Consider the following 144,179-nt stretch of genomic DNA (forward strand, 5'->3'; position numbering starts at 1 on the left):
ACAAGAGGACTGATCCTTCATACTGTCTATGATTTCAACCATTCCTGTGACACTAGTTATAGATTCCGATGCTTCACTTCAGGTTTACTGTATCCCTCTGACCTTCTTATTGATGTTGAAACACAGAAATTGCATCGGAATTAAATACAAATGGCACAATGCAGACTTAAGTACAAGAAGACTGACTCTTCTTACTGTCTATGCTTTGAACCATTCCTGTGACACTAGTTATAGATTCCGATGCTTCACTTCAGGTTTACATTATCCCTCTTACCTTCGTATTGACGATGAAACACAGAAATTGCATCGGAATTAAATGGAACAGGCACAATGCCGACTTAAGTACAAGAAGACTAACTCTTCTTACTGTCTATGTTTTGAACCATTCCTGTGACACTGGTTATAGATTCCGATGCTTCACTCCAGGTTTACTGTATCCCTTGGACCTTCTTATTGACGATGAAAGACAGAAATATCATCGGAATTAAATACAAAAGGCACAATGCCGACTTAAGTACAAGAGGACTGACTCTTCCTACAGTCAATGTTTTGAACCATTCCTGTGACACTAGTTATAGATTCGGATGCTTCACTTCTGGTTCACTGTATCCCTCTGACCTTCTTATTGACGATGAAACACAGAAATTGCATCGGAATTAAATAGAAAAGGCACAATGCCGACTTATGTACAAGACGACTGACTTTTCTTACTGTCTATGATTTGAACTATTCCTGTGATACTAGTTATAGATTCCGATGCTTCACTTCAGGTTTACTGTATCCCTCTGACCTTCCTATAGACGATGAAACACAGAAATTGCATCCGACTTAAATACAAAAGGCACAATATCGACTTAAGTACAAGAAGACTGACTGTTCCTACTGTCTATGTTTTGAACCATTCCTGTGACACTAGTTATAGATTTCGATGCTACACTCCAGGTTTACTGTATCCCTCTGACCTTCTTATTGACGATGAAACAGAGAAATTGCATCGTAATTAAATACAAAAGGCACTATGCCGACTTATGTACAAGAAGACTGACTCTTCTTACTGACTATGTTTTGAACCATTCTCGTGACACTAGTTATAGATTCCGATGCTTCACTTCAGGTTTACTGTATCCCTTAAACCTTCTTATTGACGATGATACACAGAAATTGCGTCGGAATTAAATACAAAAGGCACAATGCCGACTTAAGAACAAGAAGACTGACTCTTCTTACTGACTATGTTTGAACCATTCCTGTGTCACTAGTTATAGATTCCGATGCTTCACTTCAGGTTTACTGTATACCTTGGACCTTATAATTGACGATGAAAGACAGAGATTGCATCGGAATTAAATAGAAAAGGCACAATGCCGACTTAAGTACAAGAAGGCTGCCTCTTTTTACTGTCTATGTTTTGAACCATTTCTGTGACAATAGTTATAGACTGCGATGCATCACTTCAGGTTTACTGTCTCCCTAGGACCTTCTTATTGACGATGAAACACAGAAATTGCATCGGAATTAAATACAAAAGGCACAATACCGACTTAAGTACAAGAAGACTGACTCTTCTGACTGTCTATGATTTGAACCATTCCTGTGGCACTAGTTATAGATTCCGATGCTTCACATCAGGTTTACTGTATCCCTATGACCTTCTTATTGACGATGAAACACAGAAATTGCATCGGGATTAAATACAAAAGGCACAATGCTGACTTAAGTACAAGAAGACTGACTCTTTTTACTGACTATGTTTGAACCATTCCTGTGACACTAGTTATAGATTCGGATGCTTCACTTCTGGTTCACTGTATCCCTCTGACCTTCTTATTGACGATGAAACACAGAAATTGCATCGGAATTAAATAGAAAAGGCACAAAGCCGACTTATGTTAAAGACGACTGACTTTTCTTACTGTCTATGATTTGAACTATTCCTGTGATACTAGTTATAGATTCCGATGCTTTACTTCAGGTTTACTGTATCCCTCTGATCTTCTTATTGACGATTAAACACAGAAATTGCATCGGAATTAAATACAAAAGCCACAATGCCGACTTAAGTACAAGAGGACTGATCCTTCATACTGTCTAAGTTTTCAACCATTCCTGTGACACTAGTTATAGATTCCGATGCTTCACTTCAGGTTTACTGTATCCCTCTGACCTTCTTATTGATGTTGAAACACGGAAATTGCATCGGATTTAAATACAAATGGCACAATGCAGACTTAAGTACAAGAAGACTGACTCTTCTTACTGTCTATGCTTTGAACCATTCCTGTGACACTAGTTATAGATTCCGATGCTTCACTTCAGGTTTACATTATCCCTCTTACCTTCTTATTGACGATGAAACACAGAAATTGCATCGGAATTAATTGGAACAGGCACAATGCCGACTTAAGTACAAGAAGACTAACTCTTCTTACTGTCTATGTTTTGAACCATTCCTGTGACACTAGTTATAGATTCCGATGCTTCACTCCAGATTTACTGTATCCCTTGGACCTTCTTATTGACGATGAAACACAGAAATATCATCGGAATTAAATACAAAAGGCACAATGCCGACTTAAGTACAAGAGGACTGACTCTTCCTACAGTCAATGCTTTGAACCATTCCTGTCACACTAGTTATAGATTCCGGTGCCTCACTCCAGGATTACTGTTTCCCTTGGACCTTCTAATTGTCGATGAAACACAGAAATTGCATCAGAATTAAATAGAAAAGGCACAACGCCGACTTAAGTACAAGAAGACTGACGCTTCTTACTGACTATGTTTTTGAACCATTCCTGTGATGCTAGTTATAGATTACGATGCATCACTTCAGGTTTACTGGCTCCCTTGGACCTTCTTATTCACGATGAAACACAGAAATTGCATCGGAATTAAATACAAAAGGCACAATACCGACTTAAGTACAAGAAGACTGACTCTTCTGACTGTCTATGTTTGAACCATTCCTGTGGCACTAGTTATAGATTCCGATGCTTCACATCAGGTTTACTGTATCCCTATGACCTTCTTATTGACGATGAAACACAGAAATTGCATCGGGATTAAATACAAAAGGCACAATGCTGACTTAAGTACATGAAGACTGACTCTTTTTACTGACTATGTTTGAACCATTCCTGTGACACTAGTTATAGATTCGGATGCTTCACTTCTGGTTCACTGTATCCCTCTGACCTTCTTATTGACGATGAAACACAGAAATTGCATCGGAATTAAATAGAAAAGGCACAATGCCGACTTATGTACAAGACGACTGACTTTTCTTACTGTCTATGATTTGAACTATTCCTGTGATACTAGTTATAGATTCCGATGCTTTACTTCAGGTTTAATGCATCCCTCTGATCTTCTTATTGACGATTAAACACAGAAATTGCATCGGAATTAAATACAAAAGCCACAATGCCGACTTAAGTACAAGAGGACTGATCCTTCATACTGTCTATGATTTCAACCATTCCTGTGACACTAGTTATAGATTCCGATGCTTCACTTCAGGTTTACTGTATCCCTCTGACCTTCTTATTGATGTTGAAACACAGAAATTGCATCGGAATTAAATACAAATGGCACAATGCAGACTTAAGTACAAGAAGACTGACTCTTCTTACTGACTATGTTTTGAACCATTCTCGTGACACTAGTTACAGATTCCGATGCTTCACTTCAGGTTTACTGTATCCCTTAAACCTTCTTATTGACGATGAAACACAGAAATTGCATCGGAATTAAATGGAACAGGCACAATGCCGACTTAAGTACAAGAGGACTGACTCTTCCTACAGTCAATGTTTTGAACCATTCCTGTGACACTAGTTATAGATTCGGATGCTTCACTTCTGGTTCACTGTATCCCTCTGACCTTCTTATTGACGATGAAACACAGAAATTGCATCGGAATTAAATAGAAAAGGCACAATGCCGACTTATGTACAAGACGACTGACTTTTCTTACTGTCTATGATTTGAACTATTCCTGTGATACTAGTTATAGATTCCGATGCTTCACTTCAGGTTTACTGTATCCCTCTGACCTTCCTATAGACGATGAAACACAGAAATTGCATCCGACTTAAATACAAATGGCACAATATCGACTTAAGTACAAGAAGACTGACTCTTCCTACTGTCTATGTTTTGAACCATTCCTGTGACACTAGTTATAGATTTCGATGCTACACTCCAGGTTTACTGTATCCCTCTGACCTTCTTATTGACGATGAAACACAGAAATTGCATCGTAATTAAATACAAAAGGCACTATGCCGACTTATGTACAAGAAGACTGACTCTTCTTACTGACTATGTTTTGAACCATTCTCGTGACACTAGTTACAGATTCCGATGCTTCACTTCAGGTTTACTGTATCCCTTAAACCTTCTTATTGACGATGATACACAGAAATTGCGTCGGAATTAAATACAAAAGGCACAATGCCGACTTAAGAACAAGAAGACTGACTCTTCTTACTGACTATGTTTGAACCATTCCTGTGTCACTAGTTATAGATTCCGATGCTTCACTTCAGGTTTACTGTATACCTTGGACCTTATAATTGACGATGAAAGACAGAGATTGCATCGGAATTAAATAGAAAAGGCACAATGCCGACTTAAGTACAAGAAGGCTGCCTCTTTTTACTGTCTATGTTTTGAACCATTTCTGTGACAATAGTTATAGACTGCGATGCATCACTTCAGGTTTACTGTCTCCCTAGGACCTTCTTATTGACGATGAAACACAGAAATTGCATCGGAATTAAATACAAAAGGCACAATACCGACTTAAGTACAAGAAGACTGACTCTTCTGACTGTCTATGATTTGAACCATTCCTGTGGCACTAGTTATAGATTCCGATGCTTCACATCAGGTTTACTGTATCCCTATGACCTTCTTATTGACGATGAAACACAGAAATTGCATCGGGATTAAATACAAAAGGCACAATGCTGACTTAAGTACAAGAAGACTGACTCTTTTTACTGACTATGTTTGAACCATTCCTGTGACACTAGTTATAGATTCGGATGCTTCACTTCTGGTTCACTGTATCCCTCTGACCTTCTTATTGACGATGAAACACAGAAATTGCATCGGAATTAAATAGAAAAGGCACAAAGCCGACTTATGTTACAGACGACTGACTTTTCTTACTGTCTATGATTTGAACTATTCCTGTGATACTAGTTATAGATTCCGATGCTTTACTTCAGGTTTACTGTATCCCTCTGATCTTCTTATTGACGATTAAACACAGAAATTGCATCGGAATTAAATACAAAAGCCACAATGCCGACTTAAGTACAAGAGGACTGATCCTTCATACTGTCTAAGTTTTCAACCATTCCTGTGACACTAGTTATAGATTCCGATGCTTCACTTCAGGTTTACTGTATCCCTCTGACCTTCTTATTGATGTTGAAACACAGAAATTGCATCGGATTTAAATACAAATGGCACAATGCAGACTTAAGTACAAGAAGACTGACTCTTCTTACTGTCTATGCTTTGAACCATTCCTGTGACACTAGTTATAGATTCCGATGCTTCACTTCAGGTTTACATTATCCCTCTTACCTTCTTATTGACGATGAAACACAGAAATTGCATCGGAATTAATTGGAACAGGCACAATGCCGACTTAAGTACAAGAAGACTAACTCCTCTTACTGTCTATGTTTTGAACCATTCCTGTGACACTAGTTATAGATTCCGATGCTTCACTCCAGATTTACTGTATCCCTTGGACCTTCTTATTGACGATGAAACACAGAAATATCATCGGAATTAAATACAAAAGGCACAATGCCGACTTAAGTACAAGAGGACTGACTCTTCCTACAGTCAATGCTTTGAACCATTCCTGTCACACTAGTTATAGATTCCGGTGCCTCACTCCAGGATTACTGTTTCCCTTGGACCTTCTAATTGTCGATGAAACACAGAAATTGCATCAGAATTAAATAGAAAAGGCACAACGCCGACTTAAGTACAAGAAGACTGACGCTTCTTACTGACTATGTTTTTGAACCATTCCTGTGATGCTAGTTATAGATTCCGATGCTTCACTTCAGATTTACTGTATCCCTTGGACCTTCTTATTGACGATGAAACACAGATATTGCATCGGAATGAAATAGAAAAGGCACAATGCCGACTTAAGTACAAGAAGACTGACTCTTCTTACTGTTTATGTTTGAACCATTCCTGTGACACTAGTTATAGATTCCGATGCTTCACTTCAGGTTTACTGTATCCCTCTGACCTTCCTATAGACGATGAAACACAGAAATTGCATCCGAATTAAATACAAAAGGCACAATATCGACTTAAGTACAAGAAGACTGACTCTTCCTACTGTCTATGTTTTGAACCATTCCTGTGACACTAGTTATAGATTTCGATGCTACACTTCAGGTTTACTGTATCCCTTGGACCTTCTTATAGACGAAGAAACACAGAAATTGCATCGGAATTAAATACAAAAGGCAAAATGTCGACTTAAGTACAAGAAGACTGACGCTTCTTACTGACTTTGGTTTTGAACCATTCCTGTGACACTAGTTATAGATTCCGGTGCTTCACTTCAGGTTTACTGTGTCCCTCTGACCTTCTTATTGACGATGAAACACAGAAATTGTATCGGAATTAAATACAAAAGGCACAATGCCGACTTAAGTACAAGAAGACTGACTCTTCTTACTGACTATGTTTGAACCATTCTGTGTCACTTGTTATAGATTCCGATGCTTCTCTTCAGGTTTACTGTATACCTTAGACCTAATAATTGACGATGAAACACAGAGATTGCATCGGAATTAAATTGAAAAGGCACAATGCCGACTTAAGTAAAAGAAGGCTGCCTCTTTTTACTGTCTATGTTTTGAACCATTTCTGTGACACTAGTTATAGAATGCGATGCATCACTTCAGGTTTACTGTCTCCCTTGGACCTTCTTATCGACGATGAAACACAGAAATTGCATCGGAACTAAATACAAAAGGCACAATACCGACTTAAGTACAAGAAGACTGACTCTTCTGACTGTCTATGTTTTGAACCATTCCTGTGGCACTAGTTATAGATTCCGATGCTTCACATCAGGTTTACTGTATCCCTATGATCTTCTTATTGACGATGAAACACAGAAATTGCATCGCGATTAAATACAAAAGGCACAATGCTGACTTAAGTACAAGAAGACTGTCTCTTTTTACTGACTATGTTTGAACCATTCCTGTTACACTAGTTATGGATTCGGATGCTTCACTTCTGGTTCACTGTATCCCTCTGACCTTCTTATTGACGATGAAACACAGAAATTGCATCGGAATTAAATAGAAAAGGCACAATGCCGACTTATGTACAAGACGACTGACTTTTCTTACTCTCTATGATTTGAACTATTCCTGTGATACTAGTTATAGATTCCGATGCTTTACTTCAGGTTTACTGTATCCCTCTGATCTTCTTATTGACGATTAAACACAGAAATTGCATCGGAATTAAATACAAAAGGCACAATGCCGACTTAATACAAGAGGACTGATCCTTCATACTGTCTATGTTTTCAACCATTCCTGTGACACTAGTTATAGATTCCGATGCTTCACTTCAGGTTTACTGTAACCCTCTGACCTTCTTATTGACGATGAAACACAGAAATTGCATCGGATTTGAATACAAAAGGAACAATGCCGACTTAAGTACAAGAGGACTGATCCTTCTTACAGACTATGTTTTGAACCATTCCTGTGACACTGGTTATAGATTGCGATGCTTCACTTCAGGTTTGCTGTATGCAGCTGACCTTCTTATTGACGATGAAACACAGAATTTGCATCGGAATTAAATACAAAAGACAGAATGCCGACTTAAGTACAAGAAGACTGACTCTTCCTACTGTCTATGTTTTGAACCATTCCTGTGACACTAGTTATAGATTCCGATGCTTCACTTCAGGTTTACTGTATCCCTTGGACCTTCTTATTGACGATGAAACACAGAAATTGCATCGGAATTAAATACAAAAGGCACAATGCCGACTTAAGGACAAGAAGACTAACTCTTCTTACTGACAATAATTTGAACCATTCGTGTGGCACTAGCTATTGATTCCGATGCTTCACTTCAGGTTTACTGTGTCCCGCTGACCTTCTTATTGACGATGAAACACAGAAATTGCATCGGAATTAAATACAAAAGGCACAATGCGGTCTTCAGTACAAGAAGACTGACTCTTCTTACTGTCTATGTTTTGAACCATTCCATTGACACTAGTTATAGATTCCGATGCTTCACTCCAGGTTTACTGTATCCCTTGGACCTTCTGATTGACGATGAAACACAGAAATTGCATCGGAATTAAATAGAAAAGGCACATTGCCGACTTAATTACAAGAGTACTGACTCTTCTTACTGACTATGTTTTGAACCATTCCGGTGACACTAGTCATAGATTCCGATGCTTCACCACAGGTTTACTGTATCCCTTGGACCTTCTTATTGACGATGAAAAACAGAAATTGCATCGGAATGAAATACAAAAGGCACAATGCCGACTTAAGGACAAGAGGACTGACTCTTCTGACTGTCTATGTTTTGAACCATTCCTGTGACACTAGTTATAGATTCCGATGCTTCGCTCCAGGTTTACTGTATCCCTTGGACCTCCTTATTGACGATGAAACACAGAAATTGCATCGGAATTAAATAGAAAAGGCACAATGCCGACTTAAGTACAAGAGGACTGACTCTTCCTACTGTCAATGTTTTGAACCATTCCTGTGACACTAGTTATAGATTCCGGTGCTTCACTCCAGGTTTACTGTTTCCCTTGGACCTTCATATTGACGATGAAACACAGAAATTGCATCAGAATTAAATAGAAAAGGCACAATCCCGACTTAAGTACAAGAAGACTGACGCTTCTTACTGACTATGTTTTTCAACCATTCCTGTGACACTAGTTATAGATTCCGGTGCTTCACTCCAGGTTTACTGTATCCCTTGGACCTTCTTATTGACGATGAAACACAGAAATTGCATCGGAATTAAATACAAAAGGCACAATGCCGACTTAAGTAGAAGAAGACCGACTCTTCTTACTGACTATGTTTGAACCATTCCTGTGTCACTAGTTATAGATTCCGATGCTTCACTTCAGGTTTGCTGTATCCCTCTGACCTTCTTATTGACGATGAAACACAGAAATTGCATCGGAATTAAATACAAAATTCACAATGCCGACTTAAGTACAAGAAGACTGACTCTTCTTACTGACTATGATTTGAACCATTCCTGTGTCACTAGTTATAGATTCCGATGCTTCACTTCTGGTTTACTGTATACCTTGGACTTTCTAATTGACGATGAAACAAAGAAATTGCATCGGAATTAAATAGAAAAGGCACAATGCCGACTTAAGTACAAGAAGACTGACCCTCCTTGCTGTCTATGTTTTGAACCATTTCTGTGACACTAGTTATAGATTCCGATGCTTCACTTCAGGTTTACTGTATCCCTCTGATCTTCTTATTGACGATGAAACACAGAAATTGCATCGGAATTAAACACAAGAGGCACAATGCCGACTTAAGTACAAAATGACTGACTCTTCTTACTGACTATGATTTGAACCATTCCTGTGACACTAGTTATAGATTCCGATGCTTCACTTCAGGTTTACTGTATCCCTCTGACCTTCTTATTGACGATTAAACACAGAAATTGCATTGGAATAAAATAGTAAAGGCACAATGCCGACTTAAGTACGAGACGACTGACTTTTCTTACTGTCTATCTTTTGAACCATTCCTGTGACACTAGTTACAGATTCCGATGCTTCACTTCAGGTTTACTGTGTCCCTCTGATCTTCCTATTGACGATGAAACACAGAAATTGCATCGGAATTAAATACAAAAGGCACAATGCCGACTTAAGTACAAGTGGACTGATCCTTCTTACTGTCTCTCCTTTGAACCATTCCTGAGACACTAGTTATAGATTCCGATGCTTCACTTCAGGTTTACTGTATCCTTCTGACCTTCTTATTGATGATGAAACACAGAAATTGCATCGGAATTAAATACAAAAGGCACAATGCAGACTTAAGTACAAGATAACTGACTCTTCTTACTGACTATGTTTTGAACCATTCCTGTGACACTAGTTATAGATTGCGATGCTTCACTTCAGGTTTGCTGTATCCCTCTGCCCTTCTTATTGACGATGAAACACAGAATTTGCATCGGAATTAAATACAAAAGGCACAATGCCGATTTAAGTACATGAAGACCGACTCTTTCTACTGACTATGTTTTGAACCATTCCTGTTACACTAGCTATAGTTTCCGATGCTACACTCCACGTTTACTGTATCCCTCTGATCTTCTTATTGACGATGAAACACAGAAATTGCATCGGAATTAAACACAAGAGGCACAATGCCGACTTAAGTACAAAAAGACTGACTCTTCTTACTGACTATGTTTTGAACCATTCCTGTTACACTAGTTATAGATTCCGATGCTTCACTTCAGGCTTACTGTATCCCTTGGACCTTCTTATTGACGATGAAACACAGAAAGTGCATCGGAATTAAACACAAAAGGCACAATGCCGACTTAAGTACAAATAGACTTACTCTTCTTACTGACTATGTTTTGAACCATTCCTGTGACACTGGTTATAGATTCTGATGCTTCACTTCAGGTTTACTGTACCCCTCTGACCTTGTTATTGACGATGAAACACAGAAATTGCATCGGAATTAAATACAAAAGGCACAATGCCGACTTAAGGACAAGAAGACTGACTCTTTTTACTGACTATGATTTGAACCATTCCTGTGACACTAGTTATGGATTCGGATGCTTTACTTCTGGTTTACTGTATCCCTCTGACCTTCTTATTGACGATGAAACACAGAAATTGCATCGCAATTAAATAGTAAAGACACAATGCCGACTTAAGTACAAGATGACTGACTTTTCTTACTGTCTATGTATTGAAGCATTCCTGTGACACTAGTTATAGATTCCGATGCTTCACTTCAAGTTTACTGTATCCCTCTGATCTTCTTATTGACGATGAAACACAGAAATTGCATCGGAATTAAATACAAAAGGCACAAAGCCGACTTAAGTACAAGAGGACTGATCCTTCTTACCGTCTATGTTTTGAACCATTCCTGAGACACTAGTTATAGATTCCGATGCTTCACTTCAGGTTTACTGTAACCCACTGACCTTCTTATTGATGATGAAACACAGAAATTGCATCGGAGTTAAATATAAAAGGCACAATGCAGACTTAAGTACAAGAAGAATGACTCTTCTTACAGTCTATGTTTTGAAATATTCCTGTGACAGTAGTTATAGATTGCGATGCTTCACTTCAGGTTTGCTGTATCCCTTGGATCTTCTTATTGGCGATGAAACACAGAAATAGCATCGGAATTAAATACAAAAGGCACAATACCGACGTAAGTACAAGAAGACTGACTCTTCTTACTGTCTATGTTTGGAACCATTCCTGTGACACTAGTTATATATTCCGACTCTTCACTTCAGGTTTACTGTATCCCTCTGATCTTCTTATTGACGATGAATCACAGAAATTGCATCGGAATTAAATACAAAAGGCACAATGCCGACTTAAGTACAAGAAGACTGACTCTTCTTACTGTCTATGCTTTGAACCATTCCTGTTACACTAGTTATAGATTCCGATGCTTCACTTCAGGCTTACTGTATCCCTTGGACCTTCTAATTGACGATGAAACACAGAAATTGCATCGGAATTAAACACAAAAGGCACAATGCCGACTTAAGTACAAATAGACTGACTCTTCTTACTGACTATGCTTTGAAAAATTCCTGTGACACTGGTTATAGATTCTGATGCTTCACTTCAGATTTACTGTACCCCTCTGACCTTCTTATTGACGATGAAACACAGAAATTGCATCGGAATTAAACACAAAAGGCACAATGCCGACTTAAGGATAAGAAGACTGACTCTTTTTACTGACTATGTTTTGAACCATTCCTGTGACACTAGTTATGGATTCGGATGCTTTACTTCTGGTTTACTGTATCCCTCTGACCTTCTTATTGACGATGAAACACAGAAATTGCATCGGAATTAAATACAAAAGGCACAATGCTGACTTAAGTACAAGAAGACAGACTCTTCCTACTGTCTATGTTTTGAACCATTCCTGTTACACTAGTTATAGATTCCGATGCTTCACTTCAGGTTTACTGTATCCCTTGGACATTCTTATTGACGATGAAACACAGAAATTGCATCGGTATTAAATACAAAAGGCACAATGCCGATTTAAGTACATGAAGACGGACTCTTTCTACTGACTATGTTTTGAACCATTCCTGTGACACTAGTTATAGATTCCGATGCTTCACTTCAGGTTTACTGTATCCCTTGGACCTTCTTCGTGACGATGAAACACAGAAATTGCATCGGAATTAAATACAAAAGGCTCAATGCCGACTTAAGTACAAGAAGACTGACTCCTCTTACAGTCTATGCTTTGAACCATTCCTGTGACACTAGTTACACATTCCGATTCTTCACTCCAGGTTTACTGTATCCCTTGGACCTTCTTATTGACGATGAAAAACAGAAATTGCATCGGAATGAAATACAAAAGGCACAATGCCGACTTAAGGACAAGAAGACTGACTCTTCTGACTGTCTATATTTTGAATCATTCCTGTGACACTAGTTATAGATTCCGATGCTTCGCTCCAGGTTTACTGTATCCCTTGGACCTTCTTATTGACGATGAAACACAGAAATTGCATCGGAATTAAATAGAAAAGGCACAATGCCGACTTAAGTACAAGAGGACTAACTCTTCCTTCTGTCAATCTTTTGAACCATTCCTGTGACACTAGTTATAGATACCGGTGCTTCACTCCAGGTTTACTGTTTCCCTTGGACCTTCTTATTGACGATGAAACACAGAAATTGCATCAGAATTAAATAGAAAAGGCACAATCCCGACTTAAGTACAAGAAGACTGACGCTTCTTACTGACTATGTTTTTCAACCATTCCTGTGACACTAGTTTTAGATTGCGGTGCTTCACTCCAGGTTTACTGTATCCCTTGGACCTTCTTATTGACGATGAAACACAGAAATTGCATCGGAATTAAATACAAAAGGCACAATGCCGACTTAAGTACAAGAAGACTGACTCTTCTTACTGACTATGTTTGAACCATTCCTGTGTCACTAATTATAGATTCCGATGCTTCACTTCAGGTTTGCTGTATCCCTCTGACCTTCTTATTGACGATGAAACACAGAAATTGCATCGGAATTAAATACAAAATTCACAATGCCGACTTAAGTACAAGAAGACTGACTCTTCTTACTGACTATGTTTTGAAACATTCCTGTGTCACTAGTTATAGATTCCGATGCTTCACTTCTGATTTACTGTATACCTTGGACTTTCTAATTGACGATGAAACAAAGAAATTGCATCGGAATTAAATAGAAAAGGCACAATGCCGACTTAAGTACAAGAAGACTGACCCTTCTTGCTGTCTATGTTTTGAACAATTTCTGTGACACTAGTTATAGATTCCGATGCTTCACTTCAGGTTTACTGTATCCCTCTGATCTTCTTATTGATGATGAAACACAGAAATTGCATCGGAATTAAACACAAGAGGCACAATGCCGACTTAAGTACAAAAAGACTGACTCTTCTTACTGACTATGATTTGAACGATTCCTGTGACACTAGGTATAGATTCCGATGCTTCACTTCAGGTTTACTGTATCCCTCTGACCTTCTTATTGACGATTAAACACAGAAATTGCATTGGAATAAAATAGTAAAGGCACAATGCCGACTTAAGTACGAGACGACTGACTTTTCTTACTGTCTATCTTTGAACCATTCCTGTGACAGTAGTTACAGATTCCGATGCTTCACTTCAGGTTTACTGTATCCCTCTGATCTTCCTATTGACGATGAAACACAGAAATTGCATCGGAATTAAATACAAAAGGCACAATGCCGACTTAAGTACAAGTGGACTGATCCCTCTTACTGTCTCTTCTTTGAACCATTCCTGAGACACTAGTTATAGATTCCGATGCTTCACTTCAGGTTTACTGTATCCCTCTGACCTTCTTATTGATGATGAAACACAGAAATTGCTTCGGAATTAAATACAAAAGGCACAATGCAGACTTAAGTACAAGATAACTGACTCTTCTTACTGACTATGTTTTGAACCATTCCTGTGACACTAGTTATAGATTGCGATGCTTCACTTCAGGATAGCTGTATCCCTCTGCCCTTCTTATTGACGATGAAACACAGAATTTGCATCGGAATTAAATACAAAAGGCACAATGCCAATTTAAGTATAAGAAGACTTACTCTTCCTACTGTCTATGTTTTGAACCATTCCTGTGACACTAGTTATAGATTCCGATGCTTCACTTCAGGTTTACTGTATCCGTTGGACCTCCTCATTGACGATGAAACACAGAAATTGCATCGGAATTAAATACAAAAGGCACAATGCCGATTTAAGTACATGAAGACCGACTCTTTCTACTGACTATGTTTTGAACCATTCCTGTGACACTAGTTATAGATTCCGATGCTTCACTTCAGGTTTACTGTATCCCTTGGATCTGCTTATTGACGATGAAACACAGAAACGCATCGGAATTAAATACAAAAGGCACAATGCCGACTTAAGTACAAGAAGACTGACTCTTCTTACTGTCTATGCTTTGAACCATTCCTGTGACAGTAGTTACACATTCCGATTCTTCACTCCAGGTTTACTGTATCCCTTGGTCCTTCTTATTGACGATGAAACACAGAAATTGCATCGGAATTAAATACAAAAATCACAATGCCGACTTAAGTACAAGAAGACTGACTCTTCTTACTGACTATGTTTTGAACCATTCCGGTGACACTAGTCATAGATTCCGATGCTTCACTTCAGGGTTACTGTATCCCTTGGACCTTCTTATTGACGATGAAATACGGAAATTGCATCGGAATTAAATACTAAGGGCAAAATGCCGACTTAAGTACACGAAGACTGACTCTTCTTACTGCCAATGTTTTGAACAATTCCTGTGACACTAGCTATAGTTTCCGATGCTACACTCCACGTTTACTGTATCCTTTGGACCTTCTTAGTGACGATGAAAAACATAAATTGCATCGGAATGAAATACAAAAGGCACAATGCCGACTTAAGTACAAGAAGACTGACTCTTCTTACTGACTATGTTTTGAACCATTCCTGTGTCACTAGTTATAGATTCCGATGCTTCAGTTCAGGTTTACTGTATACCTTGGACTTTCTAATTGACGATGATACACAGAAATTGCATCGGAATTAAATCCAAAAGGCACAATGCCGGCTTAAGTACAAGAAGACTGACTCTTCTTACTGTCTATGCTTTGAACCATTCCTGTTACACAAGCTATAGATTCCGATGCTTCACTTCAGGCTTACTGTATCCCTTGGACCTTCTTATTGACGATGAAACACAGAAATTGCATCGGAATTAAACACAAAAGGCACAATGCCGACTTAAGTACAAATAGACTGACTCTTCTTACTGACTATGTTTTGAACCATTCCTGTGACACTGGTTATGCTGCTTCACTTCAGGTTTACTGTACCCCTCTGACCTTCTTATTGACGATGAAACACAGAAATTGCATCGGAATTAAATACAAAAGGCACAATGCCGACTCAAGCACAAGAAGACTGATTCTTTTTACTGACTATGTTTTGAACCATTCCTGTGACACTAGTTATGGATTCGGATGCTTTACTTTTGGTTTACTGTATCCCTCTGACCTTCTTATTGACGATGAAACACAGAAATTGCATCGGAATTAAATAGTAAAGACACAATGCCGACTTAAGTACAAGACGACTGACTTTTCTTACTGTCTATGTATTGAAGCATTCCTGTGACACTAGTTATAGATTCCGATGCTTCACTTCAGGTTTACTGTACCCCTCTGATCTTCTTATTGACGATGAAACACAGAAATTGCATCGGAATTAAATACAAAAGGCACAAAGCCGACTTAAGTACAAGAGGACTGATCCTTCTTACCGTCTATGTTGTGAACCATTCCTGAGACACTAGTTATAGATTCCGATGCTTCACTTCAGGTTTACTGTAACCCACTGACCTTCTTATTGATGATGAAACACAGAAATTGCATCGGAGTTAAATATAAAAGGCACAATGCAGACTTAAGTACAAGAAGACTGACTCTTCTTACAGACTATGTTTGAACCATTCCTGTGTCACTAGTTATAGATTCCGATGCTTCACTTCAGGTTTGCTGTATCCCTCTGACCTTCTTATTGACGATGAAACACAGAAATTGCATCGGAATTAAATACAAAATTCACAATGCCGACTTAAGTACAAGAAGACTGACTCTTCTTACTGACTATGTTTTGAAACATTCCTGTGTCACTAGTTATAGATTCCGATGCTTCACTTCTGGTTTACTGTATACCTTGGACTTTCTAATTGACGATGAAACAAAGAAATTGCATCGGAATTAAATAGAAAAGGCACAATGCCGACTTAAGTACAAGAAGACTGACCCTTCTTGCTGTCTATGTTTTGAACCATTTCTGTGACACTAGTTATAGATTCCGATGCTTCACTTCAGGTTTACTGTATCCCTCTGATCTTCTTATTGATGATGAAACACAGAAATTGCATCGGAATTAAACACAAGAGGCACAATGCCGACTTAAGTACAAAAAGACTGACTCTTCTTACTGACTATGATTTGAACGATTCCTGTGACACTAGTTATAGATTCCGATGCTTCACTTCAGGTTTACTGTATCCCTCTGACCTTCTTATTGACGATTAAACACAGAAATTGCATTGGAATAAAATAGTAAAGGCACAATGCCGACTTAAGTACGAGACGACTGACTTTTCTTACTGTCTATCTTTGAACCATTCCTGTGACAGTAGTTACAGATTCCGATGCTTCACTTCAGGTTTACTGTATCCCTCTGATCTTCCTATTGACGATGAAACACAGAAATTGCATCGGAATTAAATACAAAAGGCACAATGCCGACTTAAGTACAAGTGGACTGATCCCTCTTACTGTCTCTTCTTTGAACCATTCCTGAGACACTAGTTATAGATTCCGATGCTTCACTTCAGGTTTACTGTATCCCTCTGACCTTCTTATTGATGATGAAACACAGAAATTGCTTCGGAATTAAATACAAAAGGCACAATGCAGACTTAAGTACAAGATAACTGACTATTCTTACTGACTATGTTTTGAACCATTCCTGTGACACTAGTTATAGATTGCGATGCTTCACTTCAGGTTTGCTGTATCCCTCTGCCCTTCTTATTGACGATGAAACACAGAATTTGCATCGGAATTAAATACAAAAGGCACAATGCCAATTTATGTATAAGAAGACTTACTCTTCCTACTGTCTATGTTTTGAACCATTCCTGTGACACTAGTTATAGATTCCGATGCTTCACTTCAGGTTTACTGTATCCTTTGGACCTCCTCATTGACGATGAAACACAGAAATTGCATCGGAATTAAATACAAAAGGCACAATGCCGATTTAAGTACATGAAGACCGACTCTTTCTACTGACTATGTTTTGAACCATTCCTGTGACACTAGTTATAGATTCCGATGCTTCACTTCAGGTTTACTGTATCCCTTGGATCTGCTTATTGACGATGAAACACAGAAATGCATCGGAATTAAATACAAAAGGCACAATGCCGACTTAAGTACAAGAAGACTGACTCTTCTTACTGTCTATGCTTTGAACCATTCCTGTGACAGTAGTTACACATTCCGATTCTTCACTCCAGGTTTACTGTATCCCTTGGTCCTTCTTATTGACGATGAAACACAGAAATTGCATCGGAATTAAATACAAAAGGCACAATGCCGACTTAAGTACAAGAAGACTGACTCTTCTTACTGACTATGTTTTGAACCATTCCGGTGACACTAGTCATAGATTCCGATGCCTCACTTCAGGGTTACTGTATCCCTTGGACCTTCTTATTGACGATGAAACACGGAAATTGCATCGGAATTAAATACTAAGGGCAAAATGCCGACTTAAGTACACGAAGACTGACTCTTCTCACTGCCTATGATTTGAACAATTCCTGTGACACTAGCTATAGTTTCCGATGCTACACTCCACGTTTACTGTATCCTTTGGACCTTCTTAGTGACGATGAAAAACATAAATTGCATCGGAATGAAATACAAAAGGCACAATGCCGACTTAAGTACAAGAAGACTGACTCTTCTTACTGACTATGTTTTGAACCATTCCTGTGTCACTAGTTATAGATTCCGATGCTTCAGTTCAGGTTTACTGTATACCTTGGACTTTCTAATTGACGATGATACACAGAAATTGCATCGGAATTAAATACAAAAGGCACAATGCCGGCTTAAGTACAAGAAGACTGACTCTTCTTACTGTCTATGCTTTGAACCATTCCTGTTACACTAGCTATAGATTCCGATGCTTCACTTCAGGCTTACTGTATCCCTTGGACCTTCTTATTGACGATGAAACACAGAAATTGCATCGGAATTAAACACAAAAGGCACAATGCCGACTTAAGTACAAATAGACCGACTCTTCTTACTGACTATGTTTTGAACCATTCCTGTGACACTGGTTATGCTGCTTCACTTCAGGTTTACTGTACCCCTCTGACCTTCTTATTGACGATGAAACACAGAAATTGCATCGGAATTAAATACAAAAGGCACAATGCCGACTCAAGGACAAGAAGACTGATTCTTTTTACTGACTATGTTTTGAACCATTCCTGTGACACTAGTTATGGATTCGGATGCTTTACTTTTGGTTTACTGTATCCCTCTGACCTTCTTATTGACGATGAAACACAGAAATTGCATCGGAATTAAATAGTAAAGACACAATGCCGACTTAAGTACAAGACGACTGACTTTTCTTACTGTCTATGTATTGAAGCATTCCTGTGACACTAGTTATAGATTCCGATGCTTCACTTCAGGTTTACTGTATCCCTCTGATCTTCTTATTGACGATGAAACACAGAAATTGCATCGGAATTAAATACAAAAGGCACAAAGCCGACTTAAGTACAAGAGGACTGATCCTTCTTACCGTCTATGTTTTGAACCATTCCTGAGACACTAGTTATAGATTCCGATGCTTCACTTCAGGTTTACTGTAACCCACTGACCTTCTTATTGATGATGAAACACAGAAATTGCATCGGAGTTAAATATAAAAGGCACAACGCAGACTTAAGTACAAGAAGACTGACTCTTATTACAGACTATGTTTTGAAATATTCCTGTGACAGTAGTTATAGATTGCGATGCTTCATTTCAGGTTTGCTGTATCCCTCTGACCTTCTTATTGACGATGAAACACAGCATTTGCATCGGAATTAAATACAAAAGGCACAATGCCGACTTAAGTACAAGAAGACAGACTCTTCCTACTGTCTATGCTTTGAACCATTCCTGTTACACTAGTTATAGATACCGACTCTTCACTTCAGGTTTACTGTATCCCTTTGATCTTCTTATTACGATGAATCACAGAAATTGCATCGGAATTAAATACAAAAGGCACAATGCCGACTTAAGTACAAGAAGACTGACTCTTCTTACTGTCTATGCTTTGAACCATTCCTGTTACACTAGTTATAGATTCCGATGCTTCACTTCAGGCTTACTGTATCCCTTGGACCTTCTTATTGACGATGAAACACAGAAATTGCATCGGAATTAAATACAAAAGGCACAATGCCGACTTAAGTACAAGAAGTCTGACTCTTCTTACTGACTATGTTTGAACCATTCCTGTGTCACTAGTTATAGATTCCGATGCTTCACTTCAGGTTTGCTGTATCCCTCTGACCTTCTTATTGACGATGAAACAAAGAAATTGCATCGGAATTAAATAGAAAAGGCACAATGCCGACTTAAGTACAAGAAGACTGACCCTTCTTGCTGTCTATGTCTTGAACCATTTCTGTGACACTAGTTATAGATTCCGATGCTTCACTTCAGGTTTACTGTATCCCTCTGATCTTCTTATTGATGATGAAACACAGAAATTGCATCGGAATTAAACACAAGAGGCACAATGCCGACTTAAGTACAAAAAGACTGACTCTTCTTACTGACTATGATTTGAACCATTCCTGTGACACTAGTTATAGATTCCGATGCTTCACTTCAGGTTTACTGTATCCCTCTGATCTTCCTATTGACGATGAAACACAGAAATTGCATCGGAATTAAATACAAAAGGCACAATGCCGACTTAAGTACAAGAAGACTGACTCTTCTTACTGACTATGTTTGAACCATTCCTGTGTCACTAGTTATAGATTCCGATGCTTCACTTCAGGTTTGCTGTATCCCTCTGACCTTCTTATTGACGATGAAACACAGAAATTGCATCGGAATTAAATACAAAACTCACAATGCCGACTTAAGTACAAGAAGACTGACTCTTCTTACTGACTATGTTTTGAACCATTCCTGTGTCACTAGTTATAGATTCCGATGCTTCACTTCTGGTTTACTGTATACCTTGGACTTTCTAATTGACGATGAAACAAAGAAATTGCATCGGAATGAAATAGAAAAGGCACAATGCCGACTTAAGTACAAGAAGACTGACCCTTCTTGCTGTCTATGTTTTGAACCATTTCTGTGACACTAGTTATAGATTCCGATGCTTCACTTCAGGTTTACTGTATCCCTCTGATCTTCTTATTGATGATGAAACACAGAAATTGCATCGGAATTAAACACAAAAGGCACAATGCCGTCTTAAGTACAAATAGACTGACTCTTCTTACTGACTATGTTTTGAACCATTCCTGTGACACTGGTTATGCTGCTTCACTTCAGGTTTACTGAACCCCTCTGACCTTCTTATTGACGATGAAACACAGAAATTGCATCGGAATTAAATACAAAAGGCACAATGCCGACTCAAGGACAAGAAGACTGATTCTTTTTACTGACTATGTTTTGAACCATTCCTGTGACACTAGTTATGGATTCGGATGCTTTACTTCTGGTTTACTGTATCGCTCTGACCTTCTTATTGACGATGAAACACAGAAATTGCATCGGAATTAAATAGTAAAGACACAATGCCGACTTAAGTACAAGACGACTGACTTTTCTTACTGTCTATGTATTGAAGCATTCCTGTGACACTAATTATAGATTCCGATGCTTCACTTCAGGTTTACTGTATCCCTCTGATCTTCTTATTGACGATGAAACACAGAAATTGCATCGGAATTAAATACAAAAGGCACAAAGCCGACTTAAGTACAAGAGGACTGATCCTACTTACCGTCTATGTTTTGAACCATTCCTGAGACACTAGTTATAGATTCCGATGCTTCACTTCAGGTTTACTGTAACCCACTGACCTTCTTATTGATGATGAAACACAGAAATTGCATCGGAGTTAAATATAAAAGGCAAAATGCAGACTTAAGTACAAGAAGACTGACTCTTCTCACAGACTATGTTTTGAAATATTCCTGTGACAGTAGTTATAGATTGCGATGCTTCACTTCAGGTTTGCTGTATCCCTCTGACCTTCTTATTGACGATGAAACACAGCATTTGCATCGGAATTATATACAAAAGGCACAATGCCGACTTAAGTACAAGAAGACAGACTCTTCCTACTGTCTATGATTTGAACCATTCCTGTTACACTAGTTATAGATTCCGATGCTTCACTTCAGGTTTACTGTATCCCTTGGACCTTCTTATTGACGATGAAACACAGAAATTGCATCGGAATTAAATACAAAAGGCACAATTCCGACCTAAGTACAAGAAGACTGACTCTTCTTACTGTCTATGTTTTGAACCATTCCTGTGACACTAGTTATAGATTCCGACTCTTCACTTCAGGTTTACTGTATCCCTCTGATCTTCGTATTACGATGAATCACAGAAATTGCATCGGAATTAAATACAAAAGGCACAATGCCGACTTAAGTACAAGAAGACTGACTCTTCTTACTGTCTATGCTTTGAACCATTCCTGTGACAGTAGTTACACATTCCGATTCTTCACTCCAGATTTACTGTATCCTTTGGTCCTTCTTATTGACGATGAAACACAGAAATTGCATCGGAATTAAATACAAAAGGCACAATGCCGACTTAAGTACAAGAAGACTGACTCTTCTTACTGACTATGTTTTGAACCATTCCGGTGACACTAGTCACAGATTCCGATGCTTCACTTCAGGGTTACTGTATCCCTTGGACCTTCTTATTGACGATGAAACACAGAAATTGCATCGGAATTAAATACTAAGGGCAAAATGCTGACTTAAGTACACGAAGACTGACTCTTCTTACTGCCTATGTTTTGAACAATTCCTGTGACACTAGCTATAGTTTCCGATGCTACACTCCACGTTTACTGTATCCCTTGGACCTTCTTATTGACGATGAAAAACAGAAATTGCATCGGAATGAAATACAAAAGGCACAATGCCGACTTAAGGACAAGAAGACTGACTCTTCTTACTGACTATGTTTTGAACCATTCCTGTGTCACTAGTTATAGATTCCGATGCTTCAGTTCAGGTTTACTGTATACCTTGGACTTTCTAATTGACGATGATACACAGAAATTGCATCGGAATTAAATACAAAAAGCACAATGCCGGCTTAAGTACAAGAAGACTGACTCTTCTTACTGTCTATGCTTTGAACCATTCCTGTTACACTAGTTATAGATTCCGATGCTTCACTTCAGGCTTACTGTATCCCTTGGACCTTCTTATTGACGATGAAACACAGAAATTGCATCGGAATTAACACAAAAGGCACAATGCCGACTTAAGTACAAATAGACTGACTCTTCTTACTGACTATGATTTGAACCATTCCTGTGACACTGGTTATAGATTCTGATGCTTCACTTCAGGTTTACTGTACCCCTCTGACCTTCTTATTGACGATGAAACACAGAAATTGCATCGGAATTAAATACAAAAGGCACAATGCCGACTTAAGAACAAGAAGACTGACTCTTTTTACTGACTATGTTTTGAACCATTCCTGTGACACTAGTTATGGATTCGGATGCTTTACTTCTGGTTTACTGTATCCCTCTGACCTTCTTATTGACGATGAAACACAGAAATTGCATCGGAATTAAATAGTAAAGACACAATGCCGACTTAAGTACAAGACGACTGACTTTTCTTACTGTCTATGTATTGAAGCATTCCTGTGACACTAGTTATAGATTCCGATGCTTCACTTCAGGTTTACTGCATCCCTCTGATCTTCTTATTGACGATGAAACACAGAAATTGCATTGGAATTAAATACAAAAGGCACAAAGCCGACTTAAGTACAAGAGGACTGATCCTTCTTACAGACTATGTTTTGAAATATTCCTGTGACAGTAGTTATAGATTGCGATGCTTCACTTCAGGTTTGCTGTATCCCTCTGACCTTCTTATTGACGATGAAACACAGCATTTGCATCGGAATTAAATACAAAAGGCACAATGCCGACTTAAGTACAAGAAGACAGACTCTTCCTACTGTCTATGATTTGAACCATTCCTGTTACTCTAGTTATAGATTCCGATGCTTCACTTCAGGTTTACTGTATCCCTTGGACCTTCTTATTGACGATGAAACACAGAAATTGCATCGGAATTAAATACAAAAGGCACAATACCAACCTAAGTACAAGAAGACTGACTCTTCTTACTGCCTAAGTTTTGAACCATTCCTGTGACACTAGTTATAGATTCCGACTCTTCACTTCAGGTTTACTGTATCCCTCTGATCTTCTTATTGACGATGAATCACAGAAATTGCATCGGAATTAAATACAAAATGCACAATGCCGACTTAAGTACAAGAAGACTGACTCTTCTTACTGTCTATGCTTTGAACCATTCCTGTTACACTAGTTATAGATTCCGATGCTTCACTTCAGGCTTACTGTATCCCTTGGACCTTCTTATTGACGATGAAACACAGAAATTGCATCGGAATTAAACACAAAAGGCACAATGCCGACTTAAGTACAAATAGACTGACTCTTCTTACTGACTATGTTTTGAACCATTCCTGTGACACTGGTTATAGATTCTGATGCTTCACTTCAGGTTTACTGTACCCCTCTGACCTTCTTATTGACGATGAAACACAGAAATTGCATCGGAATTAAATACAAAAGGCACAATGCCGACTTAAGGATAAGAAGACTGACTCTTTTTACTGACTATGTTTTGAACCATTCCTGTGACACTAGTTATGGATTCGGATGCTTTACTTCTGGTTTACTGTATCCCTCTGACCTTCTTATTGACGATGAAACACAGAAATTGCATCGGAATTAAATAGTAAAGACACAATGCCGACTTAAGTACAAGACGACTGACTTTTCTTACTGTCTATGTATTGAACCATTCCTGTGACACTAGTTATAGATTCCGATGCTTCACTTCAGGTTTACTGTATCCCTCTGACCTTCTTATTGACGATGAAACACAGCATTTGCATCGGAATTAAATACAAAAGGCACAATGCCGACTTAAGTACAAGAAGACAGACTCTTCCTACTGTCTATGTTTTGAACCATTCCTGTTACACTAGTTATAGATTCCGATGCTTCACTTCAGGTTTACTGTATCCCTTGGACCTTCTTATTGACGATGAAACACAGAAATTGCATCGGAATTAAATACAAAAGGCACAATGCCGATTTAAGTACATGAAGACCGACTCTTTCTACTGACTATGTTTTGAACCATTCCTGTGACACTAGTTATAGATTCCGATGCTTCACTTCAGGTTTACTGTATCCCTTGGACCTTATTCGTGACGATGAAACACAGAAATTGCATCGGAATTAAATACAAAAGGCACAATGCCGACTTAAGTACAAGAAAACTGACTCCTCTTACAGTCTATGCTTTGAACCATTCCTGTGACACTAGTTACACATTCCCATTCTTCACTCCAGGTTTACTGTTTCCCTTGGACCTTCTTATTGACGATGAAACACAGCAATTGCAGCAGAATTAAATAGAAAAGGCACAATGCCGACTTAAGTACAAGAAGACTGACGCTTCTTACTGACTATGTTTTTGAACCATTCCTGTGACACTAGTTATAGATTCCGATGCTTCACTTCAGGTTTACTGTATCCCTTGGACCTTCTTATTGACGATGAAACACAGATATTGCATCGGAATGAAATAGAAAAGGCACAATGCCGACATAAGTACAAGAAGACTGACTCTTCTTACTGTTTATGTTTGAACCATTCCTGTGACACTAGTTATAGATTCCGATGCTTCACGTCAGGTTTACTGTATCCCTCTGACCTTCCTATAGACGATGAAACACAGAAATTGCATCCGAATTAAATACAAAAGGCACAATATCGACTTAAGTACAAGAAGACTGACTCTTCCTACTGTCTATGTTTTGAACCATTCCTGTGACACTAGTTATAGATTTCGATGCTACACTTCAGGTTTACTGTATCCCTCTTACCTTCTTATTGACGATGAAACACAGAAATTGCATCGGAATTAAATACAAAAGGCACAATGCCGACTTAAGTACAGGAAGACTGACTCTTCTAAATGACTATGATTTGAACCATTCTCGTGACCCTAGTTATAGATTCCGATGCTTCACTTCAGGTTTACTGTATCCCTTAAACATTCTTATTGACGATGAAACACAGAAATTGCATCGGAATTAAATACAAAAGGCACAATGCCGACTTAAGTACAATAAGACTGACTCTTCTTACTGAGTATGTTTGAACCATTCCTGTGTCGCTTGTTATAGATTCCGATGCTTCACTTCAGGTTTACTGTATACTTTGGACCTTATAATTAACGATGAAACACAGAGATTGCTCGGAATTGAATACAAAAGGCACAATGCTGACTTAAGTACAAGAAGACTGACTCTTCTTACAGTCTATGTTTTGAACCATTCCTGTGACACTAGTTATAGATTCCGATGCCTCACTCCAGGTTTACTGTTTCCCTTGGACCTTCTTATTGACGATGAAACACAGATATTGCATCGGAATGAAATATAAAGGGCACAATGCCGACTTAAGTACAAGAAGACTGACTCTTCTTACTGTTTATGTTTGAACCATTCCTGTGACACTAGTTATAGTTTCCGATGCTTCACTTCAGGTTTACTGTATCCCTCTGACCTTCCTATAGACGATGAAACACAGAAATTCCATCCGAATTAAATACAAACGGCACAATATCGACTTAAGTACAAGAAGACTGAGTCTTCCTACTGTCTATGTTTTGAACCATTCCTGTGACACTAGTTATAGATTTCGATGCTACACTTCAGGTTTACTGTATCCCTCTGACCTTCTTATTGACGATGAAACACAGAAATTGCATCGGAATTAAATACAAAAGGCACAATGCCGACTTAAGTACAGGAAGAGTGAATCTTCTTACTGACTATGTTTTGAACCATTCTCGTGACACTAGTTATAGATTCCGATGCTTCACTTCAGGTTTACTGTATCCCTTAAACCTTCATATTGACGATGAAACACAGAAATTGCATCGGAATTAAATACAAAAGGCACAATGCCGACTTAAGTACAAGAAGACTGACTCTTCTTACTGAGTATGTTTGAACCATTCCTGTGTCACTAGTTATAGATTCCGATGCTTCACTTCATGTTTACTGTATACCTTGGACCTTATAATTGACGATGAAACACAGAGATTGCATCGGAATTAAATAGAAAAGGCACAATGCCGACTTAAGTTCAAGAAGGCTGCCTCTTTTTACTATTTATGTTTTGAACCATTCCTGTGACACTAGTTATAGATTCCGATGCTTCACTTCAGGTTTACTGTATCCCTTGGACCTGCTTATTGACGATGAAACACAGAAATTGCATCGGAATTAAATACAAAAGGCACAATGCCGAGTTAAGTACAAGAAGACTGACTCTTCTTACTGTCTATGCTTTGAACCATTCCTGGGACAGTAGTTACACATTCCGATTCTTCACTCCAGGTTTACTGTATCCCTTGGTCCTTCTTATTGACAATGAAACACAGAAATTGCATCGGAATTAAATACAAAAGGCACAATGCCGACTTAAGTACAAGAAGACTGACGCTTCTTACTGACTATGTTTTTGAACCATTCCTGTGACACTAGTTATAGATTCCGATGCTTCACTTCAGGTTTACTGTATCCCTTGGACCTTCTTATTGACGATGAAACACAGATATTGCATCGGAATGAAATAGAAAAGGCACAATGCCGACTTAAGTACAAGAAGACTGACTCTTCTTACTGTTTATGTTTGAACCATTCCTGTGACACTAGTTATAGATTCCGATGCTTCACTTCAGGTTTACTGTATCCCTCCGACCTTCCTATAGACGATGAAACACAGAAATTGCATCCGAATTAAATACAAAAGGCACATTATCGACTTAAGTACAAGAAGACTGACTCTTCCTACTGTCTATGTTTTGAACCATTCCTGTGACACTAGTTATAGATTTCGATGCTACACTTCAGGTTTACTGTATCCCTCTTACCTTCTTATTGACGATGAAACACAGAAATTGCATCGGAATTAAATACAAAAGGCACAATGCCGACTTAAGTACAGGAAGACTGACTCTTCTTAATGACTATGATTTGAACCATTCTCGTGACCCTAGTTATAGATTCCGATGCTTCACTTCAGGTTTACTGTATCCCTTAAACCTTCTTATTGACGATGAAACACAGAAATTGCATCGGAATTAAATACAAAAGGCACAATGCCGACTTAAGTACAAGAAGACTGACACTTCTTACTGAGTATGTTTGAACCATTCCTGTGTCGCTTGTTATAGATTCCGATGCTTCACTTCAGGTTTACTGTATACTTTGGACCTTATAATTAACGATGAAACACAGAGATTGCTCGGAATTAAATACAAAAGGCACAATGCTGACTTAAGTACAAGAAGACTGACTCTTCTTACAGTCTATGTTTTGAACCATTCCTGTGACACTAGTTATAGATTCCGATGCTTCACTCCAGGTTTACTGTTTCCCTTGAACCTTCTTATTGACGATGAAACACAGATATTGCATCGGAATGAAATAGAAAGGGCACAATGATGACTTAAGTACAAGAAGACTGACTCTTCTTACTGTTTATGTTTGAACCATTCCTGTGACACTAGTTATAGTTTCCGATGCTTCACTTCAGGTTTACTGTATCCCTCTGACCTTCCTATAGACGATGAAACACAGAAATTGCATCCGAATTAAATACAAACGGCACAATATCGACTTAAGTACAAGAAGACTGAGTCTTCCTACTGTCTATGTTTTGACCCCTTCCTGTGACACTAGTTATAGATTTCGATGCTACACTTCAGGTTTACTGTATCCCTCTGACCTTCTTATAGACGATGAAACACAGAAATTGCATCGGAATTAAATACAAAAGGCACAATGCCGACTTAAGTACAGGAAGAGTGAATCTTCTTACTGACTATGTTTTGAACCATTCTCGTGACACTAGTTATAGATTCCGATGCTTCACTTCAGGTTTACTGTATCCCTTAAACCTTCATATTGACGATGAAACACAGAAATTGCATCGGAATTAAATACAAAAGGCACAATGCCGACTTAAGTACAAGAAGACTGACTCTTCTTACTGACTATGTTTTGAACCATTCCGGTGACACTAGTCATAGATTCTGATGCTTCACTTCAGGGTTACTGTATCCCTTGGACCTTCTTATTGACGATGAAACACAGATATTGCATCGGAATTAAATACAAAGGGCAAAATGCCGACTTAAGTACACGAAGACTGACGTTTCTTACTGCCTATGTTTTGAACAATTCCTGTGACACTAGTTATAGATTCCGATGCTACACTCCACGTTTTCTGTATCCCTTGGACCTTCTTATTGACGATGAAACACAGAAATTGCATCGGAATTAAATACAAAAGGCACAATGCCGACTTAAGTACAAGAAGACTGACTCTTCTTACTGTCTATGCTTTGAACCATTCCTGTGACAGTAGTTACACATTCCGATTCTTCACTCCAGGTTTACTGTATCCCTTGGTCCTTCTTATTGACGATGAAACACAGAAATTGCATCGGAATTAAATACAAAAGGCACAATGCCGACTTAAGTACAAGAAGACTGACTCTTCTTACTGACTATGTTTTGAACCATTCCGGTGACACTAGTCATAGATTCCGATGCTTCACTTCAGGTTTACTGTATCCCTTGGACCTGCTTATTGACGAAGAAACACAGAAATTGCATCGGAATTAAATACAAAAGGCACAATGCCGACTTAAGTACAAGAAGACTGACTCTTCTTACTGTCTATGCTTTGAACCATTCCTGTGACAGTAGTTACACATTCCGAATCTTCACTCCAGGTTTACTGTATCCCTTGGTCCTTCTTATTGACGATGAAACACAGAAATTGCATCGGAATTAAATACAAAAGGCACAATGCCGACTTAAGTACAAGAAGACTGACTTTTCTTACTGACTATGTTTTGAACCATTCCGGTGACACTAGTCATAGATTCCGATGCTTCACTTCAAGGTTACTGTGTCCCTTGGACCTTCTTATTGACGATGAAACACAGAAATTGCATCGGAATTAAATACAAAGGGCAAAATGCCGACTTAAGTACACGAAGACTGACGTTTCTTACTGACTATGTTTTGAACCATTCCTGTGTCACTAGTTATAGATTCCGATGCTTCACTTCAGGTTTACTGTATACCTTGGACTTTCTAATTGACGATGAAATACAGAAATTGCATCGGAATTAAATACAAAAGGCACAATGACGACTTAAGTACAAGAAGACTGACTCTTCTTACTCTCTATGTTTTGAACCATTTCTGTGACACTAGTTATAGATTCCGCTGCTCCACTTCAGGTTTACTGTCTCCCTTGGACCTTCTTATTGACGATGAAACACAGAAATTGCATCGGAATTAAATACAAAAGGCTCAATACCGACTTAAGTACAAGAAGACTGACTCTTCTTACTGTCTATGTTTTGAACCATTCCTGTGACACTAGTTATAGATTCCGATGCTTCACTTCAGTTTTACTGTATCTCTCTGATCTTCTTATTGACGATGAATCACAGAAATTGCATCGGAATTAAATACAAAAGGCACAATGCCGACTTAAGTACAAGAAGACTGAGTCTTCTTACTGTCTATGTTTTGAACCATTCCTGTGACACTAGTTATAGATTCCGATGCTTCACTTCAGGCTTACTGTATCCCTTGGACCTTCTTATTGTCGATGAAACACAGAAATTGCATCGGAATTAAACACAAAAGGCACAATGCCGACTTAAGTACAAATAGACTGACTCTTCTTACTGACTATGTTTTGAACCATTCCTGTGACACTGGTTATAGATTCTGATGCTTCACTTCAGGTTTACTGTACCCCTCTGACCTTCTTATTGACGATGAAACACAGAATTGCATCGGAATTAAATACAAAAGGCACAATGCCGACTTAAGGACAAGAAGACTGACTCTTTTTACTGACTATGTTTTGAACCATTCCTGTGACACTAGTTATGGATTCGGATGCTTTACTTCTGGTTTACTGTATCCCTCTGACCTTCTTATTGACGATGAAACTCAGAAATTGCATCGGAATTAAATAGTAAAGACACAATGCCGACTTAAGTACAAGACGACTGACTTTTCTTACTGCCTTTATATTGAACCATTCCTGTGACACTAGTTATAGATTCCGATGCTTCACTTCAGGTTTACTGTATCCCTCTGATTTTCTTATTGACGATGATACACAGAAATTGCATCGGAATTAAATACAAAAGGCACAAAGCCGACTTAAGTACAAGAGGACAGATCCTTCTTAACGTCTATGTTTTGAACCATTCCTGAGACACTAGTTATAGATTCCGATGCTTCACTTCAGGTTTACTGTAACCCTCTGACCTTCTTATTGATGATGAAACACAGAAATTGCATCGGAGTTAAATATAAAACGCACAATGCAGACTTAAGTACAAGAAGACTGACTCTTCTTACAGACTATGTTTTGAAACATTCCTGTGACAGTAGTTATAGATTGCGATGCTTCACTTCAGGTTTGCTGTATCCCTCTGACCTTCTTATTGACGATGAAACACAGCATTTGCATCGGAATTAAATACAAAAGGCACAATGCCGACTTAAGTACAAGAAGACTGACGCTTCCTACTGTCTATGTTTTGAACCATTCCTGTTACACTAGTTATAGATTCCGATGCTTCACTTCAGGTTTACTGTATCCCTTGGACCTTCTTATTGTCGATGAAACACAGATATTGCATCGGAATGAAATAGAAAAGGGACAATGCCGACTTAAGTACAAGAAGACTGACTCTTCTTACTGTTTATGATTGAATCATTCCTGTGACACTAGTTATAGATTCCGATGCTTCACTTCAGGTTTACTGTATCCCTCTGACCTTCCTATAGACGATGAAACACAGAAATTGCATCCGAATTAAATACGAAAGGCACAATATCGACTTAAGTACAAGAAGACTGACTCTTCCTACTGTCTATGTTTTGAACCATTCCTGTGACACTAGTTATAGATTTCGATGCTACACTTCAGGTTTACTGTATCCCTCTGACCTTCTTATTGACGATGAAACACAGAAATTGCATCGGAATTAAATACAAAAGGCACAATGCCGACTTAAGTACAGGAAGACTGACTCTTCTTACTGACTATGTTTTGAACCATTCTCGTGACACTAGTTATAGATTCCGATGCTTCACTTCAGGTTTACTGTATCCCTTGGACCTTTTTATTGACGATGAAACACAGAAATTGCATCGGAATTAAATACAAAAAGCACAATGCCGACTTAAGGACAAGAAGGCTAACTCTTCATACTGACAATGTTTTGAACCATTCCTGTGACACTAGCTATAGATTCCGATGCTTCACTTCAGGTTTACTGTATCCCTCTGACCTTCGTATTGACGATGAAACACAGAAATTGTTTCGGAATTAAATACAAAAGGCACAATGCCGACTTAAGTACAAGAAGACTGACGCTTCTTACTGACTATGATTTTGAACCATTCCTGTGACACTAGTTATAGATTCCGATGCTTCACTTCAGGTTTACTGTATCCCTTGGACCTTCTTATTGACGATGAAACACAGATACTGCATCGGAATGAAATAGAAAAGGGACAATGCCGACTTAAGTACAAGAAGACTGACTCTTCTTACTGTTTATGATTGAATCATTCCTGTGACACTAGTTATAGATTCCGATGCTTCACTTCAGGTTTACTGTATCCCTCTGACCTTCCTATAGACGATGAAACACAGAAATTGCATCCGAATTAAATACGAAAGGCACAATATCGACTTAAGTACAAGAAGACTGACTCTTCCTACTGTCTATGTTTTGAACCATTCCTGTGACACTAGTTATAGATTTCGATGCTACACTTCAGGTTTACTGTATCCCTCTGACCTTCTTATTGACGATGAAACACAGAAATTGCATCGGAATTAAATACAAAAGGCACAATGCCGACTTAAGTACAGGAAGACTGACTCTTCTTACTGACTATGTTTTGAACCATTCTCGTGACACTAGTTATAGATTCCGATGCTTCACTTCAGGTTTACTGTATCCCTTAAACCTTCTTATTGTCGATGAAACACAGAAATTGCATCGGAATTAAATATAAAATGCACAATGCCGACTTAAGGACAAGAAGACTGACTCTTCTTACTGAGTATGTTTGAACCATTCCTGTGTCACTAGTTATAGACTCCGATGCTTCACTTCAGGTTTACTGTATACCTTGGACCTTATAATTGACGATGAAACACAGAGATTGCATCGGAATTAAATAGAAAAGGCACAATGCCGACTTAAGTACAAGAAGGCTGCCTGTTCTTACTGTCTATGTTTTGAACCATTTCTGTGACACTAGTTACAGATTGCGATGCTTCACATCAGGTTTACTGTGTCCCTTGGACCTTCTTATTGACGATGAAACACAGAAATTGCATCGGATTTAAATACAAAATGCACAATACCGACTTAAGTACAAGAAGATTGACGCTTCTTACTGACTATGTTTTTGAACCATTCCTGTGACATAGGTTATAGATTCCGATGCTTCACTTCAGGTTTACTGTATCCCTTGGACCTTCTTATTGACGATGAAACACAGATATTGCATCGGAATGAAATAGAAAAGGCACAATGCCGACTTAAGTACAAGAAGGCTGCCGCTTTTTCTGTCTATGTTTTGAACCATTTCTGTGACACTAGTTACAGATTGCGATACTTCACTTCAGGTTTACTGTCTCCCTTGGACCTTCTTATTGACGATGAAACACAGAAATTGCATCGTAATTAAATACAAAAGGCACAATACCGACTTAAGTACAAGATGACTGACTCTTCTTACTGTCTATGTTTTGAACCATTCCTGTGACACTAGTTATAGATTCCGATGCTTCACATCAGGTTTACTGTATCCCTATGATCTTCTTAATGACAATGAAACACAGAAATTGCATCGGAATTAAATACAAAAGGCACAATGCTGACTTAAGTACAAGAAGACTGACTCTTCTTACAGTCTATGTTTTGAACCATTCCTGTGACACTAGTTATGGATTCCGATGCTTCACTTCAGGCTTACTGTATCCCTTGGACCTTCTTATTGACGATGAAACACAGAAATTGCATCAGAATTAAATAGAAAAGGAACAATGCCGACTTAAGTACAAGAAGACTGACGCTTCTTACTGACTATGTTTTTCAACCATTCCTTGTGACACTAGTTATAGATTCCGATGCTTCACTTCAGGGTTACTGTATCCCTTGGACCTTCTTATTGACGATGAAACACAGAAATTGCATCGGAATTAAATACAAAGGACAAAATGCCGACTTAAGTACACGAAGACTGACGTTTCTTACTGCCTATATTTTGAACAATTCCTGTGACACTAGTTATAGATTCCGATGCTACACTCCACGTTTACTGTATCCCTTGGACCTTCTTATTGACGATGAAACACAGAAATTGCATCGGAATTAAATACAAAAGGCACAATGCCGACTTAAGTACAAGAAGACTGACTCTTCTTACTGACTATGTTTTGAACCATTCCGGTGACACTAGTCATAGATTCCGATGCTTCACTTCAGGTTTACTGTATCCCTTGGACCTGCTTATTGACGATGAAACACAGAAATTGCATCGGAATTAAATACAAAAGGCACAATGCCGACTTAAGTACAAGAAGACTGACTCTTCTTACTGTCTATGCTTTGAACCATTCCTGTGACAGTAGTTACACATTCCGATTCTTCACTCCAGGTTTACTGTATCCCTTGGTCCTTCTTATTGACGATGAAACACAGAAATTGCATCGGAATTAAATGCAAAAGGCACAATGCCGACTTAAGTACAGGAAGACTGACTCTTCTTACTGACTATGTTTTGAACCATTCTCGTGACACTCGTTATAGATTCCGATGCTTCACTTCAGGTTTACTGTATCCCTTAAACCTTCTTATTGTCGATGAAACACAGAAATTGCATCGGAATTAAATACAAAATGAACAATGCCGACTTAAGTACAAGAAGACTGACTCTTCTTACTGAGTGTGTTTGAACCATTCCTGTGTCACTAGTTATAGATTCCGATGCTTCACTTCAGGGTTACTGTATACCTTGGACCATATAATTGACGATGAAACACAGAGATTGCATCGGAATGAAATAGAAAAGGCACAATGCCGACTTAAGTACAAGAAGGCTGCCTGTTCTTACTGTCTATGTTTTGAACCATTTCTGTGACACTAGTTACAGATTGCGATGCTTCACTTCAGGTTTACTGTGTCCCTTGGACCTTCTTATTGACGATGAAACACAGAAATTGCATCGGATTTAAATACAAAAGGCACAATACCGACTTAAGTACAAGAAGACTGACGCTTCTTACTGACTATGTTTTTGAACCATTCCTGTGACACTAGTTATAGATTCCGATGCTTCACTTCAGGTTTACTGTATCCCTTGGACCTTCTTATTGACGATGAAACACAGATATTGCATCGGAATGAAATAGAAAAGGCACAATGCCGACTTAAGTACAAGAAGGCTGCCTCTTTTTACTGTCTATGTTTTGAACCATTTCTGTGACACTAGTTACAGATTGCGATACTTCACTTCAGGTTTACTGTCTCCCTTGGACCTTCTTATTGACGATGAAACACAGAAATTGCATCGTAATTAAATACAAAAGGCACAATACCGACTTAAGTACAAGAATACTGACTCTTCTTACTGTCTATGTTTTGAACCATTCCTGTGACACTAGTTATAGATTCCGATGCTTCACATCAGGTTTACTGTATCCCTATGATCTTCTTAATGACAATGAAACACAGAAATTGTATCGGAATTAAATACAAAAGGCACAATGCTGACTTAAGTACAAGAAGACTGACTCTTCTTACAGTCTATGTTTTGAACCATTCCTGTGACACTAGTTATAGATTCCGATGCTTCACTTCAGGCTTACTGTATCCCTTGGACCTTCTTATTGACGATGAAACACAGAAATTGCATCAGAATTAAATAGAAAAGGAACAATGCCGACTTAAGTACAAGAAGACTGCCGCTTCTTACTGACTATGATTTTGAACCATTCCTGTGACACTAGTTATAGATTCCGATGCTTCACTTCAGGGTTACTGTATCCCTTGGACCTTCTTATTGACGATGAAACACAGAAATTGCATCGGAATTAAATACAAAGGGCAAAATGCCGACATAAGTACACGAAGACTGACGTTTCTTACTGCCTATGTTTTGAACAATTCCTGTGACACTAGTTATAGATTCCGATGCTACACTCCACGTTTACTGTATCCCTTGGACCTTCCTATTGACGATGAAACACAGAAATTGCATCGGAATTAAATACAAAAGGCACAATGCCGACTTATGTACAAGAATACTGACTCTTCTTACTGTCTATGTTTTGAACCATTCCTGTGACACTAGTTATAGATTCCGATGCTTCACTTCAGGCTTACTGTATCCCTTGGACCTTCTTATTGACGATGAAACACAGAAATTGCATCGGAATTAAATACAAAAGGCACAATGCCGACTTAAGTACAAGAAGACTGACTCTTCTTACTGACTATGTTTTGAACCATTCCGGTGACACTAGTCATAGATTCCGATGCTTCACTTCAGGTTTACTGTATCCCTTGGACCTGCTTATTGACGATGAAACACAGAAATTGCATCGGAATTAAACACAAAAGGCACAATGCCGACTTAAGTACAAGAAGACTGACTCTTCTTACTGTCTATGCTTTGAACCATTCCTGTGACAGTAGTTACACATTCCGATTCTTCACTCCAGGTTTACTGTATCCCTTGGTCCTTCTTATTGACGATGAAACACAGAAATTGCATCGGAATTAAATACAAAAAGCTCAATGCCGACTTAAGTACAAGAAGACTGACTCTTCTTACTGACTATGTTTTGAACCATTCCGGTGACACTAGTCATAGATTCCGATGCTTCACTTCAAGGTTACTGTGTCCCTTGGACCTTCGTATTGACGATGAAACACAGAAATTGCATCGGAATTAAATACAAAGGGCAAAATGCCGACTTAAGTACACGAAGACTGACGTTTCTTACTGACTATGTTTTGAACCATTCCTGTGTCCTGACTCTTCTTACTGTCTATGCTTTGAACCATTCCTGTGACAGTAGTTACACATTCCGATTCTTCACTCCAGGTTTACTGTATCCCTAGGACATTCTTATTGACGATGAAACACAGTAATTGCATCGGAATTAAATTCAAAAGGCACAATACCGACTTAATTACAAAAAGACTGACTCTTCATACTGACTATATTTTGAACCATTCCATTGACACTAGTTATAGATTCCGTTGCTTCACTTCAGGTTTACTGTAAACCTTGGACTTTGTACTTGACGATGAAACACAGAAATTGCATCGGAATTAAATAGAAAAGGCACAATGACGACTTAAGTACAAGAAGACTGACTCTTCTTACTCTCTATGTTTTGAACCATTTCTGTGACACTAGTTATAGATTCCGATGCTCCACTTCAGGTTTACTGTCTCCCTTGGACCTTCTTATTGACGATGAAACACAGAAATTGCATCGGAATTAAATACAAAAGGCACAATACCGACTTAAGTACAAGAAGACTGACTCTTCTTACCGTCTATGTTTTGAACCATTCCTGTGACACTAGTTATAGATTCCGATGCTTCACTTCAGGATTACTGTATCCCTCTGATCTTCTTATTGACGATGAAATACAGAAATTGCATCGGAATTAAATACAAAAGGCACAATGACAACTTAAGGACAAGAAGACTGACTCTTTTTACTGACTATGTTTTGAACCATTCCTGTGACACTAATTGTGGATTCGGATGCTTCAATTTTGGTTTACTGTATCCCTCTGACCTTCATATTGAATATGAAACACAGGAATTGCATCGGAATTAAATAGAAAAGGCACAATGCCGACTAAAGTACAAGACGACTGACTTTTCTTACTCTCTAAGTTTTGAACCATTCCTGTGACACTTGTAATAGATTCCGATGCTTCACTTCAGGTTTACTGTATCCCTCTGATCATCTTATTGACGATGAAACACAGAAATTGCATCGGAATTAAATACAAAAGGCACAAAGCCACCCTAAGTACAAGAGGACTGATCATTCTTACTGTCTATGTTTTGAACCATTCCTGAGACACTAGATATAGATTCCGATGCTACACTTCAGGTTTACTGTATCCCTCTAACCTTCTTATTGATGATGAAACACAGAAATTCCATCGGAAGTAAATACAAAAGGCACAATGCAGACTTAAGTACAAGAAGACTGACTCTTCTTACTGACTATGTTTCGAACCATTCCTGTGACATTAGTTATAGATTGCGATGCTTCACTTCAGGTTTGCTGTATCCCTCTGACCTTCTTATTGACGATGAAACACAGAATTTGCATCGGAATTAAATACAAAAGGCACAATGACGACTTATGTACAAAATGACTGACACTTCCTACTGTCTATGATTTGAACCTTTTCTGTGACACTAGTTATAGATTCCGATGCTTCACTTCAGGTTTACTGTATCCCTTGGACCTTCTTATTGACGATGAAACACAGAAATTGCATCGGAATTAAATACAAAAGGCACAATGCCGATTTAAGTACTTGAAGACCGACTCTTCCTACTGACTATGTTTTGAACCATTCTTGTGACACTAGTTATAGATTCCGATGCTTCACTTCAGATTTACTGTATCCCTTGGACCTTCTTCTTGACGATGAAACACAGAAATTGCATCGGAATTAAACACAAAAGGCACAATGCCGACTTAAGTACAAGAAGACTGACTCTTCTTACTGTCTATGTTTTGAACCATTCCTGTTACACTAGTTACACATTCCGATTCTTCACTCCAGGTTTACTGTATCTCTTGGACCTTCTTATTGACGATGAAACACAGAAATTGCATCGGAATTAAATACAAAAGGCACAATGCCGCCTTAAGGACAAGAAGACTAACTCTTCTTACTGACAATGTTTTGAACCATTCCTGTGACACTAGCTACAGATTCCGATGCTTCACTTCAGGTTTACTGTATCCCTCTGACCTTCTTATTGACGATGAAACACAGAAATTGCATCGGAATTAGATACAAAAGGCACAATGCCGACATAAGTACAAGAAGACTGACTCTTCTTACTGTGTATGTTTTGAACCATTCCATTGACACTACTTATAGATTCCGATGCTTCACTCCAGGTTTACTGTATCCCTCTGACCTTCTTATTGACGATGAAACACAGAAATTGCATCGGAATTAGATACAAAAGGCACAATGCCGACTTAAGGACAAGAAGACTGACTCTTCTTACTGACTATGTTTTGAACCATTCCTGTGACACTAGTTATAGATTCCGATGCTTCACTTCAGGTTTACATTATCCCTCTGACCTTCTTATTGACGATGAAACACAGAAATTGCATCGGAATTGAATAGAACAGGCACAAAACCGACTTAAGTACAAGAAGACTGACTCTTCCTACTGTCTATGTTATGAAACATTCCTGTGACACTAGTTATAGATTCCGATGCTTCACTCCAGGTTTACTGTAACCCTTGGACCTTCTTATTGACGATGAAACACAGAAATTGCATCGGAATTAAATAGAAAAGGCACAATGCCGACTTAAGTACAAGAGGACTGACTCTTCCTAGTGTCTATGTTTTGAACCATTCCTGTGACACTAGTTATAGATTCCGATGCTTCACTTCAGGTTTACTGTATACCTTCGACTTTCTAATTGACGATGAAACATAGAAATTGCATCGGAATTAAATAGAAAAGGCACAATGCCGACTTAAGTACAAGAAGACTGACTCTTCTTACTGTCTATGTTTTGAACCATTTCTGTGACACTAGTTATAGATTCCGATGCTTCACTTCAGGTTTACTGTCTCCCTTGGACCTTCTTATTGACGATGAAACACAGAAATTGCATCGGAATTAAATACAAAAGGCACAATACCGACCTAAGTACAAGAAGACTGACTCTTCTTACTGTCTATGTTTTGAACCATTCCTGTGACACTAGTTATAGATTCCGATGCTTCACTTCAGGTTTACTGTATCCCTCTGATCTTCTTATTGACGATGAAACACAGAAATTGCATCAGAATAAAATAGTAAAGGCACAATGCCGACTTAAGTACAAGACAACTGACTTTTCTTACTGTCTATCTTTTGAACCATTCCTGTGACACTAGTTATAGATTCCGATGCTTCACTTCAGATTTACTGTATCCCTCTGATCTTCTTATTGACGATGAAACACAGAAATTGCATCGGAATTAAATACAAAAGGCACAATGCCGACTAAGTACAAGAGGACTGATCCTTCTTACTGTCTCTGTTTAGAACCATTCCTGAGACACTAGTTATAGATTCCGATGCTTCACTTCAGGTTTACTGTATCCCTCTGACCTTCTTATTGATGATGAAACACAGAAATTGCATTGGAATTAAATACAAAAGGCACAATGCAGACTTAAGTACAAGATGACTGACTCTTCTTACTGACTATGTTTTGAACCTTTCCTGTGACACTAGTTATAGATTGCGATGTTTCACTTCAGGTTTGCTGTATCCCTCTGACCTTCTTATTGACGATGAAACACAGAATTTGCAACGGAATTAAATACAAAAGGCACAATGCCGACTTAAGTACAAGAAGACTTACACTTCCTACTGTCTAAGTTTTGAACCATTCCTGTGACACTAGTTATAGATTCCGATGCTTCACTTCAGGTTTACTGTATCCCTCTGACCTTCTTATTGACGATGAAACACATAAATTGCATCGGAATTAAATACAAAAGGCACAATGCCGCCATAAGGACAAGAAGACTAACTCTTCTTACTGACAATGTTTTGAACCATTCCTGTGACACTAGCAATAGATTCCGATGCTTCACTTCAGGTTTACTGTATCCCTCTGACCTTCTTATTGACGATGAAACACAGAAATTGCATCGGAATTAGATACAAAAGGCACAATGCCGACATAAGTACAAGAAGACTGACTCTTCTTACTTTCTATGTTTTGAACCATTCCATTGACACTAGCTGTAGATTCCGATGCTTCACTTCAGGTTTACTGTATCCTTTGGACCTTCTTATTGACGATGAAACACAGAAATTGCATCGGAATTAAATACAAAAGGCACAATGCCGATTTAAGTAAATGAGGACCGACTCTTTCCACTGACTATGTTTTGAACCATTCCTGCGACACTAGTTATAGATTCCGATGCTTCACTTCAGGTTTACTGTATTCCTTGGACCTTCTTATCGACGATGAAACACAGAAATTGCATCGGAATTAAATACAAAAGGCACAATGCCGACTTAAGTAAAAGAAGACTGACTCTTCTTACTGTCTATGCTTTGAACCATTCCTGTGACAGTAGTTACACATTCCGATTCTTCACTCTAGGTTTACTGTATCCCTTGGACGTTCTTATTGACGATGAAACACAGTAATTGCATCGGAATTAAATACAAAAGGCACAATACCGACTTAATTACAAGAAGACACATTCCGATTCTTCTTACTGACTATATTTTGAACCATTCCAGTGACACTAGTTATAGATTCCGTTGCTTCACTTCAGGTTTACAGTATACCTTGGACTTTGTACTTGACGATGAAACACAGAAATTGCATCGGAATTAAATAGAAAAGGCACAATGACGACTTAAGTACAAGAAGACTGACTCTTCTTACTCTCTATGTTTTGAACCATTTCTGTGACACTAGTTATAGATTCCGATGCTCCACATCAGGTTTACTGTCTCCCTTGGACCTTCTTATTGACGATGAAACACAGAAATTGCATCGGAATTATATACAAAAGGCACAATACCGACTTAAGTACAAGAAGACTGACTCTTCTTACCGTCTATGTTTTGAACCATTCCTGTGACACTAGTAATAGATTCTGATGCTTCACTTCAGGTTTACTGTATTCCTCTGATCTTCTTATTGACGATGAAACACAGAAATTGCATCGGAATTAAATAAAAAAGGCACAATGCCGACTTAAGTACAAGAAGACTGACTCTTCTTACTGTCTATGTTTTGAACCATTCCTGTGACACTAGTTATAGATTCCGATGCTTCACTTCAGGCTTACTGTATCCCTTGGACCTTCTTATTGACGATGAAACACAGAAATTGCATCGGAATTAAACACAAAAGGCACAATGCCGACTTAAGTACAAATAGACTGACTCTTCTGACTGACTATGTTTTGAACCATTCCTGTGACACTAGCTATAGATTCCGATGCTCCACTTCAGGTTTACTGTATCCCTCTGACCTTCGTATTGACGATGAAACACAGAAATTGCATCGAAATTAAATACAAAAGGCACAATGCCGACTTAAGTACAAGAAGACTGACTCTTCTTACTGTCTATGCTTTGAACCATTTCTGTGACACTAGTAATAGATTCCGATGCTTCACTTCAGGTTTACATTATCCCTCTTACCTTCTAATTGACGATGAAACACAGAAATTGCATCGGAATTAAATGGAACAGGCACAATGCCGACTTAAGTCCAAGAAGACTAACTCTTCTTACTGTCTATGTTTTGAACCATTCCTGTGACACTAGTTATAGATTCCGATGCTACACTTCAGGTTTACTGTATCCCTCTGACCTTCCTATAGACGATGAAACACAGAAATTGCATCCGAATTAAATACAAAAGGCACAATATCGACTTAAGTACAAGAAGACTGACTCTTCCTACTGTCTATGTTTTGAACCATTCCTGTGACACTAGTTATAGATTTCGATGCTACACTTCAGGTTTACTGTATCCCTCTGACCTTCTTATTGACGATGAAACACAGAAATATCATCGGAATTAAATACAAAAGCACAATGCCGACTTAAGTACAAGAGGACTGACTCTTCCTACCAACAATGTTTTGAACCATTCCTGTCACACTAGTTATAGATTCCGGTGCTTCACTCCAGGTTTACTGTTTCCCTTGGACCTTCTTATTGACGATGAAACACAGAAATTGCATCAGAATTGAATAGAAAAGCCACAATGCCGACTTAAGTACAAGAAGACTGACGCTTCTTACTGACTATGTTTTTGAACCATTCCTGTGAAGCTAGTTATAGATTCCGATGCTTCACTTCAGATTTACTGTATCCCTTGGACCTTCTTATTGACGATGAAACACACATATTGCATCGGAATGAAATAGAAAAGGCCCAATGCCGTCTTAAGTACAAGAAGACTGACTCTTCTTGTTGTTTATGTTTGAACCATTCCTGTGACACTAGTTATAGATTTCGATGCTTCACTTCAGGTTTACTGTATCCCTTGGACCTTGTTATTGACGATGAAACACAGATATTGCATCGGAATGAAATAGAAAAAGCACAATGCCGACTTAAGTACAAGAAGACTGACTCTTCTTACTGTTTATGTTTGAACCATTCCTGAGACACTAGTAATAGTGTCCGATGCTTCACTTCAGGTTTACTGTATCCCTCTGACCTTCCTATAGACGATGAAACACAGAAATTGCATCCGAATTAAATACAAAAGGCACACTATCGACTTAAGTACAAGAAGACTGACTCTTCCTACTGTCTATGTTTTGAACCATTCCTGTGACACTAGTTATAGATTTCGATGCTACACTTCAGGTTTACTGTATCCCTCTGACCTTCTTATTGACGATGAAACACAGAAATTGCATCGGAATTAAATACAAAAGGCACAATGCCGACTTAAGTACAAGAAGACTGACTCTTCTTACTGACTATGTTTTGAACCATTCTCGTGACACTAGTTATAGATTCCGATGCTTCACTTCAGGTTTGCTGTATCCCTTAAACCTTCTTATTGACGATGATACACAGAAATTGCATCGGAATTAAATACAAAAGGCACAATGACGACTTAAGTACAAGAAGACTGACGCTTCTTACTGACTATGATTTTGAACCATTCCTGTGACACTAGTTATAGATTCCGATGCTTCACTTCAGGTTTACTGTATCCCTTGGACCTTGTTAGTGACGATGAAACACAGATATTGCATCGGAATGAAATAGAAAAGGCACAATGCCGACTTAAGTACAAGAAGACTGACTCTTCTTACTGTTTATGTTTGAACCATTCCTGTGACACTAGTTATAGTTTCCGATGCTTCACTTCAGGTTTACTGTATCCCTCTGACCTTCCTATAGACGATGAAACACAGAAATTGCATCCGAATTAAATACAAAAGGCACAATATCGACTTAAGTACAAGAAGACTGACTCTTCCTACTGTCTATGTTTTGAACCATTCCTGTGACACTAGTTATAGATTTCGATGCTACACTTCAGGTTTACTGTATCCCTCTGACCTTCTTATTGACGATGAAACACAGAAATTGCATCGGAATTAAATACAAAGGGCACAATGCCGACTTAAGTACAAGAAGACTGACTCTTCTTACTGACTATGTTTTGAACCATTCTCGTGACACTAGTTATAGATTCCGATGCTTCACTTCAGGTTTACTGTATCCCTTAAACCTTCTTATTGACGATGATATATAGAAATTGCATCGGAATAAAATACAAAAGGCACAATACCGACTTAAGTACAAGAAGACTGACTCTTCTTACTGACTATGTTTGAACCATTCCTGTGTCACTAGTTATAGATTCCGATGCTTCACTTCAGGTTTACAGTATACCTTGGACCTTATAATTGACGATGAAACACAGAGATTGCATCGGAATTAAATAGAAAAGGCACAATGCCGACTTAAGTACAAGAAGGCTGCCTCTTTTTACTGCCTATGTTTTGAACCATTTCTGCGACACTAGTTATAGTTTACGATGCATCACTTCAGGTTCACTGGCTCCCTTGGACCTTCTTATTCACGATGAAACACAGAAATTGCATCGGAATTAAATAGAAAAGGCACAATGCCGACTTATGTACAAGACGACTGACTTTTCTTACTGTCTATGATTTGAACTATTCCTGTGATACTAGTTATAGATTCCGATGCTTTACTTCAGGTTTAATGCATCCCTCTGATCTTCTTATTGACGATTAAACACAGAAATTGCATCGGAATTAAATACAAAAGCCACAATGCCGACTTAAGTACAAGAGGACTGATCCTTCATACTGTCTATGATTTCAACCATTCCTGTGACACTAGTTATAGATTCCGATGCTTCACTTCAGGTTTACTGTATCCCTCTGACCTTCTTATTGATGTTGAAACACAGAAATTGCATCGGAATTAAATACAAATGGCACAATGCAGACTTAAGTACAAGAAGACTGACTCTTCTTACTGTCTATGCTTTGAACCATTCCTGTGACACTAGTTATAGATTCCGATGCTTCACTTCAGGTTTACATTATCCCTCTTACCTTCGTATTGACGATGAAACACAGAAATTGCATCGGAATTAAATGGAACAGGCACAATGCCGACTTAAGTACAAGAAGACTAACTCTTCTTACTGTCTATGTTTTGAACCATTCCTGTGACACTGGTTATAGATTCCGATGCTTCACTCCAGGTTTACTGTATCCCTTGGACCTTCTTATTGACGATGAAAGACAGAAATATCATCGGAATTAAATACAAAAGGCACAATGCCGACTTAAGTACAAGAGGACTGACTCTTCCTACAGTCAATGTTTTGAACCATTCCTGTGACACTAGTTATAGATTCGGATGCTTCACTTCTGGTTCACTGTATCCCTCTGACCTTCCTATAGACGATGAAACACAGAAATTGCATCCGACTTAAATACAAAAGGCACAATATCGACTTAAGTACAAGAAGACTGACTGTTCCTACTGTCTATGTTTTGAACCATTCCTGTGACACTAGTTATAGATTTCGATGCTACACTCCAGGTTTACTGTATCCCTCTGACCTTCTTATTGACGATGAAACAGAGAAATTGCATCGTAATTAAATACAAAAGGCACTATGCCGACTTATGTACAAGAAGACTGACTCTTCTTACTGACTATGTTTTGAACCATTCTCGTGACACTAGTTATAGATTCCGATGCTTCACTTCAGGTTTACTGTATCCCTTAAACCTTCTTATTGACGATGATACACAGAAATTGCGTCGGAATTAAATACAAAAGGCACAATGCCGACTTAAGAACAAGAAGACTGACTCTTCTTACTGACTATGTTTGAACCATTCCTGTGTCACTAGTTATAGATTCCGATGCTTCACTTCAGGTTTACTGTATACCTTGGACCTTATAATTGACGATGAAAGACAGAGATTGCATCGGAATTAAATAGAAAAGGCACAATGCCGACTTAAGTACAAGAAGGCTGCCTCTTTTTACTGTCTATGTTTTGAACCATTTCTGTGACAATAGTTATAGACTGCGATGCATCACTTCAGGTTTACTGTCTCCCTAGGACCTTCTTATTGACGATGAAACACAGAAATTGCATCGGAATTAAATACAAAAGGCACAATACCGACTTAAGTACAAGAAGACTGACTCTTCTGACTGTCTATGATTTGAACCATTCCTGTGGCACTAGTTATAGATTCCGATGCTTCACATCAGGTTTACTGTATCCCTATGACCTTCTTATTGACGATGAAACACAGAAATTGCATCGGGATTAAATACAAAAGGCACAATGCTGACTTAAGTACAAGAAGACTGACTCTTTTTACTGACTATGTTTGAACCATTCCTGTGACACTAGTTATAGATTCGGATGCTTCACTTCTGGTTCACTGTATCCCTCTGACCTTCTTATTGACGATGAAACACAGAAATTGCATCGGAATTAAATAGAAAAGGCACAAAGCCGACTTATGTTACAGACGACTGACTTTTCTTACTGTCTATGATTTGAACTATTCCTGTGATACTAGTTATAGATTCCGATGCTTTACTTCAGGTTTACTGTATCCCTCTGATCTTCTTATTGACGATTAAACACAGAAATTGCATCGGAATTAAATACAAAAGCCACAATGCCGACTTAAGTACAAGAGGACTGATCCTTCATACTGTCTAAGTTTTCAACCATTCCTGTGACACTAGTTATAGATTCCGATGCTTCACTTCAGGTTTACTGTATCCCTCTGACCTTCTTATTGATGTTGAAACACGGAAATTGCATCGGATTTAAATACAAATGGCACAATGCAGACTTAAGTACAAGAAGACTGACTCTTCTTACTGTCTATGCTTTGAACCATTCCTGTGACACTAGTTATAGATTCCGATGCTTCACTTCAGGTTTACATTATCCCTCTTACCTTCTTATTGACGATGAAACACAGAAATTGCATCGGAATTAATTGGAACAGGCACAATGCCGACTTAAGTACAAGAAGACTAACTCTTCTTACTGTCTATGTTTTGAACCATTCCTGTGACACTAGTTATAGATTCCGATGCTTCACTCCAGATTTACTGTATCCCTTGGACCTTCTTATTGACGATGAAACACAGAAATATCATCGGAATTAAATACAAAAGGCACAATGCCGACTTAAGTACAAGAGGACTGACTCTTCCTACAGTCAATGCTTTGAACCATTCCTGTCACACTAGTTATAGATTCCGGTGCCTCACTCCAGGATTACTGTTTCCCTTGGACCTTCTAATTGTCGATGAAACACAGAAATTGCATCAGAATTAAATAGAAAAGGCACAACGCCGACTTAAGTACAAGAAGACTGACGCTTCTTACTGACTATGTTTTTGAACCATTCCTGTGATGCTAGTTATAGATTACGATGCATCACTTCAGGTTTACTGGCTCCCTTGGACCTTCTTATTCACGATGAAACACAGAAATTGCATCGGAATTAAATACAAAAGGCACAATACCGACTTAAGTACAAGAAGACTGACTCTTCTGACTGTCTATGTTTGAACCATTCCTGTGGCACTAGTTATAGATTCCGATGCTTCACATCAGGTTTACTGTATCCCTATGACCTTCTTATTGACGATGAAACACAGAAATTGCATCGGGATTAAATACAAAAGGCACAATGCTGACTTAAGTACATGAAGACTGACTCTTTTTACTGACTATGTTTGAACCATTCCTGTGACACTAGTTATAGATTCGGATGCTTCACTTCTGGTTCACTGTATCCCTCTGACCTTCTTATTGACGATGAAACACAGAAATTGCATCGGAATTAAATAGAAAAGGCACAATGCCGACTTATGTACAAGACGACTGACTTTTCTTACTGTCTATGATTTGAACTATTCCTGTGATACTAGTTATAGATTCCGATGCTTTACTTCAGGTTTAATGCATCCCTCTGATCTTCTTATTGACGATTAAACACAGAAATTGCATCGGAATTAAATACAAAAGCCACAATGCCGACTTAAGTACAAGAGGACTGATCCTTCATACTGTCTATGATTTCAACCATTCCTGTGACACTAGTTATAGATTCCGATGCTTCACTTCAGGTTTACTGTATCCCTCTGACCTTCTTATTGATGTTGAAACACAGAAATTGCATCGGAATTAAATACAAATGGCACAATGCAGACTTAAGTACAAGAAGACTGACTCTTCTTACTGTCTATGCTTTGAACCATTCCTGTGACACTAGTTATAGATTCCGATGCTTCACTTCAGGTTTACATTATCCCTCTTACCTTCGTATTGACGATGAAACACAGAAATTGCATCGGAATTAAATGGAACAGGCACAATGCCGACTTAAGTACAAGAAGACTAACTCTTCTTACTGTCTATGTTTTGAACCATTCCTGTGACACTGGTTATAGATTCCGATGCTTCACTCCAGGTTTACTGTATCCCTTGGACCTTCTTATTGACGATGAAAGACAGAAATATCATCGGAATTAAATACAAAAGGCACAATGCCGACTTAAGTACAAGAGGACTGACTCTTCCTACAGTCAATGTTTTGAACCATTCCTGTGACACTAGTTATAGATTCGGATGCTTCACTTCTGGTTCACTGTATCCCTCTGACCTTCTTATTGACGATGAAACACAGAAATTGCATCGGAATTAAATAGAAAAGGCACAATGCCGACTTATGTACAAGACGACTGACTTTTCTTACTGTCTATGATTTGAACTATTCCTGTGATACTAGTTATAGATTCCGATGCTTCACTTCAGGTTTACTGTATCCCTCTGACCTTCCTATAGACGATGAAACACAGAAATTGCATCCGACTTAAATACAAAAGGCACAATATCGACTTAAGTACAAGAAGACTGACTCTTCCTACTGTCTATGTTTTGAACCATTCCTGTGACACTAGTTATAGATTTCGATGCTACACTCCAGGTTTACTGTATCCCTCTGACCTTCTTATTGACGATGAAACACAGAAATTGCATCGTAATTAAATACAAAAGGCACTATGCCCACTTATGTACAAGAAGACTGACTCTTCTTACTGACTATGTTTTGAACCATTCTCGTGACACTAGTTACAGATTCCGATGCTTCACTTCAGGTTTACTGTATCCCTAGGACCTTCTTATTGACGATGATACACAGAAATTGCGTCGGAATTAAATACAAAAGGCACAATGCCGACTTAAGAACAAGAAGACTGACTCTTCTTACTGACTATGTTTGAACCATTCCTGTGTCACTAGTTATAGATTCCGATGCTTCACTTCAGGTTTACTGTATACCTTGGACCTTATAATTGACGATGAAAGACAGAGATTGCATCGGAATTAAATAGAAAAGGCACAATGCCGACTTAAGTACAAGAAGGCTGCCTCTTTTTACTGTCTATGTTTTGAACCATTTCTGTGACAATAGTTATAGACTGCGATGCATCACTTCAGGTTTACTGTCTCCCTAGGACCTTCTTATTGACGATGAAACACAGAAATTGCATCGGAATTAAATACAAAAGGCACAATACCGACTTAAGTACAAGAAGACTGACTCTTCTGACTGTCTATGATTTGAACCATTCCTGTGGCACTAGTTATAGATTCCGATGCTTCACATCAGGTTTACTGTATCCCTATGACCTTCTTATTGACGATGAAACACAGAAATTGCATCGGGATTAAATACAAAAGGCACAATGCTGACTTAAGTACAAGAAGACTGACTCTTTTTACTGACTATGTTTGAACCATTCCTGTGACACTAGTTATAGATTCGGATGCTTCACTTCTGGTTCACTGTATCCCTCTGACCTTCTTATTGACGATGAAACACAGAAATTGCATCGGAATTAAATAGAAAAGGCACAAAGCCGACTTATGTTACAGACGACTGACTTTTCTTACTGTCTATGATTTGAACTATTCCTGTGATACTAGTTATAGATTCCGATGCTTTACTTCAGGTTTACTGTATCCCTCTGATCTTCTTATTGACGATTAAACACAGAAATTGCATCGGAATTAAATACAAAAGCCACAATGCCGACTTAAGTACAAGAGGACTGATCCTTCATACTGTCTAAGTTTTCAACCATTCCTGTGACACTAGTTATAGATTCCGATGCTTCACTTCAGGTTTACTGTATCCCTCTGACCTTCTTATTGATGTTGAAACACAGAAATTGCATCGGATTTAAATACAAATGGCACAATGCAGACTTAAGTACAAGAAGACTGACTCTTCTTACTGTCTATGCTTTGAACCATTCCTGTGACACTAGTTATAGATTCCGATGCTTCACTTCAGGTTTACATTATCCCTCTTACCTTCTTATTGACGATGAAACACAGAAATTGCATCGGAATTAATTGGAACAGGCACAATGCCGACTTAAGTACAAGAAGACTAACTCTTCTTACTGTCTATGTTTTGAACCATTCCTGTGACACTAGTTATAGATTCCGATGCTTCACTCCAGATTTACTGTATCCCTTGGACCTTCTTATTGACGATGAAACACAGAAATATCATCGGAATTAAATACAAAAGGCACAATGCCGACTTAAGTACAAGAGGACTGACTCTTCCTACAGTCAATGCTTTGAACCATTCCTGTCACACTAGTTATAGATTCCGGTGCCTCACTCCAGGATTACTGTTTCCCTTGGACCTTCTAATTGTCGATGAAACACAGAAATTGCATCAGAATTAAATAGAAAAGGCACAACGCCGACTTAAGTACAAGAAGACTGACGCTTCTTACTGACTATGTTTTTGAACCATTCCTGTGATGCTAGTTATAGATTCCGATGCTTCACTTCAGATTTACTGTATCCCTTGGACCTTCTTATTGACGATGAAACACAGATATTGCATCGGAATGAAATAGAAAAGGCACAATGCCGACTTAAGTACAAGAAGACTGACTCTTCTTACTGTTTATGTTTGAACCATTGCTGTGACACTAGTTATAGATTCCGATGCTTCACTTCAGGTTTACTGTATCCCTCTGACCTTCCTATAGACGATGAAACACAGAAATTGCATCCGAATTAAATACAAAAGGCACAATATCGACTTAAGTACAAGAAGACTGACTCTTCCTACTGTCTATGTTTTGAACCATTCCTGTGACACTAGTTATAGATTTCGATGCTACACTTCAGGTTTACTGTATCCCTTGGACCTTCTTATAGACGAAGAAACACAGAAATTGCATCGGAATTAAATACAAAAGGCAAAATGTCGACTTAAGTACAAGAAGACTGACGCTTCTTACTGACTTTGGTTTTGAACCATTCCTGTGACACTAGTTATAGATTCCGGTGCTTCACTTCAGGTTTACTGTGTCCCTCTGACCTTCTTATTGACGATGAAACACAGAAATTGTATCGGAATTAAATACAAAAGGCACAATGCCGACTTAAGTACAAGAAGACTGACTCTTCTTACTGACTATGTTTGAACCATTCTGTGTCACTTGTTATAGATTCCGATGCTTCTCTTCAGGTTTACTGTATACCTTAGACCTAATAATTGACGATGAAACACAGAGATTGCATCGGAATTAAATTGAAAAGGCACAATGCCGACTTAAGTAAAAGAAGGCTGCCTCTTTTTACTGTCTATGTTTTGAACCATTTCTGTGACACTAGTTATAGAATGCGATGCATCACTTCAGGTTTACTGTCTCCCTTGGACCTTCTTATCGACGATGAAACACAGAAATTGCATCGGAACTAAATACAAAAGGCACAATACCGACTTAAGTACAAGAAGACTGACTCTTCTGACTGTCTATGTTTTGAACCATTCCTGTGGCACTAGTTATAGATTCCGATGCTTCACATCAGGTTTACTGTATCCCTATGATCTTCTTATTGACGATGAAACACAGAAATTGCATCGCGATTAAATACAAAAGGCACAATGCTGACTTAAGTACAAGAAGACTGTCTCTTTTTACTGACTATGTTTGAACCATTCCTGTTACACTAGTTATGGATTCGGATGCTTCACTTCTGGTTCACTGTATCCCTCTGACCTTCTTATTGACGATGAAACACAGAAATTGCATCGGAATTAAATAGAAAAGGCACAATGCCGACTTATGTACAAGACGACTGACTTTTCTTACTCTCTATGATTTGAACTATTCCTGTGATACTAGTTATAGATTCCGATGCTTTACTTCAGGTTTACTGTATCCCTCTGATCTTCTTATTGACGATTAAACACAGAAATTGCATCGGAATTAAATACAAAAGGCACAATGCCGACTTAATACAAGAGGACTGATCCTTCATACTGTCTATGTTTTCAACCATTCCTGTGACACTAGTTATAGATTCCGATGCTTCACTTCAGGTTTACTGTAACCCTCTGACCTTCTTATTGACGATGAAACACAGAAATTGCATCGGATTTGAATACAAAAGGCACAATGCCGACTTAAGTACAAGAGGACTGATCCTTCTTACAGACTATGTTTTGAACCATTCCTGTGACACTGGTTATAGATTGCGATGCTTCACTTCAGGTTTGCTGTATGCAGCTGACCTTCTTATTGACGATGAAACACAGAATTTGCATCGGAATTAAATACAAAAGACAGAATGCCGACTTAAGTACAAGAAGACTGACTCTTCCTACTGTCTATGTTTTGAACCATTCCTGTGACACTAGTTATAGATTCCGATGCTTCACTTCAGGTTTACTGTATCCCTTGGACCTTCTTATTGACGATGAAACACAGAAATTGCATCGGAATTAAATACAAAAGGCACAATGCCGACTTAAGGACAAGAAGACTAACTCTTCTTACTGACAATAATTTGAACCATTCGTGTGGCACTAGCTATTGATTCCGATGCTTCACTTCAGGTTTACTGTGTCCCGCTGACCTTCTTATTGACGATGAAACACAGAAATTGCATCGGAATTAAATACAAAAGGCACAATGCGGTCTTCAGTACAAGAAGACTGACTCTTCTTACTGTCTATGTTTTGAACCATTCCATTGACACTAGTTATAGATTCCGATGCTTCACTCCAGGTTTACTGTATCCCTTGGACCTTCTGATTGACGATGAAACACAGAAATTGCATCGGAATTAAATAGAAAAGGCACATTGCCGACTTAATTACAAGAGTACTGACTCTTCTTACTGACTATGTTTTGAACCATTCCGGTGACACTAGTCATAGATTCCGATGCTTCACCACAGGTTTACTGTATCCCTTGGACCTTCTTATTGACGATGAAAAACAGAAATTGCATCGGAATGAAATACAAAAGGCACAATGCCGACTTAAGGACAAGAGGACTGACTCTTCTGACTGTCTATGTTTTGAACCATTCCTGTGACACTAGTTATAGATTCCGATGCTTCGCTCCAGGTTTACTGTATCCCTTGGACCTCCTTATTGACGATGAAACACAGAAATTGCATCGGAATTAAATAGAAAAGGCACAATGCCGACTTAAGTACAGGAGGACTGACTTTTCCTACTGTCAATGTTTTGAACCATTCCTGTGACACTAGTTATAGATTCCGGTGCTTCACTCCAGGTTTACTGTTTCCCTTGGACCTTCATATTGACGATGAAACACAGAAATTGCATCAGAATTAAATAGAAAAGGCACAATCCCGACTTAAGTACAAGAAGACTGACGCTTCTTACTGACTATGTTTTTCAACCATTCCTGTGACACTAGTTATAGATTCCGGTGCTTCACTCCAGGTTTACTGTATCCCTTGGACCTTCTTATTGACGATGAAACACAGAAATTGCATCGGAATTAAATACAAAAGGCACAATGCCGACTTAAGTAGAAGAAGACCGACTCTTCTTACTGACTATGTTTGAACCATTCCTGTGTCACTAGTTATAGATTCCGATGCTTCACTTCAGGTTTGCTGTATCCCTCTGACCTTCTTATTGACGATGAAACACAGAAATTGCATCGGAATTAAATACAAAATTCACAATGCCGACTTAAGTACAAGAAGACTGACTCTTCTTACTGACTATGATTTGAACCATTCCTGTGTCACTAGTTATAGATTCCGATGCTTCACTTCTGGTTTACTGTATACCTTGGACTTTCTAATTGACGATGAAACAAAGAAATTGCATCGGAATTAAATAGAAAAGGCACAATGCCGACTTAAGTACAAGAAGACTGACCCTCCTTGCTGTCTATGTTTTGAACCATTTCTGTGACACTAGTTATAGATTCCGATGCTTCACTTCAGGTTTACTGTATCCCTCTGATCTTCTTATTGACGATGAAACACAGAAATTGCATCGGAATTAAACACAAGAGGCACAATGCCGACTTAAGTACAAAATGACTGACTCTTCTTACTGACTATGATTTGAACCATTCCTGTGACACTAGTTATAGATTCCGATGCTTCACTTCAGGTTTACTGTATCCCTCTGACCTTCTTATTGACGATTAAACACAGAAATTGCATTGGAATAAAATAGTAAAGGCACAATGCCGACTTAAGTACGAGACGACTGACTTTTCTTACTGTCTATCTTTTGAACCATTCCTGTGACACTAGTTACAGATTCCGATGCTTCACTTCAGGTTTACTGTGTCCCTCTGATCTTCCTATTGACGATGAAACACAGAAATTGCATCGGAATTAAATACAAAAGGCACAATGCCGACTTAAGTACAAGTGGACTGATCCTTCTTACTGTCTCTCCTTTGAACCATTCCTGAGACACTAGTTATAGATTCCGATGCTTCACTTCAGGTTTACTGTATCCTTCTGACCTTCTTATTGATGATGAAACACAGAAATTGCATCGGAATTAAATACAAAAGGCACAATGCAGACTTAAGTACAAGATAACTGACTCTTCTTACTGACTATGTTTTGAACCATTCCTGTGACACTAGTTATAGATTGCGATGCTTCACTTCAGGTTTGCTGTATCCCTCTGCCCTTCTTATTGACGATGAAACACAGAATTTGCATCGGAATTAAATACAAAAGGCACAATGCCGATTTAAGTACATGAAGACCGACTCTTTCTACTGACTATGTTTTGAACCATTCCTGTTACACTAGCTATAGTTTCCGATGCTACACTCCACGTTTACTGTATCCCTCTGATCTTCTTATTGACGATGAAACACAGAAATTGCATCGGAATTAAACACAAGAGGCACAATGCCGACTTAAGTACAAAAAGACTGACTCTTCTTACTGACTATGTTTTGAACCATTCCTGTTACACTAGTTATAGATTCCGATGCTTCACTTCAGGCTTACTGTATCCCTTGGACCTTCTTATTGACGATGAAACACAGAAAGTGCATCGGAATTAAACACAAAAGGCACAATGCCGACTTAAGTACAAATAGACTTACTCTTCTTACTGACTATGTTTTGAACCATTCCTGTGACACTGGTTATAGATTCTGATGCTTCACTTCAGGTTTACTGTACCCCTCTGACCTTCTTATTGACGATGAAACACAGAAATTGCATCGGAATTAAATACAAAAGGCACAATGCCGACTTAAGGACAAGAAGACTGACTCTTTTTACTGACTATGATTTGAACCATTCCTGTGACACTAGTTATGGATTCGGATGCTTTACTTCTGGTTTACTGTATCCCTCTGACCTTCTTATTGACGATGAAACACAGAAATTGCATCGCAATTAAATAGTAAAGACACAATGCCGACTTAAGTACAAGATGACTGACTTTTCTTACTGTCTATGTATTGAAGCATTCCTGTGACACTAGTTATAGATTCCGATGCTTCACTTCAAGTTTACTGTATCCCTCTGATCTTCTTATTGACGATGAAACACAGAAATTGCATCGGAATTAAATACAAAAGGCACAAAGCCGACTTAAGTACAAGAGGACTGATCCTTCTTACCGTCTATGTTTTGAACCATTCCTGAGACACTAGTTATAGATTCCGATGCTTCACTTCAGGTTTACTGTAACCCACTGACCTTCTTATTGATGATGAAACACAGAAATTGCATCGGAGTTAAATTTAAAAGGCACAATGCAGACTTAAGTACAAGAAGAATGACTCTTCTTACAGTCTATGTTTTGAAATATTCCTGTGACAGTAGTTATAGATTGCGATGCTTCACTTCAGGTTTGCTGTATCCCTTGGATCTTCTTATTGGCGATGAAACACAGAAATAGCATCGGAATTAAATACAAAAGGCACAATACCGACGTAAGTACAAGAAGACTGACTCTTCTTACTGTCTATGTTTGGAACCATTCCTGTGACACTAGTTATATATTCCGACTCTTCACTTCAGGTTTACTGTATCCCTCTGATCTTCTTATTGACGATGAATCACAGAAATTGCATCGGAATTAAATACAAAAGGCACAATGCCGACTTAAGTACAAGAAGACTGACTCTTCTTACTGTCTATGCTTTGAACCATTCCTGTTACACTAGTTATAGATTCCGATGCTTCACTTCAGGCTTACTGTATCCCTTGGACCTTCTAATTGACGATGAAACACAGAAATTGCATCGGAATTAAACACAAAAGGCACAATGCCGACTTAAGTACAAATAGACTGACTCTTCTTACTGACTATGCTTTGAAAAATTCCTGTGACACTGGTTATAGATTCTGATGCTTCACTTCAGATTTACTGTACCCCTCTGACCTTCTTATTGACGATGAAACACAGAAATTGCATCGGAATTAAACACAAAAGGCACAATGCCGACTTAAGGATAAGAAGACTGACTCTTTTTACTGACTATGTTTTGAACCATTCCTGTGACACTAGTTATGGATTCGGATGCTTTACTTCTGGTTTACTGTATCCCTCTGACCTTCTTATTGACGATGAAACACAGAAATTGCATCGGAATTAAATACAAAAGGCACAATGCTGACTTAAGTACAAGAAGACAGACTCTTCCTACTGTCTATGTTTTGAACCATTCCTGTTACACTAGTTATAGATTCCGATGCTTCACTTCAGGTTTACTGTATCCCTTGGACATTCTTATTGACGATGAAACACAGAAATTGCATCGGTATTAAATACAAAAGGCACAATGCCGATTTAAGTACATGAAGACGGACTCTTTCTACTGACTATGTTTTGAACCATTCCTGTGACACTAGTTATAGATTCCGATGCTTCACTTCAGGTTTACTGTATCCCTTGGACCTTCTTCGTGACGATGAAACACAGAAATTGCATCGGAATTAAATACAAAAGGCTCAATGCCGACTTAAGTACAAGAAGACTGACTCCTCTTACAGTCTATGCTTTGAACCATTCCTGTGACACTAGTTACACATTCCGATTCTTCACTCCAGGTTTACTGTATCCCTTGGACCTTCTTATTGACGATGAAAAACAGAAATTGCATCGGAATGAAATACAAAAGGCACAATGCCGACTTAAGGACAAGAAGACTGACTCTTCTGACTGTCTATATTTTGAATCATTCCTGTGACACTAGTTATAGATTCCGATGCTTCGCTCCAGGTTTACTGTATCCCTTGGACCTTCTTATTGACGATGAAACACAGAAATTGCATCGGAATTAAATAGAAAAGGCACAATGCCGACTTAAGTACAAGAGGACTAACTCTTCCTTCTGTCAATCTTTTGAACCATTCCTGTGACACTAGTTATAGATACCGGTGCTTCACTCCAGGTTTACTGTTTCCCTTGGACCTTCTTATTGACGATGAAACACAGAAATTGCATCAGAATTAAATAGAAAAGGCACAATCCCGACTTAAGTACAAGAAGACTGACGCTTCTTACTGACTATGTTTTTCAACCATTCCTGTGACACTAGTTTTAGATTGCGGTGCTTCACTCCAGGTTTACTGTATCCCTTGGACCTTCTTATTGACGATGAAACACAGAAATTGCATCGGAATTAAATACAAAAGGCACAATGCCGACTTAAGTACAAGAAGACTGACTCTTCTTACTGACTGTGTTTGAACCATTCCTGTGTCACTAATTATAGATTCCGATGCTTCACTTCAGGTTTGCTGTATCCCTCTGACCTTCTTATTGACGATGAAACACAGAAATTGCATCGGAATTAAATACAAAATTCACAATGCCGACTTAAGTACAAGAAGACTGACTCTTCTTACTGACTATGTTTTGAAACATTCCTGTGTCACTAGTTATAGATTCCGATGCTTCACTTCTGATTTACTGTATACCTTGGACTTTCTAATTGACGATGAAACAAAGAAATTGCATCGGAATTAAATAGAAAAGGCACAATGCCGACTTAAGTACAAGAAGACTGACCCTTCTTGCTGTCTATGTTTTGAACAATTTCTGTGACACTAGTTATAGATTCCGATGCTTCACTTCAGGTTTACTGTATCCCTCTGATCTTCTTATTGATGATGAAACACAGAAATTGCATCGGAATTAAACACAAGAGGCACAATGCCGACTTAAGTACAAAAAGACTGACTCTTCTTACTGACTATGATTTGAACGATTCCTGTGACACTAGGTATAGATTCCGATGCTTCACTTCAGGTTTACTGTATCCCTCTGACCTTCTTATTGACGATTAAACACAGAAATTGCATTGGAATAAAATAGTAAAGGCACAATGCCGACTTAAGTACGAGACGACTGACTTTTCTTACTGTCTATCTTTGAACCATTCCTGTGACAGTAGTTACAGATTCCGATGCTTCACTTCAGGTTTACTGTATCCCTCTGATCTTCCTATTGACGATGAAACACAGAAATTGCATCGGAATTAAATACAAAAGGCACAATGCCGACTTAAGTACAAGTGGACTGATCCCTCTTACTGTCTCTTCTTTGAACCATTCCTGAGACACTAGTTATAGATTCCGATGCTTCACTTCAGGTTTACTGTATCCCTCTGACCTTCTTATTGATGATGAAACACAGAAATTGCTTCGGAATTAAATACAAAAGGCACAATGCAGACTTAAGTACAAGATAACTGACTCTTCTTACTGACTATGTTTTGAACCATTCCTGTGACACTAGTTATAGATTGCGATGCTTCACTTCAGGATAGCTGTATCCCTCTGCCCTTCTTATTGACGATGAAACACAGAATTTGCATCGGAATTAAATACAAAAGGCACAATGCCAATTTAAGTATAAGAAGACTTACTCTTCCTACTGTCTATGTTTTGAACCATTCCTGTGACACTAGTTATAGATTTCGATGCTTCACTTCAGGTTTACTGTATCCGTTGGACCTCCTCATTGACGATGAAACACAGAAATTGCATCGGAATTAAATACAAAAGGCACAATGCCGATTTAAGTACATGAAGACCGACTCTTTCTACTGACTATGTTTTGAACCATTCCTGTGACACTAGTTATAGATTCCGATGCTTCACTTCAGGTTTACTGTATCCCTTGGATCTGCTTATTGACGATGAAACACAGAAACGCATCGGAATTAAATACAAAAGGCACAATGCCGACTTAAGTACAAGAAGACTGACTCTTCTTACTGTCTATGCTTTGAACCATTCCTGTGACAGTAGTTACACATTCCGATTCTTCACTCCAGGTTTACTGTATCCCTTGGTCCTTCTTATTGACGATGAAACACAGAAATTGCATCGGAATTAAATACAAAAATCACAATGCCGACTTAAGTACAAGAAGACTGACTCTTCTTACTGACTATGTTTTGAACCATTCCGGTGACACTAGTCATAGATTCCGATGCTTCACTTCAGGGTTACTGTATCCCTTGGACCTTCTTATTGACGATGAAACACGGAAATTGCATCGGAATTAAATACTAAGGGCAAAATGCCGACTTAAGTACACGAAGACTGACTCTTCTTACTGCCAATGTTTTGAACAATTCCTGTGACACTAGCTATAGTTTCCGATGCTACACTCCACGTTTACTGTATCCTTTGGACCTTCTTATTGACGATGAAAAACAGAAATTGCATCGGAATGAAATACAAAAGGCACAATGCCGACTTAAGTACAAGAAGACTGACTCTTCTTACTGACTATGTTTTGAACCATTCCTGTGTCACTAGTTATAGATTCCGATGCTTCAGTTCAGGTTTACTGTATACCTTGGACTTTCTAATTGACGATGATACACAGAAATTGCATCGGAATTAAATCCAAAAGGCACAATGCCGGCTTAAGTACAAGAAGACTGACTCTTCTTACTGTCTATGCTTTGAACCATTCCTGTTACACTAGCTATAGATTCCGATGCTTCACTTCAGGCTTACTGTATCCCTTGGACCTTCTTATTGACGATGAAACACAGAAATTGCATCGGAATTAAACACAAAAGGCACAATGCCGACTTAAGTACAAATAGACTGACTCTTCTTACTGACTATGTTTTGAACCATTCCTGTGACACTGGTTATGCTGCTTCACTTCAGGTTTACTGTACCCCTCTGACCTTCTTATTGACGATGAAACACAGAAATTGCATCGGAATTAAATACAAAAGGCACAATGCCGACTCAAGCACAAGAAGACTGATTCTTTTTACTGACTATGTTTTGAACCATTCCTGTGACACTAGTTATGGATTCGGATGCTTTACTTTTGGTTTACTGTATCCCTCTGACCTTCTTATTGACGATGAAACACAGAAATTGCATCGGAATTAAATAGTAAAGACACAATGCCGACTTAAGTACAAGACGACTGACTTTTCTTACTGTCTATGTATTGAAGCATTCCTGTGACACTAGTTATAGATTCCGATGCTTCACTTCAGGTTTACTGTACCCCTCTGATCTTCTTATTGACGATGAAACACAGAAATTGCATCGGAATTAAATACAAAAGGCACAAAGCCGACTTAAGTACAAGAGGACTGATCCTTCTTACCGTCTATGTTTTGAACCATTCCTGAGACACTAGTTATAGATTCCGATGCTTCACTTCAGGTTTACTGTAACCCACTGACCTTCTTATTGATGATGAAACACAGAAATTGCATCGGAGTTAAATATAAAAGGCACAATGCAGACTTAAGTACAAGAAGACTGACTCTTCTTACAGACTATGTTTGAACCATTCCTGTGTCACTAGTTATAGATTCCGATGCTTCACTTCAGGTTTGCTGTATCCCTCTGACCTTCTTATTGACGATGAAACACAGAAATTGCATCGGAATTAAATACAAAATTCACAATGCCGACTTAAGTACAAGAAGACTGACTCTTCTTACTGACTATGTTTTGAAACATTCCTGTGTCACTAGTTATAGATTCCGATGCTTCACTTCTGGTTTACTGTATACCTTGGACTTTCTAATTGACGATGAAACAAAGAAATTGCATCGGAATTAAATAGAAAAGGCACAATGCCGACTTAAGTACAAGAAGACTGACCCTTCTTGCTGTCTATGTTTTGAACCATTTCTGTGACACTAGTTATAGATTCCGATGCTTCACTTCAGGTTTACTGTATCCCTCTGATCTTCTTATTGATGATGAAACACAGAAATTGCATCGGAATTAAACACAAGAGGCACAATGCCGACTTAAGTACAAAAAGACTGACTCTTCTTACTGACTATGATTTGAACGATTCCTGTGACACTAGTTATAGATTCCGATGCTTCACTTCAGGTTTACTGTATCCCTCTGACCTTCTTATTGACGATTAAACACAGAAATTGCATTGGAATAAAATAGTAAAGGCACAATGCCGACTTAAGTACGAGACGACTGACTTTTCTTACTGTCTATCTTTGAACCATTCCTGTGACAGTAGTTACAGATTCCGATGCTTCACTTCAGGTTTACTGTATCCCTCTGATCTTCCTATTGACGATGAAACACAGAAATTGCATCGGAATTAAATACAAAAGGCACAATGCCGACTTAAGTACAAGTGGACTGATCCCTCTTACTGTCTCTTCTTTGAACCATTCCTGAGACACTAGTTATAGATTCCGATGCTTCACTTCAGGTTTACTGTATCCCTCTGACCTTCTTATTGATGATGAAACACAGAAATTGCTTCGGAATTAAATACAAAAGGCACAATGCAGACTTAAGTACAAGATAACTGACTATTCTTACTGACTATGTTTTGAACCATTCCTGTGACACTAGTTATAGATTGCGATGCTTCACTTCAGGTTTGCTGTATCCCTCTGCCCTTCTTATTGACGATGAAACACAGAATTTGCATCGGAATTAAATACAAAAGGCACAATGCCAATTTATGTATAAGAAGACTTACTCTTCCTACTGTCTATGTTTTGAACCATTCCTGTGACACTAGTTATAGATTCCGATGCTTCACTTCAGGTTTACTGTATCCGTTGGACCTCCTCATTGACGATGAAACACAGAAATTGCATCGGAATTAAATACAAAAGGCACAATGCCGATTTAAGTACATGAAGACCGACTCTTTCTACTGACTATGTTTTGAACCATTCCTGTGACACTAGTTATAGATTCCGATGCTTCACTTCAGGTTTACTGTATCCCTTGGATCTGCTTATTGACGATGAAACACAGAAATGCATCGGAATTAAATACAAAAGGCACAATGCCGACTTAAGTACAAGAAGACTGACTCTTCTTACTGTCTATGCTTTGAACCATTCCTGTGACAGTAGTTACACATTCCGATTCTTCACTCCAGGTTTACTGTATCCCTTTGTCCTTCTTATTGACGATGAAACACAGAAATTGCATCGGAATTAAATACAAAAGGCACAATGCCGACTTAAGTACAAGAAGACTGACTCTTCTTACTGACTATGTTTTGAACCATTCCGGTGACACTAGTCATAGATTCCGATGCCTCACTTCAGGGTTACTGTATCCCTCTGATCTTCTTATTGACGATGAAACACAGAAATTGCATCGGAATTAAATACAAAAGGCACAAAGCCGACTTAAGTACAAGAGGACTGATCCTTCTTACCGTCTATGTTTTGAACCATTCCTGAGACACTAGTTATAGATTCCGATGCTTCACTTCAGGTTTACTGTAACCCACTGACCTTCTTATTGATGATGAAACACAGAAATTGCATCGGAGTTAAATATAAAAGGCACAATGCAGACTTAAGTACAAGAAGACTGACTCTTATTACAGACTATGTTTTGAAATATTCCTGTGACAGTAGTTATAGATTGCGATGCTTCATTTCAGGTTTGCTGTATCCCTCTGACCTTCTTATTGACGATGAAACACAGCATTTGCATCGGAATTAAATACAAAAGGCACAATGCCGACTTAAGTACAAGAAGACAGACTCTTCCTACTGTCTATGCTTTGAACCATTCCTGTTACACTAGTTATAGATACCGACTCTTCACTTCAGGTTTACTGTATCCCTTTGATCTTCTTATTACGATGAATCACAGAAATTGCATCGGAATTAAATACAAAAGGCACAATGCCGACTTAAGTACAAGAAGACTGACTCTTCTTACTGTCTATGCTTTGAACCATTCCTGTTACACTAGTTATAGATTCCGATGCTTCACTTCAGGCTTACTGTATCCCTTGGACCTTCTTATTGACGATGAAACACAGAAATTGCATCGGAATTAAATACAAAAGGCACAATGCCGACTTAAGTACAAGAAGTCTGACTCTTCTTACTGACTATGTTTGAACCATTCCTGTGTCACTAGTTATAGATTCCGATGCTTCACTTCAGGTTTGCTGTATCCCTCTGACCTTCTTATTGACGATGAAACACAGAAATTGCATGGGAATTAAATACAAAATTCACAATGCCGACTTAAGTACAAGAAGACTGACTCTTCTTACTGACTATGTTTTGAACCATTCCTGTGTCACTAGTTATAGATTCCGATGCTTCACTTCTGGTTTACTGTATACCTTGGACTTTCTAATTGACGATGAAACAAAGAAATTGCATCGGAATTAAATAGAAAAGGCACAATGCCGACTTAAGTACAAGAAGACTGACCCTTCTTGCTGTCTATGTCTTGAACCATTTCTGTGACACTAGTTATAGATTCCGTTGCTTCACTTCAGGTTTACTGTATCCCTCTGATCTTCTTATTGATGATGAAACACAGAAATTGCATCGGAATTAAACACAAGAGGCACAATGCCGACTTAAGTACAAAAAGACTGACTCTTCTTACTGACTATGATTTGAACCATTCCTGTGACACTAGTTATAGATTCCGATGCTTCACTTCAGGTTTACTGTATCCCTCTGACCTTCTTATTGACGATTAAACACAGAAATTGCATTGGAATTAAATAGTAAAGGCACAATGCCGACTTAAGTACGAGACGACTGACTTTTCTTACTGTCTATCTTTGAACCATTCCTGTGACAGTAGTTACAGATTCCGATGCTTCACTTCAGGTTTACTGTATCCCTCTGATCTTCCTATTGACGATGAAACACAGAAATTGCATCGGAATTAAATACAAAAGGCACAATGCCGACTTAAGTACAAGAAGACTGACTCTTCTTACTGACTATGTTTGAACCATTCCTGTGTCACTAGTTATAGATTCCGATGCTTCACTTCAGGTTTGCTGTATCCCTCTGACCTTCTTATTGACGATGAAACACAGAAATTGCATCGGAATTAAATACAAAACTCACAATGCCGACTTAAGTACAAGAAGACTGACTCTTCTTACTGACTATGTTTTGAACCATTCCTGTGTCACTAGTTATAGATTCCGATGCTTCACTTCTGGTTTACTGTATACCTTGGACTTTCTAATTGACGATGAAACAAAGAAATTGCATCGGAATGAAATAGAAAAGGCACAATGCCGACTTAAGTACAAGAAGACTGACCCTTCTTGCTGTCTATGTTTTGAACCATTTCTGTGACACTAGTTATAGATTCCGATGCTTCACTTCAGGTTTACTGTATCCCTCTGATCTTCTTATTGATGATGAAACACAGAAATTGCATCGGAATTAAACACAAAAGGCACAATGCCGTCTTAAGTACAAATAGACTGACTCTTCTTACTGACTATGTTTAGAACCATTCCTGTGACACTGGTTATGCTGCTTCACTTCAGGTTTACTGAACCCCTCTGACCTTCTTATTGACGATGAAACACAGAAATTGCATCGGAATTAAATACAAAAGGCACAATGCCGACTCAAGGACAAGAAGACTGATTCTTTTTACTGACTATGTTTTGAACCATTCCTGTGACACTAGTTATGGATTCGGATGCTTTACTTCTGGTTTACTGTATCGCTCTGACCTTCTTATTGACGATGAAACACAGAAATTGCATCGGAATTAAATAGTAAAGACACAATGCCGACTTAAGTACAAGACGACTGACTTTTCTTACTGTCTATGTATTGAAGCATTCCTGTGACACTAATTATAGATTCCGATGCTTCACTTCAGGTTTACTGTATCCCTCTGATCTTCTTATTGACGATGAAACACAGAAATTGCATCGGAATTAAATACAAAAGGCACAAAGCCGACTTAAGTACAAGAGGACTGATCCTACTTACCGTCTATGTTTTGAACCATTCCTGAGACACTAGTTATAGATTCCGATGCTTCACTTCAGGTTTACTGTAACCCACTGACCTTCTTATTGATGATGAAACACAGAAATTGCATCGGAGTTAAATATAAAAGGCAAAATGCAGACTTAAGTACAAGAAGACTGACTCTTCTCACAGACTATGTTTTGAAATATTCCTGTGACAGTAGTTATAGATTGCGATGCTTCACTTCAGGTTTGCTGTATCCCTCTGACCTTCTTATTGACGATGAAACACAGCATTTGCATCGGAATTATATACAAAAGGCACAATGCCGACTTAAGTACAAGAAGACAGACTCTTCCTACTGTCTATGATTTGAACCATTCCTGTTACACTAGTTATAGATTCCGATGCTTCACTTCAGGTTTACTGTATCCCTTGGACCTTCTTATTGACGATGAAACACAGAAATTGCATCGGAATTAAATACAAAAGGCACAATTCCGACCTAAGTACAAGAAGACTGACTCTTCTTACTGTCTATGTTTTGAACCATTCCTGTGACACTAGTTATAGATTCCGACTCTTCACTTCAGGTTTACTGTATCCCTCTGATCTTCGTATTACGATGAATCACAGAAATTGCATCGGAATTAAATACAAAAGGCACAATGCCGACTTAAGTACAAGAAGACTGACTCTTCTTACTGTCTATGCTTTGAACCATTCCTGTGACAGTAGTTACACATTCCGATTCTTCACTCCAGATTTACTGTATCCTTTGGTCCTTCTTATTGACGATGAAACACAGAAATTGCATCGGAATTAAATACAAAAGGCACAATGCCGACTTAAGTACAAGAAGACTGACTCTTCTTACTGACTATGTTTTGAACCATTCCGGTGACACTAGTCACAGATTCCGATGCTTCACTTCAGGGTTACTGTATCCCTTGGACCTTCTTATTGACGATGAAACACAGAAATTGCATCGGAATTAAATACTAAGGGCAAAATGCTGACTTAAGTACACGAAGACTGACTCTTCTTACTGCCTATGTTTTGAACAATTCCTGTGACACTAGCTATAGTTTCCGATGCGACACTCCACGTTTACTGTATCCCTTGGACCTTCTTATTGACGATGAAAAACAGAAATTGCATCGGAATGAAATACAAAAGGCACAATGCCGACTTAAGGACAAGAAGACTGACTCTTCTTACTGACTATGTTTTGAACCATTCCTGTGTCACTAGTTATAGATTCCGATGCTTCAGTTCAGGTTTACTGTATACCTTGGACTTTCTAATTGACGATGATACACAGAAATTGCATCGGAATTAAATACAAAAAGCACAATGCCGGCTTAAGTACAAGAAGACTGACTCTTCTTACTGTCTATGCTTTGAACCATTCCTGTTACACTAGTTATAGATTCCGATGCTTCACTTCAGGCTTACTGTATCCCTTGGACCTTCTTATTGACGATGAAACACAGAAATTGCATCGGAATTAACACAAAAGGCACAATGCCGACTTAAGTACAAATAGACTGACTCTTCTTACTGACTATGATTTGAACCATTCCTGTGACACTGGTTATAGATTCTGATGCTTCACTTCAGGTTTACTGTACCCCTCTGACCTTCTTATTGACGATGAAACACAGAAATTGCATCGGAATTAAATACAAAAGGCACAATGCCGACTTAAGAACAAGAAGACTGACTCTTTTTACTGACTATGTTTTGAACCATTCCTGTGACACTAGTTATGGATTCGGATGCTTTACTTCTGGTTTACTGTATCCCTCTGACCTTCTTATTGACGATGAAACACAGAAATTGCATCGGAATTAAATAGTAAAGACACAATGCCGACTTAAGTACAAGACGACTGACTTTTCTTACTGTCTATGTATTGAAGCATTCCTGTGACACTAGTTATAGATTCCGATGCTTCACTTCAGGTTTACTGCATCCCTCTGATCTTCTTATTGACGATGAAACACAGAAATTGCATTGGAATTAAATACAAAAGGCACAAAGCCGACTTAAGTACAAGAGGACTGATCCTTCTTACCGTCTATGTTTTGAACCATTCCTGAGACACTAGTTATAGATTCCGATGCTTCACTTCAGGTTTACTGTAACCCACTGACCTTCTTATTGATGATGAAACACAGAAATTGCATCGGAGTTAAATATAAAAGGCACAATGCAGACTTAAGTACAAGAAGACTGACTCTTCTTACAGACTATGTTTTGAAATATTCCTGTGACAGTAGTTATAGTTTGCGATGCTTCACTTCAGGTTTGCTGTATCCCTCTGACCTTCTTATTGACGATGAAACACAGCATTTGCATCGGAATTAAATACAAAAGGCACAATGCCGACTTAAGTACAAGAAGACAGACTCTTCCTACTGTCTATGATTTGAACCATTCCTGTTACTCTAGTTATAGATTCCGATGCTTCACTTCAGGTTTACTGTATCCCTTGGACCTTCTTATTGACGATGAAACACAGAAATTGCATCGGAATTAAATACAAAAGGCACAATACCAACCTAAGTACAAGAAGACTGACTCTTCTTACTGTCTAAGTTTTGAACCATTCCTGTGACACTAGTTATAGATTCCGACTCTTCACTTCAGGTTTACTGTATCCCTCTGATCTTCTTATTGACGATGAATCACAGAAATTGCATCGGAATTAAATACAAAATGCACAATGCCGACTTAAGTACAAGAAGACTGACTCTTCTTACTGTCTATGCTTTGAACCATTCCTGTTACACTAGTTATAGATTCCGATGCTTCACTTCAGGCTTACTGTATCCCTTGGACCTTCTTATTGACGATGAAACACAGAAATTGCATCGGAATTAAACACAAAAGGCACAATGCCGACTTAAGTACAAATAGACTGACTCTTCTTACTGACTATGTTTTGAACCATTCCTGTGACACTGGTTATAGATTCTGATGCTTCACTTCAGGTTTACTGTACCCCTCTGACCTTCTTATTGACGATGAAACACAGAAATTGCATCGGAATTAAATACAAAAGGCACAATGCCGACTTAAGGATAAGAAGACTGACTCTTTTTACTGACTATGTTTTGAACCATTCCTGTGACACTAGTTATGGATTCGGATGCTTTACTTCTGGTTTACTGTATCCCTCTGACCTTCTTATTGACGATGAAACACAGAAATTGCATCGGAATTAAATAGTAAAGACACAATGCCGACTTAAGTACAAGACGACTGACTTTTCTTACTGTCTATGTATTGAACCATTCCTGTGACACTAGTTATAGATTCCGATGCTTCACTTCAGGTTTACTGTATCCCTCTGATCTTCTTATTGACGATGAAACACAGAAATTGCATCGGAATTAAATACAAAAGGCACAAAGCCGACTTAAGTACAAGAGGACTGATCCTTCTTACCGTCTATGTTTTGAACCATTCCTGAGACACTAGTTATAGATTCCGATGCTTCACTTCAGGTTTACTATAACCCTCTGACCTTCTTATTGATGATGAAACACAGAAATTGCATCGGAGTTAAATATAAAAGGCACAATGCAGACTTAAGTACAAGAAGACTGACTCTTCTTACAGACTATGTTTTGAAACATTCCTGTGACAGTAGTTATAGATTGTGATGCTTCACTTCAGGTTTGCTGTATCCCTCTGACCTTCTTATTGACGATGAAACACAGCATTTGCATCGGAATTAAATACAAAAGGCACAATGCCGACTTAAGTACAAGAAGACAGACTCTTCCTACTGTCTATGTTTTGAACCATTCCTGTTACACTAGTTATAGATTCCGATGCTTCACTTCAGGTTTACTGTATCCCTTGGACCTTCTTATTGACGATGAAACACAGAAATTGCATCGGAATTAAATACAAAAGGCACAATGCCGATTTAAGTACATGAAGACCGACTCTTTCTACTGACTATGTTTTGAACCATTCCTGTGACACTAGTTATAGATTCCGATGCTTCACTTCAGGTTTACTGTATCCCTTGGACCTTATTCGTGACGATGAAACACAGAAATTGCATCGGAATTAAATACAAAAGGCACAATGCCGACTTAAGTACAAGAAAACTGACTCCTCTTACAGTCTATGCTTTGAACCATTCCTGTGACACTAGTTACACATTCCCATTCTTCACTCCAGGTTTACTGTTTCCCTTGGACCTTCTTATTGACGATGAAACACAGCAATTGCAGCAGAATTAAATAGAAAAGGCACAATGCCGACTTAAGTACAAGAAGACTGACGCTTCTTACTGACTATGTTTTTGAACCATTCCTGTGACACTAGTTATAGATTCCGATGCTTCACTTCAGGTTTACTGTATCCCTTGGACCTTCTTATTGACGATGAAACACAGATATTGCATCGGAATGAAATAGAAAAGGCACAATGCCGACATAAGTACAAGAAGACTGACTCTTCTTACTGTTTATGTTTGAACCATTCCTGTGACACTAGTTATAGATTCCGATGCTTCACGTCAGGTTTACTGTATCCCTCTGACCTTCCTATAGACGATGAAACACAGAAATTGCATCCGAATTAAATACAAAAGGCACAATATCGACTTAAGTACAAGAAGACTGACTCTTCCTACTGTCTATGTTTTGAACCATTCCTGTGACACTAGTTATAGATTTCGATGCTACACTTCAGGTTTACTGTATCCCTCTTACCTTCTTATTGACGATGAAACACAGAAATTGCATCGGAATTAAATACAAAAGGCACAATGCCGACTTAAGTACAGGAAGACTGACTCTTCTAAATGACTATGATTTGAACCATTCTCGTGACCCTAGTTATAGATTCCGATGCTTCAGTTCAGGTTTACTGTATCCCTTGGACCTTCTTATTGACGATGAAACACAGAAATTGCATCGGAATTAAATACAAAAGGCACAATGCCGACTTAAGTACAATAAGACTGACTCTTCTTACTGAGTGTGTTTGAACCATTCCTGTGTCGCTTGTTATAGATTCCGATGCTTCACTTCAGGTTTACTGTATACTTTGGACCTTATAATTAACGATGAAACACAGAGATTGCTCGGAATTGAATACAAAAGGCACAATGCTGACTTAAGTACAAGAAGACTGACTCTTCTTACAGTCTATGTTTTGAACCATTCCTGTGACACTAGTTATAGATTCCGATGCCTCACTCCAGGTTTACTGTTTCCCTTGGACCTTCTTATTGACGATGAAACACAGATATTGCATCGGAATGAAATATAAAGGGCACAATGCCGACTTAAGTACAAGAAGACTGACTCTTCTTACTGTTTATGTTTGAACCATTCCTGTGACACTAGTTATAGTTTCCGATGCTTCACTTCAGGTTTACTGTATCCCTCTGACCTTCCTATAGACGATGAAACACAGAAATTCCATCCGAATTAAATACAAACGGCACAATATCGACTTAAGTACAAGAAGACTGAGTCTTCCTACTGTCTATGTTTTGAACCATTCCTGTGACACTAGTTATAGATTTCGATGCTACACTTCAGGTTTACTGTATCCCTCTGACCTTCTTATTGACGATGAAACACAGAAATTGCATCGGAATTAAATACAAAAGGCACAATGCCGACTTAAGTACAGGAAGAGTGAATCTTCTTACTGACTATGTTTTGAACCATTCTCGTGACACTAGTTATAGATTCCGATGCTTCACTTCAGGTTTACTGTATCCCTTAAACCTTCATATTGACGATGAAACACAGAAATTGCATCGGAATTAAATACAAAAGGCACAATGCCGACTTAAGTACAAGAAGACTGACTCTTCTTACTGAGTATGTTTGAACCATTCCTGTGTCACTAGTTATAGATTCCGATGCTTCACTTCATGTTTACTGTATACCTTGGACCTTATAATTGACGATGAAACACAGAGATTGCATCGGAATTAAATAGAAAAGGCACAATGCCGACTTAAGTTCAAGAAGGCTGCCTCTTTTTACTATTTATGTTTTGAACCATTCCTGTGACACTAGTTATAGATTCCGATGCTTCACTTCAGGTTTACTGTATCCCTTGGACCTGCTTATTGACGATGAAACACAGAAATTGCATCGGAATTAAATACAAAAGGCACAATGCCGAGTTAAGTACAAGAAGACTGACTCTTCTTACTGTCTATGCTTTGAACCATTCCTGGGACAGTAGTTACACATTCCGATTCTTCACTCCAGGTTTACTGTATCCCTTGGTCCTTCTTATTGACAATGAAACACAGAAATTGCATCGGAATTAAATACAAAAGGCACAATGCCGACTTAAGTACAAGAAGACTGACGCTTCTTACTGACTATGTTTTTGAACCATTCCTGTGACACTAGTTATAGATTCCGATGCTTCACTTCAGGTTTACTGTATCCCTTGGACCTTCTTATTGACGATGAAACACAGATATTGCATCGGAATGAAATAGAAAAGGCACAATGCCGACTTAAGTACAAGAAGACTGACTCTTCTTACTGTTTATGTTTGAACCATTCCTGTGACACTAGTTATAGATTCCGATGCTTCACTTCAGGTTTACTGTATCCCTCTGACCTTCCTATAGACGATGAAACACAGAAATTGCATCCGAATTAAATACAAAAGGCACATTATCGACTTAAGTACAAGAAGACTGACTCTTCCTACTGTCTATGTTTTGAACCATTCCTGTGACACTAGTTATAGATTTCGATGCTACACTTCAGGTTTACTGTATCCCTCTTACCTTCTTATTGACGATGAAACACAGAAATTGCATCGGAATTAAATACAAAAGGCACAATGCCGACTTAAGTACAGGAAGACTGACTCTTCTTAATGACTATGATTTGAACCATTCTCGTGACCCTAGTTATAGATTCCGATGCTTCACTTCAGGTTTACTGTATCCCTTAAACCTTCTTATTGACGATGAAACACAGAAATTGCATCGGAATTAAATACAAAAGGCACAATGCCGACTTAAGTACAAGAAGACTGACTCTTCTTACTGAGTATGTTTGAACCATTCCTGTGTCGCTTGTTATAGATTCCGATGCTTCACTTCAGGTTTACTGTATACTTTGGACCTTATAATTAACGATGAAACACAGAGATTGCTCGGAATTAAATACAAAAGGCACAATGCTGACTTAAGTACAAGAAGACTGACTCTTCTTACAGTCTATGTTTTGAACCATTCCTGTGACACTAGTTATAGATTCCGATGCTTCACTCCAGGTTTACTGTTTCCCTTGAACCTTCTTATTGACGATGAAACACAGATATTGCATCGGAATGAAATAGAAAGGGCACAATGATGACTTAAGTACAAGAAGACTGACTCTTCTTACTGTTTATGTTTGAACCATTCCTGTGACACTAGTTATAGTTTCCGATGCTTCACTTCAGGTTTACTGTATCCCTCTGACCTTCCTATAGACGATGAAACACAGAAATTGCATCCGAATTAAATACAAACGGCACAATATCGACTTAAGTACAAGAAGACTGAGTCTTCCTACTGTCTATGTTTTGACCCCTTCCTGTGACACTAGTTATAGATTTCGATGCTACACTTCAGGTTTACTGTATCCCTCTGACCTTCTTATAGACGATGAAACACAGAAATTGCATCGGAATTAAATACAAAAGGCACAATGCCGACTTAAGTACAGGAAGAGTGAATCTTCTTACTGACTATGTTTTGAACCATTCTCGTGACACTAGTTATAGATTCCGATGCTTCACTTCAGGTTTACTGTATCCCTTAAACCTTCATATTGACGATGAAACACAGAAATTGCATCGGAATTAAATACAAAAGGCACAATGCCGACTTAAGTACAAGAAGACTGACTCTTCTTACTGACTATGTTTTGAACCATTCCGGTGACACTAGTCATAGATTCTGATGCTTCACTTCAGGGTTACTGTATCCCTTGGACCTTCTTATTGACGATGAAACACAGAAATTGCATCGGAATTAAATACAAAGGGCAAAATGCCGACTTAAGTACACGAAGACTGACGTTTCTTACTGCCTATGTTTTGAACAATTCCTGTGACACTAGTTATAGATTCCGATGCTACACTCCACGTTTTCTGTATCCCTTGGACCTTCTTATTGACGATGAAACACAGAAATTGCATCGGAATTAAATACAAAAGGCACAATGCCGACTTAAGTACAAGAAGACTGACTCTTCTTACTGTCTATGCTTTGAACCATTCCTGTGACAGTAGTTACACATTCCGATTCTTCACTCCAGGTTTACTGTATCCCTTGGTCCTTCTTATTGACGATGAAACACAGAAATTGCATCGGAATTAAATACAAAAGGCACAATGCCGACTTAAGTACAAGAAGACTGACTCTTCTTACTGACTATGTTTTGAACCATTCCGGTGACACTAGTCATAGATTCCGATGCTTCACTTCAGGTTTACTGTATCCCTTGGACCTGCTTATTGACGAAGAAACACAGAAATTGCATCGGAATTAAATACAAAAGGCACAATGCCGACTTAAGTACAAGAAGACTGACTCTTCTTACTGTCTATGCTTTGAACCATTCCTGTGACAGTAGTTACACATTCCGAATCTTCACTCCAGGTTTACTGTATCCCTTGGTCCTTCTTATTGACGATGAAACACAGAAATTGCATCGGAATTAAATACAAAAGGCACAATGCCGACTTAAGTACAAGAAGACTGACTTTTCTTACTGACTATGTTTTGAACCATTCCGGTGACACTAGTCATAGATTCCGATGCTTCACTTCAAGGTTACTGTGTCCCTTGGACCTTCTTATTGACGATGAAACACAGAAATTGCATCGGAATTAAATACAAAGGGCAAAATGCCGACTTAAGTACACGAAGACTGACGTTTCTTACTGACTATGTTTTGAACCATTCCTGTGTCACTAGTTATAGATTCCGATGCTTCACTTCAGGTTTACTGTATACCTTGGACTTTCTAATTGACGATGAAATACAGAAATTGCATCGGAATTAAATACAAAAGGCACAATGACGACTTAAGTACAAGAAGACTGACTCTTCTTACTCTCTATGTTTTGAACCATTTCTGTGACACTAGTTATAGATTCCGCTGCTCCACTTCAGGTTTACTGTCTCCCTTGGACCTTCTTATTGACGATGAAACACAGAAATTGCATCGGAATTAAATACAAAAGGCTCAATACCGACTTAAGTACAAGAAGACTGACTTTTCTTACTGTCTATGTTTTGAACCATTCCTGTGACACTAGTTATAGATTCCGATGCTTCACTTCAGTTTTACTGTATCTCTCTGATCTTCTTATTGACGATGAATCACAGAAATTGCATCGGAATTAAATACAAAAGGCACAATGCCGACTTAAGTACAAGAAGACTGAGTCTTCTTACTGTCTATGTTTTGAACCATTCCTGTGACACTAGTTATAGATTCCGATGCTTCACTTCAGGCTTACTGTATCCCTTGGACCTTCTTATTGTCGATGAAACACAGAAATTGCATCGGAATTAAACACAAAAGGCACAATGCCGACTTAAGTACAAATAGACTGACTCTTCTTACTGACTATGTTTTGAACCATTCCTGTGACACTGGTTATAGATTCTGATGCTTCACTTCAGGTTTACTGTACCCCTCTGACCTTCTTATTGACGATGAAACACAGAATTGCATCGGAATTAAATACAAAAGGCACAATGCCGACTTAAGGACAAGAAGACTGACTCTTTTTACTGACTATGTTTTGAACCATTCCTGTGACACTAGTTATGGATTCGGATGCTTTACTTCTGGTTTACTGTATCCCTCTGACCTTCTTATTGACGATGAAACTCAGAAATTGCATCGGAATTAAATAGTAAAGACACAATGCCGACTTAAGTACAAGACGACTGACTTTTCTTACTGCCTTTATATTGAACCATTCCTGTGACACTAGTTATAGATTCCGATGCTTCACTTCAGGTTTACTGTATCCCTCTGATTTTCTTATTGACGATGATACACAGAAATTGCATCGGAATTAAATACAAAAGGCACAAAGCCGACTTAAGTACAAGAGGACAGATCCTTCTTAACGTCTATGTTTTGAACCATTCCTGAGACACTAGTTATAGATTCCGATGCTTCACTTCAGGTTTACTGTAACCCTCTGACCTTCTTATTGATGATGAAACACAGAAATTGCATCGGAGTTAAATATAAAACGCACAATGCAGACTTAAGTACAAGAAGACTGACTCTTCTTACAGACTATGTTTTGAAACATTCCTGTGACAGTAGTTATAGATTGCGATGCTTCACTTCAGGTTTGCTGTATCCCTCTGACCTTCTTATTGACGATGAAACACAGCATTTGCATCGGAATTAAATACAAAAGGCACAATGCCGACTTAAGTACAAGAAGACTGACGCTTCCTACTGTCTATGTTTTGAACCATTCCTGTTACACTAGTTATAGATTCCGATGCTTCACTTCAGGTTTACTGCATCCCTTGGACCTTCTTATTGACGATGAAACACAGAAATTGCATCGGAATTAAATACAATAGGCACAATGCCGATTTAAGTACATGAAGACTGACTCCTCTTACAGTCTATGCTTTGAACCATTCCTGTGACACTAGTTACACATTCCGATTCTTCACTCCAGGTTTACTGTATCCCTTGGACCCTTTTATTGACGATGAAACACAGAAATTGCATCGGAATTAAATACAAAAAGCACAATGCCGACTTAAGGACAAGAAGGCTAACTCTTCATACTGACAATGTTTTGAACCATTCCTGTGACACTAGCTATAGATTCCGATGCTTCACTTCAGGTTTACTGTATCCCTCTGACCTTCGTATTGACGATGAAACAGAGAAATTGCATCGGAATTAAATACAAAAGGCACAATGCCGACTTAAGTACAAGAAGACTGACGCTTCTTACTGACTATGATTTTGAACCATTCCTGTGACACTAGTTATAGATTCCGATGCTTCACTTCAGGTTTACTGTATCCCTTGGACCTTCTTATTGTCGATGAAACACAGATATTGCATCGGAATGAAATAGAAAAGGGACAATGCCGACTTAAGTACAAGAAGACTGACTCTTCTTACTGTTTATGATTGAATCATTCCTGTGACACTAGTTATAGATTCCGATGCTTCACTTCAGGTTTACTGTATCCCTCTGACCTTCCTATAGACGATGAAACACAGAAATTGCATCCGAATTAAATACGAAAGGCACAATATCGACTTAAGTACAAGAAGACTGACTCTTCCTACTGTCTATGTTTTGAACCATTCCTGTGACACTAGTTATAGATTTCGATGCTACACTTCAGGTTTACTGTATCCCTCTGACCTTCTTATTGACGATGAAACACAGAAATTGCATCGGAATTAAATACAAAAGGCACAATGCCGACTTAAGTACAGGAAGACTGACTCTTCTTACTGACTATGTTTTGAACCATTCTCGTGACACTAGTTATAGATTCCGATGCTTCACTTCAGGTTTACTGTATCCCTTGGACCTTTTTATTGACGATGAAACACAGAAATTGCATCGGAATTAAATACAAAAAGCACAATGCCGACTTAAGGACAAGAAGGCTAACTCTTCATACTGACAATGTTTTGAACCATTCCTGTGACACTAGCTATAGATTCCGATGCTTCACTTCAGGTTTACTGTATCCCTCTGACCTTCGTATTGACGATGAAACACAGAAATTGTTTCGGAATTAAATACAAAAGGCACAATGCCGACTTAAGTACAAGAAGACTGACGCTTCTTACTGACTATGATTTTGAACCATTCCTGTGACACTAGTTATAGATTCCGATGCTTCACTTCAGGTTTACTGTATCCCTTGGACCTTCTTATTGACGATGAAACACAGATACTGCATCGGAATGAAATAGAAAAGGGACAATGCCGACTTAAGTACAAGAAGACTGACTCTTCTTACTGTTTATGATTGAATCATTCCTGTGACACTAGTTATAGATTCCGATGCTTCACTTCAGGTTTACTGTATCCCTCTGACCTTCCTATAGACGATGAAACACAGAAATTGCATCCGAATTAAATACGAAAGGCACAATATCGACTTAAGTACAAGAAGACTGACTCTTCCTACTGTCTATGTTTTGAACCATTCCTGTGACACTAGTTATAGATTTCGATGCTACACTTCAGGTTTACTGTATCCCTCTGACCTTCTTATTGACGATGAAACACAGAAATTGCATCGGAATTAAATACAAAAGGCACAATGCCGACTTAAGTACAGGAAGACTGACTCTTCTTACTGACTATGTTTTGAACCATTCTCGTGACACTAGTTATAGATTCCGATGCTTCACTTCAGGTTTACTGTATCCCTTAAACCTTCTTATTGTCGATGAAACACAGAAATTGCATCGGAATTAAATATAAAATGCACAATGCCGACTTAAGGACAAGAAGACTGACTCTTCTTACTGAGTATGTTTGAACCATTCCTGTGTCACTAGTTATAGACTCCGATGCTTCACTTCAGGTTTACTGTATACCTTGGACCTTATAATTGACGATGAAACACAGAGATTGCATCGGAATTAAATAGAAAAGGCACAATGCCGACTTAAGTACAAGAAGGCTGCCTGTTCTTACTGTCTATGTTTTGAACCATTTCTGTGACACTAGTTACAGATTGCGATGCTTCACATCAGGTTTACTGTGTCCCTTGGACCTTCTTATTGACGATGAAACACAGAAATTGCATCGGATTTAAATACAAAATGCACAATACCGACTTAAGTACAAGAAGATTGACGCTTCTTACTGACTATGTTTTTGAACCATTCCTGTGACACTAGTTATAGATTCCGATGCTTCACTTCAGGTTTACTGTATCCCTTGGACCTTCTTATTGACGATGAAACACAGATATTGCATCGGAATGAAATAGAAAAGGCACAATGCCGACTTAAGTACAAGAAGGCTGCCGCTTTTTCTGTCTATGTTTTGAACCATTTCTGTGACACTAGTTACAGATTGCGATACTTCACTTCAGGTTTACTGTCTCCCTTGGACCTTCTTATTGACGATGAAACACAGAAATTGCATCGTAATTAAATACAAAAGGCACAATACCGACTTAAGTACAAGATGACTGACTCTTCTTACTGTCTATGTTTTGAACCATTCCTGTGACACTAGTTATAGATTCCGATGCTTCACATCAGGTTTACTGTATCCCTATGATCTTCTTAATGACAATGAAACACAGAAATTGCATCGGAATTAAATACAAAAGGCACAATGCTGACTTAAGTACAAGAAGACTGACTCTTCTTACAGTCTATGTTTTGAACCATTCCTGTGACACTAGTTATGGATTCCGATGCTTCACTTCAGGCTTACTGTATCCCTTGGACCTTCTTATTGACGATGAAACACAGAAATTGCATCAGAATTAAATAGAAAAGGAACAATGCCGACTTAAGTACAAGAAGACTGACGCTTCTTACTGACTATGTTTTTCAACCATTCCTTGTGACACTAGTTATAGATTCCGATGCTTCACTTCAGGGTTACTGTATCCCTTGGACCTTCTTATTGACGATGAAACACAGAAATTGCATCGGAATTAAATACAAAGGGCAAAATGCCGACTTAAGTACACGAAGACTGACGTTTCTTACAGCCTATATTTTGAACAATTCCTGTGACACTAGTTATAGATTCCGATGCTACACTCCACGTTTACTGTATCCCTTGGACCTTCTTATTGACGATGAAACACAGAAATTGCATCGGAATTAAATACAAAAGGCACAATGCCGACTTAAGTACAAGAAGACTGACTCTTCTTACTGACTATGTTTTGAACCATTCCGGTGACACTAGTCATAGATTCCGATGCTTCACTTCAGGTTTACTGTATCCCTTGGACCTGCTTATTGACGATGAAACACAGAAATTGCATCGGAATTAAATACAAAAGGCACAATGCCGACTTAAGTACAAGAAGACTGACTCTTCTTACTGTCTATGCTTTGAACCATTCCTGTGACAGTAGTTACACATTCCGATTCTTCACTCCAGGTTTACTGTATCCCTTGGTCCTTCTTATTGACGATGAAACACAGAAATTGCATCGGAATTAAATGCAAAAGGCACAATGCCGACTTAAGTACAGGAAGACTGACTCTTCTTACTGACTATGTTTTGAACCATTCTCGTGACACTCGTTATAGATTCCGATGCTTCACTTCAGGTTTACTGTATCCCTTAAACCTTCTTATTGTCGATGAAACACAGAAATTGCATCGGAATTAAATACAAAATGAACAATGCCGACTTAAGTACAAGAAGACTGACTCTTCTTACTGAGTATGTTTGAACCATTCCTGTGTCACTAGTTATAGATTCCGATGCTTCACTTCAGGGTTACTGTATACCTTGGACCATATAATTGACGATGAAACACAGAGATTGCATCGGAATGAAATAGAAAAGGCACAATGCCGACTTAAGTACAAGAAGGCTGCCTGTTCTTACTGTCTATGTTTTGAACCATTTCTGTGACACTAGTTACAGATTGCGATGCTTCACTTCAGGTTTACTGTGTCCCTTGGACCTTCTTATTGACGATGAAACACAGAAATTGCATCGGATTTAAATACAAAAGGCACAATACCGACTTAAGTACAAGAAGACTGACGCTTCTTACTGACTATGTTTTTGAACCATTCCTGTGACACTAGTTATAGATTCCGATGCTTCACTTCAGGTTTACTGTATCCCTTGGACCTTCTTATTGACGATGAAACACAGATATTGCATCGGAATGAAATAGAAAAGGCACAATGCCGACTTAAGTACAAGAAGGCTGCCTCTTTTTACTGTCTATGTTTTGAACCATTTCTGTGACACTAGTTACAGATTGCGATACTTCACTTCAGGTTTACTGTCTCCCTTGGACCTTCTTATTGACGATGAAACACAGAAATTGCATCGTAATTAAATACAAAAGGCACAATACCGACTTAAGTACAAGAATACTGACTCTTCTTACTGTCTATGTTTTGAACCATTCCTGTGACACTAGTTATAGATTCCGATGCTTCACATCAGGTTTACTGTATCCCTATGATCTTCTTAATGACAATGAAACACAGAAATTGTATCGGAATTAAATACAAAAGGCACAATGCTGACTTAAGTACAAGAAGACTGACTCTTCTTACAGTCTATGCTTTGAACCATTCCTGTGACACTAGTTATAGATTCCGATGCTTCACTTCAGGCTTACTGTATCCCTTGGACCTTCTTATTGACGATGAAACACAGAAATTGCATCAGAATTAAATAGAAAAGGAACAATGCCGACTTAAGTACAAGAAGACTGCCGCTTCTTACTGACTATGATTTTGAACCATTCCTGTGACACTAGTTATAGATTCCGATGCTTCACTTCAGGGTTACTGTATCCCTTGGACCTTCTTATTGACGATGAAACACAGAAATTGCATCGGAATTAAATACAAAGGGCAAAATGCCGACATAAGTACACGAAGACTGACGTTTCTTACTGCCTATGTTTTGAACAATTCCTGTGACACTAGTTATAGATTCCGATGCTACACTCCACGTTTACTGTATCCCTTGGACCTTCCTATTGACGATGAAACACAGAAATTGCATCGGAATTAAATACAAAAGGCACAATGCCGACTTATGTACAAGAATACTGACTCTTCTTACTGTCTATGTTTTGAACCATTCCTGTGACACTAGTTATAGATTCCGATGCTTCACTTCAGGCTTACTGTATCCCTTGGACCTTCTTATTGACGATGAAACACAGAAATTGCATCGGAATTAAATACAAAAGGCACAATGCCGACTTAAGTACAAGAAGACTGACTCTTCTTACTGACTATGTTTTGAACCATTCCGGTGACACTAGTCATAGATTCCGATGCTTCACTTCAGGTTTACTGTATCCCTTGGACCTGCTTATTGACGATGAAACACAGAAATTGCATCGGAATTAAACACAAAAGGCACAATGCCGACTTAAGTACAAGAAGACTGACTCTTCTTACTGTCTATGCTTTGAACCATTCCTGTGACAGTAGTTACACATTCCGATTCTTCACTCCAGGTTTACTGTATCCCTTGGTCCTTCTTATTGACGATGAAACACAGAAATTGCATCGGAATTAAATACAAAAAGCTCAATGCCGACTTAAGTACAAGAAGACTGACTCTTCTTACTGACTATGTTTTGAACCATTCCGGTGACACTAGTCATAGATTCCGATGCTTCACTTCAAGGTTACTGTGTCCCTTGGACCTTCGTATTGACGATGAAACACAGAAATTGCATCGGAATTAAATACAAAGGGCAAAATGCCGACTTAAGTACACGAAGACTGACGTTTCTTACTGACTATGTTTTGAACCATTCCTGTGTCACTAGTTATAGATTCCGATGCTTCACTTCAGGTTTACTGTATACCTTGGACTTTCTAATTGACGATGAAATACAGAAATTGCATCGGAATTAAATAGAAAAGGCACAATGACGACATAAGTACAAGAAGACTGACTCTTCTTACTCTCTATGTTTTGAACCATTTCTGTGACACTAGTTATAGATTCCGATGCTCCACTTTAGGTTTACTGTCTCCCTTGGACCTTCTTATTGACGATGAAACACAGAGATTGCATCGGAATTGAATACAAAAGGCACAATACCGACTTAAGTACAAGAAGACTGACTCTTCTTACTGTCTATGTTTTGAACCATTCCTGTGACACTAGTTATAGATTCCGATTCTTCACTTCAGGTTTACTGTATCTCTCTGATCTTCTTATTGACGATGAATCACAGAAATTGCATCGGAATTAAATACAGAAGGCACAATGCCGACTTAAGTACAAGAAGACTGACTCTTCTTACAGTCTATGTTTTGAACCATTCCTGTGACACTAGTTATAGATTCCGATGCTTCACTTCAGTCTTACTGTATCCCTTGGACCTTCTTATTGACGATGAAACACAGAAATTGCATCGGAATTAAACACAAAAGGCACAATGCCGACTTAAGTACAAATACACTGACTCTTCTTACTGACTATGTTTTGAACCATTCCTGTGACACTGGTTATAGGTTCTGATGCTTCACTTCAGGTTTACTGTACCCCTCTGACCTTCTTATTGACGATGAAACACAGAATTGCATCGGAATTAAATACAAAAGGCACAATGCCGACTTAAGGACAAGAAGACTGACTCTTTTTACTGACTATGTTTTGAACCATTCCTGTGACACTAGTTATGGATTCGGATGCTTTACTTCTGGTTTACTGTATCCCTCTGACCTTCATATTGACGATGAAACACAGAAATTGCATCGGAATTAAATAGTAAAGACACAATGCCGACTTAAGTACAAGACGACTGACTTTTCTTACTGCCTTTATATTGAACCATTCCTGTGACACTAGTTATAGATTCCGATGCTTCACTTCAGGTTTACTGTATCCCTCTGATCTTCTTACTGACGATGAAACACAGAAATTGCTTCGGAATTAAATACAAAAGGCACAAAGCCGACTTAAGTACAAGAGGACAGATCCTTCTTAACGTCTATGCTTTGAACCATTCCTGAGACACTAGTTATAGATTCCGATGCTTCACTTCAGGTTTACTGTAACCCTCAGACCTTCTTATTGATGATGAAACACAGAAATTGCATCGGAGATAAATATAAAACGCACAATGCAGACTAAAGTACAAGAAGACTGACTCTTCTTAGAGACTATGTTTTGAAACATTCCTGTGACAGTAGTTATAGATTGCGATGCTTCACTTCAGGTTTGCTGTATCCCTCTGACCTTCTTATTGACGATGAAACACAGCATTTGCATCGGAATTAAATACAAAAGGCACAATGCCGACTTAAGTACAAGAAGACTGACTCTTCCTACTGTCTATGTTTTGAACCATTCCTGTTACACTAGTTATAGATTCCGATGCTTCACTTCAGGTTTACTGTATCCGTTGGACCTTCTTATTGACGATGAAACACAGAAATTGCATCGGAATTAAATACAAAAGGCACAATGCCGATTTAAGTACATGAAGACCGACTCTTTCTACTGACTATGCTTTGAACCATTCCTGTGACACTAGTTATAGATTCCGATGCTTCACTTCAGGTTTACTGTATCCCTTGGACCTTCTTCGTGACGATGAAACACAGAAATTGCATCGGAATTAAATACAAAAGGCACAATGCCGACTTAAGTACAAGAAGACTGACTCCTCTTACAGTCTATGCTTTGAACCATTCCTGTGACACTAGTTACACATTCCGATTCTTCACTCCAGGTTTACTGTATCCCTTGGACCTTTTTATTGACGATGAAACACAGAAATTGCATCGGAATTAAATACAAAAAGCACAATGCCGACTTAAGGACAAGAAGGCTAACTCTTCTTACTGACAATGTTTTGAACCATTCCTGTGACACTAGCTATAGATTCCGATGCTTCACTTCAGGTTTACTGTATACCTTGGACCTTATAATTGACGATGAAACACAGAGATTGCATCGGAATTAAATAGAAAAGGCACAATGCCGACTTAAGTACAGGAAGGCTGCCTGTTCTTGCTGTCTATGTTTTGAACCATTTCTGTGACACTAGTTACAGATTACGATGCTTCACTTCAGGTTTACTGTGTCCCTTGGACCTTCTTATTGACGATGAAACACAGAAATTGCATCGGATTTAAATACAAAAGGCACAATACCGACTTAAGTACAAGAAGACTGACGCTTCTTACTGACTATGTTTTTGAACCATTCCTGTGACACTAGTTATAGATTCCGATGCTTCACTTCAGGTTTACTGTATCCCTTGGACCTTCTTATTGACGATGAAACACAGATATTGCATCGGAATGAAATAGAAAAGGCACAATGCCGACTTAAGTACAAGAAGGCTGCCTCTTTTTACTGTCTATGTTTTGAACCATTTCTGTGACACTAGTTACAGATTGCGATACTTCACTTCAGGTTTACTGTCTCCCTTGGACCTTCTTATTGACGATGAAACACAGAAATTGCATCGTAATTAAATACAAAAGGCACAATACCGACTTAAGTACAAGAAGACTGACTCTTCTTACTGTCTATGTTTTGAACCATTCCTGTGACACTAGTTATACATTCCGATGCTTCACATCAGGTTTACTGCATCCCTATGATCTTCTTAATGACAATGAAACACAGAAATTGCATCGGAATTAAATACAAAAGGCACAATGCTGACTTAAGTACAAGAAGACTAACTCTTCTTACAGTCTATGTTTTGAACCATTCCTGTGACACTAGTTATAGATTCCGATGCTTCTCTTCAGGCTTACTGTATCCCTTGGACCATCTTATTGACGATGAAACACAGAAATTGCATCAGAATTAAATAGAAAAGGAACAATGCCGACTTAAGTACAAGAAGACTGACGCTTCTTACTGACTATGTTTTTCAACCATTCCTGTGACACTAGTTATAGATTCCGGTGCTTCACTCCAGGTTTACTGTTTCCCTTGGACCTTCTTATTGACGATGAAACACAGAAATTGCATCGGAATTAAATACAAAAGGCACAATGCCGACTTAAGTACAAGAAGACTGACCCTTCTTACTTACTATGTTTGAACCATTCCTGTGTCACTAGTTATAGATTCCGATGCTTCACTTCAGGTTTACTGTATACCTTGGACCTTGTAATTGACGATGAAACACAGAGATTGCATCGGAATTAAATAGGAAAGGCACAATGCCGACTTAAGTACAAGAGGACTGATCCTTCTTACTGTCTATGTTTTGAACCATTCCTGAGACACTAGTTATAGATTCCGATGCTTCACTTCAGGTTTACTGTAACACTCTGACCTTCTTATTGACGATGAAACACAGAAATTGCATCGGAATTAAATACAAAAGGCACAATGATGACTTAAGTACAAGATGACTGACTCTTCTTACTGACTATGTTTTGAACCATTCCGGTGACACTAGTCATAGATTCCGATGCTTCACTCCACGTTTACTGTATCCCTTGGACCTTCCTATTGACGATGAAACACAGAAATTGCATCGGAATTAAATACAAAAGGCACAGTGCCGACTTAAGTACAAGAAGACTGACTCTTCTTACTGTCTATGTTTTGAACCATTCCTGTGACACTAGTTATAGATTCCGATGCTTCACTTCAGGCTTACTGTATCCCTTGGACCTTCTTATTGACGATGAAACACAGAAATTGCATCGGAATTAAATACAAAAGGCACAATGATGACTTAAGTACAAGATGACTGACTCTTCTTACTGACTATGTTTTGAACCATTCCGGTGACACTAGTCATAGATTCCGATGCTTCACTTCAGGTTTACTGTATCCCTTGGACCTGCTTATTGACGATGAAACACAGAAATTGCATCGGAATCAAATAGAAAAGGCACAATGACGACTTAAGTACAAGAAGACTGACTCTTCTTACTCTCTATGTTTTGAACCATTTCTGTGACACTAGTTATAGATTCCGATGCTCCACTTCAGGTTTACTGTGTCCCTTGGACCTTCTTATTGACGATGAAACACAGAAATTGCATCGGAATTGAATACAAAAGGCACAATACCGACTTAAGTACAAGAAGACTGACTCTTTTTACTGTCTATGTTTTGAACCATTCCTGTGACACTAGTTATAGATTCCGATGCTTCACTTCAGGTTTACTGTATCTCTCTGATCTTCTTATTGACGATGAATCACAGAAATTGCATCGGAATTAAATACAGAAGGCACAATGCCGACTTAAGTACAAGAAGACTGAATCTTCTTACTGTCTATGTTTTGAACCATTCCTGTGACACTAGTTATAGATTCCGATGCTTCACTTCAGGCTTACTGTATCCCTTGGACCTTCTTATTGACGATGAAACACAGAAATTGCATCGGAATTAAACACAAAAGGCACAATGCCGACTTAAGTACAAATAGACTGACTCTTCTTACTGACTATGTTTTGAACCATTCCTGTGACAATGGTTATAGGTTCTGATGCTTCACTTCAGGTTTACTGTATCCCTATGATCTTCTTATTGACGATGAAACACAGAAATTGCATCGGAATTAAATACAAAAGGCACAATCCCGACTTAAGGACAAGAAGACTGACTCTTTTAACTGACTATGTTTTGAACCATTCCTGAGACACTAGTTATAGATTCCGATGCTTCACTTCAGGTTTACTGTAACACTCTGACCTTCTTATTGACGATGAAACACAGAAATTGCATCGGAATTAAATTCAAAAGGCACAATGCAGACTTATGTACAATAAGACTGACTCTTCTTACTGTCTATGTTTTAAACCATTCCTGTGACACTAGTTATAGATTCCGCTGCTACACTCCACGTTTACTGTATCCCTTGGACCTTCCTATTGACGATGAAACACAGAAATTGCATCGGAATTAAATACAAAAGGCACAATTCCGACTTAAGTACAAGAAGACTGACTCTTCTTACTGTCTATGTTTTGAACCATTCCTGTGACACTAGTTATAGATTCCGATGCTTCACTTCAGGCTTACTGTATCCCTTGGACCTTCTTATTGACGACGAAACACAGAAATTGCATCGGAATTAAATACAAAACGCACAATGCCGACTTAAGTACAAGAAGACTGACTCTTCTTACTGTCTATGCTTTGAACCATTCCTGTGACAGTAGTTACACATTCCGATTCTTCACTCCAGGTTTACTGTATCCCTTGGTCCTTCTTATTGACGATGAAACACAGAAATTGCATCGGAATTAAATACAAAAGGCACAATGCCGACTTAAGTACAAGAAGACTGACTCTTCTTACTGACTATGTTTTGAACCATTCCGGTGACACTAGTCATAGATTCCGAAGCTTCACTTCAAGGTTACTGTGTCCCTTGGAACTTCTTATTGACGATGAAACACAGAAATTGCATCGGAATTAAATACAAAGGGCAAAATGCCGACTTAAGTACACGAAGACTGACGTTTCTTACTGACTATGTTTTGAACCATTCCTGTGTCACTAGTTATAGATTCCGATGCTTCACTTCAGGTTTACTGTATACCTTGGACTTTCTAATTGACGATGAAATACAGAAATTGCATCGGAATTAAATAGAAAAGGCACAATGACGACTTAAGTACAAGAAGACTGACCCTTCTTACTCTCTATGTTTTGAACCATTTCTGTGACACTAGTTATAGATTCCGATGCTCCACTTCAGGTTTACTGTCTCCCTTGGACCTTCTTATTGACGATGAAACACAGAAATTGCATCGGAATTGAATACAAAAGGCACAATACCGACTTAAGTACAAGAAGACTGACTCTTCTTACTGTCTATGTTTTGAACCATTCCTGTGACACTAGTTATAGATTCCGATGCTTCACTTCAGGTTTACTGTATCTCTCTGATCTTCTTATTGACGATGAATCACAGAAATTGCATCGGAATTAAATACAGAAGGCACAATGCCGACTTAAGTACAAGAAGACTGACTCTTCTTACTGTCTATGTTTTGAACCATTCCTGTGACACTAGTTATAGATTCCGATGCTTCACTTCAGGCTTACTGTATCCCTTGGACCTTCTTATTGACGATGAAACACAGAAATTGCATCGGAATTAAACACAAAAGGCACAATGCCGACTTAAGTACATATAGACTGACTCTTCTTACTGACTATGTTTTGAACCATTCCTGTGACACTGGTTATAGGTTCTGATGCTTCACTTCAGGTTTACTGTACCCCTCTGACCTTCTTATTGACGATGAAACACAGAATTGCATCGGAATTAAATACAAAAGCCACAATGCCGACTTAAGGACAAGAAGACTGACTCTTTTTACTGACTATGTTTTGAACCATTCCTGTGACACTAGTTATGGATTCGGATGCTTTACTTCTGGTTTACTGTATCCCTCTGACCTTCTTATTGACGATGAAACACATAAATTGCATCGGAATTAAATAGTAAAGACACAATGCCGACTTAAGTACAAGACGACTGACTTTTCTTACTGCCTTTATATTGAACCATTCCTGTGACACTAGTTATAGATTCCGATGCTTCACTTCAGGTTTACTGTATCCCTCTGATCTTCTTATTGACGATGAAACACAGAAATTGCATTGGAATTAAATACAAAAGGCACAAAGCCGACTTAAGTACAAGAGGACAGATCCTTCTTAACGTCTATGTTTTGAACCATTCCTGAGACACTAGTTATAGATTCCGATGCTTCACTTCAGGTTTACTGTAACCCTCAGACCTTCTTATTGATGATGAAACACAGAAATTGCATCGGAGTTAAATATAAAACGCACAATGCAGACTTAAGTACAAGAAGGCTGACTCTTCTTACAGACTATGTTTTGAAACATTCCTGTGACAGTAGTTATTGATTGCGATGCTTCACTTCAGGTTTGCTGTATCCCTCTGACCTTCTTATTGACGATGAAACACAGCATTTGCATCGGAATTAAATTAAAAAGGCACAATGCCGACTTAAGTACAAGAAGACTGACTCTTCCTACTGTCTATGTTTTGAACCATTCCTGTTACACTAGTTATAGATTCCGATGCTTCACTTCAGGTTTACTGTATCCCTTGGACCTTCTTATTGACGATGAAACACAGAAATTGCATCGGAATTAAATACAAAAGGCACAATGCCGATTTAAGTACATGAAGACCGACTCTTTCTACTGACTATGCTTTGAACCATTCCTGTGACACTAGTTATAGATTCCGATGCTTCACTTCAGGTTTACTGTATCCCTTGGACCTTCTTCGTGACGATGAAACACAGAAATTGCATCGGAATTAAATACAAAAGGCACAATGCCGACTTAAGTACAAGAAGACTGACTCCTCTTACAGTCTATGCTTTGAACCATTCCTGTGACACTAGTTACACATTCCGATTCTTCACTCCAGGTTTACTGTATCCCTTGGACCTTTTTATTGACGATGAAACACAGAAATTGCATCGGAATTAAATACAAAAAGCACAATGCCGACTTAAGGACAAGAAGGCTAACTCTTCTTACTGACAATGTTTTGAACCATTCCTGTGACACTAGCTATAGATTCCGATGCTTCACTTCAGGTTTACTGTATACCTTGGACCTTATAATTGACGATGAAACACAGAGATTGCATCGGAATTAAATAGAAAAGGCACAATGCCGACTTAAGTACAAGAAGGTTGCCTGTTCTTACTGTCTATGTTTTGAACCATTTCTGTGACACTAGTTACAGATTGCGATGCTTCACTTCAGGTTTACTGTGTCCCTTGGACCTTCTTATTGACGATGAAACACAGAAATTGCATCGGATTTAAATACAAAAGGCACAATACCGACTTAAGTACAAGAAGACTGACGCTTCTTACTGACTATGTTTTTGAACCATTCCTTTGACACTAGTTATAGATTCCGATGCTTCACTTCAGGTTTACTGTATCCCTTGGACCTTCTTATTGACGATGAAACACAGATATTGCATCGGAATGAAATAGAAAAGGCACAATGCCGACTTAAGTACAAGAAGGCTGCCTCTTTTTACTGTCTATGTTTTGAACCATTTCTGTGAGACTAGTTACAGATTGCGATACTTCACTTCAGGTTTACTGTCTCCCTTGGACCTTCTTATTGACGGTGAAACACAGAAATTGCATCGTAATTAAATACAAAAGGCACAATACCGACTTAAGTACAAGAAGACTGACTCTTCTTACTGTCTATGTTTTGAACCATTCCTGTGACACTAGTTATAGATTCCGATGCTTCACTTCAGGTTTACTGTATCCCTATGATCTTCTTATTGACGATGAAACACAGAAATTGCATCGGAATTAAATACAAAAGGCACAATCCCGACTTAAGTACAAGAGAACTGATCCTTCTTACAGTCTATGTTTTGAACCATTCCTGAGACACTAGTTATAGATTCCGATGCTTCACTTCAGGTTTACTGTAACACTCTGACCTTCTTATTGACGATGAAACACAGAAATTGCATCGGAATTAAATACAAAAGGCACAATGCAGACTTATGTACAATAAGACTGACACTTCTTACTGTCTATGTTTTGAACCATTCCTGTGACACTAGTTATAGATTCCGATGCTTCACATCAGATTTACTGTATCCCTATGATCTTCTTATTGACAATGAAACACAGAAATTGCATCGGAATTAAATACAAAAGGCACAATGCTGACTTAAGTACAAGAAGACTGACGCTTCTTACTGACTATGTTTTTGAACCATTCCTGTGACACTAGTTATAGATTCCGATGCTTCACTTCAGGTTTACTGTATCCCTTGGACCTTCTTATTGACGATGAAACAAAGATATTGCATCGGAATGAAATAGAAAAGGCACAATGCCAACTTAAGTACAAGAATGCTGCTCTTTTTACTGTCTATGTTTTGAACCATTTCTGTGACACTAGTTACAGATTGCGATGCTTCACTTCAGGTTTACTGTCTCCCTTGGACCTTCTTATTGACGATGAAACACAGAAATTGCATCGGAATTAAATACAAAAGGCACAATACCGACTTAAGTACAAGAAGACTGACTCTTCTTACTGTCTATGTTTTGAACCATTTTTGTGACACTAGTTATAGATTCCGATGCTTCACATCAGGTTTACTGTATCCCTATGATCTTCTTAATGGCAATGAAACACAGAAATAGCATCGGAATTAAATACAAAAGGCACAATGCTGACTTAAGTACAAGAAGACTGACTCTTCTTACAGTCTATGTTTTGAACCATTCCTGTGACACTAGTTATAGATTCCGAAGCTTCACTTCAGGCTTACTGTATCCCTTGGACCTTCTTATTGACGATGAAACACAGAAATTGCATCAGAATTAAATAGAAAAGGAACAATGCCGACTTAAGTACAAGAAGACTGAGTCTTCTTACTGACTATGTTTTTCAACCATTCCTGTGACACTAGTTATAAATTCCGGTGCTTCACTCCAGGTTTACTGTTTCTCTTGGACCTTCTTATTGACGATGAAACACAGAAATTGCATCGGAATTAAATACAATAGGCACAATGCCGACTTAAGTACAAGAAGACTGACTGTTCTTACTGACTATGTTTGAACCATTCCGGTGTCACTAGTTATAGATTCCGATGCTTCACTTAAGGTTTACTGTATACCTTGGACCTTGTAATTGACTATGAAACACAGAGATTGCATCGGAATTAAATAGAAAAGGCACAATGCCGACTTAAGTACACGAATGCTGCCTCTTTTTACTGTCTATGTTTTGAGCCATTTCTGTGACACTAGTTATAGATTGCGATGCTTCACTTCTGGTTTACTGTCTCCCTTGGACCTTCTTATTGACGATGAAACACAGAACTTGCATCGGAATTAAATACAAAAGGCACAATACCGACTTAAGTACAAGAAGACTGACTCTTCTTACTGTCTATGTTTTGAACCATTCCTGTGACACTAGTTATAGATTCCGATGCTTCACTTCAGGTTTACTGTAACACTCTGACCTTCTTATTGACGATGAAACACAGAAATTGCATCGGAATTAAATACAAAAGGCACAATGCAGACTTATGTACAATAAGACTGACTCTTCTTACTGTCTATGTTTTGAACCATTCCTGTGACACTAGTTATAGATTCCGATGCTTCACATCAGATTGACTGTATCCCTATGATCTTCTTATTGACAATGAAACACAGAAATTGCATCGGAATTAAATACAAAAGGCACAATGCTGACTTAAGTACAAGAAGACTGACTCTTCTTACAGTCTATGTTTTGAACCATTCCTGTGACACTAGTTATAGATTCCGGTGCTTCACTCCAGGTTTACTGTTTCCCTTGGACCTTCATATTGACGATGAAACACAGAAATTGCATCAGAATTAAATAGAAAAGGCACAACGCCGACTTAAGTACAAGAAGACTGACGCTTCTTACTGACTATGTTTTTGAACCATTCCTGTGACACTAGTTATAGATTCCGATGCTTCAGTTCAGGTTTACTGTATCCCTTGGACCTTCTTATTGACGATGAAACACAGATATTGCATCGGAATGAAATAGAAAAGGCACAATGCCGACTTAAGTACAAGAATGCTGCCTCTTTTTACTGTCTATGTTTTGAACCATTTCTGTGACACTAGTTACAGATTACGATGCTTCACTTCAGGTTTACTGTCTCCCTTGGACCTTCTTATTGACGATGAAACACAGAAATTGCATCGGAATTAAATACAAAAGGCACAATACCGACTTAAGTACAAGAAGACTGACTCTTCTTACTGTCTATGTTTTTAACCATTCCTGTGACACTAGTTATAGATTCCGATGCTTCACATCAGGTTTACTGTATCCCTATGATCTTCTTAATGACAATGAAACACAGAAATTGCATCGGAATTAAATACAAAAGGCACAATGCTGACTTAAGTACAAGAAGACTGACTCTTCTTACAGTCTATGATTTGAACCATTCCTGTGACACTAGTTATAGATTCCGATGCATCACTTCAGGCTTACTGAATCCCTTGGACCTTCTTATTGACGATGAAACACAGAAATTGCATCAGAATTAAATAGAAAAGGAACAATGCCGACTTAAGTACAAGAAGACTGAGTCTTCTTACTGACTATGTTTTTCAACCATTCCTGTGACACTAGTTATAAATTCCGGTGCTTCACTCCAGGTTTACTGTTTCTCTTGGACCTTCTTATTGACGATGAAACACAGAAATTGCATCGGAATTAAATACAATAGGCACAATGCCGACTTAAGTACAAGAAGACTGACTCTTCTTACTGTCTATGTTTTGAACCATTCCTGTGTCACTAGTTATAGATTCCGATGCTTCACTTCAGGTTTACTGTAACCCTCTGACCTTCTTATTGATGATCAATCACAGAAATTGCATCGGAATTAAATACAAAAGGCACAATGCAGACTTATGTACAATAAGACTGACTCTTCTTACTGTCTATGTTTTGAACCATTCCTGTGACACTAGTTAAAGATTCCGATGCTTCACATCAGATTTACTGTATTCCTATGATCTTCTTATTGACAATGAAACACAGAAATTGCATCGGAATTAAATACAAAAGGCACAATGCTGACTTAAGTACAAGAAGACTGACTCTTCTTAAAGTCTATGTTTGAACCATTCCTGTGACACTAGTTATAGATTCCGGTGCTTCACTCCAGGTTTACTGTATCCCTTGGACCTTCTTATTGACGATGAAACACAGAAATTGCATCAGAATTAAATAGAAAAGGCACAATGCCGACATAAGTACAAGAAGACTGACGCTTCTTACTGACTATGTTTTTGAACCATTCCTGTGACACTAGTTATAGATTCCGATTCTTCACTTCAGGTTTACTGTATCCCTATGATCTTCTTATTGACGATGAAACACAGAAATTGCATCGGAATTAAATACAAAAGGCACAATGCCAACTTAAGTACAAGAAGACTGACTCTTCTTACAGTCTATGCTTTGAACCATTCCTGTGACAGTAGTTACACATTCCGATTCTTCTCTCCAGGTTTACTGTATCCCTTGGACCTTCTTATTGACGATGAAACACAGAAATTGCATCGGAATTAAATACAAAAGGCACAATACCGACTTAAGTACAAGAAGACTGACTCTTCTTACTGTCTATGTTTTGAACCATTCCTGTGACACTAGATATAGATTCCGATGCTTCACATCAGGTTTACTGTATCCCTATGATCCTCTTAATGACAATGAAACACAGAAATTGCATCGGAATTAAATACAAAAGGCACATTACCGACTTAAGTACAAGATGACTGACTCTTCTTACTGTCTATGTTTTGAACCATTCCTGTGACACTATTTATAGATTCCGATTCTTCACTTCAGGTTTACTGTATCCCTATGATCTTCTTATTGATGATGAAACACAGAAATAGCATCGGTATTAAATACAAAAGGCACAATCCCGACTTAAGTACAAGAGGACTGATCCTTCTTACTGTCTATGTTTTGAACCATTCCTGAGACACTAGTTATAGATTCCGATGCTTCACTTCAGGTTTACTGTAACCCTCTGACCTTCTTATTGATGATCAAACACAGAAATTGCATCGGAATTAAATACAAAAGGCACAATGCAGACTTAAGTACAATAAGACTGACTCTTCTTACAGACTATGTTTTGAACCATTCCTGTGACACTGGTTATAGATTGCAATGCTTCACTTCAGGTTTGCTGTATCCCTCTGACCTTCTTATTGACGATGAAACACAGAATTTGCATCGGAATTAAATACAAAAGGCACAATGCCGACTTAAGTACAAGAAGACTGACTCTTCCTACTGTCTATGTTATGAACCATTCCTGTGACACTAGTTATAGATTCCGATGCTTCACTTCAGGTTTACTGTATCCCTTGGACCTTCTTATTGACGATGAAACACAGAAATTGCATCGGAATTAAATACAAAAGGCACAATGCCGATTTAAGTACATGAAGACGGACTCATTCTACTGAATATGCTTATGAACTATTCCTGTCACACTAGTTATAGATTCCGATGCTTCACTTCGGGTTTACTGTATCCCTTCGACCTTCTTATTGACGATGAAACACAGAAATTGCATCGGAATTAAATACAAAAGGCACAATGCCAACTTAAGTACAAGAAGACTGACTCTTCTTACTGTCTATGCTTTGAACCATTCCTGTGACAGTAGTTACACATTCCGATTCTTCTCTCCAGGTTTACTGTATCCCTTGGACCTTCTTATTGACGATGAAACACAGAAATTGCATCGGAATTAAATACAAAAGGCACAATGCCGACTTAAGGACAAGAAGACTAACTCTTCTTACTGACAATGATTTGAACCATTCCTGTGACACTAGCTATAGATTCCGATGCTTCACTTCAGGTTTACTGTATCCCTCTGACCTTCTTATTGACGATGAAACACAGAAATTGCATCGGAATTAAATACAAAAGGCACAATGCCGACTTCAGTACAAGAAGACTGACTCTTCTTACTGTCTATGCTTTGAACCATTCCATTGACACTAGTTATAGATTCCGATGCTTCACTCCAGGTTTACTGTATCCCTTGGACCTTCTTATTGACGATTAAACACAGAAATTGCATCGGAATTAAATAGAAAACGCACAATGACGTCTTAAGTACAAGAGTACTGACTCTTCTTCCTTCTATGTTTTGAACCATTCCGGTGACACTAGTCATAGATTCCGATGCTTCACCACAGGTTTACTGTATCCCTTGGACCTTCTTATTGACGATGAAACACAGAAATTGCATCGGAATTAAATACAAAGGGCAAATTGCCGACATAAGTACACGAAGACTGACTCTTCTTACTGCCTATGTTTTGAACCATTCCTGTGACACTAGTTATAGATTCCGATGCTTCACTTCAGGTTTACTGTATCCCTTGGACCTTCCTATAGACGATGAAACACAGAAATTGCATCCGAATTAAATACAAAAGGCACAATATCGACTTAAGTACAAGAAGACTGACTCTTCCTACTGTCTATGTTTTGAACCATTCCTGTGACACTAGTTATAGATTTCGATGCTACACTTCAGGTTTACTGTATCCCTCTGACCTTCTTATTGACGATGAAACACAGAAATTGCATCGGAAATAAATACATAAGGCACAATGCCGACTTAAGTACAGGAAGACTGACTCTTCTTACTAACTATGTTTTGAACCATTCTCGTGACACTAGTTATAGATTCCGATGCTTCACTTCAGGTTTACTGTATCCCTTAAACCTTCTTATTGTCGATGAAACACAGAAATTGCATCGGAATTAAATACAAAAGGCACAATGCCGACTTAAGTACAAGGAGACTGACTCCTCTTACTGAGTATGTTTGAACCATTCCTGTGTCACTAGTTATAGATTCCGATGCTTCACTTCAGGTTTACTGTATACCTTGGACCTTATAATTGACGATGAAACACAGAGATTGCATCGGAATTAAATAGAAAAGGCACAATGCCGACTTAAGTACAAGAAGGCTGCCTGTTCTCACTGTCTATGTTTTGAACCATTTCTGTGACACTAGTTACAGATTACGATGCTTCACTTCAGGTTTACTGTGTCCCTTGGACCTTCTTATTGACGATGAAACACAGAAATTGCATCGGAATTAAATACAAAAGGCACAATACCGACTTAAGTACAAGAAGACTGACGCTTCTTACTGACTATGTTTTTGAACCATTCCTGTGACACTAGTTATAGATTCCGATGCTTCACTTCAGGTTTACTGTATCCCTCGGACCTTCTTATTGACGATGAAACACAGATATTGCATCGGAATGAAATAGAAAAGGCACAATGCCGACTTAAGTACAAGAAGGCTGCCTCTTTTTACTGTCTATGTTTTGAACCATTTCTGTGACACTAGTTACAGATTGCGATACTTCACTTCAGGTTTACTGTCTCCCTTGGACCTTCTTATTGACGATGAAACACAGAAATTGCATCGTAAATAAATACAAAAGGCACAATACCGACTTAAGTACAAGAAGACTGACTCTTCTTACTGTCTATGTTTTGAACCATTCCTGTGACACTAGTTATAGATTCCGATGCTTCACATCAGGTTTACTGTATCCCTATGATCTTCTTAATGACAATGAAACACAGAAATTGCATCGGAATTAAATACAAAAGGCACAATGCTGACTTAAGTACAAGAAGACTGACTCTTCTTACAGTCTATGTTTTGAACCATTCCTGTGACACTAGTTATAGATTCCGATGCTTCACTTCAGGCTTACTGTATCCCTTGGACCTTCTTATTGACGATGAAACACAGAAATTGCATCAGAATTAAATAGAAAAGGAACAATGCCGACTTAAGTACAAGAAGACTGACGCTTCTTACTGACTATGTTTTTCAACCATTCCTGTGACACTAGTTATAGATTCCGGTGCTTCACTCCAGGTTTACTGTTTCCCTTGGACCTTCTTATTGACGATGAAACACAGAAATTGCATCGGAATTAAATACAAAAGGCACAATGTCGACTTAAGTACAAGAAGACTGACTCTTCTTACTGACTATGTTTGAACCATTCCTCTGTCACTAGTTATAGATTCCGATGCTTCACTTCAGGTTTACAGTATACCTTGGACCTAGTAATTGACGATGAAACACAGAGATTGCATCGGAATTAAATAGAAAAGGCACAATGCCGACTTAAGTACACGAATGCTGCCTCTTTTTACTGTCTATGTTTTGAACCATTTCTGTGACACTAGTTATAGATTGCGATGCTTCACTTCAGGTTTACTGTCTCCCCTGGACCTTCTTATTGACGATGAAACACAGAACTTGCATCGGAATTAAATACAAAAGGCACAATACCGACTTAAGTACAAGAAGACTGACTCTTCTTACTGTCTATGTTTTGAACCATTCCTGTGACACTAGTTATAGATTCCGATGCTTCACTTCAGGTTTACTGTATCCCTATGATCTTCTTATTGACGATGAAACACAGAAATTGCATCGGAATTAAATACAAAAGGCACAATCCCGACTTAAGTACAAGAGGACTGATCCTTCTTACTGTCTATGTTTTGAACCATTCCTGAGACACTAGTTATAGATTCCGATGCTTCACTCCAGGTTTACTGTTTCCCTTGGACCTTCTTATTGACGATGAAACACAGAAATTGCATCAGAATTAAATAGAAAAGGCACAACGCCTACTTAAGTACAAGAAGACTGACGCTTCTTACTGACTATGTTTTTGAACCATTCCTGTGACACTAGTTATAGATTCCGATGCTTCACTTCAGGTTTACTGTATCCCTTGGACCTTCTTATTGACGATGAAACACAGATATAGCATCGGAATGAAATAGAAAAGGCACAATGCCGACTTAAGTACAAGAATGCTGCCTCTTTTTACTGTCTATGTTTTGAACCATTTCTGTGACACTAGTTACAGATTGCGATGCTTCACTTCAGGTTTACTGTCTCCCTTGGACCTTCTTATTGACGATGAAACACAGAAATTGCATCGGAATTAAATGCAAAAGGCACAATACCGACTTAAGTACAAGAAGACTGACTCTTCTTACTGTCTATGTTTTGAACCATTCCTGTGACACTAGTTATAGATTCCGATGCTTCACATCAGGTTTACTGTATCCCTATGATCTTCTTAATGACAATGAAACACAGAAATTGCATCGGAATTAAATACAAATATCACAATGCTGACTTAAGTACAAGAAGACTGACTCTTCTTACAGTCTATGTTTTGAACCATTCCTGTGACACTAGTTATAGATTCCGATGCTTCACTTCAGGCTTACTGTATCCCTTGGAACTTCTTATTGACGATGAAACACAGAAATTGGATCAGAATTAAATAGAAAAGGAACAATGCCGACTTAAGTACAAGAAGACTGAATCTTCTTACTGACTATGTTTTTCAACCATTCCTGTGACACTAGTTATAGATTCCGGTGCTTCACTCCAGGTTTACTGTTTCCCTTGGACCTTCTTATTGACGATGAAACACAGAAATTGCATCGGAATTAAATACAAAAGGCACAATGCCGACTTAAGTACAAGAAGACTGACTGTTCTTACTGACTATGTTTGAACCATTCCTGTGTCACTAGTTATAGATTCCGATGCTTCACTTAAGGTTTACTGTATACCTTGGACCTTGTAATTGACGATGAAACACAGAGATTGCATCGGAATTAAACAGAAAAGGCACAATGCCGACTTAAGTACACGAATGCTGCCTCTTGTTACTGTCTATGTTTTGAACCATTTCTGTGACACTAATTATAGATTGCGATGCTTCACTTCTGGTTTACTGTCTCCCTTGGACCTTCTTATTGACGAAGAAACACAGAACTTGCATCGGAATTAAATACAAAAGGCACAATACCGACTTAAGTACAAGAAGACTGACTCTTCTTACTGTCTATGTTTTGAACCATTCCTTTGACACTAGTTATAGATTCCGGTGCTTCACTCCAGGTTTACTGTTTCCCTTGGACCTTCTTATTGACGATGAAACACAGATATTGCATCGGAATTAAATACAAAAGGCACAATACCGACTTAAGTACAAGAAGACTGACTCTTCTTACTGTCTATGTTTTGAACCATTCCTGTGACACTAGTTATAGATTCCGATGCTTCACATCAGGTTTACTGTATCCCTATGATCCTCTTAATGACAATGAAACACAGAAATTGCATCGGAATTAAATACAAAAGGCACAATACCGACTTAAGTACAAGAAGACTGACTCTTCTTACTGTCTATGTTTTGAACCATTCCTGTGACACTAGTTATAGATTCCGATGCTTCACTTCAGGTTTACTGTATCCCTATGTCATCTTATTGATGATGAAACACAGAAATAGCATCGGAATTAAATACAAAAGGCACAATCCCGACTTAAGTACAAGAGGACTGATCCTTCTTACTGTCTATGTTTTGAACCATTCCTGAGACACTAGTTATAGATTCCGATGCTTCACTTCAGGTTTACTGTAACCCTCTGACCTTCTTATTGATGATCAAACACAGAAATTGCATCGGAATTAAATACAAAAGGCACAATGCAGACTTAAGTACAATAAGACTGACTCTTCTTACAGACTATGTTTTGAACCATTCCTGTGACACTGGTTATAGATTGCGATGCTTCACTTCAGGTTTGCTGTATCCCTCTGACCTTCTTATTGACGACGAAACACAGAATTTGCATCGGAATTAAATACAAAAGGCACAATGCCGACTTAAGTACAAGAAGACTGACTCTTCCTACTGTCTATGTTTTGAACCATTCCTGTGACACTAGTTATAGATTCCGATGCTTCACTCGAGGTTTACTGTATCCCTTGGACCTTCTTATTGACGATGAAACACAGAAATTGCATCGGAATTAAATAGAAAAGGCACAATGCCGTCTTAAGTACAAGAGTACTGACTCTTCTTCCTTCTATGTTTTGAACCATTCCGGTGACACTAGTCATAGATTCCGATGCTTCACCACAGGTTTACTGTATCCCTTGGACCTTCTTATTGACGATGAAAAACAGAAGTTGCATCGGAATTAAATACAAAGGGCAAATTGCCGACTTCAGTACACGAAGACTGACTCTTCTTACTGCCTATGTTTTGAACCATTTCTGTGACACTAGTTATAGATTCCGATGCTACACTCCAAGTTTACTGTATCCCTTGGACCTTCTTATTGACGATGAAAAACAGAAATTGCATCGGAATTAAATAGAAAAGGCACAATGCCGACTTAAGTACAAGAAGGCTGCCTGTTCTTACTGTCTATGTTTTGAACCATTTCTGTGACACTAGTTACAGATTGCGATGCTTCACTTCAGGTTTACTGTGTCCCTTGGACCTTCTTATTGACGATGAAACACAGAAATTGCATCGGAATTAAATACAAAAGGCACAATACCGACTTAAGTACAAGAAGACTGACGCTTCTTACTGACTATGTTTTTGAACCATTCCTGTGACACTAGTTATAGATTCCGATGCTTCACTTCAGGTTTACTGTATCCCTTGGACCTTCTTATTGACGATGAAACACAGATATTGCATCGGAATGAAATAGAAAAGGCACAATGCCGACTTAAGTACAAGAAGGCTGCCTCTTTTTACTGTCTATGTGTTGAACCATTTCTGTGACACTAGTTACAGATTGCGATACTTCACTTCAGGTTTACTGTATCCCTATGATCTTCTTAATGACAATGAAACACAGAAATTGCATCGGAATTAAATACAAAAGGCACAATGCCGACTTAAGTACAAGAAGACTGACTGTTCTTACTGACTATGTTTGAACCATTCCTGTGACACTAGTTATAGATTCCGATGCTTCACATCAGGTTTACTGTATCCCTATGATCTTCTTAATGACAATGAAACACAGAAATTGCATCGGAATTAAATACAAAAGGCACAATGCTGACTTAAGTACAAGAAGACTGACTCTTCTTACAGTCTATGTTTTGAACCATTCCTGTGCCACTAGTTATAGATTCCGATGCTTCACTTCAGGCTTACTGTATCCCTTGGACCTTCTTATTGACGATGAAACACAGAAATTGCATCAGAATTAAATAGAAAAGGAACAATGCCGACTTAAGTACAAGAAGACTGACGCTTCTTACTGACTATGTTTTTCAACCATTCCTGTGACACTAGTTATAGATTCCGGTGCTTCACTCCAGGTTTACTGTTTCCCTTGGACCTTCTTATCGACGATGAAACACAGAAATTGCATCGGAATTAAATACAAAAGGCACAATGCCGACTTAAGTACAAGAAGACTCACTCTTCTTACTGACTATGTTTGAATCATTCCTGTGTCACTAGTAATAGATTCCGATGCTTCACTTCAGGTTTACTGTATACCTTGGACCTTGTAATTGACGATGAATTACAGAGATTGCATCGGAATTAAATAGAAAAGGCACAATGCCGACTTAAGTACACGAATGCTGCCTCTTTTTACTGTCTATGTTTTGAACCATTTCTGTGACACTAGTTATAGATTGCGATGCTTCACTTCAGGTTTACTGTCTCCCTTGGACCTTCTTATTGACGATGAAACACAGAACTTGCATCGGAAATAAATACAAAAGGCACAATACCGACTTAAGTACAAGAAGACTGACTCTTCTTACTGTCTATGTTTTGAACCATTCCTGTGACACTAGTTATAGATTCCGATGCTTCACTTCAGGTTTACTGTATCCCTATGATCTTCTTATTGATGATGAAACACAGAAATTGCATCGGAATTAAATACAAAAGGCACAATCCCAACTTAAGTACAAGAGGACTGATCCTTCTTACTGTCTATGTTTTGAACCATTCCTGAGACACTAGTTATAGATTCCGATGCTTCACTTTAGGTTTACTGTAACACTCTGACCTTCTTATTGATGATGAAACACAGAAATTGCATCGGAATTAAATACAAAAGGCACAATGCTGACTTAAGTACAAGAAGACTGACTCTTCTTACAGTCTATGTTTCTGAACCATTCCTGTGACACTAGTTATAGATTCCGATGCTTCACTCGAGGTTTACTGTTTCCCTTGGACCTTCTTATTGACGATGAAACACAGAAATTGCATCAGAATTAAATAGAAAAGGCACAACGCCGACTTAAGTACAAGAAGACTGACGCTTCTTACTGACTATGTTTTTGAACCATTCCTGTGACACTAGTTATAGATTCCGATGCTTCACTTCAGGTTTACTGTATCCCTTGGACCTTCTTATTGACGATGAAACACAGATATTGCATCGGAATGAAATAGAAAAGGCACAATGCCGACTTAAGTACAAGAATGCTGCCTCTTTTTACTGTCTATGTTTTGAACCATTTCTGTGACACTAGTTACAGATTGCGATGCTTCACTTCAGGTTTACTGTCTCCCTTGGACCTTCTTATTGACGATGAAACACAGAAATTGCATCGGAATTAAATACAAAAGGCACAATACCGACTTAAGTACAAGAAGACTGACTCTTCTTACTGTCTATGTTTTGAACCATTCCTGTGACACTAGTTATAGATTCCGATGCTTCACATCAGGTTTACTGTATCCCTATGATCTTCTTAATGACAATGAAACACAGAAATTGCATCGGAATTAAATACAAAAGGCACAATGCTGACTTAAGTACAAGAAGACTGACTCTTCTTACAGTCTATGTTTTGAACCATTCCTGTGACACTAGTTATAGATTCCGATGCTTCACTTCAGGCTTACTGTATCCCTTGGAACTTCTTATTGACGATGAAACACAGAAATTGCATCAGAATTAAATAGAAAAGGAACAATGCCGACTTAAGTACAAGAAGACTGAGTCTTCTTACTGACTATGTTTTTCTACCATTCCTGTGACACTAGTTATAGATTCCGGTGCTTCACTCCAGGTTTACTGTTTCCCTTGGACCTTCTTATTGACGATGAAACACAGAAATTGCATCGGAATTAAATACAAAAGGCACAATGCCGACTTAAGTACAAGAAGACTGACTGTTCTTACTGACTATGTTTGAACCATTCCTGTGTCACTAGTTATAGATTCCGATGCTTCACTTAAGGTTTACTGTATACCTTGGACCTTGTAATTGACGATGAAACACAGAGATAGCATCGGAATTAAACAGAAAAGGCACAATGCCGACTTAAGTACACGAATGCTGCCTCTTTTTACTGTCTATGTTTTGAACCATTTCTGTGACACTAGTTATAGATTGCGATGCTTCACTTCTGGTTTACTGTCTCCCTTGGACCTTCTTATTGACGATGAAACACAGAACTTGCATCGGAATTAAATACAAAAGGCACAATACCGACTTAAGTACAAGAAGACTGACTCTTCTCACTGTCTATGTTTTGAACCATTCCTGTGACACTAGTTATAGATTCCGATGCTTCACTTCAGGTTTACTGTAACCCTCTGACCTTCTTATTGATGATCAAACACATCAATTGCATCGGAATTAAATACAAAAGTCACAATGCAGACTTATGTACAATAAGACTGACTCTTCTTACTGTCTATGTTTTGAACCATTCCTGTGACACTAGTTATAGATTCCGATGCTTCACATCAGATTTACTGTATCCCTATGATCTTCTTATTGACAATGAAACACAGAAATCGCATCGGAATTAAATACAAAAGGCACAATGCTGACTTAAGTACAAGAAGACTAACTCTTCTTAAAGTCTATGTTTGAACCATTCCTGTGACACTAGTTATAGATTCCGGTGCTTCACTCCAGGTTTACTGTTTCCCTTGGACCTTCTTATTGACGATGAAACACAGAGATTGCATCAGAATTAAATAGAAAAGGGACAATGCCGACATAAGTACAAGAAGACTGACGCTTCTTACTGACTATGTTTTTGAACCATTCCTGTGACACTAGTTATAGATTCCGATGCTTCACTTCAGGTTTACTGTATCCCTTGGACCATCTTATTGACGATGAAACACAGATATTGCGTCGGAATGAAATAGAAAAGGCACAATGCCGACTTAAGTACAAGAAGGCTGCCTCTTTTAACTGTCTATGTTTTGAACCATTTCTGTGACACTAGTTACAGATTGCGATGCTTCACTTCAGGTTTACTGTCTCCATTGGACCTTCTTATTCACGATGAAACACAGAAATTGCATCGGAATTAAATACAAAAGGCACAATACCAACCTAAGTACAAGAAGACTGACTCTTCTTACTGTCTATGTTTTGAACCATTCCTGTGACACTAGTTATAGATTCCGATGCTTCACATCAGGTTTACTGTATCCCTATGATCCTCTTAATGACAATGAAACACAGAAATTGCATCGGAATTAAATACAAGAGGCACAATACCGACTTAAGTACAAGAAGACTGACTCTTCTTACTGTCTATGTTTTGAACCATTCCTGTGACACTAGTTATAGATTCCGATGCTTCACTTCAGGTTTACTGTATCCCTATGATCTTCTTATTGATGATGAAACACAGAAATAGCATCGGAATTAAATACAAAAGGCACAATCCCGACTTAAGTACAAGAGGACTGATCCTTCTTACTGTCTATGTTTTGAACCATTCCGGAGACACTAGTTATAGATTCCGATGCTTCACTTCAGGTTTACTGTAACCCTCTGACCTTCTTATTGATGATCAATCACAGAAATAGCATCGGAATTAAATACAAAAGGCACAATCCAGACTTAAGTACAATAAGACTGACTCTTCTTACAGACTATGTTTTGAACCATTCCTGTGACACTGGTTATAGATTGCGATGCTTCACTTCAGGTTTGCTGTATCCCTCTGACCTTCTTATTGACGATGAAACACAGAATTTGCATCGGAATTAAATACAAAAGGCACAATGCCGACTTAAGTACAAGAAGACTGACTCTTCCTACTGTCTATGTTTTGAACCATTCCTGTGACACTAGTTATAGATTCCGATGCTTCACTTCAGGTTTACTGTATCCCTTGGACCTTCTTATTGACGATGAAACACAGAAATTGCATCGGAATTAAATACAAAAGGCACAATGCCGATTTAAGTACATGAAGACGGACTCTTTCTACTGACTATGCTTTTGAACTATTCCTGTGACACTAGTTATAGATTCCGATGCTTCACTTCAGGTTTACTGTATCCCTTCGACCATCTTATTGACGATGAAACACAGAAATTGCACCGGAATTAAATACAAAAGGCACAATGCCAACTTAAGTACAAGAAGACTGACTCTTCTTACAGTCTATGCTTTGAACCATTCCTGTGACAGTAGTTACACATTCCGATTCTTCTCTCCAGGTTTACTGTATCCCTTGGACCTTCTTATTGACGATGAAACACAGAAATTGCATCGGAATTAAATACAAAAGGCCCAATGCCGACTTAAGGACAAGAAGACTAACTCTTCTTACTGACAATGATTTGAACCATTCCTGTGACACTAGCTATTGATTCCGATGCTTCACTTCAGGTTTACTGTATCCCTCTGACCTTCTTATTGACAATGAAACACAGAAATTGCATCGGAATTAAATACAAAAGGCACAATGCCGACTTCAGTACACGAAGACTGACTCTTCTTACTGTCTATGCTTTGAACCATTCCATTGACACTAGTTATAGATTCCGATGCTTCACTCCAGGTTTACTGTATCCCTTGGACCTTCTTATTGACGATGAAACACAGAAATTGCATCGGAATTAAATACAAAGGGCAAATTGCCGACTTCAGTACACGAAGACTGACTCTTCTTACTGCCTATGTTTTGAACCATTCCTGTGACACTAGTTATAGATTCCGGTGCTACACTCCAAGTTTACTGTATCCCTTGGACCTTCTTATTGACGATGAAAAACAGAAATTGCATCGGAATTAAATAGAAAAGGCACAATGCCGACTTAATTACAAGAAGGCTGCCTGTTCTTACTGTCTATGTTTTGAACCATTTCTGTGACACTAGTTACAGATTGCGATGCTTCACTTCAGGTTTACTGTGTCCCTTGGACCTTCTTATTGACGATGAAACACAGAAATTGCATCGGAATTAAATACAAAAGGCACAATACCGACTTAAGTACAAGAAGACTGACGCTTCATACTGACTATGTTTTTGAACCATTCCTGTGACACTAGTTATAGTTTCCGATGGTTCACTTCAGGTTTACTGTATCCCTTGGACCTTCTTATTGACGATGAAACACAGATATTGCATCGGAATGAAATAGAAAAGGCACAATGCCGACTTAAGTACAAGAAGGCTGCCTCTTTTTACTGTCTATGTTTTGAACCATTTCTGTGACACTAGTTACAGATTGCGATACTTCACTTCAGGTTTACTGTCTCCCTTGGACCATCTTATTGACGATGAAACACAGAAATTGCATCGGAATTAAATACAAAAGGCACAATACCGACTTAAGTACAAGAAGACTGACTCTTCTTACTGTCTATGTTTTGAACCATTCCTGTGACACTAGTTATAGATTCCGATGCTTCACATCAGGTTTACTGTATCCCTATGATCTTCTTAATGACAATGAAACACAGAAATTGCATCGGAATTAAATACAAAAGGCACAATGCTGACTTAAGTACAAGAAGACTGACTCTTCTAACAGTCTATGTTTTGAACCATTCCTGTGACACTAGTTATAGATTCCGATGCTTCACTTCAGGCTTACTGTATCCCTTGGACCTTCTTATTGACGATGAAACACAGAAATAGCACCAGAATTAAATAGAAAAGGAACAATGCCGACTTAAGTACAAGAAGACTGACGCTTCTTAGTGACTATGTTTTTCAACCATTCCTGTGACACTAGTTATAGATTCCGGTGCTTCACTCCAGGTTTACTGTTTCCCTTGGAGCTTCTTATTGACGATGAAACACAGAAATTGCATCGGAATTAAATTCAAAAGGCACAATGCCGACTTAAGTACAAGAAGACTGACTCTTCTTACTGACTATGTTTGAACCATTCCTGTGTCACTAGTTATAGATTCCGATGCTTCACTTCAGGTTTACTGTATACCTTGAACCTTGTAATTGACGATGAAACACAGAGATCGCATCGGAATTAAATAGAAAAGGCACAATGCCGACTTAAGTACACGAATGCTGCCTCTTTTTACTGTCTATGTTTTGAACCATTTCTGTGACACTAGTTATGGATTGCGATGCTTCACTTCAGGTTTACTGTCTCCCCTGGACCTTCTTATTGACGATGAAACACAGAACTTGCATCGGAAGTAAATACAAAAGGCACAATACCGACTTAAGTACAAGAAGACTGACTCTTCTTACTGTCTATGTTTTGAACCATTCCTGTAACACTAGTTTTAGATTCCGATGCTTCACTTCAGGTTTACTGTATCCCTATGATCTTCTTATTGACGATGAAACACAGAAATTGCATCGGAATTAAATACAAAAGGCACAATCCCGACTTAAGTACAAGAGGACTGATCCTTCTTACTGTCTATGTTTTGAACCATTCCTGAGACACTAGTTATAGATTCCGATGCTTCACTTCAGGTTTACTGTAACCCTCTGACCTTCTTATTGACGATGAAACACAGAAATTGCATCGGAATTAAATACAAAAGGCACAATGCAGACTTAAGTACAATAAGACTGACTCTTCTTACTGTCTATGTTTTGAACCATTCCTGTGACACTAGTTATAGATTCCGATGCTTCACATCAGATTTACTGTATCCCTATGATCTTCTTATTGACAATGAAACACAGAAATTGCATCGGAATTAAATACAAAAGGCACAATGCTGACTTATGTACAATAAGAATGACTCTTCTTACTGTCTATGTTTTGAACCATTCCTGTGACACTAGTTATAGATTCCGATGCTTCACATCAGATTTACTGTATCCCTATGATCTTCGTATTGACAATGAAACACAGAAATTGCATCGGAATTAAATACAAAAGGCACAATGCTGACTTAAGTACAAGATGACTGACTCTTCTTAAAGTCTATGTTTTGAACCATTCCTGTGACACTAGTTATAGATTCCGGTGCTTCACTCCAGGTCTACTGTTTCCCTTGGACCTTCTTATTGACGATGAAACACAGAAATTGCATCAGAATTAAATAGAAAAGGCACAATGCCGACATAAGTACAAAAAGACTGACGCTTCTTACTGACTATGTTTTTGAACCATTCCTGTGACACTAGTTATAGATTCCGATGCTTCACTTCAGGTTTACTGTATACCTTGGACCTTCTAATTGACGATGAAACACAGAGATTGCATCGGAATTAAATAGAAAAGGCACAATGCCGACTTAAGTACACGAATGCTGCCTCTTTTTACTGTCTATGTTTTGAACCATTTCTGTGACACTAGTTATAGATTGCGATGCTTCACTTCAGGTTTACTGTCTCCCTTGGACCTTCTTATTGACGATGAAACACAGAAATTGCATCGGAATGAAATACAAAAGGCACAATGGTGACTTAAGTACAAGAAGACTGACTCTTCTTACAGTCTATGTTTTGAACCATTCCTGTGACACTAGTTATAGATTCCGATGCTTCACATCAGGTTTACTGTATCCCTATGATCTTCTTAATGACAATGAAACACAGAAATGGCATCGGAATTAAATACAAAAGGCACAATGCTGACTTAAGTACAAGAAGACTGACTCTTCTTACAGTCTATGTTTTCAACCATTCCTGTGACACTAGTTATAGATTCCGATGCTTCACTTCAGGCTTACTGTATCCCTTGGACCTACTTATTGACGATGAAACACAGAAATTGCATCAGAATTAAATAGAAAAGGAACAATGCCGACTTAAGTACAAGAAGACTGACGCTTCTTACTGACAATGTTTTTCAACCATTCCTGTGACTCTAGTTATAGATTCCGGTGCTTCAATCCAGGTTTACTGTTTCCCTTGGACCTTCTTATTGACGATGAAACACAGAAATTCCATCGGAATTAAATACAAAAGGCACAATGCCGACTTAAGTACAAGAAGACTGACTGTTCTTACTGACTATGTTTGAACCATTCCTGTGTCACTAGTTATAGATTCCGATGCTTCACTTCAGGTTTACTGTAACCCTCTGACCTTCTTATTGATGATCAAACACAGAAATTGCATCGGAATTAAATACAAAAGGCACAACGCTGACTTATGTACAATAAGAATGACTCTTCTTACTGTCTATGTTTTGAACCGTTCCTGTGACACTAGTTATAGATTCCGATGCTTCACATCAGATTTACTGTATCCCTATGATCTTCTTGTTGACAATGAAACACAGAAATTGCATCGGAATTAAATACAAAAGGCACAATGCTGACTTATGTACAATAAGAATGACTCTTCTTACTGTCTATGTTTTGAACCATTCCTGTGACACTAGTTATAGATTCCGATGCTTCACATCAGATTTACTGTATCCCTATGATCTTCTTATTGACAATGAAACACAGAAATTGCATCGGAATAAAATACAAAAGGCACAATGCCGACTTAAGTACAAGAAGACTGACTCGTCTTACTGACTATGTTTGAACCATTCCTGTATCACTAGTTATAGATTCCGATGCTTCACTTCAGGTTTACTGTATACCTTGGACCTTCTAATTGACGATGAAACACAGAGATTGCATCGGAATTAAATACAAAAGGCACAATACCGACTTAAGTACAAGAAGACTGACTCTTCTTACTGTCTATGTTTTGAACCATTCCTGTGACACTAGTTATAGATTCCGATGCTCCACATCAGGTTTACTGTATCCCTATGATCTTCTTAATGACAATGAAACACAGAAATTGCATCGGAATTAAATACAAAAGGCACAATGCTGACTTAAGTACAAGAAGACTGACTCTTCTAACAGTCTATGTTTTGAACCATTCCTGTGACACTAGTTATAGATTCCGATGCTTCACTTCAGGCTTACTGTATCCCTTGGACCTTCTTATTGACGATGAAACACAGAAATAGCACCAGAATTAAATAGAAAAGGAACAATGCCGACTTAAGTACAAGAAGACTGACGCTTCTTAGTGACTATGTTTTTCAACCATTCCTGTGACACTAGTTATAGATTCCGGTGCTTCACTCCAGGTTTACTGTTTCCCTTGGAGCTTCTTATTGACGATGAAACACAGAAATTGCATCGGAATTAAATTCAAAAGGCACAATGCCGACTTAAGTACAAGAAGACTGACTCTTCTTACTGACTATGTTTGAACCATTCCTGTGTCACTAGTTATAGATTCCGATGCTTCACTTCAGGTTTACTGTATACCTTGAACCTTGTAATTGGCGATGAAACACAGAGATCGCATCGGAATTAAATAGAAAAGGCACAATGCCGACTTAAGTACACGAATGCTGCCTCTTTTTACTGTCTATGTTTTGAACCATTTCTGTGACACTAGTTATGGATTGCGATGCTTCACTTCAGGTTTACTGTCTCCCCTGGACCTTCTTATTGACGATGAAACACAGAACTTGCATCGGAAGTAAATACAAAAGGCACAATACCGACTTAAGTACAAGAAGACTGACTCTTCTTACTGTCTATGTTTTGAACCATTCCTGTGACACTAGTTTTAGATTCCGATGCTTCACTTCAGGTTTACTGTATCCCTATGATCTTCTTATTGACGATGAAACACAGAAATTGCATCGGAATTAAATACAAAAGGCACAATCCCGACTTAAGTACAAGAGGACTGATCCTTCTTACTGTCTATGTTTTGAACCATTCGTGAGACACTAGTTATAGATTCCGATGCTTCACTTCAGGTTTACTGTAACCCTCTGACCTTCTTATTGACGATGAAACACAGAAATTGCATCGGAATTAAATACAAAAGGCACAATGCAGACTTAAGTACAATAAGACTGACTCTTCTTACTGTCTATGTTTTGAACCATTCCTGTGACACTAGTTATAGATTCCGATGCTTCACATCAGATTTACTGTATCCCTATGATCTTCTTATTGACAATGAAACACAGAAATTGCATCGGAATTAAATACAAAAGGCACAATGCTGACTTATGTACAATAAGAATGACTCTTCTTACTGTCTATGTTTTGAACCATTCCTGTGACACTAGTTATAGATTCCGATGCTTCACATCAGATTTACTGTATCCCTATGATCTTCGTATTGACAATGAAACACAGAAATTGCATCGGAATTAAATACAAAAGGCACAATGCTGACTTAAGTACAAGAAGACTGACTCTTCTAACAGTCTATGTTTTGAACCATTCCTGTGACACTAGTTATAGATTCCGATGCTTCACTTCAGGCTTACTGTATCCCTTGGACCTTCTTATTGACGATGAAACACAGAAATAGCACCAGAATTAAATAGAAAAGGAACAATGCCGACTTAAGTACAAGAAGACTGACGCTTCTTAGTGACTATGTTTTTCAACCATTCCTGTGACACTAGTTATAGATTCCGGTGCTTCACTCCAGGTTTACTGTTTCCCTTGGAGCTTCTTATTGACGATGAAACACAGAAATTGCATCGGAATTAAATTCAAAAGGCACAATGCCGACTTAAGTACAAGAAGACTGACTCTTCTTACTGACTATGTTTGAACCATTCCTGTGTCACTAGTTATAGATTCCGATGCTTCACTTCAGGTTTACTGTATACCTTGAACCTTGTAATTGACGATGAAACACAGAGATCGCATCGGAATTAAATAGAAAAGGCACAATGCCGACTTAAGTACACGAATGCTGCCTCTTTTTACTGTCTATGTTTTGAACCATTTCTGTGACACTAGTTATGGATTGCGATGCTTCACTTCAGGTTTACTGTCTCCCCTGGACCTTCTTATTGACGATGAAACACAGAACTTGCATCGGAAGTAAATACAAAAGGCACAATACCGACTTAAGTACAAGAAGACTGACTCTTCTTACTGTCTATGTTTTGAACCATTCCTGTGACACTAGTTTTAGATTCCGATGCTTCACTTCAGGTTTACTGTATCCCTATGATCTTCTTATTGACGATGAAACACAGAAATTGCATCGGAATTAAATACAAAAGGCACAATCCCGACTTAAGTACAAGAGGACTGATCCTTCTTACTGTCTATGTTTTGAACCATTCCTGAGACACTAGTTATAGATTCCGATGCTTCACTTCAGGTTTACTGTAACCCTCTGACCTTCTTATTGACGATGAAACACAGAAATTGCATCGGAATTAAATACAAAAGGCACAATGCAGACTTAAGTACAATAAGACTGACTCTTCTTACTGTCTATGTTTTGAACCATTCCTGTGACACTAGTTATAGATTCCGATGCTTCACATCAGATTTACTGTATCCCTATGATCTTCTTGTTGACAATGAAACACAGAAATTGCATCGGAATTAAATACAAAAGGCACAATGCTGACTTATGTACAATAAGAATGACTCTTCTTACTGTCTATGTTTTGAACCATTCCTGTGACACTAGTTATAGATTCCGATGCTTCACATCAGATTTACTGTATCCCTATGATCTTCGTATTGACAATGAAACACAGAAATTGCATCGGAATTAAATACAAAAGGCACAATGCTGACTTAAGTACAAGATGACTGACTCTTCTTAAAGTCTATGTTTTGAACCATTCCTGTGACACTAGTTATAGATTCCGGTGCTTCACTCCAGGTTTACTGTTTCCCTTGGACCTTCTTATTGACGATGAAACACAGAAATTGCATCAGAATTAAATAGAAAAGGCACAATGCCGACATAAGTACAAAAAGACTGACGCTTCTTACTGACTATGTTTTTGAACCATTCCTGTGACACTAGTTATAGATTCCGATGCTTCACTTCAGGTTTACTGCATCCCTTGGACCTTCTTATTGACGATGAAACACAGATCTTGCGTCGGAATGAAATAGAAAAGGCACAATGCCGACTTAAGTACAAGAAGGCTGTCTCTCTTTATACTGTCTATGTTTTGAACCATTTCTGTGACACTAGTTACAGATTGCGATGCTTCACTTCAGGTTTACTGTCTCCCTTGCACCTTCTTATTGACGATGGAAAACAGAAATTGCATCGGAATTAAATACAAAAGGCACAATACCGACTTAAGTACAAGAAGACTGACGCTTCTTACTGACTATGTTTTTCAACCATTCCTGTGACACTAGTTATAGATTCCGGTGCTTCACTCCAGGTTTACTGTTTCCCTTGGACCTTCTTATTGACGATGAAACACAGAAATTGCATTGGAATTAAATACAAAAGGCACAATGCCGACTTAAGTACAAGAAGACTGACTGTTCTTACTGACTATGTTTGAACCATTCCTGTGTCACTAGTTATAGATTCCGATGCTTCACTTCAGGTTTACTGTAACCCTCTGACCTTCTTATTGATGATCAAACACAGAAATTGCATCGGAATTAAATACAAAAGGCACAATGCTGACTTATGTACAATAAGAAAGACTCTTCTTACTGTCTATGTTTTGAACCATTCCTGTGACACTAGTTATAGATTCCGATACTTCACATCAGTTTTACTGTATCCCTATGATCTTCTTATTGACAATGAAACACAGAAATTGCATCGGAATTAAATACAAAAGGCACAATGCTGACTTATGTACAATAAGAATGACTCTTCTTACTGTCTATGATTTGAACCATTCCTGTGACACTAGTTATAGATTCCGATGCTTCACATCAGATTTACTGTATCCCTATGATCTTCTTATTGACAATGAAACACAGAAATTGCATCGGAATTAAATACAAAAGGCACAATGCCGACTTAAGTACAAGAAGACTGACTCGTCTTACTCACTATGTTTGAACCATTCCTGTATCACTAGTTATAGATTCCGATGCTTCACTTCAGGTTTACTGTATACCTTGGACCTTCTAATTGACGATGAAACACAGAGATTGCATCGGAATTAAATAGAAAAGGCACAATGCCGACTTAAGTACACGAATGCTGCCTCTTTTTACTGTCTATGTTTTGAACCATTTCTGTGACACTAGTTATAGATTGCGATGCTTCACTTCAGGTTTACTGTCTCCATTGGACCTTCTTATTGACGATGAAACACAGAAATTGCATCGGAATGAAATACAAAAGGCACAATGCTGACTTAAGTACAAGAAGACTGACTCTTCTTACAGTCTATGTTTTGAACCATTCCTGTGACACTAGTTATGGATTCCGATGCTTCACATCAGGTTTACTGTATCCCTATGATCTTCTTAATGACAATGAAACACAGAAATGGCATCGGAATTAAATACAAAAGGCACAATGCTGACTTAAGTACAAGAAGACTGACTCTTCTTACAGTCTATGTTTTGAACCATTCCTGTGACACTAGTTATAGATTCCGATGCTTCACTTCAGGCTTACTGTATCCCTTGGACCTTCTTATTGACGATGAAACACAGAAATTGCATCAGAATTAAATAGAAAAGGAACAATGCCGACTTAAGTACAAGAAGACTGACGCTTCTTACTGACAATGTCTTTCAACCATTCCTGTGACTCTAGTTATAGATTCCGGTGCTTCAATCCAGGTTTACTGTTTCCCTTGGACCTTCTTATTGACGATGAAACACAGAAATTCCATCGGAATTAAATACAAAAGGCACAATGCCGACTTAAGTACAAGAAGACTGACTGTTCTTACTGACTATGTTTGAACCATTCCTGTGTCACTAGTTATAGATTCCGATGCTTCACTTCAGGTTTACTGTAACCCTCTGACCTTCTTATTGATGATCAAACACAGAAATTGCATCGGAATTAAATACAAAAGGCACAATGCTGACTTATGTACAATAAGAATGACTCTTCTTACTGTCTATGTTTTGAACCGTTCCTGTGACACTAGTTATAGATTCCGATGCTTCACATCAGATTTACTGTATCCCTATGATCTTCTTGTTGACAATGAAACACAGAAATTGCATCGGAATTAAATACAAAAGGCACAATGCTGACTTATGTACAATAAGAATGACTCTTCTTACTGTCTATGTTTTGAACCATTCCTGTGACACTAGTTATAGATTCCGATGCTTCACATCAGATTTACTGTATCCCTATGATCTTCTTATTGACAATGAAACACAGAAATTGCATCGGAATTAAATACAAAAGGCACAATGCCGACTTAAGTACAAGAAGACTGACTCGTCTTACTGACTATGTTTGAACCATTCCTGTATCACTAGTTATAGATTCCGATGCTTCACTTCAGGTTTACTGTAACTCTCTGACCTTCTTATTGATGATGAAACACAGAAATTGCATCGGAATTAAATACAAAAGGCACAATGCAGACTTAAGTACAATAAGACTGACTCTTCTTACTGTCTATGTTTTGAACCATTCCTGTGACACTAGTTATAGATTCCGATGCTTCACATCAGATTTACTGTATCCCTATGATCTTCTTATTGACATTGAAACACAGAAATTGCATCGGAATTAAATACAAAAGGCACAATGCTGACTTATGTACAATAAGAATGACTCTTCTTACTGTCTATGTTTTGAACCATTCCTGTGACACTAGTTATAGATTCCGATGCTTCACATCAGATTTACTGTATCCCTATGATCTTCGTATTGACAATGAAACACAGAAATTGCATCGGAATTAAATACAAAAGGCACAATGCTGACTTAAGTACAAGAAGACTGACTCTTCTAACAGTCTATGTTTTGAACCATTCCTGTGACACTAGTTATAGATTCCGATGCTTCACTTCAGGCTTACTGTATCCCTTGGACCTTCTTATTGACGATGAAACACAGAAATAGCACCAGAATTAAATAGAAAAGGAACAATGCCGACTTAAGTACAAGAAGACTGACGCTTCTTAGTGACTATGTTTTTCAACCATTCCTGTGACACTAGTTATAGATTCCGGTGCTTCACTCCAGGTTTACTGTTTCCCTTGGAGCTTCTTATTGACGATGAAACACAGAAATTGCATCGGAATTAAATTCAAAAGGCACGATGCCGACTTAAGTACAAGAAGACTGACTCTTCTTACTGACTATGTTTGAACCATTCCTGTGTCACTAGTTATAGATTCCGATGCTTCACTTCAGGTTTACTGTATACCTTGAACCTTGTAATTGACGATGAAAAACAGAGATCGCATCGGAATTAAATAGAAAAGGCACAATGCCGACTTAAGTACACGAATGCTGCCTCTTTTTACTGTCTATGTTTTGAACCATTTCTGTGACACTAGTTATGGATTGCGATGCTTCACTTCAGGTTTACTGTCTCCCCTGGACCTTCTTATTGACGATGAAACACAGAACTTGCATTGGAAGTAAATACAAAAGGCACAATACCGACTTAAGTACAAGAAGACTGACTCTTCTTACTGTCTATGTTTTGAACCATTCCTGTGACACTAGTTTTAGATTCCGATGCTTCACTTCAGGTTTACTGTATCCCTATGATCTTCTTATTGACGATGAAACACAGAAATTGCATCGGAATTAAATACAAAAGGCACAATCCCGACTTAAGTACAAGAGGACTGATCCTTCTTACTGTCTATGTTTTGAACCATTCCTGAGACACTAGTTATAGATTCCGATGCTTCACTTCAGGTTTACTGTAACCCTCTGACCTTCTTATTGACGATGAAACACAGAAATTGCATCGGAATTAAATACAAAAGGCACAATGCAGACTTAAGTACAATAAGACTGACTCTTCTTACTGTCTATGTTTTGAACCATTCCTGTGACACTAGTTATAGATTCCGATGCTTCACATCAGATTTACTGTATCCCTATGATCTTCTTATTGACAATGAAACACAGAAATTGCATCGGAATTAAATACAAAAGGCACAATGCTGACTTATGTACAATAAGAATGACTCTTCTTACTGTCTATGTTTTGAACCATTCCTGTGACACTAGTTATAGATTCCGGTGCTTCACTCCAGGTTTACTGTTTCCCTTGGACCTTCTTATTGACGATGAAACACAGAAATTGCATCAGAATTAAATAGAAAAGGCACAATGCCGACATAAGTACAAAAAGACTGACGCTTCTTACTGACTATGTTTTTGAACCATTCCTGTGACACTAGTTATAGATTCCGATGCTTCACTTCAGGTTTACTGCATCCCTTGGACCTTCTTATTGACGATGAAACACAGATCTTGCGTCGGAATGAAATAGAAAAGGCACAATGCCGACTTAAGTACAAGAAGGCTGTCTCTCTTTATACTGTCTATGTTTTGAACCATTTCTGTGACACTAGTTACAGATTGCGATGCTTCACTTCAGGTTTACTGTCTCCCTTGGACCTTCTTATTGACGATGGAAAACAGAAATTGCATCGGAATTAAATACAAAAGGCACAATACCGACTTAAGTACAAGAAGACTGACGCTTCTTACTGACTATGTTTTTCAACCATTCCTGTGACACTAGTTATAGATTCCGGTGCTTCACTCCAGGTTTACTGTTTCCCTTGGACCTTCTTATTGACGATGAAACACAGAAATTGCTTTGGAATTAAATACAAAAGGCACAATGCCGTCTTAAGTACAAGAAGACTGACTGTTCTTACTGACTATGTTTGAACCATTCCTGTGTCACTAGTTATAGATTCCGATGCTTCACTTCAGGTTTACTGTAACCCTCTGACCTTCTTATTGATGATCAAACACAGAAATTGCATCGGAATTAAATACAAAAGGCACAATGCTGACTTATGTACAATAAGAAAGACTCTTCTTACTGTCTATGTTTTGAACCATTCCTGTGACACTAGTTATAGATTCCGATACTTCACATCAGTTTTACTGTATCCCTATGATCTTCTTATTGACAATGAAACACAGAAATTGCATCGGAATTAAATACAAAAGGCACAATGCTGACTTATGTACAATAAGAATGACTCTTCTTACTGTCTATGTTTTGAACCATTCCTGTGACACTAGTTATAGATTCCGATGCTTCACATCAGATTTACTGTATCCCTATGATCTTCTTATTGACAATGAAACACAGAAATTGCATCGGAATTATATACAAAAGGCACAATGCCGACTTAAGTACAAGAAGACTGACTCGTCTTACTCACTATGTTTGAACCATTCCTGTATCACTAGTTATAGATTCCGATGCTTCACTTCAGGTTTACTGTATACCTTGGACCTTCTAATTGACGATGAAACACAGAGATTGCATCGGAATTAAATAGAAAAGGCACAATGCCGACTTAAGTACACGAATGCTGCCTCTTTTTACTGTCTATGTTTTGAACCATTTCTGTGACACTAGTTATAGATTGCGATGCTTCACTTCAGGTTTACTGTCTCCCTTGGACCTTCTTATTGACGATGAAACACAGAAATTGCATCGGAATGAAATACAAAAGGCACAATGCTGACTTAAGTACAAGAAGACTGACTCTTCTTACAGTCTATGTTTTGAACCATTCCTGTGACACTAGTTATAGATTCCGATGCTTCACATCAGGTTTACTGTATCCCTATGATCTTCTTAATGACAATGAAACACAGAAATGGCATCGGAATTAAATACAAAAGGCACAATGCTGACTTAAGTACAAGAAGACTGACTCTTCTTACAGTCTATGTTTTGAACCATTCCTGTGACACTAGTTATAGATTCCGATGCTTCACTTCAGGCTTACTGTATCCCTTGGACCTTCTTATTGACGATGAAACACAGAAATTGCATCAGAATTAAATAGAAAAGGAACAATGCCGACTTAAGTACAAGAAGACTGACGCTTCTTACTGACAATGTTTTTCAACCATTCCTGTGACTCTAGTTATAGATTCCGGTGCTTCAATCCAGGTTTACTGTTTCCCTTGGACCTTCTTATTGACGATGAAACACAGAAATTCCATCGGAATTAAATACAAAAGGCACAATGCCGACTTAAGTACAAGAAGACTGACTGTTCTTACTGACTATGTTAGAACCATTCCTGTGTCACTAGTTATAGATTCCGATGCTTCACTTCAGGTTTACTGTATCCCTTAGACCTTCTTATTGACGATGAAACACAGAAATTGCATCAGAATTAAATAGAAAAGGAACAATGCCGACTTAAGTACAAGAAGACTGACGCTTCTTACTGACAATGTTTTTCAACCATTCCTGTGACTCTAGTTATAGATTCCGGTGCTTCAATCCAGGTCTACTGTCTCCCTTGGACCTAATTATTGACGATGAAACACAGAAATTGCATCGGAATTAAATACAAAAGGCACAATGCCGACTTAAGTACAAGAAGACTGACTCGTCTTACTGACTATGTTTGAACCATTCCTGTGTCACTAGTTATAGATTCCGATGCTTCACTTCAGGTTTACTGTAACCCTCTGACCTTCTTATTGACGATGAAACACAGAAATTGCATCGGAATTAAGTACAAAAGGCACAATGCAGACTTAAGTATAATAAGACTGTCTCTTCTTACTGTCTATGTTTTGAACCATTCCTGTGACACTAGTTATAGATTCCGATGCTTCACATCAGATTTACTGTATCCCTATGATCTTCTTATTGACAATGAAACACAGAAATAGCATCGGAATTAAATACAAAAGGCACAATGCTGACTTAAGTACAAGAAGACTGACTCTTCTTACAGTCTATGTTTTGAACCATTCCTGTGACACTAGTTATAGATTCCGGTGCTTCACTCCAGGTTTACTGTTTCCTTTGGATTTTCTTATTGACGATGAAACACAGAAATTGCATCAGAATTAAATAGAAAAGGCACAATGCCTACCTAAGTACAAGAAGACTGACGCTTCTTACTGACTATGTTTTGAACCATTCCTGTGAGACTAGTTATAGATTCCGATGCTTCACTTCAGGTTTACTGTATCCCTTGGACCTTCTTATTGACGATGAAACACAGTTATTGCATCGGAATGAAATAGAAAAGGCACAATGCCAACTTAAGTACAAGAAGGCTGCCTCTTTTTACTGTCTATGTTTTGAACCATTTCTGTGACACTAGTTACAGATTGCGATGCTTCACTTCAGGTTTACTGTCTCCCTTGGACCTTCTTATTGACGATGAAACACAGAAATTGCATCGGAATTAAATACAAAAGGCACAATACCGACTTAAGTACAAGAAGACTGACTCTTCTTACTGTCTATGTTTTGAACCATTCCTGTGACACTAGTTATAGATTCCGATGCTTCACATCAGGTTTACTGTATCCCTATGATCATCTTAATGACAATGAAATACAGAAATTGCATCGGAATTAAATACAAAAGGCACAATGCTGACTTAAGTACAAGAAGACTGACTCTTCTTATAGTCTATGTTTTGAACCATTCCTGTGACACTAGTTATAGATTCCGATGCTTCACTTCAGGCTTACTGTATCCCTTGGACCTTCTTATTGACGATGAAACACAGAAATTGCATCAGAATTAAATAGAAAAGGAACAATGCCGACTTAAGTACAAGAAGACTGACGCTTCTTACTGACTATGTTTTTCAACCATTCCTGTGACACTAGTTATAGATTCCGGTGCTTCACTCCAGGTTTACTGTTTCCCTTGGACCTTCTTATTGACGATGAAACACAGAACTTGCATCGGAATTAAATACAAAAGGCACAATACCGACTTAAGTACAAGAAGACTGACTCTTCTTACTGTCTATGTTTTGAACCATTTCTGTGACACTAGTTATAGATTGCGATGCTTCACTTCAGGATTACTGTCTCCCTTGGACCTTCTTATTGACGATGAAACACAGAACTTGCATCGGAATTAAATACAAAAGGCACAATACCGACTTAAGTACAAGAAGACTGACTCTTCTTACTGTCTATGTTTTGAACCATTCCTGTGACACTAGTTATAGATTCCGATGCTTCACTTCAGGTTTACTGTAACCCTCTGACCTTCTTATTGATGATGAAACACAGAAATTGCATCGGAATTATATACAAAAGGCACAATGCAGACTTATGTACAATAAGACTGACTCTTCTTACTGTCCATGTTTTGAACCATTCCTGTGACACTAGTGTTAGATTCCGATGCTTCACATCAGATTTACTGTATCCCTATGATCTTCTTATTGACAATGAAACACAGAAATTGCATCGGAATTAAATACAAAAGGCACAATGCTGACTTAAGTACAAGAAGACTGACTCTTCTTAAAGTCTATGTTTTGAACCATTCCTGTGACACTAGTTATAGATTCCGGTGCTTCACTCCAGGTTTACTGTTTCCCTTGGACCTTCTTATTGACGATGAAACACAGAAATTGCATCAGAATTAAATAGAAAAGGCACAATGCCGACATAAGTACAAAAAGACTGACGCTTCTTACTGACTATGTTTTTGAACCATTCCTGTGACACTAGTTATAGATTCCGATGCTTCACTTCAGGTTTACTGCATCCCTTGGACCTTCTTATTGACGATGAAACACAGATATTGCGTCGGAATGAAATAGAAAAGGCACAATGCCGACTTAAGTACAAGAAGGCTGCCTCTTTCTACTTTCTATGTTTTGAACCATTTCTGTGACACTAGTCACAGATTGAGATGCTTCACTTCAGGTTTACTGTCTCCCTTGGACCTTCTTATTGACGTTGAAACACAGAAATTGCATCGGAATTAAATACAAAAGGCACAATGCCGACTTAAGTACAAGAAGACTGACTCGTCTTACTGACTATGTTTGAACCATTCCTGTGTCACTAGTTATAGATTCCGATGCTTCACTTCAGGTTTACTGTATACCTTGGACCTTCTAATTGACGATGAAACACAGAGATTGCATCGGAATTAAATAGAAAAGGCACAATGGCGACTTAAGTACACGATTGCTGCCTCTTTTTACTGTCTATGTTTTTGAACCATTTCTGTGACACTAGTTATAGATTGCGATGCTTCACTTCAGGTTTACTGTCTCCCTTGGACCTTCTTATTGACGATGAACCACAGAAATTGCATCGGAATTAAATACAAAAGGCACAATACCGACTTAAGCACAAGAAGACTGACTCTTCTTACTGTCTATGTTTTGAACCATTCCTGTGACACTAGTTATAGATTCCGATGCTTCACTTCAGGTTTACTGTATCCCTATGATCTTCTTATTGATGATGAAACACAGGAATTGCATCGGAATTAAATACAAAAGGCACAATCCCGACTTAGGTACAAGAGGACTGATCCTTCTTACTGTCTATGTTTTGAACCATTCCTGAGACACTAGTTACAGATTCCGATGCTTCACTTCAGGTTTACTGTAACCCTCAGACCTTCTTATTGATGATCAAACACAGAAATTGCATCGGAATTAAATACAAAAGGCACAATGCAGACTTAATTACAATAAGACTGACTCTTCTTACAGACTATGTTATGAACCATTCCTGTGACACTGGTTATAGATTGCGATGCTTCACTTCAGGTTTGCTGTATCCCTCTGACCTTCTTATTCACGATGAAACACAGAATTTGCATTGGAATTAAATACAAAAGGCACAATGCCGACTTAAGTACAAGAAGACTGACTCTTCCTACTGTCTATGTTTTGAACCATTCCTGTGACACTAGTTATAGATTCCGATGCTTCACTTCAGGTTTACTGTATCCCTTGGGCCTTCTTATTGACGATGAAACACAGAAATTGCATCGGAATTAAATACATAAGGCACAATGCCGATTTAAGTACATGAAGACGGACTCTTTCTACTGACTATGCTTTTGATCTATTCCTTTGACACTAGTTATAGATTCCGATGCTTCACTTCAGGTTTACTTTATCCCTTCGACCTTCTTATTGACGCTGAAACACAGAAATTGCATCGGAATTAAATACAAAAGGCACAATGACAACTTAAGTACAAGAAGACTGACTCTTCTTACAGTCTCAGCTTTGAACCATTCCTGTGACAGTAGTTACACATTCCGATTCTTCTCTCCAGGTTTACTGTATCCCTTGGACCTTCTTATTGACGATGAAACACAGAAATTGCATCGGAATTAAATACAAAAGGCACAATGCCGACTTAAGGACAAGAAGACTAACTCTTCTTACTGACAATGATTTGAACCATTCCTGTGACACTAGCTATAGATTCCGATGCTTCACTTCAGGTTTACTGTATCCCTCTGACCTTCTTATTGACGATGAAACACAGAAATTGCATCGGAATTAAATACAAAAGGCACAATGCCGACTTCAGTACAAGAAGACTGACTCTTCTTACTGTCTATGTTTTGAACCATTCCATTGACACTAGTTATAGATTCCGATGCTTCACTCCAGGTTTACTGTATCCCTTGGACCTTCTTATTGACGATGAAACACAGAAATTGCATCGGAATTAAATAGAAAAGGCACAATGCCGTCTTAAGTACAAGAGAACTGACTCTTCTTCCTTCTATGTTTTGAACCATTCCGGTGACACTAGTCATAGATTCCGATGCTTCACCACAGGTTTACTGTATCCCTTGGACCTTCTTATTGACGATGAAACACAGAAATTGCATCGGAATTAAATACAAAGGGCAAATTGCCGACTTCAGTACACGAAGACTGACTCTTCTTACTGCCTATGTTTTGAACCATTCCTGTGACACTAGTTATAGATTCCGATGCTACACTCCAAGTTTACTGTATCCCTTGGACCTTCTTATTGACGATGAAAAACAGAAATTGCATCGGAATTAAATACAAAAGGCACAATACCGACTTAAGTACAAGAAGACTGACTCTTCTTACTGTCTATGTTTTGAACCATTCCTGTGACACTAGTTGTAGATTCCGATGCTTCACATCAGATTTTTTGTATCCCTATGATCTTCTTATTGACAATGAAACACAGAAATTGCATCGGAATTAAATACAAAAGGCACAATGCTGACTTAAGTACAAGAAGACTGACTCTTCTTACAGTCTATGTTTTGAACCATTCCTGTGACATTAGTTATAGATTCCGGTGCTTCACTCCAGGTTTACTGTTTCCCTTGGACCTTCTTATTGGCGATGAAACACAGAAATTGCATCAGAATTAAATAGAAAAGGAACAATGCCGACTTAAGTACAAGAAGACTGAGTCTTCTTACTGACTATGTTTTTCAACCATTCCTGTGACACTAGTTATAGATTCCGGTGCTTCACTCCAGGTTTACTGTTTCCCTTGGACCTTCTATTTGACGATGAAACACAGAAATTGCAACGGAGTTAAATACAAAAGGCACAATGCCGACTTAAGTACAAGACGACTGACTCGTCTTACTGACTACGTTTGAACCATTCCTGTGTCACTAGTTATAGATTCCGATGCTTCACTTCAGGTTTACTGTATACCTTGGACCTTCTAATTGACGATGAAACACAGAGATTGCATCGGAATTAAATAGAAAAGGCACAATGCCGACTTAAGTACACGAATGCTGCCTCTTTTTACTGCCTATGTTTTGAACCATTTCTGTGACACTAGTTATAGATTCCGATGCTTCACTTCAGGTTTACTGTATCCCTATGATCTTCTTATTGATGATGAAACACAGAAATTGCATTGGAATTAAATACAAAAGGCACAATCCCGACTTAAGTACAAGAGGACTGATCCTTCTTACTGTTCCGATGCTTCACTTCAGGTTTACTGTAACCCTCTGACCTTCTTATTGATGATCAAACACAGAAATTGCATCGGAATTAAATACAAAAGGCACAATGCAGACTTAAGTACAATAACACTGACTCTTCTTACAGACTATGTTTTGAACCATTCCTGTGACACTGGTTATAGATTGCGATGCTTCACTTCAGGTTTGCTGTATCCCTCTGACCTTCTTATTGACGATGAAACACAGAATTTGCATCGGAATTAAATACAAATGGCACAATGCCGACTTAAGTACAAGAAGACTGACTCTTCCTACTGTCTATGTTTTCAACCATTCCTGTGACACTAGTTATAGATTCCGATGCTTCACTTCAGGTTTACTGTATCCCTTGGACCTTCTTATTGACGATGAAACACAGAAATTGCATCGGAATTAAATACAAAAGGCACTATGCCGATTTAAGTACATGAAGACGGACTCTTTCTACTGACTATGCTTTTGAACTATTCCTGTGACACTAGTTATAGATTCCGATGCTTCACTTCAGGTTTACTGTATCCCTTCGACCTTCTTATTGACGATGAAACACAGAAATTGCATCGGAATTAAATACAAAATGCACAATGCCAACTTAAGTACAAGAAGACTGACTCTTCTTACAGTCTATGCTTTGAACCAATCCTGTGACAGTAGTTACACATTCCGATTCTTCTCTCCCGGTTTACTGTATCCCTTGGACCTTCTTATTGACGATGAAACACAGAAATTGCATCGGAATTAAATACAAAAGGCACAATGCCGACTTAAGGACAAGAAGACTAACTCTTCTTACTGACAATGATTTGAACCATTCCTGTGACACTAGCTATAGATTCCGATGCTTCACTTCAGGTTTACTGTATCCCTCTGACCTTCTTATTGACGATGAAACACAGAAATTGCATCGGAATTAAATACAAAAGGCACAATGCCGACTTCAGTACAAGAAGACTGACTCTTCTTACTGTCTATGCTTTGAACCATTCCATTGACACTAGTTATAGATTCCGATGCTTCACTCCAGGTTTACTGTATCCCTTGGACCTTCTTATTGACGATGAAAAACAGAAATTGCATCGGAATTAAATAGAAAAGGCACAATGCCGTCTTAAGTACAAGAGTACTGACTCTTCTTCCTTCTATGTTTTGAACCATTCCGGTGACACTAGTCATAGATTCCGATGCTTCACCACAGGTTTACTGTATCCCTTGGACCTTCTTATTGACGATGAAACACAGAAATTGCATCGGAATTAAATACAAAGGGCAAATTGCCGACTTCAGTACACGAAGACTGACTCTTCTTACTGTCTATGTTTTGAACCATTCCTGTGACACTAGTTATAGATTCCGATGCTTCACATCAGATTTTTTGTATCCCTATGATCTTCTTATTGACAATGAAACACAGAAATTGCATCGGAATTAAATACAAAAGGCACAATGCTGACTTAAGTACAAGAAGACTGACTCTTCTTACAGTCTATGTTTTGAACCATTCCTGTGACATTAGTTATAGATTCCGGTGCTTCACTCCAGGTTTACTGTTTCCCTTGGACCTTCTTAATGACGATGAAACACAGAAATTGCATCAGAATGAAATAGAAAAGGCACAATGCCGACTTAAGTACAAGAAGACTGACGCTTCTTACTGACTATGTTTTTGAACCATTCCTGTGACACTAGTTATAGATTCCGATGCTTCACTTCAGGTTTACTGTATCCCTTGGACCTTCTTATTGACGATGAAACACAGATATTGCATCGGAATGAAATAGAAAAGGCACAATGCCGACTTAAGTACAAGAAGGCTGCCTCTTTTTACTGTCTATGTTTTGAACCATTTCTGTGACACTAGTTACAGATTGCGATACTTCACTTCAGGTTCACTGTCTCCCTTGGACCTTCTTATTGACGATGAAACATAGAAATTGCATCGGAATTAAATACATAAGGCACAATACCGACTTAAGTACAAGAAGACTGACTCTTCTTACTGTCTATGTTTTGAACCATTCCTGTGACACTAGTTATAGATTCCGATGTTTCACATCAGGTTTACTGTATCCCTACGATCTTCTTAATGACAATGAAACACAGAAATTGCATCGGAATTAAATACAAAAGGCACAATGCTGACTTAAGTACAAGAAGACTGACTCTTCTTACAGTCTATGCTTTGAACCATTCCTGTGACACTAGTTATAGATTCCGATGCTTCACTTCAGGCATACTGTATCCCTTGGACCTTCTTATTGACGATGAAACACAGAAATTGCATCAGAATTAAATAGAAAAGGAACAATGCCGACTTAAGTACAAGAAGACTGACGCTTCTTACTGACTATGTTTTTCAACCATTCCTGTGACACTGGTTATAGATTCCGGTGCTTCACTCCAGGTTTACTGTTTCCCTTGGACCTTCTAATTGACGATGAAACACAGAGATTGCATCGGAATTAAATAGAAAAGGCACAATGCCGACTTAAGTACACGAATGCTGCCTCTTTTTACTGTCTATGTTTTGAACCATTTCTGTGACACTAGTTATAGATTGCGATGCTGCACTTCAGGTTTACTGTCTCCCTTGGACCTTCTTATTGACGATGAAACACAGAAATTGCATCGGAATTAAATACAAAAGGCACAATACCGACTTAAGTACAAGAAGACTGACTCTTCTTACTGTCTATGTTTTGAACCATTCCTGTGACACTAGTTATAGATTCCGATGCTTCACTTCAGGTTTACTGTATCCCTATGATCTTCTTATTGATGATGAAACACAGAAATTGCATTGGAATTAAATACAAAAGGCACAATCCCGACTTAAGTATAAGAGGACTGATCCTTCTTACTGTCTATGCTTTGATCCATTCCTGAGACACTAGTTATAGATTCCGATGCTTCACTTCAGGTTTACTGTAACCCTCTGACCTTCTTATTGATGATCAAACACAGAAATTGCATCGGAATTAAATACAAAAGGCACAATGCAGACTTAAGTACAATAACACTGACTCTTCTTACAGACTATGTTTTGAACCATTCCTGTGACACTGGTTATAGATTGCGATGCTTCACTTCAGGTTTGCTGTATCCCTCTGACCTTCTTATTGACGATGAAACACAGAATTTGCATCGGAATTAAATACAAAAGGCACAATGCCGACTTAAGGACAAGAAGACTGACTCTTCCTACTGTCTATGTTTTGAACCATTCCTGTGACACTAGTTATAGATTCCGATGCTTCACTCCAGGTTTACTGTATCCCTTGGACCTTCTTATTGACGATGAAACACAGAAATTGCATCGTAATTAAATACAAAAGGCACGATGCCGATTTAAGTACATGAAGACGGACTCTTTCCACTGACTATGCTTTTGAACTATTCCTGTGACACTAGTTATAGATTCCGATGCTTCACTTCAGGTTTACTGTATCCCTTCGACCTTCGTATTGACGATGAAACACAGGAATTGCATCGGAATTAAATACAAAAGGCACAATGCCAACCTAAGTACAAGAAGACTGACTCTTCTTACAGTCTATGCTTTGAACCATTCCATTGACACTAGTTATAGATTCCGATGCTTCACTCCAGGTTTACTGTATCCCTTGGACCTTCTTATTGACGATGAAACACAGAAATTGCATCGGAATTAAATAGAAAAGGCACAATGCCGTCTTAAGTACAAGAGTACTGACTCTTCTTCCTTCTATGTTTTGAACCATTCCGGTGACACTAGTCATAGATTCCGATGCTTCACCACAGGTTTACTGTATCCCTTGGACCTTCTTATTCACGATGAAACACAGAAATTGCATCGGAATTAAATACAAAGGGCAAATTGCCGACTTCAGTACACGAAGACTGACTCTTCTTACTGCCTATGTTTTGAACCATTCCTGTGACACTAGTTATAGATTCCGATGCTACACTCCAAGTTTACTGTATCCCTTGGACCTTCTTATTGACGATGAAAAACAGAAATTGCATCGGAATTAAATACAAAAGGCACAATACCGACTTAAGTACCAGAAGACTGACTCGTCTTGCTGACTATGTTTGAACCATTCCTGTGTCACTAGTTATAGATTCCGATGCTTCACTTCAGGTTTACTGTATACCTTGGACCTTCTAATTGACGATGAAACACAGAGATTGCATCGGAATTAAATAGAAAAGGCACAATGGCGACTTAAGTGCACGAATGCTGCCTCTTTTTACTGTCTATGTTTTGAACCATTTCTGTGACACTAGTTATAGATTGCGATGCTTCACTTCAGGTTTACTGTCTCCCTTGGACCTTCTTATTGACGATGAAACACAGAAATTGCATCGGAATTAAATACAAAAGGCACAATACCGACTTAAGCACAAGAAGACTGACTCTTCTTACTGTCTATGTTTTGAACCATTCCTGTGACACTAGTTATAGATTCCGATGCTTCACTTCAGGTTTACTGTATCCCTATGATCTTCTTATTGATGATGAAACACAGGAATTGCATCGGAATTAAATACAAAAGGCACAATCCCGACTTAAGTACAAGAGGACTGATCCTTCTTACTGTCTATGTTTTGAACCATTCCTGAGACACTAGTTATAGATTCCGATGCTTCACTTCAGGTTTACTGTAACCCTCAGACCTTCTTATTGATGATCAAACACAGAAATTGCATCGGAATTAAATACAAAAGGCACAATGCAGACTTAAGTACAATAAGACTGACTCTTCCTACTGTCTATGTTTTGAACCATTCCTGTGACACTAGTTATAGATTCCGATGCTTCACTTCAGGTTTACTGTATCCCTTGGGCCTTCTTATTGACGATGAAACACAGAAATTGCATCGGAATTAAATACATAAGGCACAATGCCGATTTAAGTACATGAAGACGGACTCCTTCTACTGACTATGCTTTTGAACTATTCCTTTGACACTAGTTATAGATTCCGATGCTTCACTTCAGGTTTACTGTATCCCTTCGACCTTCTTATTGACGCTGAAACACAGAAATTGCATCGGAATTAAATACAAAAGGCACAATGACAACTTAAGTACAAGAAGACTGACTCTTCTTACAGTCTCAGCTTTGAACCATTCCTGTGACAGTAGTTACACATTCCGATTCTTCTCTCCAGGTTTACTGTATCCCTTGGACCTTCTTATTGACGATGAAACACAGAAATTGCATCGGAATTAAATACAAAAGGCACAATGCCGACTTAAGGACAAGAAGACTAACTCTTCTTACTGACAATGATTTGAACCATTCCTGTGACACTAGCTATAGATTCCGATGCTTCACTTCAGGTTTACTGTATCCCTCTGACCTTCTTATTGACGATGAAACACAGAAATTGCATCGGAATTAAATACAAAAGGCACAATGCCGACTTCAGTACAAGAAGACTGACTCTTCTTACTGTCTATGCTTTGAACCATTCCATTGACACTAGTTATAGATTCCGATGCTTCACTCCAGGTTTACTGTATCCCTTGGACCTTCTTATTGACGATGAAACACAGAAATTGCATCGGAATTAAATAGAAAAGGCACAATGCCGTCTTAAGTACAAGAGAACTGACTCTTCTTCCTTCTATGTTGTGAACCATTCCGGTGACACTAGTCATAGATTCCGATGCTTCACCACAGGTTTACTGTATCCCTTGGACCTTCTTATTGACGATGAACACAGAAATTGAATCGTAATTAAATACAAAGGGCAAATTGCCGACTTCAGTACACGAAGACAGACTCTTCTTACTGCCTATGTTTTGAACCATTCCTGTGACACTAGTTATAGATTCCGATGCTACACTCCAAGTTTACTGTATCCCTTGGACCTTCTTATTGACGATGAAAAACAGAAATTGCATCGGAATTAAATACAAAAGGCACAATACCGACTTAAGTACAAGAAGACTGACTCTTCTTACTGTCTATGTTTTGAACCATTCCTGTGACACTAGTTGTAGATTCCGATGCTTCACATCAGATTTTTTGTATCCCTATGATCTTCTTATTGACAATGAAAAACAGAAATTGCATCGGAATTAAATACAAAAGGCACAATGCTGACTTAAGTACAAGAAGACTGACTCTTCTTACAGTCTATGTTTTGAACCATTCCTGTGACATTAGTTATAGATTCCGGTGCTTCACTCCAGGTTTACTGTTTCCCTTGGACCTTCTTATTGACGATGAAACACAGAAATTGCATCAGAATTAAATAGAAAACGCACAATGCCGACTTAAGTACAAGAAGACTGACGCTTCTTACTGACTATGTTTTTGAACCATTCCTGTGACACTAGTTATAGATTCCGATGCTTCACTTCAGGTTTACTGTATCCCTCTGACCTTCTTATTGACGATGAAACACAGAAGTTGCATCGGAATTAAATACAAAAGGCACAATGCCGACTTCAGTACAAGAAGACTGACTCTTCTTACTGTCTATGCTTTGAACCATTCCTGTGATAGTAGTTACACATTCCGATTCTTCTCTCCAGGTTTACTGTATCCCTTGGACCTTCTTATTGACGATGAAACACAGAAATTGCATCGGAATTAAATACAAAAGGCACAATGCCGACTTAAGGACAAGAAGACTAACTCTTCTTACTGACAATGATTTGAACCATTCCTGTGACACTAGCTATAGATTCCGATGCTTCACTTCAGGTTTACTGTATCCCTCTGACCTTCTTATTGACGATGAAACACAGAAATTGCATCGGAATTAAATACAAAAGGCACAATGCCGACTTCAGTACAAGAAGACTGACTCTTCTTACTGTCTATGCTTTGAACCATTCCATTGACACTAGTTATAGATTCCGATGCTTCACTCCAGGTTTACTGTATCCCTTGGACCTTCTTATTGACGATGAAACACAGAAATTGCATCGGAATTAAATAGAAAAGGCACAATGCCGTCTTAAGTACAAGAGAACTGACTCTTCTTCCTTCTATGTTTTGAACCATTCCGGTGACACTAGTCATAGATTCCGATGCTGCACCACAGGTTTACTGTATCCCTTGGACCTTCTTATTGACGATGAAACACAGAAATTGCATCGGAATTAAATACAAAGGGCAAATTGCCGACTTCAGTACACGAAGACTGACTCTTCTTACTGCCTATGTTTTGAACCATTCCTGTGACACTAGTTATAGATTCCGATGCTACACTCCAAGTTTACTGTATCCCTTGGACCTTCTTATTGACGATGAAAAACAGAAATTGCATCGGAATTAAATACAAAAGGCACAATACCGACTTAAGTACAAGAAGACTGACTCTTCTTACTGTCTATGTTTTGAACCATTCCTGTGACACTAGTTGTAGATTCCGATGCTTCACATCAGATTTTTTGTATCCCTATGATCTTCTTATTGACAATGAAACACAGAAATTGCATCGGAATTAAATACAAAAGGCACAATGCTGACTTAAGTACAAGAAGACTGACTCTTCTTACAGTCTATGTTTTGAACCATTCCTGTGACATTAGTTATAGATTCCGGTGCTTCACTCCAGGTTTACTGTTTCCCTTGGACCTTCTTATTGACGATGAAACACAGAAATTGCATCAGAATTAAATAGAAAACTCACAATGCCGACTTAAGTACAAGAAGACTGACGCTTCTTACTGACTATGTTTTTGAACCATTCCTGTGACACTAGTTATAGATTATGATGCTTCACTTCAGGTTTACTGTATCCCTTGGACCTTCTTATTGACGATGAAACACAGATGTTGCATCGGAATGAGATGGAAAAGGCACAATGCCGACTTAAGTACAAGAAGGCTGCCTCTTTTTACTGTCTATGTTTTGAACACTTTCTGTGACACTAGTTACAGATTGCGATACTTCACTTCAGGTTCACTGTCTCGCTTGGACCTTCTTATTGACGATGAAACACAGAAATTGCATCGGAATTAAATACATAAGGCACAATACCGACTTAAGTACAAGAAGACTGACTCTTCTTACTGTCTATGTTTTGAACCATTCCTGTGACACTAGTTATAGATTCCGATGTTTCACATCAGGTTTACTGTATCCCTATGATCTTCTTAATGACAATGAAACACAGAAATTGCATCGGAATTAAATACAAAAGGCACAATGCTGACTTAAGTACAAGAAGACTGACTCTTCTTACAGTCTATGTTTTTAACCATTCCTGTGACACTAGTTATAGATTCCGATGCTTCACTTTAGGCTTACTGTATCCCTTGGACCTTCTTATTGACGCTGAAACACAGAAATTGCATCGGAATTAAATACAAAAGGCACAATGACAACTTAAGTACAAGAAGACTGACTCTCCTGACAGTCTCAGCTTTGAACCATTCCTGTGACAGTAGTTACACATTCCGATTCTTCTCTCCAGGTTTACTGTATCCCTTGGACCTTCTTATTGACGATGAAACACAGAAATTGCATCGGAATTAAATACAAAAGGCACAATGCCGACTTAAGGACAAGAATACTAACTCTTCTTACTGACAATGATTTGAACCATTCCTGTGACACTAGCTATAGATTCCGATGCTTCACTTCAGGTTTACTGTATCCCTCTGACCTTCTTATTGACGATGAAACACAGAAATTGCATCGGAATTAAATACAAAAGGCACAATGCCGACTTCAGTACAAGAAGACTGACTCTTCTTACTGTCTATGCTTTGAACCATTCCATTGACACTAGTTATAGATTCCGATGCTTCACTCCAGGTTTACTGTATCCCTTGGACCTTCTTATTGACGATGAAACACAGAAATTGCATCGGAATTAAATAGAAAAGGCACAATGCCGTCTTAAGTACAAGAGAACTGACTCTTCTTCCTTCTATGTTTTGAACCATTCCGGTGACACGAGTCATAGATTCCGATGCTTCACCACAGGTTTACTGTATCCCTTGGACCTTCTTATTGACGATGAAACACAGATATTGCATCGGAATTAAATACAAAGGGCAAATTGCCGACTTCAGTACACGAAGACTGACTCTTCTTACTGCCTATGTTTTGAACCATTCCTGTGACACTAGTTATAGATTCCGATGCTACACTCCAAGTTTACTGTATCCCTTGGACCTTCTTATTGACGATGAAAAACAGAAATTGCATCGGAATTAAATACAAAAGGCACAATACCGACTTAAGTACAAGAAGACTGACTCTTCTTACTGTCTATGTTTTGAACCATTCCTGTGACACTAGTTGTAGATTCCGATGCTTCACATCAGATTTTTTGTATCCCTATGATCTTCTTATTGACAATGAAACACAGGAATTGCATCGGAATTAAATACAAAAGGCACAATGCTGACTTAAGTACAAGAAGACTGACTCTTCTTACAGTCTATGTTTTGAACCATTCCTGTGACATTAGTTATAGATTCCGGTGCTTCACTCCAGGTTTACTGTTTCCCTTGGACCTTCTTATTGACGATGAAACACAGAAATTGCATCAGAATTAAATAGAAAACGCACAATGCCGACTTAAGTATAAGAAGACTGACGCTTCTTACTGACTATGTTTTTGAACCATTCCTGTGACACTAGTTATAGATTCCGATGCTTCACTTCAGGTTTACTGTATCCCTTGGACCTTCTTATTGACGATGAAACACAGATATTGCATCGGAATGAGATGGAAAAGGCACAATGCCGACTTAAGTACAAGAAGGCTGCCTCTTTTTACTGTCTATGTTTTGAACCATTTCTGTGACACTAGTTACAGATTGCGATACTTCACTTCAGGTTCACTGTCTCCCTTGGACCTTCTTATTGACGATGAAACACAGAAATTGCATCGGAATTAAATACATAAGGCACAATACCGACTTAAGTACAAGAAGACTGACTCTTCTTACTGTCTATGTTTTGAACCATTCCTGTGACACTAGTTATAGATTCCGATGTTTCACATCAGGTTTACTGTATCCCTATGATCTTCTTAATGACAATGAAACACAGAAATTGCATCGGAATTAAATACAAAAGGCACAATGCTGACTTAAGTACAAGAAGACTGACTCTTCTTACAGTCTATGTTTTGAACCATTCCTGTTACACTAGTTATAGATTCCGATGCTTCACTTCAGGCTTACTGTATCCCTTGGACCTTCTTATTGACGATGAAACACAGAAATTGCATCAGAATTAAATAGAAAAGGAACAATGCCGACTTAAGTACAAGAAGACTGAGTTTTCTTACTGACTATGTTTTTCAACCATTCCTGTGACACTAGTTATAGATTCCGGTGCTTCACTCCAGGTTTACTGTTTCCCTTGGACCTTCTTTTTGACGATGAAACACAGAAATTGCAACGGAGTTAAATACAAAAGGCACAATGCCGACTTAAGTACAAGACGACTGACTCGTCTTACTGACTACGTTTGAACCATTCCTGTGTCACTAGTTATAGATTCCGATGCTTCACTTCAGGTTTACTGTATCCCTATGATCTTCTTATTGATGATGAAACACAGAAATTGCATTGGAATTAAATACAAAAGGCACAATCCCGACTTAAGTACAAGAGGACTGATCCTTCTTACTGTCTATGTTTTGAGCCATTCCTGAGACACTAGTTATAGATTCCGATGCTTCACTCAGGTTTACTGTAACCCTCTGACCTTCTTATAGATGATCAAACACAGAAATTGCATCGGAATTAAATACAAAAGGCACAATGCAGACTTAAGTACAATAACACTGACTCTTCTTACAGACTATGTTTTGAACCATTCCTGTGACACTGGTTATAGATTGCGATGCTTCACTTCAGGTTTGCTGTATCCCTCTGACCTTCTTATTGACGATGAAACACAGAATTTGCATCGGAATTAAATACAAATGGCACAATGCCGACTTAAGTACAAGAAGACTGACTCTTCCTACTGTCTATGTTTTCAACCATTCCTGTGACACTAGTTATAGATTCCGATGCTTCACTTCAGGTTTACTGTATCCCTTGGACCTTCTTATTGACGATGAAACACAGAAATTGCATCGGAATTAAATACAAAAGGCACTATGCCGATTTAAGTACATGAAGACGGACTCTTTCTACTGACTATGCTTTTGAACTATTCCTGTGACACTAGTTATAGATTCCGATGCTTCACTTCAGGTTTACTATATCCCTTCGACCTTCTTATTGACGATGAAACACAGAAATAGCATCGGAATTAAATACAAAATGCACAATGCCAACTTAAGTACAAGAAGACTGACTCTTCTTACAGTCTATGCTTTGAACCATTCCTGTGACAGTAGTTACACATTCCGATTCTTCTCTCCAGGTTTACTGTATCCCTTGGACCTTCTTATTGACGATGAAACACAGAAATTGCATCGGAATTAAATACAAAAGGCACAATGCCGACTTAAGGACAAGAAGACTAACTCTTCTTACTGACAATGATTTGAACCATTCCTGTGACACTAGCTATAGATTCCGATGCTTCACTTCAGGTTTACTGTATCCCTCTGACCTTCTTATTGACGATGAAACACAGAAATTGAATCGGAATTAAATACAAAAGGCACAATGCCGACTTCAGTACAAGAAGACTGACTCTTCTTACTGTCTATGCTTTGAACCATTCCATTGACACTAGTTATAGATTCCGATGCTTGACTCCAGGTTTACTGTATCCCTTGGACCTTCTTATTGACGATGAAACACAGAAATTGCATCGGAATTAAATAGAAAAGGCACAATGCCGTCTTAAGTACAAGAGTACTGACTCTTCTTCCTTCTATGTTTTGAACCATTCCGGTGACACTAGTCATAGATTCCGATGCTTCACCACAGGTTTACTGTATCCCTTGGACCTTCTTATTGACGATGAAACACAGAAATTGCATCGGAATTAAATACAAAGGGCAAATTGCCGACTTCAGTACACGAAGACTGACTCTTCTTACTGCCTATGTTTTGAACCATTCCTGTGACACTAGTTATAGATTCCGATGCTACACTCCAAGTTTACTGTATCCCTTGGACCATCTTATTGACGATGAAAAACAGAAATTGCATCGGAATTAAATACAAAAGGCACAATACCGACTTAAGTACAAGAAGACTGACTCTCCTTACTGTCTATGTTTTGAACCATTCCTGTGACACTAGTTATAGATTCCGATGCTTCACATCAGATTTTTTGTATCCCTATGATCTTCTTATTGACAATGAAACACAGAAATTGCATCGGAATTAAATACAAAAGGCACAATGCTGACTTAAGTACAAGAAGACTGACTCTTCTTACAGTCTATGTTTTGAACCATTCCTGTGACATTAGTTATAGATTCCGGTGCTTCACTCCAGGTTTACTGTTTCCCTTGGACCTTCTTATTGACGATGAAACACAGAAATTGCATCAGAATTAAATAGAAAAGGCACAATGCCGACTTAAGTACAAGAAGACTGACGCTTCTTACTGACTATGTTTTTGAACCATTCCTGTGACACTAGTTATAGATTCCGATGCTTCACTTCAGGTTTACTGTATCCCTTGGACCTTCTTATTGACGATGAAACACAGATATTGCATCGGAATGAAATAGAAAAGGCACAATGCCGACTTAAGTACAAGAAGGCTGCCTCTTTTTACTGTCTATGTTTTGAACCATTTCTGTGACACTAGTTACAGATTGCGATACGTCACATCAGGTTCACTGTCTCCCTTGGACCTTCTTATTGACGATGAAACATAGAAATTGCATCGGAATTAAATACATAAGGCACAATACCGACTTAAGTACAAGAAGACTGACTCTTCTTACTGTCTATGTTTTGAACCATTCCTGTGACACTAGTTATAGATTCCGATGTTTCACATCAGGTTTACTGTATCCCTACGATCTTCTTAATGACAATGAAACACAGAAATTGCATCGGAATTAAATACAAAAGGCACAATGCTGACTTAAGTACAAGAAGACTGACTCATCTTACAGTCTATGCTTTGAACCATTCCTGTGACACTAGTTATAGATTCCGATGCTTCACTTCAGGCATACTGTATCCCTTGGACCTTCTTATTGACGATGAAACACAGAAACTGCATCAGAATTAAATAGAAAAGGAACAATGCCGACTTAAGTACAAGAAGACTGACGCTTCTTACTGACTATGTTTTTCAACCATTCCTGTGACACTAGTTATAGATTCCGGTGCTTCACTCCAGGTTTACTGTTTCCCTTGGACCTTCTTTTTGACGATGAAACACAGAAATTGCAACGGAGTTAAATACAAAAGGCACAATGCCGACTTAAGTACAAGAAGACTGACTCGTCTTACTGACTATGTTTGAACCATTCCTGTGTCACTAGTTATAGATTCCGATGCTTCACTTCAGGTTTACTGTATACCTTGGACCTTCTAATTGACGATGAAACACAGAGATTGCATCGGAATTAAATAGAAAAGGCACATTGCCGACTTAAGTACACGAATGCTGCCTCTTTTTACTGTCTATGTTTTGAACCATTTCTGTGACACTAGTTATAGATTGCGATGCTTCACTTCAGGTTTACTGTCTCCCTTGGACCTTCTTATTGACGATGAAACACAGAAATTGCATCGGAATTAAATACAAAAGGCACAATACCGACTTAAGTACAAGAAGACTGACTCTTCTTACTGTCTATGTTTTGAACCATTCCTGTGACACTAGTTATAGATTCCGATGCTTCACTTCAGGTTTACTGTATCCCTATGATCTTCTTATTGATGATGAAACACAGAAATTGCATTGGAATTGAATACAAAAGGCACAATCCCGACTTAAGTACAAGAGGACTGATCCTTCTTACTGTCTATGCTTTGAACCATTCCTGAGACACTAGTTATAGATTCCGATGCTTCACTTCAGGTTTACTGTAACCCTCTGACCTTCTTATTGAAGATCAAACACAGAAATTGCATCGGAATTAAATACAAAAGGCACAATGCAGACTTAAGTACAATAACACTGACTCTTCTTACAGACTATGTTTTGAACCATTCCTGTGACACTGGTTATAGATTGCGATGCTTCACTTCAGGTTTGCTGTATCCCTCTGACCTTCTTATTGACGATGAAACACAGAATTTGCATCGGAATTAAATACAAAAGGCACAATGCCGACTTAAGTACAAGAAGACTGACTCTTCCTACTGTCTATGTTTTGAACCATTCCTGTAACACTAGTTATAGATTCCGATGCTTCACTCCAGGTTTACTGTATCCCTTGGACCTTCTTATTGACGATGAAACACAGATATTGCATCGTAATTAAATACAAAAGGCACGATGCCGATTTAAGTACATGAAGACGGACTCTTTCCACTGACTATGCTTTTGAACTATTTCTGTGACACTAGTTATAGATTCCGATGCTTCACTTCAGGTTTACTGTATCCCTTCGACCTTCGTATTGACGATGAAACACAGAAATTGCATCGGAATTAAATACAAAAGGCACAATGCCAACTTAAGTACAAGAAGACTGACTCTTCTTACAGTCTATGCTTTGAACCATTCCATTGACACTAGTTATAGATTCCGATGCTTCACTCCAGATTTACTGTATCCCTTGGACCTTCTTATTGACGATGAAACACAGAAATTGCATCGGAATTAAATAGAAAAGGCACAATGCCGTCTTAAGTACAAGAGTACTGACTCCTCTTCCTTCTATGTTTTGAACCATTCCGGTGACACTAGTCATAGATTCCGATGCTTCACCACAGGTTTACTGTATCCCTTGGACCTTCTTATTCACGATGAAACACAGAAATTGCATCGGAATTAAATACAAAGGGCAAATTGCCGACTTCAGTACACGAAGACTGACTCTTCTTACTGCCTATGTTTTGAACCATTCCTGTGACACTAGTTATAGATTTCGATGCTACACTCCAAGTTTACTGTATCCCTTGGACCTTCTTATTGACGATGAAAAACAGAAATTGCATCGGAATTAAATACAAAAGGCACAATACCGACTTAAGTACAAGCAGACTGACTCTTCTTACTGACTATGTTTTGATCCATTCCTGTGACACTAGTTATAGATTCCGATGCTTCACATCATTATTTTTGTATCCCTATGATCTTCTTATTGACAATGAAACACAGAAATTGCATCGGAATTAAATAAAAAAGGCACAATGCTGACTTAAGTACAAGAAGACTGACTCTTCTTACAGTCTATGTTTTGAACCATTCCTGTGACATTAGTTATAGATTCCGGTGTTTCACTCCAGGTTTACTGTTTCCCTTGGACCTTCTTATTGACGATGAAACACAGAAATTGCATCGGAATTAAATACATAAGGCACAATACCGACTTAAGTACAAGAAGACTGACTCTTCTTACTGTCTATGTTTTGAACCATTTCTGTGACACTAGTTATAGATTCCGATGCTTCACTTCAGGTTTACTGTATCCCTTGGACCTTCTTATTAACGATGAAACACAGAAATTGCATCGGAATGAAATAGAAAAGGCACAATGCCGACTTAAGTACAAGAAGGCTGCCTCTTTTTACTGTCTATGTTTTGAACCATTTCTGTGACACTAGTTACGGATTGCGATACTTCACTTCAGGTTCACTGTCTCCCTTGGACCTTCTTATTGACGATGAAACACAGAAATTGCATCGGAATTAAATACATAAGGCACAATACCGACTTAAGTACAAGAAGACTGACTCTTCTTACTGTCTATGTTTTGAACCATTTCTGTGACACTAGTTATAGATTCCGATGTTTCACATCAGGTTTACTGTATCCCTACGATCTTTTTAATGACAATGAAACACAGAAATTGCATCGGAATTAAATACAAAAGGCACAATGCTGACTTAAGTACAAGAAGACTGACTCTTCTTACAGTCTATGTTTTGAACCATTCCTGTGACACTAGTTATAGATTCCGATGCTTCACTTCAGGCTTACTGTATCCCTTGGACCTTCTTATTGACGATGAAACACAGAAATTGCATCAGAATTGAATAGAAGAGGAACAATGCCGACTTAAGTACAAGAAGACTGACGCTTCTTACTGACTATGTTTTTCAACCATTCCTGTGACACTAGTTATAGATTCCGGTGCCTCACTCCAGGTTTACTGTTTCCCTTGGACCTTCTTATTGACGATGAAACACAGAAATTGCATCGGAATTAAATACAAATGGCACAATGCCAACTTAAGTACAAGAAGACTGACTCTTCTTACAGTCTATGCTTTGAACCATTCCTGTGACAGTAGTTACACATTCCGATTCTTCTCTCCAGGTTTACTGTATCCCTTGGACCTTCTTATTGACGATGAAAAACAGAAATTGCATCGGAATTAAATACAAAAGGCACAATACCGACTTAAGTACAAGAAGACTGACTCTTCTTACTGTCTATGTTTTGAACCATTCCTGTGACACTAGTTATAGATTCCGATGCTTCACTTCAGGTTTACTGTATCCCTATGATCTTCTTATTGATGATGAAACACAGAAATTGCATTGGAATTAAATACAAAAGGCACAATCCCGACTTAAGTACAAGAGGACTGATCCTTCTTACTGTCTATGTTTTGAACCATTCCTGAGACACTAGTTATAGATTCCGATGCTTCACTTCAGGTTTACTGTAACCCTCTGACCTTCTTATTGATGATCAAACACAGAAATTGCATTGGAATTAAATACAAAAGGCACAATGCAGACTTAAGTACAATAACACTGACTCTTCTTACAGACTATGTTTTGAACCATTCCTGTGACACTGGTTATAGATTGCGATGTTTCACTTCAGGTTTGCTGTATCCCTCTGACCTTCTTATTGACGATGAAACACAGAATTTGCATCGGAATTAAATACAAAAGGCACAATGCCGACTTAAGTACAAGAAGACTGACTCTTCCTACTGTCTATGTTTTGAACCATTCCTGTGACACTAGTTATAGATTCCGATGCTTCACTTCAGGTTTACTGTATCCCTTGGACCTTCTTATTGACGATGAAACACAGAAATTGCATCGGAATTAAATACAAAAGGCGCAATGCCGATTTAAGTACATGAAGACGGACTCTTTCTACTGACTATGCTTTTGAAATATTCCTGTGACACTAGTTATAGATTCCGATGCTTCACTTCAGGTTTACTGTATCCCTTCGACCTTCTTATTGACGATGAAACACAGAAATTGCGTCGGAATTAAATACAAAAGGCACAATGCCAACTTAAGTACAAGAAGACTGACTCTTCTTACAGTCTATGCTTTGAACCATTCCTGTGACAGTAGTTACACATTCCGATTCTTCTCTCCAGGTTTACTGTATCCCTTGGACCATCTTATTGACGATGAAACACATAAATTGCATCGGAATTAATTACAAAAGGCACAATGCCGACTTCAGTACAAGAAGACTGACTCTTCTTACTGTCTATGCTTTGAACCATTCCATTGACACTAGTTATAGATTCCGATGCTTCACTCCAGGTTTACTGTATCCCTTGGACCTTCTTATTGACGATGAAACACAGAAAATGCATCGGAATTAAATACATAAGGCACAATACCGACTTAAGTACAAGAAGACTGACTCTTCTTACTGTCTATGTTTTGAACCATTCCTGTGACACTAGTTATAGATTCCGATGTTTCACATCAGGTTTACTGTATTCCTACGATCTTCTTAATGACAATGAAACACAGAAATTGCATCGGAATTAAATACAAAAGGCACAATGCTGACTTAAGTACACGAAGACTGACTCTTCTTACAGTCTATGATTTGAACCATTCCTGTGACACTAGTTATAGATTCCGATGCTTCACTTCAGGCTTACTGTATCCCTTGGACCTTCTTATTGACGATGAAACACAGAAATTGCATCAGAATTAAATTGAAAAGGAACAATGCCGACTTAAGTACAAGAAGACTGACTCTTCTTACTGTCTATGTTTTGAACCATTCCTGTGACACTAGTTATAGATTCCGATACTTCACATCAGATTTTTTGTATCCCTATGATCTTCTTATTGACAATGAAACACAGAAATTGCATCGGAATTAAATACAAAAGGCACAATGCTGACTTAAGTACAAGAAGACTGACTCTTCTTACAGTCTATGTTTTGAACCATTCCTGTGACATTAGTTATAGATTCCGGTGCTTCACTCCAGGTTTACTGTTTCCCTTGGACCTTCTTA

The sequence above is a fragment of the Schistocerca serialis genome, chromosome 4, assembly GCF_023864345.2.
Source record: "Schistocerca serialis cubense isolate TAMUIC-IGC-003099 chromosome 4, iqSchSeri2.2, whole genome shotgun sequence".
NCBI classification, from domain to species: Eukaryota; Metazoa; Arthropoda; class Insecta; order Orthoptera; family Acrididae; genus Schistocerca; species Schistocerca serialis.